At 37.9% G+C, this 144179-nt stretch overlaps 1 protein-coding gene across 1 annotated transcript; it reads right to left on the bottom strand.

Moving 5' to 3' along the window:
- Positions 1–59557: 59557 nt before the first annotated feature.
- Positions 59558–111472, bottom strand: ANGPTL5 (angiopoietin like 5). Its single transcript, XM_053705587.1, has 8 exons — positions 111326–111472; positions 111096–111174; positions 104365–104468; positions 90808–90901; positions 70655–70755; positions 69121–69241; positions 66227–66412; positions 59558–60033 (listed from the first exon to the last, which is right to left on the bottom strand). Exons 1-8 carry the CDS (start codon positions 111470–111472, stop codon positions 59714–59716), a joined length of 1152 nt encoding a protein of 383 aa, XP_053561562.1. The 3' UTR covers positions 59558–59713.
- Between the last annotated feature and the right edge of the window lie 32707 nt (positions 111473–144179).

The raw sequence follows: 144179 nt of genomic DNA, 5'->3' as shown, positions 1-144179 counted from the left end.
GTGACTCCAAACACCGGCGGTAGCCTAAAACCAGCGATAGGAGCCTCTAACGCTGGTTTTCAGGGCTACCGCCAAACTCCAAATCTAGGCCTATGCTACAAAAAATAAAAAAATATTTACAAACATAAGGAAAATCTTACAACAATTTTAAACTAATTACACCTACTCTAAGCCCCCTAATAAAATAACAAAGCCCCCCAAAATAAAAAATGCCCTACCCTATTCTAAATTACTAAAGTTCAAAGCTCTTTTACCCTTACCAGCCCTGAACAGGGCCCTTTGCGGGGCATGCCCCAAGAAGTTCAGCTCTTTTGCCTGTAAAAAAAAACATACAATACCCCCCCCCCAACATTACAACCCACCACCCACATACCCCTAATCTAACCCAAACCCCCCTTAAATAAACCTAACACTAAGCCCCTGAAGATCATCCTACCTTGTCTTCACCATACCAGGTTCACCGATCCGTCCTGGCTCCAAAATCTTCATCCAAGCCAAGCGGGGGCTGGCGATCCATCTTCCGGCGGCTGAAGAGGTCTAGAAGAGGCTCCAAAGTCTTCATCCTATCCGGGAAGAAGAGTAGATCCGGACCGGCAACCATCATCTTTCAAGCGGCATCTTCTATCTTCATCCGATGAGGACCGGCTCCATCCTGAAGACCTCCACCGCGGACCCATCTTCATCTGGCGACGTCCAACTGAAGAATGACGGTTCCTTTAAGGGACGTCATCCAAGATGGCGTCCCTCGAATTCCGATTGGCTGATAGGATTCTATCAGCCAATCGGAATTAAGGTAGGAATATTCTGATTGGCTGATGGAATCAGCCAATCAGAATCAAGTTCAATTCGATTGGCTGATCCAATCAGCCAATCAGATTGAGCTCGCATTCTATTGGCTGTTCCGATCAGCCAATAGAATGCAAGTTCAATCTGATTGGCTGATTCTGATATTCCTACCTTAATTCCAATTGGCTGATAGAATCCTATCAGCCAATCGGAATTCGAGGGACGCCATCTTGGATGACGTCCCTTAAAGGAACCGTCATTCTTCAGTTGGACGTCGCCGGAAGAAGATGGGTCCGCGGTGGAGGTCTTCAGGATGGAGCCGGTCCTCATCGGATGAAGATAGAAGATGCCGCTTGGAAGATGATGGTTGCCGGTCTGGATCTACTCTTCTTCCCGGATAGGATGAAGACTTTGGAGCCTCTTCTGGACCTCTTCAGCCGCCGGAAGATGGATCGCCAGCCCCCGCTTGGGTTGGATGAAGATTTTGGAGCCAAGACGGATTGGTGAACCTGGTATGGTGAAGATAAGGTAGGATGATCTTCAGGGGCTTAGTGTTAGGTTTATTTAAGGGGGGTTTGGGTTATATTAGGGGTATGTGGGTGGTGGGTTGTAATGTTGGGGGGGGTATTGTATGTTTTTTTTTACAGGCAAAAGAGCTGAACTTCTTGGGGCATGCCCCGCAAAGGGCCCTGTTCAGGGCTGGTAAGGTAAAAGAGCTTTGAACTTTAGTAATTTAGAATAGGGTAGGGCATTTTTTTATTTTGGGGGGCTTTGTTATTTTATTAGGGGGCTTAGAGTAGGTGTAATTAGTTTAAAATTGTTGTAAGATTTTTCTTATGTTTGTAAATATTTTTTTATTTTTTGTAACTTAGTTCTTTTTTATTTTTTGTACTTTAGTTAGTTTATTTCATTGTAGTTATTTGTAGGTATTGTATTTAATTTATTTATTGATAGTGTAGTGTTAGGTTTAATTGTAGGTAATTGTAGGTATTTTATTTAATTAATTTATTGATAGTGTAGTGTTAGGTTTAATTGTAACTTAGGTTAGGATTTATTTTACAGGTAAATTTGTAATTATTTTAACTATTTTAGCTATTAAATAGTTCTTACCTATTTAATAGCTATTGTACCTGGTTAAAATAAATACAAAGTTACCTGTAAAATAAATATTAATCCTAAAATAGCTATAATATAATTATAATTTATGTTGTAGCTATATTAGGATTTATTTTACAGGTAAGTATTTAGCTTTAAATAGGAAAAATGTATTTAATAAGAGTGAATTAATTTCGTTAGATTAAAATTATATTTAATTTAGGGGGTGTTAGTGTTAGGGTTAGACTTAGCTTTAGGGGTTAATCCATTTATTAGAATAGCGGCGAGATTCGGTCGGCAGATTAGGGGTTAATAATTGAAGTTAGGTGTCGGCGATGTTAGGGAGGGCAGGTTAGGGGTTAATAAATATAATATAGGGGTCGGAGGTGTTAGGGGCAGCAGATTAGGGGTACATAGCTATAATGTAGCTGGCGGCTCTTTGCGGTCGGCAGATTAGGGGTTAATTATTGTAGGTAGGTGGCGGCAACGTTGTGGGGGGCAGGTTAGGGGTTAATAAATATAATATAGGGGTCGGCGATGTTAGGGCAGCAGATTAGGGGTACATAGGGATAACGTAGGTGGCGGTCGGCAGATTAGGGGTTAAAAAATTTTAATCGAGTTGCGGCGATGTGTGGGGACCTCGGTTTAGGGGTACATAGGTAGTTTATGGGTGTTAGTGTACTTTAGAGTACAGTAGTTAAGAGCTTTATAAACCGGCGTTAGCCCAGAAAGCTCTTAACTACTGACTTTTTTCTGCGGCTGGAGTTTTGTCGTTAGATTTCTAACGCTCACTTCAGACACGACTCTAAATACCGGAGTTAGAAAAAATCCCATTGAAAAAGATAGGATACGCAATTTACGTAAGGGGATCTGCGGTATGGAAAAGTCGCGGCTGAAAAGTGAGCGTTAGACCCTTTTTTGAGTGACTCCAAATACCGGAAGTAGCCTAAAACCAGCGTTAGGAGCCTCTAACGCTGGTTTTCACGGCTACCGTCAAACTCCAAATCTAGGCCTTAGTATTCTATGCTAAAAGTCATATTTAGGTAGGCTCAGGAGCAGCCTGTTGTCATTCGCTCATGAGATGAGTTCAGTTAACTGCCCATCCAATAGTGCTTTGTTGCTCTGGAGTTGACTTTAAATATGTATTTACCCCCTTTGCAGTTACAGTTATATGCAGTTAATAGTGAGAAAAAAAACATGCACTAACAAATTAGAGTATTTTCTTTTTGCAATTGTATGTCTGTAAAAAATATGCTCAGCATAGTATCAATTTTTCTGATTTATTTAACAATTTAATAAGCCTATGGTCCCTCAGTTTCACTAAACATACATTTTATTAAGCCAAAAATCAGAAACTGAAAAAAAACAACTGCTTTTTAGAGGGCAGAATCCAAGCAAATATTTTGAGTCTAGAAAAGGATGGAGATATTTTTGTTGCTTTTAAATGGACATTAATCTGCTGTGCACAACTTAAAAAATAATAATAACTACTCACTTTCACCTAGATTATGAGTTTTGAGCGCTATAGGGAAAGTAAAGAACGCCACAAAAGTTGCGTTATTTAACCCCCTATAGCGCTGCCATTACACATTTAAAAAAACCTCCCACATCACTACCACTAAATAAACCTATTAACCCCTAAGCTGCCAACCCCCCACATCGCAACAACCTAAATTAAACTATTGACCACTAACCCTAATGTAACCCTTACCCTAACACCCCCTAACTTTAACATAATTAAAATAGATCTAAATTAAATTTATAATTATTAACTAAATAATACCTAGTTAAAACTAAATACCTACCTGTGAAATAAAACCTAAGCTAGCTACAATATACAGTGGGGCAAAAAAGTATTTAGTCAGCCACCAATTGTGAAAGTTCTCCCACTTAAGAAGATGAGAGAGGGCTGTAATTTTCATCATAGGTATACCTCAACTATGAGAGACAAAATGTGGAAACAAATCCAGACAATCACATTGTCTGATTTGGAAATAATTTATTTGCATATTATGGTCGAAAATAAGTATTTGGTCACCTACAAACAAGCAAGATTTCTGGCTTCTCACAGACCTGTATCTTCTTCTTTAAGAGGCACCTCTGTCCTCCACTCATTACCTGTATTAATGGCACCTGTTTGAACTTGTTATCAGTATAAAAGACACCTGTCCACAACCTCAAACAGTCACACTCGAAACTCCACTATGGTGAAGACCAAAGAGCTGTCGAAGGACACCAGAAACAAAATTGTAGACCTGCACCAGGCTGGGAAGACTGAATCTGCAATAGGCAAGCAGCTTGGTGTGAAGAAATCAACTGTGGGAGCAATAATTAGAAAATGGAAGACATACAAGACCACTGATAATCTCCCTCGATCTGGGGTGCCACGCAAGATCTCACCCCGTGGGGTCAAAATGATCACAAGAACGGTGAGCAAACATCCCAGAACCACACGGGGGGACCTAGTGAATGACCTGCAGAGAGCTGGGATCAACGTAACAAAGGCTACCATCAGTAACACACTACGCTGCCAGGGACTCAGATCCTGCAGTGCCAGACGTGTCCCCTGCTTAAGCCAGTACATGTCCGGGCCTGTCTGAAGTATGCTAGAGAGCATTTGGATGATCCAGAAGCGGATTGGGAGAAAGTCATATGGTCAGATGAAACCAAAGTAGAACTGTTTGGTAGAAACACAACTCGTCGTGTTTGGAGGAGAGAGAATGCTGAGTTGCAACCAAAGAACACCATACCTACTGTGAAGCATGGGGGTGGCAACATCATGCTTTGGGGCTATTTCTCTGCAAAGGGAACAGGACGACTGATCCGTGTACATGAAAGAATGAATGGGGCCATGTATCATGAGATTTTGAGTGCAAACCTCCTTCCATCAGCAAGGGCATTGAAGATGAAACGTGGCTGGGTCTTTCAACATGACAATGATTTCAAACACACCGCCCGGGCAACGAAGGAGTGGCTACGTAAGAAGCATTTCAAGGTCCTGGAGTGGCCTAGCCAGTCTCCAGATCTCAACCCCATAGAAAACCTTTGGAGGGAGTTGAAAGTCCGTGTTGCCCAGCGACAGCCCCAAAACATCATTGCTCTCGAGGAGATCTGCATGCAGGAATGGGCCAACATACCAGCAACAGTGTGTGACAACCTTGTGAAGACTTAAAGAAAATGTTTGACCTCTGTCATTGCAAACAAAGGATATATAACAAATATATACAAAAAATAAAAAAACCTACCTTTACAAAAAATAAAAAAACTACCATTGCAAGAAAACAACTACATTTTCCAAAAAAATAAATATTATTCCTATTCTAATACCCTTAAAAAAACACCCCAAAATAAAAAAAGCCTAATCTAGAATAAACTAGCAAGGGCCCTTAAAAGGGCCTTTTGTAGGGCATTGCCCTAAGTTAAACAGCTCTTTTGTTACAAAAAATAAAACACCCCCCTAAAAATATACATTACACAAAATAAAAAAGAAAATCATCCAAAATAAAAAAAAGAATTTTAATCTAACAGCCCTGTCAAAATAAAAAAGCCAACCCAAAAAAAAAAAAACATAGCCTACAATAAACTACCATTGGCCCTTAAAAGGGCCTTTTGTGGGGCATTGCCCCAAAGATATCAGCTCTTTACCTGTAAAAAAAAAACACAAAGACCCCCCCAACAGTAAAATCCACCACCCAACCAACCCCCCAAAATAAAAAAAAACTATCTAAAATAACCTATGCTAACCATTGCCCTGAAAAGGGCATTTTTATGGGCATTGCCCAAACCCTAATCTAAAAAAAAAACACCCAAAAAACCCTTAAAAAAACCTAACACTAGTCCCACTTGAAGGATCCATCCAGTTGGCGAAGTCATCATCCATGCAGCAAGACGTTTTCATCCAGGCGGCCTCTTCTATCTTCATCCAGCCGGCGAAGTCCTCATCCATGCGGCAAGAAGTTTTCATCCAGGTGTATTTCTTTTTTATTTTTGATAATTTGTTTGTTATTTTTCGTAATTTAGTGTTTGTTTGTTTTTGTAATTTAGGTTTTTTTTGTAATTAGATACTATTTGTAATTTTTAGAGTAGTGTTAGTATTTTATTGGTAGTTTAGTTTTATTTATTTGGTAGTTTAATTTTAGTTTAATAATTATACAAGTTTAATTGTTAGCTTAAAATATTTTTTTTAAAATTTGACAGGTAAGTTTTAATTTAATTTAAGATAGGACAATTGTAATTTTAATATAAAGTTAGGGGGTCATTAGGTTTAGGGGTTAATAGTTTATTTTAGTATATTCCATTGTGGGGGGCTTTGGGTTTAGGGGTTAATAGTTTATTTTAGTTTATTTCATTGTGGGGGGCTTTTGATTTAGGGGTTAATAGTTTATTTTAGTTTATTTCATTGTGGGGGGCTTTCGGTTTAGGGGTTAATAGGTTTATTATAGCAGCGGTGTGAGCGGACGGCAGATTAGGGGTCAATAATATTTAAATAGTGTTTGCGATGTGGGAGGGCGTCGGTTTAGGGGTTAATAGGTTTATTATATTATTATTATAGTGGTGACTATGTCAAGGAGCATCGGAATAGGGGTTAATACATTTTATTAGTGGTGGCGATGTCGGGATTGGCAGATTAGGGGTTAATAAATTTATTATAGTGTTTGCGATGCGGAAGGGCCTCGGTTTAGGGGTTAATAGGTAGTTTATGGGTGTTTAGTGTACTTTTTAACACTTTAGTTATGAGTTTTATGCAACAGCTTTGTAGCGTAAAACTCATAACTGCTGACTTTAGATGGCGGTACAGATATTGTCGTTATAGAGTGTAACGCTCACTTTCTAGCCTCACCGCAAAACTTGTAATACCAGCGCTTTGGGAGTCCCATGAAAAAACTAAATTTTTACAAGTCCGGTACTGACGTTGTGTTACAGGCTAAACGGTGTGCGTTACACCTATACTGACAAGACTTGTAATGGCTGCGGTGCTGTTTTAACTCTGAAAATGCCATAGTTTCAGCGTTACGAGCCGCAACGCAAAACTCGTAATCTAGGTGTATGTTATTACATTTCATCCTGTTCCTGCAGCTTTTTTCAAATCATCAAATCAGTCCTCCTGCTTTAATAGCTTAAAGGGATACTAAACCCAATCTTTTTTTTTTCTTTTATGATTCAGATAGAGCATGCAATTTTAAGCAACGTTCTAATTTACTCCTATTAGCATTTTTTTTGTTCTCTTTTTAACTTTATTTGAAAAAGCAGGAATGAAAGCTTAGGAGTCGGACCATTTTTGGTTCAGCCCCCTGGATAGCACTTGATGATTGGTAGCAAGCAAATGATACAGCTGTAAAAAAATGGACAATATTATTGATCTGTGATTGTGCACTGCTTCTGTTACAGGCTCTGAAGATACTTGAGCACAGAGATGGCAGCGCCCAGTATGAAGAGGCGGAGCTTCAGTATCTGACACCTTTAGGCCATTTAAACAGGAAAACTGATTTGAAAAGAGCTGCATTAACAGGATGAAAGGGTGACAGTGAGTAGTTACTATTCTTTTGTAGTTGTGCACAGCACTTTAATGTCCCTTTAAAGTAGGACTTTCATTCTTCAAAACACCATACTTTCAACTAAAAATGGTAGGTAGGAATGACATCTCAAGCAGCCTTATGCATATATGGGGCACTCAAATAACTTTATAATAAAACAGCATAATATTTTGCAATATCCATTTTAATTTCCTCTCTATTCTCTGATCTGTGTCCTTTATATAATATATGCAGTCATACAAGCTTTCAATTTCCTAGCTCTTATCTGCTCATTAAAAAGAAAACAGTAAAATTATATGAAGTGGTTTTATGTTATTTTGCATTTCATGTTGCTTATTTTCTTTAGAACATTGATTCATAGAAAACTTGCACAGCTTTATTTAGAAATTAATTGGTTTATAATTAACATCTGTCTTCAGTTACAAATATACAACCAGTTGAAGTCTTCACTGACATCAAAAACCTTGTGTATTCTAAGCTAAACTTTTTCCATATATTTCCATTTTGCTTGTTTCCCATATTATTCCTTATGTATTCACAAGTACTTAAACAATGTATGCATAAGACACTTTTATTTGCTTTTTATAACTTGTTTCAGTAAACACATTCAGGTAGATTACGAGTTATGTGCACTATAGCGCAGCCATTACAAGTTTTCAAACAGCCAGTTGTGCGTGCGATATGGTTGCGTTAAGCTCCGGACCGCACAAAATACAAGCGTTGTTTTTAATTGCTTGTGCGCGCTTTCCCCATAGACATCAATGGGAAGAAGGTGTCTGAAAAAAACACCTGCGATCGCGGATTGAAAAGCTCCATAACGCAGCCCCATTGATGTCTATGGGGGAAAAAAAGTAAAGTTTAAACCTAACACCCTAACATAAATCCTACGTCTAAACACCCCTAATTTGCTGCCCTCGACATCGCCGACACCTACATAATGTTATTAACCCCTAATCTGCCACTCCCGATATCTCCGCCACCAAAATAAATCTATTAACCCCTAATCTGCCACTCTCGATATCGCCACCACTATACTAAAGTTATTAAACCCTATTCCCCTGCACCCCAACATTGCCCACACTATTCCGCCGCTCCTAGACATCGCTGCAACTAAATTAAGCTATTAACCCCTAAACCTCTGGCCTCCCACATCACTACCACTAAATAAATCTATTAACTCCTAAACCACCAGCCCCCCACATCGCAACAACCTAAATTAAACTATTAACACCTAACCCTAACCTTAACCCTAACGTAACCTAACTCTAACACCCCCTAACGTTAACATAATTTAAATAGAGCTAAATTAAAGTTACAATTATTAACTAACTACCTATTTAAAACTAAATACATACTTACCTGTGAAATAAAACCTAAGCTAGCTACAATATAACTAATAGTTATATTGTAGCTAACTTAGGTTTTATTTTATTTCACAGGTAAGTTTGTATTTATTTTAACTAGGTAGACTAGTTAGTAAATAGTTATTAACTATTTACTAACTACCTAGTTAAAATAAATACAAACTTACCTGTGAAATAAAACCTAAGCTGCCTTACTCTAAAACCTAACATTACAAAAATTAAAACTACCATTACAAAAAATAAAAAACACTAAAATTACAAAAAATAAAAAACCTACCATTACAAAAAATAACAAACGAAATTATCCAAAATAATAAAAATTATTCCTATTCTAATACCCTTTTAAAAAAAATTAAAAACCCACCCCCAAAATAAAAAAAGCCTAATCTATAATAAACTACCAAGGGCCCTTAAAAGGGCTTTTTTGTGGGCCTTTAAAGGGCCTTTTGTAGGGCATTGCCCTAAAGATATCAGCTCTTTTGCTACAAAACAAAAACAAACACCCCCTAACAGTATGTAAACCCCCACCCCCCCAAACCCACAAATAAAAATAAAGTAAAACCTAATCTACCCATTGCCCTGAAAAGGGCATTTGTATGGGCATTGCCCTTAAAAGGGAATTCAGCTATTTTTCCTGTCCTTAAAAGGGCATTCAGCTATTATGAAATGCCCAACCCCTATTCTAAAAATAAAAACCCACCCCAAAACTAAAAAAAAACATTACACAAAATAACAAACGAATTATCAAAAATAATAAAAAATATTCCTATTCTAAAACCCATTTAAAAAAAAAAAATACCCCAAAATAAAAAACCTAATCTATAATAAACTACGAATAGCCCTTAAAAGGGCCTTTTGTAGGGCATTGCCCTAAGTTAAACAGCTCTTTTACCTGAAAAACAATACAAAGTCCCATTAACATTACAAACCCCCACCTCCCCAAACCCACAAAATAAAAAAACTATCTGAAAAATCCTAAGCTAACCATTGATCTGAAAAGGGCATTTGTATGGGCATTGCCCTTAAAAGGGTATTAGTTTTTTTGCATTGCCCTGAAAAGGGCATTTAGCTCTTTACAAAAAGCCCAAACCCTAAACTAAATAAAACCCCCACCCAAAACAGTTTAAAAAATCCTAACACTAACCCCCGAAGATCCACTTACAGTTGTTGAAGTCCTGCTTGAAGGATCTTCATCCCGGCGGCTCCATTTTCATCCAGACGGCTTCATCTTCATCCAGGCGGCATCTTCTATCTTCATCCCGGCGGCGTCTTCTATCTTCATCCTGGCGGCACGGAGCGGGTCCATCCTGAAGACATCTGGCGCAGAGCATCCTCTTCATATGGTCGCCGGCGTACACTGATTCTTCAATGCAAGGTATGCAATTCAAAATGGCGTCCCTTGCATTCCTATTGGCTGATTTGATTTTGGAAATTCAAATCAGCCAATAGGATGAGAGCTACTGAAATACTATTGGCTGTTCAAATCAGCCAATAGGATGAGAGCTACTGAAATTCTATTGGCTATTTTGTAATTTAGTGTTTGTTATTTTTTGTAATTTAGTATTTTTGTTTGTAATTTTTATAGTAGTGTTAGGATTTTTTTCATGTGTATTTTAGTTTTCTTTATTTGTTAGTTAGTTTAATATTAGTTAAATAGTTATATTAGTTTAATTGTTAGTTTAAACTTTGTTTGACAGGTAAGTTTTAATTTAATTTAAGATAGGGAAATTGTAATTTTAATATAAAAATAGGGGGGCATTAGGTTTAGGGATTAATAGTTTATTTTAGTATATTCCGTTGTGGAGGGCTTTCGGTTTAGGGGTTAATAGTTTTATTTTAGTTTATTTAGTTGTGGGGAGATTTTGGTTTAGTGGTTAATAGTTTATTTTAGTTTATTGCAATGTGGGGGGCTTGCGGTTTAGGGATTAATAGTTTAATTTAGTATATTTAGTTGTGGGGGGCTTGCAGTTTAGGGGTTAATATTATAGTGGCGGCGGTGTAGGGATTAAAAACTTTAGTATATTGGGGGCGATGTGGGCGGACGGCAGATTAGGGGTTAATAATATTTAAATAGTGTTTGCGATGCGGGAGGGTGGCGGTTTAGGGGTTAATAACTTTATTATAGTGGTGACGATGTCGGGGAGCGGAGAAATAGGGGTTAATACATTTTATTAGTGGCGGCGATGCTGGGAGCCGCAGATTAGGGGTTAATAACTTAAAAATAGTGTTTGCGATGCGGGAGGGCCTCGGTTTAGGGGTTAATAGGTAGTTTATGGGTGTTAGTGTACTTTTTAACACTTTAGTTATGAGTTTTATGTAACAGTTTTGTTAAGTAAAACTCATAACTACTGCTCTCAGATGGCGGTACAGATCTTGTCATTATAGGGTGTAACGCAAGCTTTTTAGCCAGAACGCAAAACTTGTAATGACTGCGCTATGGAAGTCCCATGAAAAAACATAATTTTTACGGTGTGCGGGACTGATGTTGCGTTACAGGCTAAACGGCTTGCAATACAGCTATACCAACAAGACTTGTAATGGTTGCGGTGCTGTTTTAACACTGAAATTACCATTTTTTCAGCGTTAAAAGACAAACGCACAACTCATAATCTAGGGGATTATTATTAAAATGTAAATTAAACCCAAAATGGTTCTTTAGTGTTTCAGACAGAGCATACAATTTAAAGCAAGCTTTCAATTTGTTCAATTATCAAATTTGCTTAATTCTGTTGAAATCCTTTGTTAAAGGAGCTGCAATGCACTGCTGGGAGTTAGCAGAACAAATCAGATGAGCCAATGACAATAGGCATATATGTGCAGACACCACTAAGCAGCTATCTTCCAGTAGTACATTGCCACTCTTCAGCCTACCTAGGTATGTTTTTTAACAAAAGATACCAAAAGAATGACGCACATTAGATCATTGAAATAAATTAGAAAGCCGTTTAAAATTGTATGTTCTATCTGAATCATGAAAGAAAAATTATTATTTTTTTAAGTCCATTAAAGCTTTTCCTTGTAAACATACATTTTAATCAAACAAAACATGATTATTTAATAAATGTCTACATCTTTAAAGGGACTTTTTTTAAAGTTCAGATTTACTTCTGTTATTAAAGGGACACTGAACCCAATTTTTTTCTTTTGTAATTCAGAAAGAGCATGCAATTTTAAGCAACTTTCTAATTTACTCCTATTATCAATTTTTCTTCGTTCTCTTGCTATCATTATTTGAAAAAGAAAGCATCTAAGCTTTTTTTTGGTTTCAGTACTCTGGACAGCACTTTTTTATTGGTGCATGAATTTATCCACCAATCAGCAAGGACAACCCAGGTTGTTCACCAAAAATGGGCCGGCATCTAAACTTACATTCTTGCATTTCAAATAAAGATACCAAGAGAATGAAGAAAATTTGATAATAGGAGTAAATTAGAAAGTTGCTTAAAATGTCATGCTCAATCTGAATCACAAAAGAAATTTTTTTGGGTACAGTGTCCCTTTAAATTTACCTTTGCCCAACTAAAAAGAATAATATATTGCAGAAAGAATTTGCAGATCTCTGCGACCACTGCTCTTGGACTGTTTATAACAGAAAAAAACTGCAAACCAAACTGGACATGATTAAAGTGTGTGTCAGATATGCTTTAATAGAGGACAATATCAGATACCACTTAGAGCTATCTTTTTAAAGTAAAAGTTTTTTTTCCAATAATAAACTTTATATTAATAACTCTTATGTTAACGTTAAAATAGCGTCACAAAAAAAATCCTAAGCTAACCATTGATCTGAAAAGGGCATTTGTATGGGCATTGCCCTTAAAAGGGTATTAGTTTTTTTGCATTGCCCTGAAAAGGGCATTTAGCTCTTTACAAAAAGCCCAAACCCTAAACTAAATAAAACCCCCACCCAAAACAGTTTAAAAAATCCTAACACTAACCCCCGAAGATCCACTTACAGTTGTTGAAGTCCTGCTTGAAGGATCTTCATCCCGGCGGCTCCATTTTCATCCAGACGGCTTCATCTTCATCCAGGCGGCATCTTCTATCTTCATCCCGGCGGCGTCTTCTATCTTCATCCTGGCGGCACGGAGCGGGTCCATCCTGAAGACATCTGGCGCAGAGCATCCTCTTCATATGGTCGCCGGCGTACACTGATTCTTCAATGCAAGGTATGCAATTCAAAATGGCGTCCCTTGCATTCCTATTGGCTGATTTGATTTTGGAAATTCAAATCAGCCAATAGGATGAGAGCTACTGAAATACTATTGGCTGTTCAAATCAGCCAATAGGATGAGAGCTACTGAAATTCTATTGGCTATTTTGTAATTTAGTGTTTGTTATTTTTTGTAATTTAGTATTTTTGTTTGTAATTTTTATAGTAGTGTTAGGATTTTTTTCATGTGTATTTTAGTTTTCTTTATTTGTTAGTTAGTTTAATATTAGTTAAATAGTTATATTAGTTTAATTGTTAGTTTAAACTTAGTTTGACAGGTAAGTTTTAATTTAATTTAAGATAGGGAAATTGTAATTTTAATATAAAAATAGGGGGGCATTAGGTTTAGGGATTAATAGTTTATTTTAGTATATTCCGTTGTGGAGGGCTTTCGGTTTAGGGGTTAATAGTTTTATTTTAGTTTATTTAGTTGTGGGGAGATTTTGGTTTAGTGGTTAATAGTTTATTTTAGTTTATTGCAATGTGGGGGGCTTGCGGTTTAGGGATTAATAGTTTAATTTAGTATATTTAGTTGTGGGGGGCTTGCAGTTTAGGGGTTAATATTATAGTGGGGGCGGTTGTAGGGATTAAAAACTTTAGTATATTGGGGGCGATGTGGGCGGACGGCAGATTAGGGGTTAATAATATTTAAATAGTGTTTGCGATGCGGGAGGGTGGCGGTTTAGGGGTTAATAACTTTATTATAGTGGTGACGATGTCGGGGAGCGGAGAAATAGGGGTTAATACATTTTATTAGTGGCGGCGATGCTGGGAGCCGCAGATTAGGGGTTAATAACTTAAAAATAGTGTTTGCGATGCGGGGAGGGCCTCGGTTTAGGGGTTAATAGGTAGTTTATGGGTGTTAGTGTACTTTTTAACACTTTAGTTATGAGTTTTATGTAACAGTTTTGTTAAGTAAAAACTCATAACTACTGCTCTCAGATGGCGGTACAGATCTTGTCATTATAGGGGTGTAACGCAAGCTTTTTAGCCAGAACGCAAAACTTGTAATGACTGCGCTATGGAAGTCCCATGAAAAAACATAATTTTTACGTGTGCGGGACTGATGTTGCGTTACAGGCTAAACGGCTTGCAATACAGCTATACCAACAAGACTTGTAATGGTTGCGGTGCTGTTTTAACACTGAAATTACCATTTTTTCAGCGTTAAAAGACAAACGCACAACTCGTAATCTAGGGGATTATTATTAAAATGTAAATTAAACCCAAAATGGTTCTTTAGTGTTTCAGACAGAGCATACAATTTAAAGCAAGCTTTCAATTTGTTCAATTATCAAATTTGCTTAATTCTGTTGAAATCCTTTGTTAAAGGAGCTGCAATGCACTGCTGGGAGTTAGCAGAACAAATCAGATGAGCCAATGACAATAGGCATATATGTGCAGACACCACTAAGCAGCTATCTTCCAGTAGTACATTGCCACTCTTCAGCCTACCTAGGTATGTTTTTTAACAAAAGATACCAAAAGAATGACGCAAATTAGATCATTGAAATAAATTAGAAAGCCGTTTAAAATTGTATGTTCTATCTGAATCATGAAAGAAAAATTATTATTTTTTTAAGTCCATTAAAGCTTTTCCTTGTAAACATACATTTTAATCAAACAAAACATGATTATTTAATAAATGTCTACATCTTTAAAGGGACTTTTTTTAAAGTTCAGATTTACTTCTGTTATTAAAGGGACACTGAACCCAATTTTTTTCTTTTGTAATTCAGAAAGAGCATGCAATTTTAAGCAACTTTCTAATTTACTCCTATTATCAATTTTTCTTCGTTCTCTTGCTATCATTATTTGAAAAAGAAAGCATCTAAGCTTTTTTTTGGTTTCAGTACTCTGGACAGCACTTTTTTATTGGTGCATGAATTTATCCACCAATCAGCAAGGACAACCCAGGTTGTTCACCAAAAATGGGCCGGCATCTAAACTTACATTCTTGCATTTCAAATAAAGATACCAAGAGAATGAAGAAAATTTGATAATAGGAGTAAATTAGAAAGTTGCTTAAAATGTCATGCTCAATCTGAATCACAAAAGAAATTTTTTTGGGTACAGTGTCCCTTTAAATTTACCTTTGCCCAACTAAAAAGAATAATATATTGCAGAAAGAATTTGCAGATCTCTGCGACCACTGCTCTTGGACTGTTTATAACAGAAAAAAACTGCAAACCAAACTGGACATGATTAAAGTGTGTGTCAGATATGCTTTAATAGAGGACAATATCAGATACCACTTAGAGCTATCTTTTTAAAGTAAAAGTTTTTTTTCCAATAATAAACTTTATATTAATAACTCTTATGTTAACGTTAAAATAGCGTCACAAAAAAAATTACTTCGATATTGTAAAAAAAAAAATACACAACCAGAATATACAGAAAATAATCAGTGAATATTTGAACTCCTTAATACAAGATACACACACATTTTCCAATGTCATTTTTGAAACCTACTTCTATCTTATACAGTCCTGCACCCAATTTTTGCTTTCATGATTCAGATAGAGCATGCAAGTTTAAGCAACTTTCTAATTTACTCCTATTATCAATTTTTCTTCTTTCTCTTGCTATCTTTATTTGAAAAGCGAGTGGTGCACTGCAGAAATAGATTTGTAGAGTTACAGATGCAGAGAGGATGGATGGGAGGGTAAGGAGGGAGGCGGATGGGCGGCCCTTTGCTGAAGCGGGGCGGGAGTTGCACATGGCACTTTAAAGAAAAGAAAAAACACTGAGAGCGGCAGGGAGGGGGAAGGAGGGAGTGGGGAGAGGGAGAGGGGGAATCCTGGTTATAATGCTGAGGGATGGGATAGGAGGGTGGGAAGTCGATCTGGGAAGGGGAGGGAGGTAAGGTATTGAGGGGGCAGCTACACTACAGAAAAATGGGTATTTTTTTTTAATTGCCTAATTTGCAGCAAACTGGGTACTGGCAGACAGCTGAAAGTACCTAAAATTGCAGCAAATAGGTAGAGGGGGAGGGTTAGAGAGCTATTTGGGCGGGATCAGGGAGGATGTGGGGTAAGGGAGGATCCTACACTGCAGAAAATATATTAAAACAATTATGAGCCTTTTATTTTAGAGGAGGTGACAATTGTGAGGTGTGGAAAGGAAAATAGCTGTTTGAGAGGGGTCAGGGAGGTATCAGGGGGTGGGATGTGTCAGGTGGGAGGCTGATCTCTACACTGAAGCTAAAATTAACCCTACAAGCTACCTAATTAAACCATGGGCAAAATACAAATGTGGTGCGCAGCAGCATTTAGCGGCCTTCTAATTAGCAAAATGCAATGCCAAAGCCATATATGTCTGCTATTTCTGAACAAAGGGGATCACAGAGAAGTTAACAATATTTTTTTTATTTGATCACATTTGGCAGTGAAATGGTGGCATGAAATATACCAAAATGGGCCTAGATCAATACTTTGGATTGTCTACTAAAAAAATATATATATAGTTTGATAGGTAAAAAAGGCTCTATTTCTGTTTAAATGTAGTGATGACAAAAATGCTAAAAATGCTCTGGTCTTTTGGGGAAGTTTTTGTCTGAAATGCCCGATCTTTAATGTTATTAAAATAAACATGTTTTTTATTTTTGTGTATACCATGTGTTTTTATTTTTAGGAATAAGATTTAGTATATAGGAAATTAATATCCCACAAAAAAAAGTGGCCATATGTTTCTCTGTTTACCATTAGTGTTTTTTTTTTTAAACACTCAACTAAGTAAACTGCGTTTTTAAAATAAGATGGGTTTTTAAACATATTTTTTTAACCACAACAATCACACAAAATTGTAAGTTGTTCTCACTGTAAAGAACTGGCTTAGTTCTAATATTGCAATCTTACTGTACCAAACGTGTTATTAATAGCAAGTAGGCCTGGTGCAGTGCGACTTTCATATTAGAACTAAATTTGTTCTGCACGATTGTAGCAGCTGAATAAATATGTTGAAAAAAATATCTTCTTTTAAAAAAATGGTTTACATAGCGAATGTGAAAAAAATACACTATTGTAAACCCCAAAACTTTGACCCCTTTCTGCAGGATATTAAAGGGAGAAGAAGGTCAAAATTAAACTTGCATCACTCAGATAGAGCATGTGATTTTAAGACATTTTTAAATTCACTTCTATTTTCAAATGTGCTTTGTTCTTTTGGTATCCTTTTTTTGAAAAAATATGCACATATCCTAAACTAGTGGGAGCAAGCTGCTGATTGGTGCCTGCACACATCTGTCTCTTGTGATTGGCTAACTAGATGTGTTCAGCTAGCTGCCAGTATTGCAATGCTGTTCCTTCAGCAAAGGATAACAAGAGAATGAAGCAAATTTGATAATAGAAGTAAATTGGAAAGTTGTTTAAAAGTGTTTGTTCCATCTAAATCATGAAAGAAAATGTTGGGGTTTTCTGTCCCTTTAATATCAGATACATGAACACGTCAAAATTAAAAACCTGATTATTTTATTGATGAACTTAGTTAAAATACATAATATATTATTTTACTAGATAATACATACATATAACACACCAAATACAAATGCCCAGTATACCCACAACCCCCCAGGTCATATAGGCTTATTATTAATGTTTTTCTTTTTTTAATTAACAATGCTAGCTTAGGTAAACATTTTGGCATATACTTGTTTCTCTACCCTTTTAATGGTGAGATAAACAACTGTAAGAAATATTCTGCATTTACTGTGAAACTTAGGCCTAGATTACGAGTTGTGCGTTAGCCTTAAAAAGCAGCGTTAAGAGGTCCTAACGCTGCTTTTTAACGCCCGCTGGTATTACGAGTCTTGCAGGTACAGGTGTGCCGCTCACTTTTTTGGCCAGACTTGGAAATACCGCAAATCCACTTACGTCAGTTGCGTATCCTATATTTTCAATGTGACTTGCATAGCGCCAGTATTACGAGTCTACCAAAAAGTGAGCAGTAGACCCTCTCCTGTCAAGCCTGTAGTTAAGAATTTTACACTACAACGCTGTAGCATAAAACTCTTAACTAAAGTGCTAAAAAGTACACTAACACCCATAAACTACCTATTAACCCCTAAACTGAGGCCCCCCAAAAAATTTTTTAACCCCTAATCTGCCGAACTGGACAAGGCCGCCACTATAATAAACATATTAACTCCTAAACCTCCGCACTCCCGCATCGCAAACACTAGTTAAATATTATTAACCTATAATCTGCCAGCCCTAACATCGCCGCCACCTACCTACATTTATTAACCCCTAATCTGCTGCCCCCAACGTCGCTGCCACTATAATAAAGTTGTTAACCCCTAAACCTAAGTCTAACCCTAACCCTAACACCCCCTAACTTAAATATAATTTAAATAAATCTAAATAAAATTTCTATCATTAACTAAATAATTCCTATTTAAAACTAAATACTTACCTATAAAATAAACCATAAGCTAGCTACAATATAACTAATAGTTACATTGTAGCTAGCTTAGGGTTTATTTTTATTTTACAGGCAACTTTGTATTTATTTTAACCAGGTACAATAGTTATTAAATAGTTATTAACTATTTAATAACTACCTAGTTAAAATAAAGACACATTTACCTGTAAAATAAAACCTAACCTAAGTTACAATTACACCTAACACTACACTATAATTAAATGAAATACCGAAATTAAATACAATTAATTACAATTAAATAAAATTAAGTACGGAAAAAAAAAAACTAAATTACAGAAAATTATAAAGAAATTACAAGATTTTTAAACTAATTACATCTACATCTAATTACATGCAATCAGCCAATAGGATTGAAGTTCAATCCTATTGGCTGATTGCATCAGCCAATAGGATTTTTTCTACCTTAATTCCGATTAGCTGATAGAATTCTATCAGCCAATCGGAATTGAAGGGACGCCATCTTGGATGATGTCATTTAAAGGAACCTTCATTCAGTCGTTGGCCGTGGACAGAAGAGGATGCTCCGCGTCGGATGTCTTGAAGATGGACCCGCTCCGTGCCGGATGGATGAAGATAGAAGTTGCCATCTGGATGAAGACTTCTGCCCGTCTGGAGGACCATTTCTGCCCGGTTGGATGAAGACTTCTGCCGGATTCGTTGAGGACTTCTGCCCAGTTGGGTGAAGACTTCTCATGATAGGGTGATCTTCAAGGGGTTAGTGTTTTTTTAAGGGGGGATTGGGTGGGTTTTAGAGTAGGGTTGGTTGTGTGGGTGGTGGGTTTTAATGTTCGGGGTTTTTTTTGTTGTTTTTTTACAGGTAAAAGAGCTGATTACTTTGGGGCAATGCCCCGCAAAAGGCCCTTTTAAGGGCTATTTGTAATTTAGTGTAGGGTAGGGCTTTTTTTTTTTTTTTTTTTTTTTTTTATTTTGTTAGGGGGATTAGAGTAGGTATAATTAGTTTAAAAAATCTTGTAATTTCTTTATTATTTTCTGTAATTTAGTGTGGTTTTTTTCGTACTTTAGATAATTTTATTTAATTGTAATTAATTGTATTTAATTTAGGTAATTAATTTAATTATAGTGTAGTGTTAGGTGTAATTGTAACTTAGGTTAGGTTTTATTTTACAGGTAAATTTGTCTTTCTTTTAACTAGGTAGTTATTAAATAGTTAATAACTATTTAATAACTATTCTACCTTGTTAAAATAAATACAAAGTTGCCTGTAAAATAAAAATAAAACCTAAGCTAGCTACAATGTAACTATTAGTTATATTGTAGCTAGCTTAGGGTTTATTTTATAGGTAAGTATTTAGTTTTAAATAGGAATTATTTAGTTAATTGTAGTAATTTTATTTAGATTTATTTAAATTATATTTAAGTTAGGGGTGTTATGGTTAGACTTAGGTTTAGGGGTTAATAACTTTATTATAGTGGCGGCGACATTGGGGGCGGTAGATTAGGGGTTAATAAATGCAGGTAGGTTGCGGCGACATAGGGGGAGGCAGATTAGAGGTTAATAAATAAAATGTAGGTGTCGGCGATGTTGGGGGCGGCAGATTAGGGGTTCATAAGTATAATGTAGGTGGTGGCGGTGTCCGGAGCGGCAGATTAGGGGTTAATAATAAAATGCAGGTGTCGGCGATGTCGGAGGTGGCAGATTAGGGGATAATAAGTGTAAGATTAGGGGTGTTTAGACTCGGGGTTCATGTTAGGAATCAGTGGGGCTGCGTTAAGAGCTTTACGCTGCTTTTTTGCAGGTTGTTTTTCAGCCGACTCTCCCCCATTGATTCCTATTGGGAAATCGTGCATGAGCCGTTTTACCAGCTCACCGCTAACGTAAGCAGCGCTGGTATTGAGGTGAGATGTGGAGCTATATTTTGCTCTGTGCTCACTTTTTTTGCGGCTAACGCCGGGTTTGTAAAAACCCGTAATACCAGCGTTGTCTGTAAGTGAGTGGTGAGCATAAACTGCTCGTTAGCACCGCACAGCCTCTAATGCAAGACTCGTAATCTAGGTGTTAGTTTGCATGTATATTATTTAAACTATTACAAAACATAATCCATTTTTATATTTATAAAATGCACATTACACCCTGTTCCAAATTATTATGCAAATTCTATTTCAGTGTCACAAAGATTATTATTATTTTTTTTTTCAGTTTAACTCCTGGATGGCATTGTGTCTCAGGGCTCTTTTGATCACTGAAAACAATCTCGGACTCCTGTGATAATTAGATTGCCAGGTGAGCCCAATTAAAGGAAAAACTACTAAAGGAGGGTGTTCCCCATTATTAAGCAGAGCACCATTTTCAAGCAATATGGGGAAGATAAAGGATCTCTATGCTGCCGAAAAGACTGAAATAGTTTAATGCCTTGGACGAGGTATGAAAACATTATATATTTCACGAAAACCTAAGCATGATCATCGCACTATTAAGAGATTTGTGGCTAATTCAGAGCACAGACGGTTTAGTGCAGATAAAGGCACATTGAGGAAGATTTCTGCCAGATCCATGCATTGGATCAAGAGAGCAGCTGCTAAAATATCATTACATATTAGCAAACAGATATTTGAACCTGGTGGTGCCTCTGGAGTCCCACGGACATCAGGGTCTAGAGTCCTCCAGAGTCTTGCAACTGTGCATAAACCTTCCATTCGGCCACCACTAACCAATGCTCACAAGCAGAAACGGCTGCATTGGGCAGAAAAATACATGAAGACTAATTTTCAAACAGTCCTGTTCACTGATGAGTGCTGTGCAACCCTGGATGGTCTAGATGGATGGAGTAGTGGATGGTTGGTAGACGGCCACCCTGTTCCAACAAGGCTGCGACGTAAGCAAGGTGGTGGTGGAGTCATGTTTTGGCGCCGGAATCATGGGAAGAGAGCTGGTCGGCCCCTTTAGGGTCCCCGAAGGTGTAAAGATTACCTCTGCAAAGTATGTGGAGTTCCTGACTGTCCACTTCCTTCCCTGGTACAGAAGGAAGAACTATGCTTTCCATAATAAAATCATCTTCATGCATGACAATGCACCATCTCATGCTGCAAAGAATACCTCTGCATCAATGGGTGCTACAGGGATAAAAGGAGAGAAAGTCATGGTGTGGCCTCCATCCTCCCCTGACCTCAATCCTATTGAGAACCTTTGGCGCATCCTCAAGCAAAAGATCTATGAGGGTGGGAGGCAATTTACATCCAAACAGCAGCTTTGGGAGGCTATTCTGACATCTTGCAAACAAATTCAAGCAGAAACTGTCCAAAAACTCACAAGTTCAATGGATGCAAGACTTGTGTAACTGCTATCAAATAAGGGGTCCTATGTTAAAATTTAACATAACCTGTTAAAATGTTTAAAAAGTTAAAATGTTCAAAGTTTGATTGAAATAGCTTTTGATTTCAGTAAATACACAACAAATGTCAATTTTCAGTTCTTTACAACCTATAAAGTGTTTTAAAACTTACTGTGCGTAATAATTTGGAATAGTGCATTGTAAGTTTTTTATTTTAAAAAAAAATACTGTTATAATTAGGAGGTTTGTTCAATAAAATTTGAATTGTACTCTTGATAGTTGATAACATGAGAATTATGCTGACTGTTGTTTACATCAATTATTTAGGTAAATGAGAAAGATATCATTGGCATAATAATTTGGAACAGGGTGTATATTGTGTGTTAACATGTGTTTTATTTAAAAAATATTCCCCCTCCACCCTGCTGAGATTCACATTCATTGGCAATTTTCTTGGAATAGTGAAAGGCAGTGAACCGTATATAATATCTATGCAATGCACAATACTAGTTATTGCCATTCTGTTATTATTAGGGTAGGATAACCGGATATATAAATTATTTTATATAAAGATGGAGGAAAAAATCACACAGGCACTTCTTGCTTCTATGCTTCTATGTCTTTATTATACTACACTGCTTCTGCTTCCTGTGTCAGGAGGAAGAAGGAAGTAACAACATAAAATAAACTTTATTTACCACTTCTGTTAACATACAATGTATATAGGCTACAACACTGTAAGAGCACTTTCAGTTAATGAGGGATATTTATCAAGCCGTCAACGGCAAATACGCTGGAATTCCGCTGCGTAATTGTGGCGAGCTTGATTTGACCCATTTATCAAAGCCTACAGACCGGCAAAAGTTGAAATTTGTGACGCAACATACGATCTGCTGGTCTTCGACACAGATTGATGGTTACGTCATTACAGATGTTCTAAATACAAATTCGGCACTATCTGACACCTTTTGCCATTTATCAAACTTCTAACAGGTACGCTCGCCACTATTCCGGCCCAGCGTACCTGGTTTTCAATCCGCCACCCTGGAGGCCGCGGATAACATATGAATCAATGGGAGTCTAAAAGCAGCAAAAGCTTATGTTCGATGCTGCCAGATAGCCCATTGATTTCTATGGTAGAAAACAAATTACGTTTACACCTAACACCCTAACATAAGGCCCGAGCCGAAACACCCCTAATCTGCCGCCCGACATCGCCGCCACCTACATAAAATATATTAACCCCTTGAGTGCTAATGACGGCTCTGAGCCATCACAGAGTCTCCCACTTTGGTGCTAATGACGGCTCAGAGCCGTCACTAGCACTCTCCCACCTTGAGGGAGATCTGGGGGCTCCCACTCGCTACTACCCCGGCAATCGTGCCTGTATAGTGACAGGCATCGCCGGGGCTTCACGTTATGTGCGGTGACGTCACGCGCAATATCGTGATGATGTCACCGCGCAACTTTATTTATACTTAACAATGTTAAGTATAGGAGCATGGGGCATGCTGCTTAAAAGCCTGTATCTCAGGCATCTAAGCAGCTACAGACCCCCAACCTTTCCAACAGTGTTAGTCTTGGGGATCTGAAAAAAAGTTCAAAAAATGTTAAAAAAAAAAAATATATCTTAGCACCCAGGTGGGAAAGTGTTTAGCACTCAAAGGGTTAACCCCTATCCCGCTGCTCCCAGAGACCACCGCAACTAAATAAATATATTAACCTCTATCCCGCCGCTCTCGGAGCCCACCGCAACTAACTAAAAGTATTAACCCCTATCCCGCTGCTTCCGGACCCCACCGCAACTAAATAAATGTATTAACCCCTATCCCGCTGCTCCTGGACCCCGCTGCAACTAAATAAATGTATTAAACCCTATCCTGCCGCTCCCGGACCCCGTCGCAACTCTAATAAAATTATTAACCCCTGGCCTCCCACATCACTACCACTAACTAAACCAATTAACCCCTAAACCACCAGCCCCCCACATCGCCATAAACTAAATTAAGCTATTAACCCCTAAACCTAACAAGCCGCTAACTGTACATTATAATTACCTCATCCCTATCTTATAATAAAATTAAACTTACCTTTAGAATTAAAATAAACTATATTAAACTATTAATTAACCTACCCTAACTATTATACTAAATTACATTAAACTATATTAAACTATTAATTTACCTACCCTAACTATTATACTAAAATTACATTAAACTATATTAAACTAATAATTAACCTACCCTAACTATTATACTAAAATTACATTAAACTATATTAAACTATTAATTAACCTACCCTAACTATTATACTAAAATTACATTAAACTATATTAAACTGATAATTAACCTACCCTAACTATTATACTAAAATTACATTAAACTAACAATTAAATTAACTATATTACATATTTAAAAACCTAACCCTACTCAAGTTATTAAAATCTACTATTCAAAATTACTAAATTACAAAAAATAAAAAACATTCAGTTACAAAAAAGAAAACACCACAGTATCAAAATAAAAAAGAATTACACCTAATCTAAGAGCCCTATCAAAATAAAAAAGACCCTCCAAAAAAAAAAAAAACCTAGCCTACACTAAACTACCAATGGCCCTTAAAAGGGCCTTTTGCGGGGAATTGCCCCAAAGAAATCAGCTCTTTTACCTGTAAAAAAAATACAAACACCCCCCCCCCAACATTTAAACCCACCACCCACACAACCACCCCCCCCCCAAATAAAATCTAAAATAACTAAGCTCCCCATTGCCCTGAAAAGGGCATTTGTATGGGCATTGTCCTTAAAATGGCATTTAGCTCTTTTACTGCCCAAAGTCCCTAACCTAAAATTATAACCCACCCAATAAACCCTTAAAAAACCTAACACTAACCACTGACGATCCACTTACAGTTTTCGAAGACCGGACATCCATCCTCATCCAAGCGGCAGAAGTCCTCAGCGAAACCGGCAGAAGTCTTCATCCAAGCGGGCCGAAGTCTTCATCCAAGCGGGCAGAAGTCTTCATCCAGATGGCATCTTCTATCTTCATCAATCCGGCATGGAGCGGCTCCATCTTCAAGACATCCGGTGCGGAGCATCCTCTTCTTCCGATGGTCAACGATGAATGAAGTTTCCCTTTAAGGTACGCCATCCAAGATGGCGTCCCTTACATTCCGATTGGCTGATAGAATTCTATCAGCCAATAGGAATAAAATGGGAAAAAATCCTATTGGCTGTTGCAATCAGCCAATAGGATTGAGCTTTCATTCTATTGGCTGATAGAATTCTATCAGCCAATCGGAATGTAAGGGACGACATCTTGGATGATGTACCTTAAAGGGAAACTTCATTTGTCGTTGACCATCGGTAGTTTAGTGTAGGCTAGGGTTTTTTATTTTGGGGGGTCTTTTTTATTTTGATAACTTAGTTGTTATTTTTTTTGTAATTTAGTAATTTTTAATTGTAGATTTAAATAATTTGAGTAGGGTTAGGTTTTTAAATATGTAATATAGTTAATTTAATTGTTAGTTTAATGTAATTTTAGTATAATAGTTAGGGTAGGTTAATTAATAGTTAAATATAGTTTATTTTAATTCTAAAGGTAAGTTTAATTTTATTATAAGATAGGGATGAGGTAATTATAATGTACAGTTAGCGGCTTGTTAGGTTTAGGGGTTAATAGCTTAATTTAGTTTATGGCGATGTGGGGGGCTAGCGGTTTAGGGGTTAATAGGTTAGTAAGTTGTAGTGATGTTGAAGGCCAGGGGTTTAGGGGTTAATACATTTATTTAGTGGCATTCGGGTCTGGGAGCGGCGGGATAGGGGTTAATACATTTATTTAGTTGCGGAGGGGTCCGGGAGCGGCGGGATAGGGGTTAAAAATTTTAGTATAGTGGAGGCGTTTAGTGACAGGGTATAAATAAAGTTGGGAAAAAGCCGAATAGCAGCGAGATCGATGACTGTTAATTAACAACAGTCCGCTGCTCATCGCCCCGTACTTGGTGCACGGCTTTTTGATGGCTTTTTTAATAAATATGTACAAAGAGAAGAGAGGTGTGTGTGCGCTAAACAGCTGTGGGGATGAAGAAAATCTAAAAATATATATTAATGTTATAAAAATATGTAATACAAAGCCACTTTTAAAATGTAAATACTCCTATATTGGTTTAACTTAAAATAAGGCTTATCATTTGAAATAAATCTAGTATCAAAAAATAGGTATAACAAAATAAAATGTATTTATCTCAATTGAAAATATACATGAAAATATCTAAGTGTTAATATGACCGGTCATATATAAATACTAAAAAAACTATGCTAAAAACTATGCTAAAAATCGTACTAGTAATAGCTGTATAATGTTTAGAGGCAACTAGATCTAGAAAATCCTAGAATGGTTGCCCTATATATAAATCAATCCACCTTTATAATATTGGCCCGAAAGGGAGTTGTTTAGAGTAAAAGTTCCGTTTGGGGATAAGTTGGTATAAAAGTTCCGTTTTGGAATCAATGAATGTCAAAGTTCTGTTATAGGAATAAATTGGTGTTAAAGTACCATATGGGGATAATGAGGTTTGCAGTTCCGTTTAGATGTTCCAAATATTCCAAATATTCAAATAAGGGTTATTAGTAGTTTATGTGATAATAGAAGATGGTATCTTCTTTAAAAGTTTTTTAAAAGTAACCTCTGACACCCACGCTGTAGGGCCACTACACCTCTTTGGTGCCTACCTGCTCCTTTCTCGAGCTGAATCCTCTGTCAAGGTATGGCACAGGTGTCCAGAGCGGCTCCCAGCAGCTGGTTACGTCAGGGACGCTGGATGCGTGTCAAATGTAGATCCGGTTAAGATGAGAAACTCTGCACAGAGTGCGTTTAGAAGTTGACAAACTTGACAAAGTAGTTCCCACGAATCCTCTGCAATCCTTGTTAGTAGTAATTTATTATCACCTGTGATTAATAGTCTAGGTCCATCAACGCGTTTCGCCATGTAACATGGCTTTGTCATCTTGATAAAGCCATGTTACATGGCGAAACGCGTTGATGGAACTTTTATACCAACTTATCCCCAAACGGAACTTTTACTCTAAACAACTCCCTTTCGGGCCAATATTATAAAGGTGGATTGATTTATATATAGGGCAACCATTCTAGGATTTTCTAGATCTAGTTGCCTCTAAACATTATACAGCTATTACTAGTACAATTTTTAGCATAGTTTTTAGCATAGTTTTTTTTAGTATTTATATACAGGGAGTGCAGAATTATTAGGCAAGTTGTATTTTTGAGGATTAATTTTATTATTGAACAACAACCATGTTCTCAATGAACCCAAAAAACTCATTAATATCAAAGCTGAATAGTTTTGGAAGTAGTTTTTAGTTTGTTTTTAGTTATAGCTATTTTAGGGGGATATCTGTGTGTGCAGGTGACTATTACTGTGCATAATTATTAGGCAACTTAACAAAAAACAAATATATACCCATTTCAATTATTTATTTTTACCAGTGAAACCAATATAACATCTCAACATTCACAAATATACATTTCTGACATTCAAAAACAAAACAAAAACAAATCAGTGACCAATATAGCCACCTTTCTTTGCAAGGACACTCAAAAGCCTGCCATCCATGGATTCTGTCAGTGTTTTGATCTGTTCACCATCAACATTGCGTGCAGCAGCAACCACAGCCTCCCAGACACTGTTCAGAGAGGTGTACTGTTTTCCCTCCTTGTAAATCTCACATTTGATGATGGACCACAGGTTCTCAATGGGGTTCAGATCAGGTGAACAAGGAGGCCATGTCATTAGATTTTCTTCTTTTATACCCTTTCTTGCCAGCCACGCTGTGGAGTACTTGGACGCGTGTGATGGAGCATTGTCCTGCATGAAAATCATGTTTTTCTTGAAGGATGCAGACTTCTTCCTGTACCACTGCTTGAAGAAGGTGTCTTCCAGAAACTGGCAGTAGGACTGGGAGTTGAGCTTGACTCCATCCTCAACCCGAAAAGGCCCCACAAGCTCATCTTTGATGATACCAGCCCAAACCAGTACTCCACCTCCACCTTGCTGGCGTCTGAGTCGGACTGGAGCTCTCTGCCCTTTACCAATCCAGCCACGGGCCCATCCATCTGGCCCATCAAGACTCACTCTCATTTCATCAGTCCATAAAACCTTAGAAAAATCAGTCTTGAGATATTTCTTGGCCCAGTCTTGACGTTTCAGCTTGTGTGTCTTGTTCAGTGGTGGTCGTCTTTCAGCCTTTCTTACCTTGGCCATGTCTCTGAGTATTGCACACCTTGTGCTTTTGGGCACTCCAGTGATGTTGCAGCTCTGAAATATGGCCAAACTGGTGGCAAGTGGCATCTTGGCAGCTGCACGCTTGACTTTTCTCAGTTCATGGGCAGTTATTTTGCGCCTTGGTTTTTCCACACGCTTCTTGCGACCCTGTTGACTATTTTGAATGAAACGCTTGATTGTTCGATGATCACGCTTCAGAAGCTTTGCAATTTTAAGAGTGCTGCATCCCTCTGCAAGATATCTCACTATTTTTGACTTTTCTGAGCCTGTCAAGTCCTTCTTTTGACCCATTTTGCCAAAGGAAAGGAAGTTGCCTAATAATTATGCACACCTGATATAGGGTGTTGATGTCATTAGACCACACCCCTTCTCATTACAGAGATGCACATCACCTATTATGCTTAATTGGTAGTAGGCTTTCGAGCCTATACAGCTTGGAGTAAGACAACATGCATAAAGAGGATGATGTGGTCAAAATACTCATTTGCCTAATAATTCTGCACTCCCTGTATGACCGGTCATATTAACACTTAGATATTTTCATGTGTATTTTCAATTGAGATAAATAAATTTTATTTTGCTATACCTATTTTTTGATACTAGATTTATTTCAAATGATAAGCCTTATTTTAAGTTAAACCAATATAGGCGTATTTACATTTTAAAAGTGGCTTTGTATTACATATTTTTATAACATTAATATATATTTTTAGATTTTCTTCATCCCCACAGCTGTTTAGCGCATACACACACCTCTCTTTTCTTTGTACCAATTTCTTTATTATCTGCTTTATGGGAGCAGATTAGTGTGTATTGCAGGGGGTAGATTTGCGCACCTTATACCCACCCCTTTTTTAATAAATATGTTGATCTTATTCAGGACCTCGGCCGCGATGTTAGACTATGTTAGGCGAGCGTATTGGTCCCGGCGAATGCAGCACAATTGACAGCTTGATAGATAGGCCTCAATATCTCAACAACCCCACTTGCTCTCTAGTGTTTAATTTTGCATGTTTCCCTCTTTTAAACATATTCATACATGACTTACATTCCAAACATATAACTCAAAAACTTTTCTAACTTGAATTTTTTTGCAGGCTTTGTCATCTGCTACCATCTTGTCAGTTGGACAATACTCAAGAACTATGTTACCTTCAATGATCACTGATCGAATGAAGTGGTACTTGATATTAATTGGCTAGAATACGAGTTTTGCGTTATGAGTAAAAAAGCAGCGTTAAGGCTCATAACGCTGCTTTTCACTACCGCAGCTATTAAGAGTTTTGTTGGTACAGCTGTACCGAACACTTTTTTGGCCGTACCGCAAATTAACTTACGCAATTTTTGTAAAGTCTTTTTTTAATGGGACTTCCATAGCGCCGGTATTACAAGCTTTTTTTGGAGGCCAAAAAGTGAGCGGTACAGCCTATACCGCAAGATTCGTAACTCATTCTAAAGTCAGAAGTTATGAGTTTTACACTACAAAGCTGTGGCATAAAACTCCTAACTAAAGCGCTAAAAAGTACACTAACACCCATAAACTACCTATTAACCCCTAAACTGAGGCCCTCCCGCATCTCAAACACTAAAATAAAATTATTAACCCCTAATCTGCCGCTCCGGACATCGCCACCACTAGAATAAAATATTAACCCCTAAACCATCGCACTCCCGCATCGCAAACACTAGTTACATATTATTAACCCCTAATCTGCCGTCCCTAACATCACTGCCACCTACCTTCATTTATTAACCCCTAATCTGCCGCCCCCAATGTCGCCGCCACTATACTAAAGTTATTAACCCCTAAACCTAAGTCTAACCCTAATACCCCCTAACTTAAATATAATTAAAATAAATCTAAACAAAACCTACTATTAATAACTAAATAATTCCTATTTAAAACTAAATACTTACCTGTAAAATAATTTTTACAGATAAGTTTGTATTTATTTTAACTAGGTAGAATAGTTACTAAATAGTTATTAACTATTTACTAACTACCTAGCTAAAATAAATACAAATTTACATGTAAAATAAAAATAAAACATAAGCTAGCTACAATGTAACTATTAGTTATATTGTAGCTAGCTTAGGGTTTATTTTACAGGTAAGTATTTAGTTTTAAATAGGAATTATTTAGTTATTAATAGTAGGTTTTATTTAGATTTATTTTAATCATATTTAAAATAGTGGGTGTTAGGGTTAGGGTTAGACTTAGGTTTAGGGGTTAATAACTTTAGTATAGTGGCGGCGACGTTGGGGGTGGCAGATTAGGGGTTAATAAATGTATGTAGGTAACACGTACATAAGCAGTGCTGGTATTGGAGTGCGTTATGGAGCAGAATTTTGCACTACGTTCACTTCTTGCCTAATAACGATGGGTTTAGAAAAACCTATAATACCAGCGCTGTAGGTAAGTGAGCGGTGACAATAACGTGCAAGTTAACACCGCACCCCTCTTACTGCAAAACTCGTAATCTAGCCAAATGTGTTTACATCTCTGACGGCAAACAGGATTCCTTGAAAGAGCAATTAAACCCTGATTGTTTCCAAAGATTTGTATTGGTTCATAATGACACCCTTTACTTGACTATAACCTTTAGCAACATATCTGGCTTTGCATGTTTCTGATCCATCAACATTATTTTTTAATGCATATATCCCTCGATCCCCCACTGAACTTTTACCTTCTGGTAAAATGGTCAAAGTGAATGTGTCATTCTCTCTTAGTCAATCAATTTCCTCTATAATAGCATTAAACCAATTCTGTGACTGAGGTGAGCTTATAGCATCGTTAAAGGTTTGTGGTACATCAAACACTCTGTAACAATAATCAATCGCCTAGATTGCGAGTTTTGCGTTATGAGCTGTGCTAACGAGCAGTTTTTCTCCAACATTGGTGTGTCCGGTCCACGGCGTCATCCATAACTTGTGGGAATATTCTCTTCCCCAACAGGAAATGGCAAAGAGCACAGCAAAAGCTGTCCATATAGCCCCTCCCAGGCTCCGCCCCCCCAGTCATTCTCTTTGCCGCTCTGAACAAGTAGCATTTCCACGGAGATGGTGAAGAGTATGTGGTGTTTAGTTGTAGTTTTTTATTCTTCTATCAAGAGTTTGTTATTTTAAAATAGTGCTGGTATGTACTATTTACTCTGAAACAGAAAGAGATGAAGAGTTCTGTTTAAAAGAGGAGTATGATTTTAGCAGCAGTAACTAAAATCAATTGCTGTTCCCACGCAGGACTGTTGAGCTGAGAGAACTTCAGTTGGGGGGAACAGTCTGCAGACTTTTCTGCTCAAGGTATGACTAGCCATTTTTCTAACAAGACTGTGTAATGCTGGAAGGCTGTCATTTTTCCCTCATGGGGATCGGTAAGCCATTTTCTTAGACTTAGAAAGAATAAAGGGCTTATTATGGGCTATTAACTGGTGGACACTCTTAAGGGCTAAATCGATTGTTTATTTAAGTTATTGTTGAAAGTTTGAAATAATTTTCACACTTTTATTGTTTGGGGAACGTTTTTATCCCCAGGCACTAATTTAGACACCTTCCCAGTCAGGAAGGGCCTTTCACTATAGTAGGCAGAGCCTCATTTTCGCGCCATTATTGCGCAGTTACTTTTGAGCAGCTGCATGTGTGAGGGCCTGGTATCCACTGAAAACGTTCCTAGAAGGCTTGAATTGGTATCGTATACCCCCCTGGGATTGGTGAAGTCACAACAAAGGCTGTGGCTGGGACTGTAGTGGGGTCAAAATTACAAACGGCTCCGGTTTCCACATTTTAAGGGTTAACAGCTTGAAAATTGGGGTGCAATACTTTGAATACATTAAGACACTGTGGTGAAAATTTGGTAAAGATTGGATAATTTCTTCATAGTTTTTCACATCTTCAGTAATAAAGTGTGCCCTGTTTAACATTTAAAGAGACAGTAACGGTTTTGTTTTAAAACGGTTTTTGTGCTTTATTAACCAGTTTAAGCCTGTTTAACATGTCTGTACCTTCAGATAGATCATGTTCTGTATGTATGGAGGCCAAGGTGGTCCCCTCTTCAAATGTATGTGATAATTGTGCCATAGCGTCCAAACAAAGTCAGGACAGTACTGTCACATTTAATAAGGTTGCCCAGGATGATTCCTCAGATGAAGGAAGTAAACATAGTTCTGCATCCTCTCCTTCTGTGTCTATACCAGTTAAGCCCACGCAGGCGTCCCCTAGTACTTCTAGCGCGCCAATGCTTATTACTATGCAACAATTGACGGCAGTAATGGATAACTCCATAGCTAATATGTTATCCAAAATGCCAGGATTTCAGAGAAAGCGCGATTGCTCAGTTTTAAATACTGTAGAGCAGGAGGACGCTGATGATAATTTATCTGATATACCCTCACACCAGTCTGAAGTGGCAGTGAGGGAGGGTTTGTCAGATGGAGAAATTTCTGATACAGGAAGAATTTCTCAGCAGGCAGAACCTGATGTTGTGACATTTAAATTTAAATTAGAGCATCTCCGCGCATTACTTAAGGAGGTGCTATCTACTCTGGATGATTGTGACAATCTGGTCATCCCAGAAAAATTGTGCAAGATGGACAAGTTCCTAGAGGTCCCGGTGCACCCTGATGCCTTTCCAATACCTAAAAGGGTGGCGGACATAGTGAATAGGGAGTGGGAGAAACCAGGCATACCCTTTGTCCCTCCTCCTATATTTAAGAAATTGTTCCCCATGGTCGATCCCAGGAAGGACACATGGCAAACAGTCCCTAAGGTCGAGGGGGCGGTTTCTACTCTAGCCAAACGCACGACCATTCCCATTGAGGACAATTGTGCTTTTAAAGATCCTATGGATAAAAAAATGGAGGGTTTGCTTAAAAAGATTTTTGTACAGGAAGGATACCTCCTTCAACCTATTTTGTGCATTATTCCTGTCACTACAGCGGCGTGGTTCTGGTTCGAGGAACTGGAAAGGTCGCTCAGTAGAGAGACTCCATATGAGGAGGTTATGGACAGAATTCACGCACTTAAGTTAGCTAATTCCTTTATTTTAGACGCCGCTTTGCAGTTAGCGAGATTAGCGGCGAAAAATTCAGGGTTTGCAATTGTGGCGCGTAGAGCGCTCTGGCTAAAGTCTTGGTCGGCGGATGTATCTTCCAAGACAAAATTGCTTAATATCCCTTTCAAAGGTAAGACCCTTTTTGGGCCAGAATTGAAAGAAATTATTTCAGACATCACTGGGGGAAAGGGCCATGCCCTCCCACAAGATAGGCCTTTCAAGGCTAAGAATAAGTCCAATTTTCGTTCCTTTCGCAATTTCAGGAACGGACCGGCTTCCAGCTCTACAGCCTCTAGACAAGAGGGTAATGCTTCCCAGACTAAACCAGCCTGGAAACCTATGCAAGGCTGGAACAAGGGTAATTTTGTATTACCCAAAAGGCAGGTACTCACAAGTGGAGTGGCACTTTTCGTTAAAAAAGTGCATACGAGCAGGCTGACATTCTCAGCAGTCAGCACGCTGACCAAAGCAATAAGGTGCCGGTCTCTCAGTGTCTCGCGGTCAAAGGACAAACTTCCAAAATCCCCTCTGTTGGATGCCGTACTTAGCAAGGTGTTTACTTATTCCAATTGGGATCGGAACCTCTTGAACAACAAACAGTGTAAACTGTTATAGGGCTATAATTCACGTCTCTTTGCACAAGGAAACAAAACTCAGTCCAGGCTGAGTAACTGGGAAAAAAAGTTTTTTATTTTTGGAGCTGATAACGCGTTTCTCGGCCGTTAGCTCCTGGCCGTTTCATCAGATCAATTACATACATTGTTAACAGGTACATTTAAAAAGGTGTACATATCACCTGATTGGATAAAACAGAACCAATAGGCATATTGGTAACATTGTTGCAAAGAGACGATTTTGTTAGACATTCTTCTAAATGGCTGAAGGGAAGATACAATTTTTTAAAAGAATAAAAAACGATACAAACTAACTAACTAGTTAAGAACATGTATCTGTATAAAATATCGAGTGAAAAGTATTGCTAAAAAACACATTAAAATTGTTTGGATAAGTCTGTATCAAAAAACATTTTTCCGTAATATAAAACAGATTAATCCATTTGTAAGAGGATTTTTCTCTTTATTTCTTGGTAAAAAACGAAAAAAAGACGAAAAAATCTGCAAGTAACCCAGATTATTTTTGTTTGTTGAAAAAGATGTTTACGCTGTCAAAATATATACATATGCTAAACGTATTTATCAATATCTGTAAATATTTGAAAAATGTTTAAAGTGAGAATATTACTCTTATAGGTTGGTTCTTTTCTTTTATTCTGGTTTTGTAAGTGCTGGTTTTTGTATTATCGTTTATTGAAAAGTAGGATCGTATATGACATCTGTAGATGCCACTTGGCCATTAGAAGGACCTATCAATAAGATAGGTTTATTCTGGTTTTGTAAGTGCTGGTTTTTGTATTTACGTTTCCTTGAACCTAGGAGTAGATTGGGACGTGGTGTTTTATCTTTTGGGAAGGTTTTGTGTGAATACTGGATATAAGCAAGGTTTGATGACGCCTGGAAAAAATCATTTCTCTGTGTATTTACATCCTAGTAAAAAATGTGGTCAGTAGGGAACGGATGTTTGTAATAATGTAATAGAGAATGAAAGTAACTAAGACTTTCAATGTATTTATGTATATGGTATTTATATTTTTTATGTTAAAAATATATAATGGACGTCAAAATGCAAATGGGACAGGTATACTATTAATTAAAGGCAGCTAGATCTAAATTGGAGTTGAGGCCTGCTGGATACAAAGTTTTAAGTTTATGTATCCAGAAAGTCTCACATTGTCTGAGTGAAATCATTCTGTTATAGTCTGTGGAGGGGGGAATGAAGTCTATCGGATAAAATTTAAAAATAGATGGATTGCCACCATGTTTTCGGAGGCAATGTTCAGGTATACTATGTTTAATAGTGGTCTTTTTACAGTTCTTACAATTACGCCAATGCTCCCCCCAGCGTGTTCTGGCCTTCCTGGAGGTGCGACCCACGTATTGGACCCCACAAATGCACTCTAGAACATATATGACATAGCTGGAGTTACAATTGAAAAATCTAGTTATTTCAAAACTTTCTCCTGTTGAGAATGATTTAAAAGTTTTCTTGCCTGAAGTAATATATTTACATGTTTGACATCTCTTCATGCCACATTTGTATATTCCCACCTGTTTTAGGAAAGAATTTGCTTTTTTGAGTTTCGGATTAGAAACTTTATGTTTTACTTTTTTGCTGGGGGCCAATTTGCTTCTTAATGTGGGGGCTCTAGTGTACACAATTCGGGGATGTTCTGATAATAATGGTTTTAGAATTGGATCTCTACAGACTATGTGCCAGTGTTTGTTCAAAATATGATGAATTTGTCGATAATTGTTATTGTATTGGGTTATGAAAAGAGGGTCTAACTGTAAGGTGTTATTGGTATTGCTTTTCCCGGATTTCTTCTCTAAGAGGGTGTTTCTGTCTAATGATCTAGCTTTGTTTAAACAGTCATCTAAAAGTTTTTTAGGATATCCTTTGTCAATGAATCTCTCATATATGATGTTACTCTGTTGATCAAAGGTTTCTGGGTGTGAACAATTTCGTTTAATCCTTTCAAATTGGCTGTAAGGAATGTTTGCTAGCCATTTTTTGTGGTGATTGCTAGTAAAATTTAGATAGCTGTTACTGTCCACATTTTTAAAAAATGTTTTTGAGCAAAAGAAACCCTCATTGTCCCAACTCAAAGATAGATCTAAGAAATCTATTGATCTTTCGTGTATGACTGATGTAAAATTAAGACCCATTTGATTCTCGTTGAGCGATGCGACAAAAGCTGTAGCTGATGTTTGATCTCCTCTCCATAGAAAAATAAGATCATCTATATAGCGGCCATAGAACACCAGACTCGCCCCCATTGAGGAATTATAGATGTAGTTTTCCTCAAACATGCCCATAAACAAATTGGCAAAACTGGGGGCAAATCTGGTGCCCATGGCCATTCCCTTGATCTGTAAGAAAAAGGAGTCTTGATACATAAAATAGTTGTGATGAAGAATGTATTCAATACATTCCAAAGTATATTCTTTTTGTGCATTAGGCATGTACTGATCTCTATTGAGAAAGAGTGAGATGGCTTTTAGACCTAAATGGTGTGTGATGTTGGAATATAATGCTCCAACATCACAGGAGATCCAAAGAAGGTCTCCTGTGTTGGTATGATGTTTCAATTTGTTCAAAAGATCTGTGCTGTCTTTAATATAGGACGGTAGACCAAGAACATATTTCTGTAACAAAAGATCAATATAGTAGGATAAATTATAAGTGAGATTATCAATGCCTGCGATGATGGGGCGTCCTGGGGGATTTTCTAAATTTTTGTGTATTTTTGGGAGGTGATAGTAGTGTGCTATACTTGGGTTCGTTACTTTGAGAAAGAGTTTTTCGTCTTTATTGAGGATTTTTTGGTCTATTCCTTTTTGTATTAATCTCTGGTAGCTTTTGAGAAATTGCTCAGTGGGATCTTGTTTAAGAATTCTATAATAATTGGCATCCTTTAGAATTCTATCCGCTTCTTTTAGATAGTCAGTGATATTTTGAATAATGATGCCTCCTCCCTTATCTGCATCACGTATAATGATGTTAGAATTGTTAGATAGGGAGTGGATAGCTTATTTCTCTTGTAAATTGATAGAGAATTTGTTTTTGGCGTTTTTTCGTGTCAACTTCTCAAAATCCTCCAAAACCATACTTTGATAAATCTTTATATATTGATTAGATCCTAACACAGGTGAAAAAGATGATTTTGTTTTGACACGTGTGTATAAAGCCTTCATATAAATGTGTGGCTAGATTGTCTATTGAAATGGTGATGATAGGTGTATTGTTCTTACATTCCATGTTGTCTGTAAGTATACATAATGTATCTGTGTTTTGCAGGTTTTGTTTTTTTAAAGTTTTTGATGTGAAATATTTTTGTAATGAAAGTTTTCTTGTAAATCGATTAAGATCAACGAAAAGGTTAAACAGTTTATGTGGATTTGGTGGGCAGAAAGAAAGTCCTTTTTGTAATACTCTTTTTTCATTGGTTGTAAGTGTGTGGGAAGATAAATTGAAGATCCCTTTCTCTAATTTTTGTAATTTCTTTTTCTTGGAGGTAAGGCCTCTGCCTCTTGAGCCTCGTGATCTATATATAGGGGTCTTTTTTTGGAGTTTTGGTCTTCTAAGGGAATTCTGCAATGTTGTGGGGCATTCTCTAAAAAAGAGGTTGAAGATGTAGAATTTGGCCTAGTGTTTCTTTCATGAAAAACATCTTCTTCAGTAACTGAGGTCAAAGGTGCAAAACGGTTTGGATGTTGGAAAGAAGATGTTTTTGGATGAAAATCGGTTTCCTTTTGGTGTTGTTGATTCCTATGTGTTTCTTTGGGGGTTTGTGGTCTGTAGTCGTAACTGGTAAAAGAGTTATGATCTCTATGTCTATAATTGGAATAGTTTTCATGTTCATAATGAGGATTGTGTTGGAAAGAATTATGGTGTCTATTATTATAATGATTATAGGAAGAATGTGGGAATCTGTTATATGATGTGTCGTCATTTGTTCGGTTTCTCCTAGGATATGTATTGTAATTGTCATATGGTTGGTTTCTCCTGGGGTATGTATTGTAATCTGGGTTATGATGTCTATTATAAAATCTATTACTAGGAGGAGGAGGGTTGTTTTTTGTGTGATATTCAGAATGATAGTGTCGAGGTGGTTGTTGTTCTTTATTGTAATAGTGGTGTATAGGTTTATGACGGACAGTAGTCCATGTTTCTTTTCGTTCATCATTTTTGTTTTGTGATGTGAAGTTTTTACTGTTTGTATAATTTTTAGGGGTATCGGGATTTGTGATCTGGTTATTAGAATCGTGGTCCGAAATAACAGTTTGTGTGGTATTCTTCTCTTGGCGATTATAATTATATACTTGGTCTTTGATATAGTCATTATTATCCCTCTCTAGTTTTTTCTTTTTGGACCAAACCAATTCTTCTTGATATTTGTCTGTACGTTCATACATCTTTTTCAACAAACGGTCATAATCAGGGTTTTCAAGATGTTTAGAGAGTTCTCTTTGTATTTCTTCTATTTTGTCCCCACATTGGTTGGATAGAACACGTCTATGTTCTATTAGTAGTTTAATAATCTCGAACGAGCAATTGTTAAGAATATTATACCATTTTATCATAAGTTCTGTATTCTCCTTAAAGGAGCAATGTTTCAGGATACGTAAACCTCTAGGGATCTGTTTGAGATCAAAATATTTCTCAAGTGTGGTTAGATCCCACCAATGTCGGTGTTCTTTTAGTATTTCCTCTTCTAGAATGTGAAAGAGATCTTTCATAGGTTTATTTAGATCTGAGTCACATTCTGCAGAGATGGGGGCGGATTTGTCAGATAGACTGAATGTCGATCTTTTTTTCTCTCTTTCCTCTCTAGACAACATGTTGAGAGATCAAGGGAGAAAAAAAGAGAAAAGGATAATAATAATATCTAATAGTTAAAAAATATATTAAAACAGTGTTTTTTATTTTTATCCTATTGAATATAAAAAGCAAAAAAGTAGGCGTAGATGAGAAAAGGGTTTTGGTATCTGAATTAGATAGTACTGTAATATCTAAGGCTGCACTCCTATGTGTCTACCGAGACAAAAAGTAAAAAGGGAATATATATTATTGAATATAAATAGGGGGCGCCATGTAGAAGATTTTTAAAGAAGGGGTGCGTTGCTGAGTACTGGGAAAAAACCTTTGAAAAAAAGTGTGTGTCTATGTTACAAAATGTTTGTTATAAAGCACAAAAAATGTTTCAATGCTAAAGTGATATTTGTGCTATATCTGGAACTAATAGGCGATTCCAAGATAGAATCAGGTGAGATTAATAATAGTAGTAGTGCTTGTATAACCTAGTGATATAAAACAATTTTAAAACGTAAATGTAAGTAATCAAGTGATAAAAAACAACAATGGTTGATAGTTGAAAAATAATGCAAACCCAAAATGTCCATCAGTGATACCAAAATAAAAGTCTTGTGAAAGTTCAATCAACAAGCGAAATCCGTGCGGCGAGGCTGCTTCTCTTGGTGCTGTCGGTGAGTCAGAAATCTAAATGGTGAAAAGAAAAAGAGAGCGCCTCATAGTGCAGATATCTCTAAACAAGTGGAAAATTTTGTATTAACCAAAAGGCAGGTACTCACAAGTGGAGTGGCACTTTTCGTTAAAAAAGTGCATACGAGCAGGCTGACATTCTCAGCAGTCAGCACGCTGACCAAAGCAATAAGGTGCCGGTCTCTCGGTGTCTCGCGGTCAAAGGACAAACTTCCAAAATCCCCTCTGTTGGATGCCGTACTTAGCAAGGTGTTTACTTATTCCAATTGGGATCGGAACCTCTTGAACAACAAACAGTGTAAACTGTTATAGGGCTATAATTCACGTCTCTTTGCACAAGGAAACAAAACTCAGTCCAGGCTGAGTAACTGGGAAAAAAAGTTTTTTATTTTTGGAGCTGATAACGCGTTTCTCGGCCGTTAGCTCCTGGCCGTTTCATCAGATCAATTACATACATTGTTAACAGGTACATTTAAAAAGGTGTACATATCACCTGATTGGATAAAAGAGAACCAATAGGCATATTGGTAACATTGTTGCAAAGAGACGATTTTGTTAGACATTCTTCTAAATGGCTGAAGGGAAGATACAATTTTTTTAAAGAATAAAAAACGATACAAACTAACTAACTAGTTAAGAACATGTATCTGTATAAAATATCGAGTGAAAAGTATTGCTAAAAAACACATTAAAATTGTTTGGATAAGTCTGTATCAAAAAACATTTTTCCGTAATATAAAACAGATTAATCCATTTGTAAGAGGATTTTTCTCTTTATTTCTTGGTAAAAAACGAAAAAAGACGAAAAAATCTGCAAGTAACCCAGATTATTTTTGTTTGTTGAAAAAGATGTTTACGCTGTCAAAATATATACATATGCTAAACGTATTTATCAATATCTGTAAATATTTGAAAAATGTTTAAAGTGAGAATATTACTCTTATAGGTTGGTTCTTTTCTTTTATTCTGGTTTTGTAAGTGCTGGTTTTTGTATTATCGTTTATTGAAAAGTAGGATCGTATATGACATCTGTAGATGCCACTTGGCCATTAGAAGGACCTATCAATAAGATAGGTTTATTCTGGTTTTGTAAGTGCTGGTTTTTGTATTTACGTTTCCTTGAACCTAGGAGTAGATTGGGACGTGGTGTTTTATCTTTTGGGAAGGTTTTGTGTGAATACTGGATATAAGCAAGGTTTGATGACGCCTGGAAAAAATCATTTCTCTGTGTATTTACATCCTAGTAAAAAATGTGGTCAGTAGGGAACGGATGTTTGTAATAATGTAATAGAGAATGAAAGTAACTAAGACTTTCAATGTATTTATGTATATGGTATTTATATTTTTTATGTTAAAAATATATAATGGACGTCAAAATGCAAATGGGACAGGTATACTATTAATTAAAGGCAGCTAGATCTAAATTGGAGTTGAGGCCTGCTGGATACAAAGTTTTAAGTTTATGTATCCAGAAAGTCTCACGTTGTCTGAGTGAAATCATTCTGTTATAGTCTGTGGAGGGGGGAATGAAGTCTATCGGATAAAATTTAAAAATAGATGGATTGCCACCATGTTTTCGGAGGCAATGTTCAGGTATACTATGTTTAATAGTGGTCTTTTTACAGTTCTTACAATTACGCCAATGCTCCCCCCAGCGTGTTCTGGCCTTCCTGGAGGTGCGACCCACGTATTGGACCCCACAAATGCACTCTAGAACATATATGACATAGCTGGAGTTACAATTGAAAAATCTAGTTATTTCAAAACTTTCTCCTGTTGAGAATGATTTAAAAGTTTTCTTGCCTGAAGTAATATATTTACATGTTTGACATCTCTTCATGCCACATTTGTATATTCCCACCTGTTTTAGGAAAGAATTTGCTTTTTTGAGTTTCGGATTAGAAACTTTATGTTTTACTTTTTTGCTGGGGGCCAATTTGCTTCTTAATGTGGGGGCTCTAGTGTACACAATTCGGGGATGTTCTGATAATAATGGTTTTAGAATTGGATCTCTACAGACTATGTGCCAGTGTTTGTTCAAAATATGATGAATTTGTCGATAATTGTTATTGTATTGGGTTATGAAAAGAGGGTCTAACTGTAAGGTGTTATTGGTATTGCTTTTCCCGGATTTCTTCTCTAAGAGGGTGTTTCTGTCTAATGATCTAGCTTTGTTTAAACAGTCATCTAAAAGTTTTTTAGGATATCCTTTGTCAATGAATCTCTCATATATGATGTTACTCTGTTGATCAAAGGTTTCTGGGTGTGAACAATTTCGTTTAATCCTTTCAAATTGGCTGTAAGGAATGTTTGCTAGCCATTTTTTGTGGTGATTGCTAGTAAAATTTAGATAGCTGTTACTGTCCACATTTTTAAAAAATGTTTTTGAGCAAAAGAAACCCTCATTGTCCCAACTCAAAGATAGATCTAAGAAATCTATTGATCTTTCGTGTATGACTGATGTAAAATTAAGACCCATTTGATTCTCGTTGAGCGATGCGACAAAAGCTGTAGCTGATGTTTGATCTCCTCTCCATAGAAAAATAAGATCATCTATATAGCGGCCATAGAACACCAGACTCGCCCCCATTGAGGAATTATAGATGTAGTTTTCCTCAAACATGCCCATAAACAAATTGGCAAAACTGGGGGCAAATCTGGTGCCCATGGCTATTCCCTTGATCTGTAAGAAAAAGGAGTCTTGATACATAAAATAGTTGTGATGAAGAATGTATTCAATACATTCCAAAGTATATTCTTTTTGTGCATTAGGCATGTACTGATCTCTATTGAGAAAGAGTGAGATGGCTTTTAGACCTAAATGGTGTGTGATGTTGGAATATAATGCTCCAACATCACAGGAGATCCAAAGAAGGTCTCCTGTGTTGGTATGATGTTTCAATTTGTTCAAAAGATCTGTGCTGTCTTTAATATAGGACGGTAGACCAAGAACATATTTCTGTAACAAAAGATCAATATAGTAGGATAAATTATAAGTGAGATTATCAATGCCTGCGATGATGGGGCGTCCTGGGGGATTTTCTAAATTTTTGTGTATTTTTGGGAGGTGATAGTAGTGTGCTATACTTGGGTTCGTTACTTTGAGAAAGAGTTTTTCGTCTTTATTGAGGATTTTTTGGTCTATTCCTTTTTGTATTAATCTCTGGTAGCTTTTGAGAAATTGCTCAGTGGGATCTTGTTTAAGAATTCTATAATAATTGGCATCCTTTAGAATTCTATCCGCTTCTTTTAGATAGTCAGTGATATTTTGAATAATGATGCCTCCTCCCTTATCTGCATCACGTATAATGATGTTAGAATTGTTAGATAGGGAGTGGATAGCTTATTTCTCTTGTAAATTGATAGAGAATTTGTTTTTGGCGTTTTTTCGTGTCAACTTCTCAAAATCCTCCAAAACCATACTTTGATAAATCTTTATATATTGATTAGATCCTAACACAGGTGAAAAAGATGATTTTGTTTTGACACGTGTGTATAAAGCCTTCATATAAATGTGTGGCTAGATTGTCTATTGAACTGGTGATGATAGGTGTATTGTTCTTACATTCCATGTTGTCTGTAAGTATACATAATGTATCTGTGTTTTGCAGGTTTTGTTTTTTTAAAGTTTTTGATGTGAAATATTTTTGTAATGAAAGTTTTCTTGTAAATCGGTTAAGATCAACGAAAAGGTTAAACAGTTTATGTGGATTTGGTGGGCAGAAAGAAAGTCCTTTTTGTAATACTCTTTTTTCATTGGTTGTAAGTGTGTGGGAAGATAAATTGAAGATCCCTTTCTCTAATTTTTGTAATTTCTTTTTCTTGGAGGTAAGGCCTCTGCCTCTTGAGCCTCGTGATCTATATATAGGGGTCTTTTTTTGGAGTTTTGGTCTTCTAAGGGAATTCTGCAATGTTGTGGGGCATTCTCTAAAAAAGAGGTTGAAGATGTAGAATTTGGCCTATTGTTTCTTTCATGAAAAACATCTTCTTCAGTAACTGAGGTCAAAGGTGCAAAACGGTTTGGATGTTGGAAAGAAGATGTTTTTGGATGAAAATCGGTTTCCTTTTGGTGTTGTTGATTCCTATGTGTTTCTTTGGGGGTTTGTGGTCTGTAGTCGTAACTGGTAAAAGAGTTATGATCTCTATGTCTATAATTGGAATAGTCTTCATGTTCATAATGAGGATTGTGTTGGAAAGAATTATGGTGTCTATTATTATAATGATTATAGGAAGAATGTGGGAATCTGTTATATGATGTGTCGTCATTTGTTCGGTTTCTCCTAGGATATGTATTGTAATTGTCATATGGTTGGTTTCTCCTGGGGTATGTATTGTAATCTGGGTTATGATGTCTATTATAAAATCTATTACTAGGAGGAGGAGGGTTGTTTTTTGTGTGATATTCAGAATGATAGTGTCGAGGTGGTTGTTGTTCTTTATTGTAATAGTGGTGTATAGGTTTATGACGGACAGTAGTCCATGTTTCTTTTCGTTCATCATTTTTGTTTTGTGATGTGAAGTTTTTACTGTTTGTATAATTTTTAGGGGTATCGGGATTTGTGATCTGGTTATTAGAATCGTGGTCCGAAATAACAGTTTGTGTGGTATTCTTCTCTTGGCGATTATAATTATATACTTGGTCTTTGATATAGTCATTATTATCCCTCTCTAGTTTTTTCTTTTTGGACCAAACCAATTCTTCTTGATATTTGTCTGTACGTTCATACATCTTTTTCAACAAATGGTCATAATCAGGGTTTTCAAGATGTTTAGAGAGTTCTCTTTGTATTTCTTCTATTTTGTCCCCACATTGGTTGGATAGAACACGTCTATGTTCTATTAGTAGTTTAATAATCTCGAACGAGCAATTGTTAAGAATATTATACCATTTTATCATAAGTTCTGTATTCTCCTTAAAGGAGCAATGTTTCAGGATACGTAAACCTCTAGGGATCTGTTTGAGATCAAAATATTTCTCAAGTGTGGTTAGATCCCACCAATGTCGGTGTTCTTTTAGTATTTCCTCTTCTAGAATGTGAAAGAGATCTTTCATAGGTTTATTTAGATCTGAGTCACATTCTGCAGAGATGGGGGCGGATTTGTCAGATAGACTGAATGTCGATCTTTTTTTCTCTCTTTCCTCTCTAGACAACATGTTGAGAGATCAAGGGAGAAAAAAAGAGAAAAGGATAATAATAATATCTAATAGTTAAAAAATATATTAAAACAGTGTTTTTTATTTTTATCCTATTGAATATAAAAAGCAAAAAAGTAGGCGTAGATGAGAAAAGGGTTTTGGTATCTGAATTAGATAGTACTGTAATATCTAAGGCTGCACTCCTATGTGTCTACCGAGACAAAAAGTAAAAAGGGAATATATATTATTGAATATAAATAGGGGGCGCCATGTAGAAGATTTTTAAAGAAGGGGTGCGTTGCTGAGTACTGGGAAAAAACCTTTGAAAAAAAGTGTGTGTCTATGTGACAAAATGTTTGTTATAAAGCACAAAAAATGTTTCAATGCTAAAGTGATATTTGTGCTATATCTGGAACTAATAGGCGATTCCAAGATAGAATCAGGTGAGATTAATAATAGTAGTAGTGCTTGTATAACCTAGTGATATAAAACAATTTTAAAACATAAATGTAAGTAATCAAGTGATAAAAAACAACAATGGTTGATAGTTGAAAAATAATGCAAACCCAAAATGTCCATCAGTGATACCAAAATAAAAGTCTTGTGAAAGTTCAATCAACAAGCGAAATCCGTGCGGCGAGGCTGCTTCTCTTGGTGCTGTCGTTGAGTCAGAAATCTAAATGGTGAAAAGAAAAAGAGAGCGCCTCATAGTGCAGATATCTCTAAACAAGTGGAAAATTTTGTATTAACCAAAAGGCAGGTACTCACAAGTGGAGTGGCACTTTTCGTTAAAAAAGTTATTACAAACATCCGTTCCCTACTGACCACATTTTTTACTAGGATATAAATACACAGAGAAATTATTTTTTCCAGGCGTCATCAAACCTTGCTTACATCCAGTATTCACACAAAACCTTCCCAAAAGATAAAACACCACGTCCCAATCTACTCCTAGGTTCAAGGAAACGTAAATACAAAAACCAGCACTTACAAAACCAGAATAAACCTATCTTATTGATAGGTCCTTCTAATGGCCAAGTGGCATCTACAGATGTCATATACGATCCTACTTTTCAATAAACGATAATACAAAAACCAGCACTTACAAAACCAGAATAAAAGAAAAGAACCAACCTATAAGAGTAATATTCTCACTTTAAACATTTTTCAAATATTTACAGATATTGATAAATACGTTTAGCATATGTATATATTTTGACAGCGTAAACATCTTTTTCAACAAACAAAAATAATCTGGGTTACTTGCAGATTTTTTCGTCTTTTTTCGTTTTTTACCAAGAAATAAAGAGAAAAATCCTCTTACAAATGGATTAATCTGTTTTATATTACGGAAAAATGTTTTTTGATACAGACTTATCCAAACAATTTTAATGTGTTTTTTAGCAATACTTTTCACTCGATATTTTATACAGATACATGTTCTTAACTAGTTAGTTAGTTTGTATCGTTTTTTATTCTTTAAAAAAATTGTATCTTCCCTTCAGCCATTTAGAAGAATGTCTAACAAAATCGTCTCTTTGCAACAATGTTACCAATATGCCTATTGGTTCTCTTTTATCCAATCAGGTGATATGTACACCTTTTTAAATGTACCTGTTAACAATGTATGTAATTGATCTGATGAAACGGCCAGGAGCTAACGGCCGAGAAACGCGTTATCAGCTCCAAAAATAAAAAACTTTTTTTCCCAGTTACTCAGCCTGGACTGAGTTTTGTTTCCTTGTGCAAAGAGACGTGAATTATAGCCCTATAACAGTTTACACTGTTTGTTGTTCAAGAGGTTCCGATCCCAATTGGAATAAGTAAACACCTTGCTAAGTACGGCATCCAACAGAGGGGATTTTGGAAGTTTGTCCTTTGACCGCGAGACACCGAGAGACCGGCACCTTATTGCTTTGGTCAGCGTGCTGACTGCTGAGAATGTCAGCCTGCTCGTATGCACTTTTTTAACGAAAAGTGCCACTCCACTTGTGAGTACCTGCCTTTTGGTTAATACAAAATTTTCCACTTGTTTAGAGATATCTGCACTATGAGGCGCTCTCTTTTTCTTTTCACCATTTAGATTTCTGACTCACCGACAGCACCAAGAGAAGCAGCCTCGCCGCACGGATTTCGCTTGTTGATTGAACTTTCACAAGACTTTTATTTTGGTATCACTGATGGACATTTTGGGTTTGCATTATTTTTCAACTATCAACCATTGTTGTTTTTTATCACTTGATTACTTACATTTATGTTTTAAAATTGTTTTATATCACTAGGTTATACAAGCACTACTACTATTATTAATCTCACCTGATTCTATCTTGGAATCGCCTATTAGTTCCAGATATAGCACAAATATCACTTTAGCATTGAAACATTTTTTGTGATTTATAACAAACATTTTGTCACATAGACACACACTTTTTTTCAAAGGTTTTTTCCCAGTACTCAGCAACGCACCCCTTCTTTAAAAATCTTCTACATGGCGCCCCCTATCTATATTCAATAATATATATTCCCTTGGAACAAGGGTAAACAGGCCAAGAAGCCTGCTGCTGCTAACAAAACAGCATGAAGGGGTAGCCCCCGATCCGGGACCGGATCTAGTAGGGGGCAGACTCTCTCTCTTTGCTCAGGCTTGGGCAAGAGATGTTCAGGATCCCTGGGCACTAGAAATAGTCTCTCAGGGTTATCTTCTAGAATTCAAGGAACTACCCCCAAGGGGAAGGTTCCACATGTCTCACTTATCTTCAAACCAAATAAAGAGACAGGCATCCTTACATTGTGTAGAAGACCTGTTAAAGATGGGAGTGATACACCCAGTCCCAACTGTGGAACAAGGTCAGGGGTTTCACTCAAATCTGTTTGTAGTTCCCAAAAAAGAGGGAACTTTCAGACCAATTCTGGATTTAAAAATTCTAAACAAATTTCTCAGAGTTCCATCGTTCAAAATGGAAACCATTCGAACAATTTTACCTACAATCCAGGAGGGTCAATATATGACTACCGTGGATTTAAAGGACGCGTATCTACATATTCCTATCCACAAAGATCATCATCAGTTCCTAAGGTTCGCCTTTCTGGACAATCATTATCAGTTCATGGCTCTCCCATTCGGACTAGCCACTGCTCCCAGAATTTTCACAAAGGTGCTCGGGTCCCTTCTAGCGGTTCTAAGACCAAGGGGCATTGCAGTGGCACCTTATCTGGACGACATTCTTATTCAAGCGTTGTCTCTTTCCAAGGCAAAGGCTCATACAGACATTGTTCTAGCCTTTCTCAGATCTCACGGGTGGAAGGTGAACGTAGAAAAGAGTTCACTATCTCCGTCGACAAGAGTTCCCTTTTTGGGAACAATAATAGATTCTTTAGAAATGAAGATCTTCTTGACAGAAGTCAGAAAATCAAAGCTTCTAAACGCTTGTCAAGTTCTTCTCTCTATTCTGCAGCCTTCCATAGCTCAGTGCATGGAAGTAGTAGGATTGATGGTGGCAGCAATGGACATAGTTCCTTTTGCTCGAATTCATCTAAGACCATTACAACTGTGCATGCTCAATCAGTGGAATGGGGACTATGCAGACTTGTCTCCTCAGATTCAAGTAGACCAGTTAACCAGGGACTCACTCCATTGGTGGTTGACTCAGGATCACCTGTCTCAGGGAATGAGTTTCCGCAGACCAGAGTGGGTCATTGTCACGACCGACGCCAGTCTATTAGGCTGGGGCGCGGTCTGGGACTCCCTGAAAGCTCAGGGTCTATGGTCTCGGGAAGAGTCTCTTCTCCCGATAAACATCCTGGAACTGAGAGCGATATTCAATGCTCTCCAGGCTTGGCCTCAACTAGCGAAGGCTGGATTCATAAGATTCCAGTCGGACAACATGACGACTGTAGCTTACATCAATCATCAAGGGGGAACAAAGAGTTCCTTGGCGATGACAGCGGTATCCAAGATCATCAAATGGGCAGAGGATCACTCCTGCCACCTATCTGCAATCCACATCCCAGGAGTAGACAACTGGGAAGCGGATTATCTGAGTCGTCAGACTTTTCATCCGGGGGAGTGGGAACTCCACCCGGAGGTCTTTGCCCAGTTGACTCAATTATGGGGCATTCCAGACATGGATCTGATGGCGTCCCGTCAGAACTTCAAGGTTCCTTGTTACGGGTCCAGATCCAGGGATCCCAAGGCGACTCTAGTGGATGCATTAGTGGCGCCTTGGTCGTTCAACCTAGCTTATGCGTTTCCACCGTTCCCTCTCCTTCCCAGGCTTGTAGCCAGGATCAAACAGGAGAAGGCCTCGGTGATTCTGATAGCTCCTGCGTGGCTGCGCAGGACTTGGTATGCAGACCTGGTGAATATGTCATCGGCTCCACCATGGAAGCTACCTTTGAGACAGGATCTTCTAGTACAAGGTCCATTCGAACATCCAAATCTAGTTTCTCTGCAGCTGACTGCTTGGAAATTGAACGTTTGATTTTATCCAAGCGTGGGTTTTCAGATTCAGTGATAGATACTCTGGTCCAAGCCAGAAAACCTGTGACTAGAAAGATTTACCATAAAATATGGAAAAGATATATCTGTTGGTGTGAATCCAAGGGATTCTCCAGGAGTAAGATTAAAATTCCTAAGATCCTCTCCTTTCTCCAAGAAGGTTTGGATAAGGGATTGTCAGCGAGTTCTCTAAAAGGACAGATTTCTGCTTTATCTGTCTTGTTACACAAACGACTGGCAGCTGTGCCAGATGTACAAGCTTTTGTACAGGCTTTGATCAGAATCAAGCCTGTTTACAGACCCTTGACTCCTCCCTGGAGTCTAAATTTAGTTCTTTCAGTTCTTCAAGGGATTCCGTTTGAACCCTTACATTCCATAGATATCAAGTTATTATCTTGGAAAGTTCTGTTTTTGGTTGCTATTTCTTCTGCTAGAATAGTTTCTGAATTATCTGCTTTGCAGTGTGATCCACCCTATCTGGTATTCCATTCAGATAAGGTTGTTTTGCGTACCAAGCCTTGTTTTCTTCCAAAGGTTGTTTCCAACAAGAATATTAACCAGGAAATAGTTGTTCCTTCTTTGTGTCCGAATCCAGTTTCAAAGAAGGAACGTTTGTTACACAATTTAGATGTAGTCCATGCTTTAAAGTTCTATTTAGAAGCAACAAAGGATTTCAGACAAACTTCTTCTTTGTTTGTCGTTTATTCTGGTAAGAGGAGAGGACAAAAAGCTACTGCTACCTCTCTTTCTTTCTGGCTGAAAAGCATCATCCGATTGACTTATGAGACTGCCGGACGGCAGCCTCCTGAACGAATCACAGCTCACTCTACTAGGGCTGTGGCTTCCACATGGGCCTTCAAGAACGAGGCTTCTGTTGATCAGATATGTAAGGCAGCGACTTGGTCTTCTCTGCACACTTTTGCCAAATTCTACAAATTTGATACTTATGCTTCTTCGGAGGCTATTTTTGGGAGAAAGGTTTTGCAAGCCGTGGTGCCTTCTGTTTAGGTAACCTGATTTGCTCCCTCCCTTCATCCGTGTCCTAAAGCTTTGGTATTGGTTCCCACAAGTTATGGATGACGCCGTGGACCGGACACACCAATGTTGGAGAAAATAGAATTTATGCTTACCTGATAAATTACTTTCTCCAACGGTGTGTCCGGTCCACGGCCCGCCCTGGTTTTTTAATCAGGTTTGAAAAATTTCTTTCTCTATACACTACAGTCACCACGGCACCCTATAGTTTCTCCTTTTTTTCTCCTAACCGTCGGTCGAATGACTGGGGGGGTGGAGCCTGGGAGGGGCTATATGGACAGCTTTTGCTGTGCTCTTTGCCATTTCCTGTTGGGGAAGAGAATATTCCCACAAGTTATGGATGACGCCGTGGACCGGACACACCGTTGGAGAAAGTAATTTATCAGGTAAGCATAAATTCTGTTTTTTCTCACCGCTCACTTTCCTACAGCGCTGGTATTACAGGTTTTAACAAACCCGGCGTTAAAAAGCAAGAAGTGAGCGTAGAGCAAAATTCATCTGGTCCATACCACACTCCAATACCAGCGCTGCTTAAGTCAGAGGTGAGCTGGTTGTACGTGCTCGTGCACGATTTCCCCATAGACATCAATGGGGAGAGCTGGCTGAGAAAAAGTCTAACACCTGCAAAAAAGCAGCGTAAATCTCAGTAACGCAGCCCCATTGATTCCTATGGGGAAACTAAAGTTATGTTTACACCTAACACCCTAACATGAACCCCGAGTCTAAACACCCCTAATCTTACACTTAATAACCACTAATCTGCAGCTCCGGACATCGCCGCCACCTACATTATATTTATTAACCCTAATCTGCCACCCCCAATGTCGCCGCAACCTACCTACACTTATTAACCCCTAATCTGCCACCCCCAACATCGCAGCCACTATTCTAAATTTATTAACCCCTAAACCTAAGTCTAACCCTAACCCTAACACCCCCTAACTTAAATATAATTTAAATGAATCTAAATAAAATTACTATCATTAACTAAATTATTCAGATTTAAAACTAAATACTTACCTATAAAATAAACCCTAAGCTAGCTACAATATAACTAATAGTTACATTGTAGCTAGCTTAGGGTTTATTTTTATTTTACAGGTAAGTTTGTATTTATTTTAACTAGGTAGAATAGTTATCAAATAGTTATTAACTATTTAATAACTACCTAGCTAAAATAAATACAAATTTACCTGTAAAATAAAACCTAACCTAAATTACACTAACACCTAACACTACACTACAACTAAATCAATTCCCTAAATTAAATACAATTAAATACATTTAATTAAATTAGCTATATCACACAATAAAAAACAAAATACAAGATATTTAAACTAATTATACCTAATCTAATAGCCCTATCAAAATAAAAAAAAGCCCCTCCAAAATAAAAAAAACCCTAGCCTAAACTAAACTATCAATAGCCCTTAAAAGGGCCTTTTGCGGGGCATTGGCCCAAAGAAATCAGCTCTTTTACGTTTAAAATTAAATACAAACAACCCCCCCAACAGTAAAACCCACCACCCACAAAACCAACCCCCCAAATAAAAGCCTAATTAAAAAAACCTAAGCTCCCCATTGCCTTGAAAAGGGCATTTGGATGGGCATTGCCCTTAAAAGGGCATTTAGCTCTATTGCAGGCCCAAAGCTCTAACCTAAAAAATAAACCCACCCAATACACCTTTAAAAAAATCCTAACACTAACCACCGAAGATTCACTTACCAGGAGAAGTCTTCATCCAAGTGGCAAGATGTCTTCAAGGAAGCCGGCAGAAGTGATCCTCCAGACGGGCAGAAATTGTCCTCTAGACAGGCAGAAGTCTTCATCCAGACGGCATCTTCTATCTTCATCCTTCTGGGGTGGAGCGGGTCCATCTTCAAGACATCCGACACGGAGCATCCTCTTCTTCCGATGGACTTACGAGGAATGAAGGTACCTTTAAATGACGTCATCCAAGATGGCGTCCCTTAGATTCCGATTGGCTGATAGAATTTTATCAGCCAATCGGAATTAAGGTAGAAAAGAATTCTATTGGATCAGCCAATAGGATTGAACTTCAATCCTATTGGCTGATCCAATCAGCCAATAGGATTGAGCTTGCATTCTATTGGCTGTTCCAATCAGCCAATGGAATGCAAGCTCAATCCGTTTGGCTGATCCAACCAGCCAATAGGATTTTTTCTATCTTAATTCCGATTGGCTGATAGAATTCTATCAGCCAATCGGAATCTAAGAGACGCCATCTTGGATGACGTTATTTAAAGGTACCTTCATTCGGCGGAAGGATGAAGATAGAAGATGCTGTCTGGATGAAGACTTCTGCCCATCTGGAGGACCACTTCTGCCCATCTGGAGGACCACTTCTGCCGGCTTCCTTGAGGACATCTTGACGCTTGGATGAAGACTTCTCCCAGTAAGTGAATCTTCGGGGGTTAGTGTTAGGATTTTTTTAAGGGTGTATTGGGTGGGTTTATTTTTTATGTTAGGGCTTTGGGCCTGCAATAGAGCTAAATGCCCTTTTAAGGGCAATGCCCATCCAAATGCCCCTTTCAAGGCAATGGGGAGCTTAGGTTTTTTTAATTAGGCTTTTATTTGGGGTGTTGGTTGTGTGGGTGGTGGGTTTTACTGTTGGGGAGGTTGTTTGTATTTATTTTTAAAGCTAAAAGAGCTGATTTCTTTGGGGCAATGCCCCGCAAAAGGCCCTTTTAAGGGCTATTGATAGTTAAGTTTAGGCTAGGGTTTTTTTTATTTTGGGGGGGCTTCTTTTTTTATTTTGATAGGCCTATTAGATTAGGTGTAATTAGTTTAAATATCTTGTAATAGTTTTTTTTGTGATTTAGCTAATTTAATTTATTTAATTGTATTTAATTTAGGGAATTGATTTAATTGTAGTGTAGTGTTAGGTGTTAGTGTAACTTAGGTTAGGTTTTATTTTACAGGTAAATTTGTATTTATTTTAGCTAGGTAGCTATTAAATAGTTAATAACTATTTAATATCTATTCTACCTAGTTAAAATAAATACAAATGGCTTGTAAAATAAAAATAAACCCTAAGCTAGCTACAATGTAACTATTAGTTATATTGTAGCTAGCTTAGGGTTTATTTTATAGGTAAGTATTTAGTTTTAAATAGGAATAATTTAGTTAATGATAGTAATTTTATTTAGATTTATTTAAATAATATTTAAGTTAGGGGGTGTTGGGGTTAGGGTTAGAATATTGGCTGCAACGTTGGGGGCGGCAGATTAGGGTTTAATAAGTGTAGGTAGGTTGCGGTGACATTGGGGGCGGCAGATTAGGGGTTAATAAATATAATATAGGTTGCGGCAATGTTAGGGGTGGCAGATTAGGGGTTAATATTATTTAACTAGTGTTTGCAAGGCGGGAGTGCGGCGGTTTAGGGGTTAATATGTTTATTATAGTGGCAGCGCTGTCCGGAGCGACAGATTAGGGGTTAATAATTTTATTTTAGTGTTTGCGATGCGAGAGGGCCTCGGCTTAGGGGTTAATAGGTAGTTTATGGGTGTTAGTGTACTTTTTAGCACTTTAGTTATGAGTTTTATGCTACACAGCGTTGTAGTGTAAAACTCATAACTACTGACTTTAAAATGCATTAGGAATCTTGACGGGGTAGGGTGTAACGCTCCCTTTTTGGCCTCCCAAGACAGATTCGTAATACCAGCGGTATGGAAGTCCCATAGAAAAAAGGGATTATGAACTTTACGTAAGTCGATTTGCGGTAAGGCCAAACAAGTGTGCCGTACACCTATACCTGCAAGACTCGTAATACCAGCGGGCGTCAAAAAGCAGCGTTAGGACCTGTTAACGCTGCTTTTTTACTTTACCGCACAACTCGTAATCTAGCCGAATGTTTGTTAGTATCTGACCATCACATTCAAAATCTAAAACATAGTATTCCAAGTATTGAGGAGTTTTTCTGTCTCTTTTAGGGTAACGTGTATTATGGTCACTCCCTGCCTGTCCATTGTTCTCACTCTTCAAAGTTTCTATTTCAGAAATTTGGACTATCTCTGGACACTCAATTTCAGTCTGATTAGTCTTTAGTATAGTGGGTGCATAGCCCTCCCTATGGCACTCCTCATCATCATGTAACAGATCAGTTTGAGTCTGTCTTTCAACAACTTTCTTTGTGATAAACCTCACAAGCCTGTGTTTAAGGACCTTTCCAGTGTCTGGATAAAACACTAGATAAGAGGGGCTGTTCTTGTCATATCCAATAAAAATCCCTCTCTCACATTTTGAATCTAGTTTCTTTCTGTCATATTTGTATGCAAAACATTTTGACCCCAAAACTCTCATTTTAGAAAGGTTAGGTTTTTTGCCTGGCAAACGGTAATAAAGGGTTTGTGCTAACCGGTTATTAAAGCACCTGTTTCGAATATGAGCTGCAGTCATTGCTGCATATGTCCATAACTCTTTTGGTAATTTACTCTCAACTAACAGACATTTTGCCATTTCAAATAGCGTTCTCCAATTTCTCTCAGCAGTCCAATTTCTCTCAGTAAGGTGCTGAGGTCTCGTGTCTTATGCCTCGCTTACTTAGCAGTGACTTAAAACTATTTGCTACAAACTCAGTACCATTGTCAGATCTTATACATTTTAAGACTCCATATGGGGCTGTGTCAGCAATAAACCTTTCAGTGGCTAACACTGCATCACTCTTGTTTTTCAGAAAATATACAAATACTGCACCAGAATAATCATCAGTGAATGATATTGTGTATCTGAAACTTTTCTAGCTTGTGGTTCTATAAACCTGCTAAATCAGTATGTACTAGTTCTAATGTAGCTGTGGTTCGGGTATGAGGTTCTCTGTTCCTACTCTGAACAAACTTTCCCTGAGTGCAAACTTCACAGTTTAGACTAGACTTATCAATCTTACCTTTAATTGTCATTCCTTCTACCACATTTTGTAGTTTTGCAATATCATCATAATTACAGTGACCTAAAATTTCATGCCACATTTGAATATCATAACATCCATGACAACTGTCATCATTTTCAACAAAAGTATTCAGATAGTAAAGTCTACTGTATTTCTGGATCGCAAATTTGGTACCGTTCTTATGAATGAGTTCATTCCTGCCTTGCTAGAAGTTAACTGATGCTCCACTGTTTGTTGTTGTCTCTACAGAAAAGATGTCTTGAGGGTATGTAGGTATGTACAATACATTCTTCAGTGTCATCATCATTCGGTTCCCCTCGCTGTCAAGTACACAAACCTCCGTATTGCCTCTTCTCAGTGCCACGCCTGTTGTCTTTTTCCCATCTGCGAGCTCCATTGTATGTTTCTCCGGTTTAAACGTTTTGTCAAAGTTCTTAAACTTTCCAATATCAGTAATTATATTTGATGTTGCTCCTGTATGAACCATTAGTCCTTTTGGTATTATCCCATCTAGCTGGTTATCTTTAATTTTGAAAGCAAATGAGTGTCTGTCGTCTGCGTCATCTGTTGCTTGTCTGACATTGTCTCTCTTTTTGCTCCTGCAATTTGCATCTTTGTGTGTTGAACTCTTGCAATAGCTACACCACAGTGATTGACCTTTATTTGTATTGTTTGAATACTCTCTGGCCCTGTGTCCCCTTTTGCCACAATTGTAACAAACAATGTTAGAGTCATTTTTCACTTTAAATCTTGAAGTTTTAACACTTTTAACACATTGAGGCCGAAATATCAAATGTCTGTCGCCCCTGTAGACTCGGGGGTGTCAATCAACCCGATCGTACTTGATCGGGTTGAATTGTGGCGATTCCTGTCCACCTGCTCAGTGCAGGCGGACAGGGTTATGGAGCAGCGGTCTTTAGACTGTTGCTTCATAACTGCTGTTTCTGGCGAGTCTGAAGACTCGCCAAAAACACGGGCCCTCAAGCTCCATTCGGAGCTTGATAAATGGGCCTCTAAATCTTCATTTGTACTAGTGCGGTATTTTTCAGTATCCTCAAAACTTCTCGACTGTGTTTTAAACTCTGCAAAAGTTACTTTTCCATCACCCTGTGTAATGTGTATGGCAAAAGGTTCACTTAAAGGGACATAATAATCATATGCTAAATCACTTGAAACTGATGCAGTATAACTGTAAAAACAGAAAAATATCACCTGAGCATCTCTATGTAAAAAAGGAAGATATTTTACCTCACAATTTCCTCAGCTCAGCAGAGTAAGTTCTGTATAAAAAGTTATACTCAGCTGCTGCTCAGCTGCTGGTAAAAAAAAAAAAACATGAAGAAATGAACAGCAGCATCAACAGTGCTGAGGTCATGAACTCTTTTACTGTGATCTCATGAGATTTGACTTAACTCTTGTGAGATTTCATTGTAAACTTCCTTAAGTTGAATAGGGAACTAAGATGAGAGTGCACGTAAGTTCGCTCCTTCCCCTGTCCCGGGACAGACATACTGATTTGTTGCTTAGAAGTCCTTTACAATGGGATGTGGCTACTGAGAAACTTTTGAGGTAAAATATCTTTCTTTTTTACATAGAGATGTTCAGGTGATATTTTCGAGTCAGCTTTTTACAGCTATACTGCATCACTTTCAAGTGTTTAAACATTTGGGTATTATGGCCCTTTAATGTTTCTCCAGCATTTCTCAGTGCTGTAATGGCTGTCTCTGCATGTATAATATAGTCTGTCACACTCTCATTTACAGTTTTCTGAAGAGATGTTAGTTCAGTGTATAAACTAATTATGCACGGCTTTCCTTTACCTGCATAATAGTCTCTCAATATTTGAAGAGCCTTTCTTCCATTATCAGCTGCTTCTCTCATAATCAGAGACAAACTTTTATCATCTAAACACTGAATTAATTCAGCATTAGCTTCCTCATTCTTACTGTGATCTTCATCCTCCTCTTCACTGTCTGCAGGCACACTCAGGATGGTTTCTTTCAGCTTCAGCCATCTCAGATGTCCCAAGAATTTAGTCTCCCAAAGTTCATAATTCTGTTCATCTCCATCAAAGCAAAGTCTGCTCCATCGGTTTCCTGCATCCCTCCTGGGCCCATAACCTGTTGCCATTCTGTTATTATTAGGGTAGGATAACCGGATATATAAATTATTTTATATAAATATGGAGGAAAAATAACACAGGCACTTCTTGCTTCTAGGTCTTTATTATACTACACTGCTTCCTGTGTCAGGAGGAAGGAGGAGGTAACAACATAAAACTTTATTTACCACTTCTGTTAACATACAATGTATATAGGCTACAACACTGTAAGAGCACTTTCAGTTTATATCTTAACACTAGTCATCTGTACAGTTATGGCCAGTCCACTTTTGTAGAACATTTCATTCTTTAAGAGCTTTGTAAAATTGGCAAGATTGTTTTATTATCTAAACTGTACTTAAGTGGAAGTATCTTCAAATCCTTAAACTCTGGGGGTGTCCCAGAGTCTTAAAAAACATTAAAGGGGCAGTAAACCTAGCAAATAATGTTATATAATTCTGCACATAGTGCAGAATTATATAACATTAGCTTAGCACCAGCTTTGTAAAGCAAAGGGTTAGATTGATATTTTACAATATCTATTTAACCCTTTGCTTTACAAAGCTGGCGCTAAGCTAATGTTATATAATTCTGCACTATGTGCAGAATTATATAACATTATTTTCTAGGTGTACTGCCCCTTTAAACATGTGACTCCCTCTAACCATGGGGGCAGCCATTTTAGAACTTAGGTTACACTGCAGGTATCTTAAAGGGACTTTGTACACTAGATTTTTCTTTGCATAAATGTTTTGTAGATTTTCCTTTTATATAGCCCATCTGGGAGTGTAACAATGTATAGATTTGTTGATTTTTTAATACCATTGTGCTGATTTTCAGACTCCTAACCAAGACCTAAAGTATCAGATGTAGACCCAAGTCTAAAAACTCCTGCTTGCTCCTGATTGTGTAATGGGTAGGGATGGGCGAATGTGTTTATATTCAAATTCGAATGTTAGAATGAATGTTATTGTAGAAATTCGATTTACATAATAGAATGTTGATAAGAATGAATATTCTTAAAAATTCGATTTTCGAATGTTATTTACAGTTTTCAAATGTCACATTCGAATTCAAATGTCACATTCGAATTCGAATGTTGCATTCGAATATCACATTCAAATTCGAATATAACATTTATAAAACACAATTGTAGACTAGAAACACTATTTTGAATGTCACATTCGAATCGAATAACACATTCGAATCGAATAACACATTCGAATCGAATGTCACATTCGAATTCAAATATTACATTTATAAAACACAGTATTAGACTAGAAATACTATTTTGAATTCGAATGTCACATTCGAATCGAATATCACATTCAAATCGAATATCACATTTGAATCGAATATCACATTTAAAACACAGTATTAGACTAGAAATACTATTTCAAATTCGAATGTCACATTCGAATTCGAATATTACATTTGGAAATTGAATGAATACATAGCTAAACATTCTATTATTCGAAAGAATATTTTTTTTCAATAAAATTCGAAAACGAAAATTCGAAAATAGAACGTTAGAATGCTATATAAACATTCGAAATTCGATTCGAACGAACAAATGTATCAAAATTTGTTTTAAATTTCGAATTTTTACACACATTCGCCCATCCCTAGTAATGGGTCTCTTCATATGCAGGGGGGGTATGTTCTTCCTGCTTTATCAGTCCCTTTCAGTGGGTGTCCCAGCCTAACCTAATCAACAGTGCTAAACTGGGGGCTTTTAAGTAAATTTTAGAATGGTTTTATACTGGGTTTTTAGATTTTTTTTATCAGTGCATATTCTTCTTCTTAGTAGTTTCTATTACATGCAGTAATATGAAAATTGGTATATACTGTCCTTTTAAGGAGAGTTGCTACACATGTGCAAACAGGTTAGCACTGGAATGCAATGAAAGGCACATTTCAACATGGCGGCATACATGGCTAGAGCAAGGCAAGGAATATTCTCAATATTATGCTTCTAAATTTAATTAGGGCTAGATTACAAGTGGAATGCAATATTGCGCTTACGTGAGCACAATATTTACGCTCCACTCAGTAATACCAGTGCACTCAGTAATACCAGCCTGGAAGCCAAGCACGCACAAGAGTGCCCTACCATAGGCTTCAATGGGTGCCTCATTTTCATGCCGACAGACACGGCAAACCACTTAACGCAGCGCAGGGGGCAAATCGCGCAGCGTTGGGCAGCAATAGATAAATATATATGTATATGATTATACATATATTAACACATAAATATATATGTACCTGTATATATGCATATATATTTATAGTGAAAACACAGTCCCCCATTGACATCCATTTAAAGGCACTTTCAGTGCCACCCCACATCCCCTCACACATACCCTCACTTTAACCCCCTTATAACTGCTTTGCAACGTTTTTTATTTAAAAAAAAAAAAAGATGCTAATATTTTTATTTAATGGTAATCAAAATTGCCCCATTACGGGCGCACATTAAATAACCAGCCATTACAAGTAGCTGGTTAATGTGACCGCGTGCTTGCGCTTTCACTTTGTGCTAGAAATCATTAACCAGAGATCAGATCCCAATTGCCCCCAAAATAAAGGGGACAGTAGAGCAACATTAAATAAAAATATGAGAATCTTTTTTATTTTAATAAAAAACTGCACAAAGCAGAATTTATAATAAGGGGTTAGAGTGAGGGAATGTGGGGTGTTTGAAAAAAAAAAACGGCACTGAAAGTGCCTTTATATGGATGTCAATAGGGGACTGTGTGTTTCACTATAAATAAATATGTATATTAAACTATTTACCTTAGTTGAACTTCAAACGTTATTCATTGCTACAAACAATCATTTAAAGTAAGGATAATACATTCTTCTAATTTTCATTGACACAGATTTAATTTTAACAGGTAAACCATTTTCTTCCCATGTTTTCCAGTGAATGCCTGATATATCCACATTTCTTGTAACTTGATGAACATCATTAAGGTTTGCTAAGCCACATTTGTTAAACCACCAGCCACTCCGGTTATTCACCATACTGCAACTTTTAACTAAAGAGCCATTCTTGGAGCAGAAGGGGTTGCATCCATCATTGTCCATATCAAATGTGCTGAAAGGCATTGCATTTTGATTGTCTTCTTTTTTGTAACCTCGAATAGCATCACCTGCATGAAAAAAATGGTTTTACGCATAAATATAGGTATCAACTCTTGGTGAACTGTATATTACAGTGGCTAAGAACATAATTTAATCTGATTAATATAATTTCAATTAATGTATCCTTAAAGGGACAGTCAACACCAGATTTTTGTTGTCTAAAAAAATAGAACATTATTATTATTATTATTATTATTGGTTATTTGTAGAGCGCCAACAGATTCCGCAGCACTATAAACAAAGGGGGAGTACAACAAAACAATTATAGGGTAGAGGGCCCTGCCAAGAGTTGCACTGTTGTAGTCAGCTCTTAAGAAGGGGAACTACAAACAGCTGGACTTTTAGGCTTACATGCTAAGAGGGTTCAGGGGATTGCAGTGGAGGAGAGGAACTGGTAATAGGAAAGGTTAGCGTAGGTTGTATGCATCCCTGAACAGTAGAGTCTTTAGGGAGCACTTGAAGCTTTTAAAACTAGAAGAGAGTCTTGTGGAGCGAGGCAGAGAGTTCCATAAGATGGGAGCCAGTCTGGAGAAGTCCTGTAAACGGGAGTGTGATGAGGTGACAAGAGAGGAGGAGAGTAGGAGGTCATGAGCAGAGCGAAGGGGACGGGAGGGAGAGTATCTGGAGACAAGGTCTGAGATGTAGGGGGGAGCAGTGCAGTTGAGGGCTTTGTATGTAAGAGTGAGAGTTTTGTGTTTGATCCTAGAGGCAAGAGGAAGCCAGTGAAGGGATTGGCAGAGAGGCGCAGCAGATGAAGAGCGACGTGTAAGGAAGATGAGTCTGGCAGAGGCATTTATTATGGATTGTAAAGGAGCTAGGCGGCAGGTGGGGAGACCAGAGAGGACAGAGTTGCAGTAATCAAGGCGGGAAAGAATAAGAGAGTGGATTAAAATCTTAGTTGTGTCTTGTGTAAGGAAATGTCTAATTTTAGAGATGTTTTTAAGGTGGAAGCGGCAGGCTGTAGCCAAGGACTGAATGTGAGGAGTGAAGGAAAGATCTGAGTCAAATGTGACCCCGAGACATCGGGCATGCGGGGTAGGGGTAATGATGGAGTTGTCGACAGTTATAGAGATATTGGGGGTGGAGATTTTGGAAGAAGGGGGGAAAATGAGGAGCTCAGTTTTGGAGAGATTTAGCTTGAGGTAGTGAGAGGACATCCAGGAAGAGATGTGAGAAAGACAGTTAGTGACACGGGTTAGCAAGGAAGGAGATAGTTCTGGTGCAGAGAAGTAGATTTGGGTGTCATCAGCATACAAGTGATATTGGAAACCGTGGGACTTAATAAGGGAACCTAGTGATGACGTATAGATTGAGAAGAGAAGGGGACCGAGGACAGAGCCTTGCGGTACTCCGACAGAAAGGGGTGACGGGGCAGAGGAGGCCCCAGAGAAGGCTACACTGAAGGTACGGTTTGACAGGTAGGAAGAGAGCCACGAAAGGGCTGTGTCACAGATGCCGAAGGATTGGAGGGTTTGGAGCAAAAGAGGGTGGTCGACAGTGTCAAAGGCTGCGGACAGATCAAGGAGGATAAGCAGAGAGAAGTGGCCTTTTGATTTAGCTGTAAGTAGGTCGTTGGTGACCTTAACAATAGCTGTCTCTGTGAAGTGATAGGGACGAAATCCAGATTGCAGCGGGTCAAGAAGGGAGTTTAACGTAAGGAAATGGGATAGGCGTGCATATACTAGTTTTTCGAGAAGCTTTGAAGCAAGAGGGAGGAGGGAAATTGGGCGGTAGTTGGATGGGGAGGTAGGATCAAGGGAAGGTTTTTTGAGGATAGGTGTGACCAGTGCATGTTTCAATGAAGAGGGAAATGTACCAGTGCTGAGGGAGAGGTTGAAAATGTGTGTTACTATAGGGGTAAGGGTAGCAGAGAGAGAGGGGAGCAGCTGTGAGGGGATAGGGTCAAGGGGACAGGTAGTGAGGTGAGAGCGCAGTATAAGTGCTGAAACTTCTTCCTCAGTAACAGGGGAGAATGAACTAAGTTTCAGGTTATGAGGGTTGTGGTTGAGTGAGAGTATTTGAGGGGGGAGAGAATGGAATTGTGTTGAGAGCTGATTTCATGTCTGATGGAATCAATTTTGTTAATGAAGTGACTGGCAAAGTCTTGAGCTGACAGAGAAGTTGTATTAGGAAGTGGGGGAGGGCGGAGGAGAGTATTGAAAGTGGAGAACAGACGTTTTGGGTTTGAAGAAAGATTAGAGATAAGAGTAGAGAAGTAGTGTTGCTTGTGGAGATTAAGGGCAGAGTAGTAGGAGTTCAAGATGAATTTGTAATGAAGAAAATCAGCTGAACTCCGTGATTTTCTCCAATGCCGTTCAGCAGTACGGGAACATCTGCGTAGGTACCGTGTCAGAGGAGTATGCCAGGGCTGGGGATGAGTGTTTGATTTCCTAGCAGTGGTAAGAGGGGCGAGATTGTCAAGGACGGATATAAGGGTGGAATTATAGTGGCAGATAGATTGTTCAGGGCAGGAAAATGAGGAGAAGGATGAGAGGAGCGGTTGAAGGGAATTAGCAAGTTTTTGCTGATCTAAAGACCTAATGCTTCTGTGAAGTTTGGTGTGAGGAGTAGAAGGTGGGAGAGTTGTAGGAAGGGATGATATGTTGCAGGTAAGGAGATGGTGGTCAGAAAGAGGAAAAGGGGAGTTTGAGAAGTTTGAGAGAGTGCATCGATAGCTAAAGATCAGGTCAAGGGAGTGACCGTCTTTGTGAGTGGGAGAATCAGTCCATTGTGACAGACCGAAAGAGGAAGTGAGTTGCAGAAGTTGTTTAGCAGATGAGGCAGTGGGATTGTTAAGGGGGATGTTGAAGTCACCAAGAATGAGGGCAGGGGTGTCTGAGGAAAGGAAATAAGGAAGCCAGGCAGCAAAGTGATCTAAAAATTGAGTTGGGGAGCCAGGGGGGCGGTATATGACTGCAACACGTATAGAGAGGGGAGAGAATAACCAAATCATGTGTGCTTCAAATGAAGAAAATTTATTTATTACCCATTCCCCAGTTTTGTATAAGCAACACAGTTATAATATTACATGAACATGTAAAAGGTGTGGGTAGCACACTTTTAAGTTTAATATGCAAATGTGTATATAATTTTGAACAGGTGCTACCTAGAAAAAGTCAATATAAACAATATCAAAAAGAAAGTAGATACTCCAAAATAAGGAGTTTCTAAAAGTCTCGGAATAGCCAGCACAACTGTACAGAAATGAAAACAAGGAGAAATACAATATACCAAAAATACAAAACACACTTTATTGTACTAAAATCACACTCATACAAGGGATCCCTGTATTCACACACATATCAGGCCGGCTAAAGGAAGTCTGGTGCACCGAGGTAAAGAGTACGATGACATAAACAGATCCACTGTGAAATGTTATTCATTTATAATCCACATTGGAATGAGTCAAGCAGTAATATGATGATCAAGTTATGACTCACAAAGTGCCACAAAGCCAGGTAAACCAGGCATCATCCCCAACAGGAAAATACAACAAAAACGTTAGCATGGAAAGGAGGAACCGTGTACCTACACGTATTAATAGGTGTGACCACCGTAGAAGCGTTCCTTCAGCGAGAGAAAGTCAACAAGGTTTTACCTGTATCTTTTACGCGAACGCTCCACCTGCCTTCACTGCTACCAGAACGTGTTGTCTTCCGGGGTGATCCTTGGCATGGGGGGATCCCATGTAGAAAACAAGCTGCAAAGCACCGACAAGTCAAGTCGCTCGTTTCACTCCTTCATTTGATGCAGCACGGAGCATCTTCCGGGTGCTGACATCATCTAGGATACGATACCTTTTTATTAGAAACAGGCGTCATACAGTCATGCCCTCATTGGTTAATTCATTTATCATTTGTCAATCGTTGCAGGTCCTTATACCAATTCTGATTGTTATCAAATGGTAACATTTTTGCAACAATAATAAATGTATATAATGAGGCATTTCATGTAACCTAAATGGCAATTCTATCCATACAGCTGACATTTATGGTAAGAATTGCCATGATGAATTAACCAGTGAGGGCATGACTGTATGAGTTTGATTTTAGTATAATAAAAAAAAAAAAGTGTGTTTTGTATTTTTGGTATATTGTATTTCTCCTTGTTTTCATTTCTGTACAGTTGTGCTGGCTATTCCTAGACATTTAGAAACTCCTTATTTTGGAGTATCTACTTTCTTTTTGATATTGTTTATATAATATTACATGACTTGACAACAAAACCTACTTTTTTCTCCATACTTTTTTTGCTGCATTAAACACATAAATTAAGGCATGATAATAAGAATGACTGTCCAGCATTTCTGCAAGATAATTTAACAATGGATTATTTTCCAGTAAATCAGAATTTCATTGTGAAGGGCATAGTGTGGGTTTTCATGGGGTTTTATAATTCAAATCCATTACAAACAGTTTGAAAACCCTGACCATTAACTAATGCTTTTTAAATGTATTTGTATAACAGATCATTTTTCCTAGTATTCCAATAAGTAAGAAAACACTTTTATGGTATTTTTTTCAAATTATTTTTTGGCTCTTTTATTTTATCATATTGATACTGCTGAAAACACATTTTTCTTGTATTAAGGTATTTCTAGGGTTTTACAAATTAACACCAACTAGAAATAGGCTTTAGGTTTGTGCCAAAAATATCTGCAAAACAAGAGTAAAATAATGACGTAAAAACACACGACTGTGACATGATTTTTTTTTTTTTACAAAGGTAAAAATAAAGCAACCTGGAAAAGGCAAAAATTGATGTGACCAGCATGATTCCAGATAATTAAATTAAAGTAATCTAAGCAATTAACTGTCAATAATCTACTACTCTGATCCATCAATGAAATCAAAAACACTGGAGCGGAGACGTGCAGTCTCTTATACAATAAATAAGAAATACCTTTACAAAAGGTCATTCCTTAAAGGGACATGAAACCCAATTTTTTCTTTCTTTCATGATTTAGAAAGAACATGCAATCTTAAATAACTTTCCAATTTACTTCTATTATCTAATTTGCTTCCTTCTCTTGATATCCTTAGTTGAAAAGCATATATAAAAGAATAGTTGCTGCTGATTGGTGATTGCTCATAAATGCCTAATGTGATTGGCTCACCCATGTGCATTGCTATTTCTTCATCTAAGGATATCTGAAGAATGAAGCAAATTAAATAATAGAAGTAAATTGTAATGTTTTTTAAAAAAATTGTATTTTCTATCTGAATCATGAAAGGAAAACTTTGGGTTTCATGTCCCTTTAAATTAGCACCCTGGCAGGCTCTCCTACATGATAGGTTACCAGCTTTCAACAAATATATTAATGCCTTCATTAGAATACTTTGCACCATTACCAGAACTAGCATAGCAAGACACTGGAAAACGGGTGTGCCTACATGGGCGGAAATTTTGTCCAAAATCAAACAAACATACTGTATGTATGAATCAGCCGCTCAGGTACAAAATACCCCAGATTCCTTTCAGAAAGTATGGTACTATTGGATGTTAGGACAGGAAGATGAGGGAGCAGTATTGACAGATCCCAACCCATAGAAATAAGCTCCTAGGGGTAATGGGAGGGAGCAGTGGAAGTACATAACTTTGGGTGAATAGACAAGACCGTGATGTGGTGGCAATTATATTATATTAACTTATATGGAACGACTTGTTCATGTTGTAGGTTTTTATTAGTTGTTTTAAGTTTAAGTTTGTTTTTATTGATGTGATTGGCCAATAATATTGAATTGGGGAGTTATTTATTTTCCTCCCCAAGTTTTATAAGTCAACCACCTGTCCCTTATTAAACTGTTGGTTGGCCTTAGAGGTGAATACAGTGCTACAGGGGCATTATAATCATCCTTACACCTATAAGGACACAGAAGATGGAGCTTGGTGCAAAATAAGGACTTATGCCCTATAACTAGTAGTGACTACTTGTTAGCACTACAGAGAGATTCTGAACTCTTACTACAACCATGTTCCACTTTAGTTACATGCTTGTAAGGGCCAGATGACCTGTTGTCGGCCTATTATGATCAATTTGTTTTGTATCTTAATTTCAAATGCTTAATAAAAAGATTTAATCTAAATTAGCATCCTGGCAATGCCACTGAATATTGAGTATATTATTTGGGTATATTGACTTTTGAAAGCTTTTAATAAAACACAGAAATAGCCACTCAAAATAAATGAAAAGACATTTACCTGCTGTTCCGGAGTAACGCCCTACATGCATAATAAAAGAATTGGTTTCGTCTTCCAGCCAGAAATTGTCATAAGATGAATAAGCAGAGTTACCATCTTCATCTTCAAATGCAATATTCAGCATGAAGCTTGTGTTTTTCTGATTTAAAATGCAAAATGTCTTCCTCAGTCCAAGCCAGAACTCCCCTGTGGGTACAGAACAAGTTACAGGCAAACATATCAGGGACTGAATATCATTATTACATGGGACCCCTCAGTATTAAGTATTACTGGGTTATTTCTAGACATGTGCGTTTCGTTTCATACCAAATCAAAATTTGGACGAATTCGCCAAATTCATAGATTCAAATCGATTTGAATTTCCGAATTACCCTAGCAACGAAACTAAATGAATCCGAATGCATTTGTAACAAATAAATCCGAATTAGTTTGGATTTATTCATTACATTCGAATGGCCATAGTCTAATCACAATTCAGTATAAAATTTTAATTTAGTGAGATTTAGTGAGATAGAACAGTGAAATAATACCGTTTGTGTAACTTGGAACCATCTGAATCAACATAACACATACCGAACTTCTGATTTTACGAATCGAATCCAAAATGAATACATCTGAATACATCTGAATTTATTCGAATCCAAATGAATCCGAAACGAATACATTCAAATGTATTCGAATTTGAATTGGTCTGAAACTAAATTCAAAAAAATCCAAATTGGTCCGAAACGAACCGAAACATATTTTTCCGCTGTGCACATGTCTAGTTATTTGTGATTAACAAACCTTTCTGGGCTATAGTAAATCATGCTGAAATTTAAATTTATTTGCTTACAAATTATGTTAAATTATGCAAACATTAGAATGAGGGGGAAAATTCTATGGGTTCCATGTATCAAACTGTGGGCCGACGTGGTCCTCACTTAGGAACCTGTCCACCAATGTTCAGGGAAATTGAGAAACATCTACTACCCGCAATAAAATTGGGATAAGCAAATGTCCACCTTTCAACAGTCAGAACTTGACGACTTCAGAGTTATGAAACCTTCCTCACTATAAACATAGTGTATTCCTTTCTGCATATGTTGGTGTGAACATCATTGGTGGATGAACAGTGTAAGGGGCCTATTTATTAATGTGCGAGCGGACACCATGTAGCGTATCATGTCCACTGCACATCGATAAATGCAGACAGCATACGCTGTCAGCATTTGTCATTGCACCAGCAGTTTTTGTGAACTGCTGGTGCAAAGCCACCCCCTGATTTGCGGCCAATCGGCCGGCTAGCAGGGGGTGTCTGTCCACGGCCTCAGAGCAGGCGGACAAGTTATGGAGCAGCGGTCTTTAGAAAACAAGGGGTCATTCGGAGCTTGATAATTCGGCCCCTAGGTCTGATTTCAGCAAAGTTATTTGTAAAACCAACAGAATCAATTTTAGCATTGTTTCAGCTACAGTTAGCAGATGGTACTCGAGCCAGCTTCTCAATTAGCACTTTTATTTTAACACCCTAAGGGAACCACTGTACAATATCAAGTGACTATAAAGACCAGGAAACAGTATAAGCTGATTAGTGGCAAAGTTGTTTTATATGGATGCATTGGTTTCCTTTTTAATGTTATTGAGGCAACATAGGAGACAAGAATGTAAAAACCAAGAACGTCCATTACATCAGTGTTTCTCAACCACGGTCCTTAGTACCCCCAACAGCCTAGGTTTTTATTATAGCTGAACCAGTGCACAGATATAGTAATCAGCTGATCAGTAACCATGGTTACTAACCCACCAGCTGTTTATTTCACCTGTGCACTGGTTCAGCTATAATGAAAACCTGGCCTGTTGGGGGTGCTTGAGGACTGCAAAGGTTTTTCCTACTAAAAAATCAGAAGTGCCAAAGGTGCCAAAGGTGTGTCTTGATGATTAACAAAATAATTGATAATATGATATGAAATTGGCATGTTTGATGTTTTCTATGATAAATGCATTGAACATTGATGGCCTTATGTTACTAGCAGTATGCAATGGTTATATTCACATCCTGGGCCCCATTAATTCTAAATTTTTGCAACAAAAAGTGAAATGACACTCTTTTGTGAGTCTCACTACTACATTATGTTGAACCCTAGAAAGATTATTGCTGCTCTTTCGTATAAAATTTGTTGCAACAGTTTGATTCAGATATCAACAGATAAAAGCCCTGATTAAAGGCTTTGAAGACGAATTATGAATGCTTGTAAGTCTTAGATTCAATAGCGGTTACAGAAATTATCGGAAAACATGATACTAAGGGGACGATTTATCAATGTCTGGCGAACATGATCCGCTGTAGCAGATCATGTTCGTCAGACACCGCTGAATGCCGACAGCATACGCTGTTGGCATTTAACATTGCGCAAGCAGTTCTGAAATGCAATGCCGCCCCCTGCAGATTTGCAGCCAATCGGCCGCTAGCAGGGGGTGTCAATCAACCTAGTTGTACACGATTGGGTAAATTGCTGTCCGCCACCTCAGAGGAGGCGTATGAGTTAAGGAGCACCTGCTTCTTAACTCCTGTTTCTGGCGAGCCTAAAGACTCGCGCGGAAACAGATGCATTGGGGCTAATTGACTGTTTTATAAATCGGCCACTGAATATTTCCAATTAAAAAATACAGTTCCTCATACCCCTCATCAGAAGGGGTAACACAAGGGATATTTATATATTAGCTTTAACTTAATTTTAAACAATTTAAACATCTTTTTCACATTTTTTAATAGATACCCTTTAGTGTGGATTATAAACAAAAAATTAGTACAATGTCATTTTAAATAGGAACTTTTTTAATATATATATACTGTATATATATTAGCTAATTGAGCATTAATATTGTTTCTAGAGAGCATATTATGGGATCATTACCTGATAGATCACCAAATCCATTTAAATATTCAAGCCAAGTTCTTCGGAAATCAATTGTACCATCCATTCTTTTTTGAATAACTGTCCAACCTCCTCCTTTGTAATCCATATCACAAAATGCCTAGTTGGAAGAGAAATGTAAGAAATAATACAATAGCAGATTATACAATATCAGAAATGACAAAGAGGGGTTTATTTATTAAAAGTTTATTCAAAAATAAATAACAAGGCCCTTCCTATGTTTCTTTTCCTATGTTTTCCTATAACACATTGTTAATATTTTATTCCTTGCTAACAAATGTTATTGTGTTATGAATATTATGAATGTGCTTTTGTTGTTAACTGAATGGGTGGGCTGTATATAAAGTAGAAGCTTTTAACTAAAATGTAACTCTTCACATTGTTATAGCATGGAGAGGGGAGTAGATTAAAAAGTAATTCAATAAAATGTAATTTTATAGTAATAGTAGACCTTTTAAGAAAGCTTCCAACAAATTTAAGAAATTCTGGCTACAAGTACAGTCATTTTAATCAATCAGTTTTACTAGAAACAACAATAGATTTCTTATGTTTATTTTGCTAATAATCAAATGTAAAATTATCTCCACGTGTTGGTTGAGCCACCCCCTACTATTTGCTACGTTTTACTTCATTTTGTCTAAAGACCAATACAATTCATCTCATACTATGGGGTAGATTTACCATTGTGCGGACGGACATGATCCGCTATACGAGCGGTGGTATACGAGTTAAGGAGCAGCGGTCTCAAAACAGAGGCATTGGGGCCGATACGTAGCTTCTTAAATCAGCCCTATATTAGATAAGCTAGACAGTGCTGACATAAGACTATTTCCTAGGTTGCTAATCGCCCTATAGTGAGACAGAACCTGAGTATGCACAGCAACTTCACTGTAGGCTCCCAAGGAAGCACACCATTGCCCAGCTTGTGCACAGTCTTTGTCTATATTAAACTTTATTGACTAGAGCTGGAACCAGTCTAGCAATAGAGATATTAAAGGAAATTAAAGACTTTTAGATTGTAAAATATTTTTTATTAATTATGAGATGTGAAAAAAACTGTGCATATACTTTCATCATTTATTTTCCTTTTCCTTTACTGTAATTTGAAAATCGTGGGTTTTCCAGTTCCTGAGTTTCTATTCTCTTCTGCAGAGGGCAATTAAGGAGGGATAAAGAGTGCAAACTATGTGAAATATAGCAATGTTCAAGGGACTTTAAACCCTGTTACGTAAATAGTTACTTTAATAATGCTATATTCCATACAGCTACTGTTTGTATACTTTGGGCTAGATTACTATTACTATTTATCATTCCCACTCGCGTGTTAAGAAGTAAGCTTTTTGTGCGCGGGGGGTATCGTACGTATTGCAAGTTGAAAGTAAAAAGTTTTCAAACAAACGCTACCCTAGTTGTATTCAATATCAAAATATATTTTTTATGTTTCTTTAAAGTACTGATAGTAACTTGAAGTCTATGAAGAAATTGTTTTGTTTTTCCTTTTTTTTTTTATTACCTCAAATGGGAAATTAGTTCCTTCAGGTTGTATTATGTACATTCCACTTGGAGCTTTTGAAATGGTGCCAACAGTGTCTTTAATATCAGTGCAATCAAAACCTAAATGCATGGTAAAATGAATAGGCTTTCATTTCAGTTATAGCAATCACTTTCTGTTGACAAAAAGCAAAAAGAATCAGTGTGATTAAAAAAAACAAGAACAAAAAACTAAAACAAGAACAGTTGTATTTATCTGAGGACTATTTTCTTAAAGGGACACTGTACCCAAAATTTTTCTTTCGTGATTCAGATTGAGCATGAAATTTTAAGCAACTTTCTAATTTACTCCTATTATCAAATTTTCTTCATTCTCTTGGTATCTTTATTTGAAATGCAAGAATGTAAGTTTAGATGCCGGCCCATTTTTGGTGAACAACCTGGGTTGTCCTTGCTGATTGGTGGATAAATTCATCCACCAATAAAAAAGTGCTGTCCAGAGTCCTGAAACCAAAAAAAAGCTTAGATGCCTTCTTTTTCAAATAATGATAGCAAGAGAACGAAAAAAAAATGATAATAGGAGTAAATTAGAAAGTTGCTTAAAATTGCATGCTCTTTCTGAATTACAAAAGAAAAAATTTAGGTTCAGTGTCCCTTTAAGATTGGGACTTGGCTAGGAAAGTTATTTGGAGCATTTTTTTTTTTTTTTTTAAACAATTTTTTATTGAGGATTGCAGAATGTACAAGAAATAAACTAAAGGCTTGACATACTTACAAAAACAAGACATATTACTGTCGTATAGCAGGAAGAGAGAAGAAAAATAATACATCTGTCTTTAACTAGCATAGACCTTCATAGACATTATAGTAACCTGAAATGTTATATGTAATAGTCTGGACTATTGGTGCGCCTTTGTCATAGTATCCTCATTTTTTTTTTATAGTGAAGGGGGTATAGGAGGAGTACAGCGGGCAAAAGCCGCTCTGATTTGAAATATCTGATATCTGGGGCAAAGAGATATATGACCGGAGCTGGATATATTACTGTACAATTATGAGTATTATATGTAGTATAAATCTACTTTTTGTCTAATAGCCTGAAATATGGGATGGTCTATGACTGCTGAAGGGTAAGGTGAGTCTATGGGAAAAGTTAGCACTCATTCATGACCCAGTTTTAACCAAAATAACATTATAAACATGTACATAAAGTTTGTATAATACATAATACAATTTTGGGACTTACTGATCATAGATGAAGGAAGCTCTACAGGAGTCTCTAAGGTGTGATCAAATGCCTATTTACTAATATATCTCCCTACACTCTTCAAAGATTTATTGCTACCTCGGCCGCCGGCAGCATCTGTATATGTACAGGCTATATAGGTGTGAGAGTGAGGCTTGGTGTTATGCCCTGTCACATATAAGCTAAATGGCTCTTTAAATTTAATAGTGACTAAACAAAGGTTAGGCTTCAATCTATAAGAGAAATTAAGGGTCCCAAAAACTTCAGTATCTCATATGAGATTAAGATAGATGTGTGAGTTTACTAAAACTTAAAGAGCTCTGTGTGTCATACTTGTAACATATATGCATCAACCTCCAATACAGACAAGAGATAAATACAATAAACTGTGGAACCTTATCTCATCCCAAATCTCATCCCAAATTCAAACTGCATACTATAATGAGCAGAGAAATAAAGAATTTCACACTATTCTTAACTAAATGTCTGCTCAAGGAGCAAGAATAACAGAGAGAGTAACAAGCAATACAATCAAACTTGGGGGAGAGGGGAACATATATGAAAAAAAAAAAGGAAGAGAAAGGAAGAGAAAAAAGAGAAAAAAGTTAGGGGGGGCTACTGGAGTGCAGAGTAGGATTACAGGCATATGCAAGTATATAGGGTGTTCAACCAACTCCAGACTGTTCACCTTTAGAGCAAAATGGGGTGAGAATGAACAGATGTCCAGAGAGTTTGCGTAAGCCCCACATTTGTGTTGGTATAAGAACCGCTGGAGTCCAGGTGTTGTGACTATGCAGGGTCAAGTCCCGCAATGGCAGTTCCTCTCCCTTGTGGCTAGGTACTGTCCAGATGAGAAGGCAGGGAGAATAGGGGGCTGGAGTGGTTACATATTTATGGGGAGTGTGAAACCAGCGATGAGGGAGAGTCACAGCTAGAGAAATGTCATGTGTCGCCATTGTGTCATTTTGATTCATATGTGTTTCACCATCTCTCATACCGCAAGCTCCATCTGTCACAGAAGGGGTCTCCACGCAGCTGCAATATGCCGTTACTTGATCTTCCTGTGGTAGCTGCATGGCGAGCTCCCATACTGCCAACAAGCTCCGTTTCAGGTCGATGAAATGCTCCTCCGTGTGTTTAAATAGTAAGTCCTCCTCTCCATCGACGAACTCCATATTCTTGGGAGCTTAAGATAAGAAAAACTTATACACTGCTAGGAAAGTGTATAACGGGTCCCAGTCTCTGGTATTATCTGGCGGGAGGTCTTTGGCCCAGATATCAGAGGGGGGGAGAAGGGGGGGGGGATCGGCCGCCCTGAATATGAAATAAGCAATATAATTTTTGTTTGTTGAGCCAGATCTTTCAAGTAGGGAATACAGCAGAAAGGTATTGGATCTGATTCTTTTCTTCTCTTCCCGGCTTGCCTGCGGCTAGTGATGAGGAGTTGTGCATAAGTATCTCAAATCAGTCTGCAGGACAAGTGCACAGATAATGGCGGCTCAGATTGTCAGGCATTCAGGGCAGCTTCATACAGGAGCTTTATGTCAGAGCTTCCATCGATCAGTATCAATCAAAGGTGCTGGCACTAATACCATAAAGTAAGGTAGAAAACAGTGATTATCTTTCCAGAAAATATAGATAATTGAGTAAAGAAGGTATGTTTAAGCAGGAGCTTCCACTAAACATTGAGCAAAAAGAGGCTGCTTCTAGGGTGGTAACAAGCTATTATGCTATTGTTCGTTCCCAGGTTGAGCGCTTCTCTCTTTTTATTTATGCAAATTATGACACTAAGGGAAGTCTCCCTAAGTGTGATGCGGGAATCCAGACGTGGACCCGTTGCTCAGTGTGCCTAGAGGGATATGGCTGCACCTCACTGACGAGGCCCACAATAGGCCGAAACGTACGTCTGGGGTTTTGCTGTTTCTCTTGTTCAGAAAGGGATTGCCTGGTATTTCGGGGCTGTACTGTACTGTGAAGTCAGGATCAGACTGATATGCTACAGGAAAGTTCTTTTCTGTGAAAGGCACATATTGAGCAAAAAGAGGCTGCTTCTAGGGTGGTAACTAGCCATAGAACAAGCTATTATGCTATTGTTCGTTCCCAGGTTGAGCGCTTCTCTCTTTTTATTTATGCAAATTATGACACTTAGGGAAGTCTCCCTAAGTGTGATGCGGGAATCCAGACGTGGACCCGTTGCTCATTGTGCCTAGAGGGATATGGCTGCACCTCACTGACGAGGCCCACAATAGGCCGAAACGTACGTCTGGGGTTTTGCTGTTTCTCTTGTTCAGAAAGGGATTGCCTGGTATTTCGGGGCTGGACTGTACTGTGAAGTCAGGATCAGACTGATATGCTACAGGAAAGTTCTTTTCTGTGAAAGGCACATATTGAGCAAAAAGAGGCTGCTTCTAGGGTGGTAACTAGCCATAGAACAAGCTATTATGCTATTGTTCGTTCCCAGGTTGAGCGCTTCTCTCTTTTTATTTATGCAAATTATGAGACTTAGGGAAGTCTCCCTAAGTGTGATGTGGGAATCCAGACGTGGACCCGTTGCTCAGTGTGCCTAGAGGGATATGGCTGCACCTCACTGACGAGGCCCACAATAGGCCGAAACGTACGTCTGGGGTTTTGCTGTTTCTCTTGTTCAGAAAGGGATTGCCTGGTATTTCGGGGCTGGACTGCACTGTGAAGTCAGGATCAGACTGATATGCTACAGGAAAGTTCTTTTCTGTGAAAGGCACATATTGAGCAAAAAGAGGCTGCTTCTAGGGTGGTAACTAGCCATAGAACAAGCTATTATGCTATTGTTCGTTCCCAGGTTGAGCGATTCTCTCTTTTTATTTATGCAAATTATGACACTTAGGGAAGTCTCCCTAAGTGTGATGCGGGAATCCAGACGTGGACCCGTTGCTCAGTGTGCCTAGAGGGATATGGCTGCACCTCACTGACGAGGCCCACAATAGGCCAAAACGTACGTCTGGGGTTTTGCTGTTTCTCTTGTTCAGAAAGGGATTGCCTGGTATTTCGGGGCTGGACTGTACTGTGAAGTCAGGATCAGACTGATATGCTACAGGAAAGTTCTTTTCTGTGAAAGGCACATATTGAGCAAAAAGAGGCTGCTTCTAGGGTGGTAACTAGCCATAGAACAAGCTATTATGCTATTGTTCGTTCCCAGGTTGAGCGCTTCTCTCTTTTTATTTATGCAAATTATGACACTTAGGGAAGTCTCCCTAAGTGTGATGCGGGAATCCAGACGTGGACCCGTTGCTCAGTGTGCCTAGAGGGATATGGCTGCACCTCACTGACGAGGCCCACAATAGGCCGAAACGTACGTCTGGGGTTTTGCTGTTTCTCTTGTTCAGAAAGGGATTGCCTGGTATTTCGGGGCTGGACTGTACTGTGAAGTCAGGATCAGACTGATATGCTACAGGAAAGTTCTTTTCTGTGAAAGGCACATATTGAGCAAAAAGAGGCTGCTTCTAGGGTGGTAACTAGCCATAGAACAAGCTATTATGCTATTGTTCGTTCCCAGGTTGAGCGCTTCTCTCTTTTTATTTATGCAAATTATGACACTTAGGGAAGTCTCCCTAAGTGTGATGCGGGAATCCAGACATGGACCCGTTGCTCAGTGTGCCTAGAGGGATATGGCTGCACCTCACTGACGAGGCCCACAATAGGCCGAAACGTACGTCTGGGGTTTTGCTGTTTCTCTTGTTCAGAAAGGGATTGCCTGGTATTTCGGGGCTGGACTGTACTGTGAAGTCAGGATCAGACTGATATGCTACAGGAAAGTTCTTTTCTGTGAAAGGCACATATTGAGCAAAAAGAGGCTGCTTCTAGGGTGGTAACTAGCCATAGAACAAGCTATTATGCTATTGTTCGTTCCCAGGTTGAGCGCTTCTCTCTTTTTATTTATGCTTCCACTAAACATGTCTGCTCTCTCTAACAGCTGGCTCCGCCCCCCTATTTGGAGCATTTTTAACATTTATCATCAAATATTTCCACTAGAAAAATAAGTAAATCCAATCTAAGGTTTTTGGAAAACATTTTTTTTATTAAAGGGATGACATATTGAAAGACCAACCGTAAAATATAGTACAAAATGGGAAGAAATGGGCTAAAGTAATGGTCGACATAACAGTTGATGAAAGAAACAAGAACTTAATAATTGAGGAAAACAAATAAAGATATATAAAATGGAAAGAGATACAAAACTTAGGAAAAGAAAAGCTGAAAAGGGATGGTGGGAAAAATACAGTAATGGACAGAGTGATAGTGAGCATTGTCGAGGTAGGTAAGTTGAAAAGGCAATGATAAAGGGCTGGACAGAAACTAGCACCATGTTCATAAGGGTGGAGAAGACTTTGAGGTGAAGAAGTTGTGAATCGGGAGAAGAGAAAATTAGAAAGGATTAGAAAGAGAGAGATTTAGAGATAAAGAAAGAGGGTAATAGAATAGTTAAAATATAGAGGTGGTGGAAATTGTGGGGCAATATATTATATATATAATGAATTGGGGTAGGGAGAGATACTAGGGAATGAAGTTGGGACAGAAGCAGGTAAGGTAAGTTATGTAAGAAAGCTGATAGAGAGTGCTGGATGGAGTGGAGAACAAATTAGTTAGAATTAATGTGGGTGCACTGGCAAGAGACAGAAATAATCATGGGAAGAATTTAAAAAACTGTTTCCAAACAAAGCAGAGAGAGAGGGATACATGATGAAAGCAGAAAGGAAACAAGAATGAGACAGAGGGCAGTGGGAGAGAGAAGAAGAGAGACTGAAAGAGAAACTGTAAAAGAAAGATAAGAAATATTTAACATGAAGGGAAAGAAGGAGATGAAAGTAAAATCTGAAGTGAGAGAGAAATCAGTCAAGAATTTCAAAGGCAACACCTGCAACTCAAATCCCCTGAAAGCAGGAGGCCTGGAACAAATAAATAAATGTGCTTCTTAATCATGATATCAGGAAGGCTTCTTACATTTCCCAAAAAGTCCCCTACACATTGTACAACTCTAATCTGTCTGCTCCTCCCACAGATCATCAAAAACTATCTAACATCTATGCTTTATTCACAGATCACCACATTCCCATATAATGTATCTACACCCTGCACAGGCCACTATGCGCCTCCTCACCCCACAGTTTATCATGCACATACCTAGCCTCTATGATCTACCTAACCCTCAAATAACTATCTCTCCTCGCAGACCATCACACACCTGTCTAACCTATCTATTCTCTTCTTTATCTATCATACCATATGTATTCTATACTCCATGACACTGTAACCTCTTTAACCTTTCTCCCCTCGCAGAGCATTGCAGGCGTGTATATATAGAAAGTGACAAAATAAAGAGATCTTATGTAACTGCAAGATCTGACCATTTTAATCTGTTGCGGTATTAAAAAACAAAACCAGATATTTCATATACAAAAAATAAAATGAGCAAATTTACCATACATTTTATACTTATAATTGGAAGCAAATTAATAGGGAGCCAATTTTACAGTACATTCTCCCTTTAATTACAAGTGTTACTTTTTCCCACGGTGAAACTGAGTGAATACATTTTTCTAATTAATATTTACTAAACTAAATGTATCTAAGATAATACAGTTTAAAAATAATACACCGACCATATATGACATTGTTTAACATACCATGTCATGAGTTATGAGATCCGTCAATTAAATGCTTAAATTAAATAAAACCCATTTGTAAAACTTATATCTTAAAATTCATCACAAATATGTCACAATTCATAAAGATATGTACCGCCTCTCCTCACATACATTAATTCATTGTGAGCCACTCTCCAGTATAATCAAAGGAGCAATATCTATCTTGAAAGCATTCTCCTCTCAGCTCATAGACCTTGAAAACAGTTAAACACATAAAAAAAAAAGAAAACAAGACAGCATTGTTTAGAGATAGTGAGACAGGAGCATGAGACAAGATACCTCACAAACACCTAGATTACGAGTTTTGCGTGAAACAGAGTGTAAAACTAACGCCCAAAAAGTTGCGTTATTACAATCTCCATATCGCTGCCATTACGAGTTACTGAAAAGCCTCCTTGTGCGTGGGATATGAAGGCATTAAGCTCCATACAAAATCCATGGGCTGATTTGACGTGCTCGTGCATGCTTTCCCCCATAGACATCAATTGGGTGAGAGTGTTAAAAAAAAACTAACACCTGAAGTGTGGAATGAAAAATCTCCCTAACGCAACCCCATTGATGTCTATAGGGAAAAAAAACTAACATAAACCCCTAACATAAACCCCTAGTCCCTAATCCACCACCCCCGACATCGCAGACACTAATAAAAGTTATTAACCCCTAATCTGCCGCTCCCGACATCGCCAACACTAAATTAAATGAACAACCCCTAAACCTCCGGCCTCCCATATTGCCGCTACTAAATAAACCTATTAACCCCTAAACCACCGGCCCCCCACATCGCTGCTACTAAATAAACCTATTAACCCCTAAACCTCTGGACCCCACATCACCGCCACTAAATAAACCTATTAACCCCTAAACCTAACACCCCCCTAGCTTTAAATTAAAAGGGCATTCAGCTCTTTTTCACTGCCCTTAAAAGGGCATTCAGCTCTGTTACAAGTGCCCACCCTAATCTAAACAAAAACCCACCCAAAAATTTTTTTTAAAAAAAAACTAACACTAACCCAAGAATATCTACTCACGGTCCCTGAAGTTCGGACATCCATCTCCATCCAGTCTTCATCCAGGCAGCGACACCTTCATCCATCACGGGGGCATCTTCTATATTCATCCTGGCTGTGCAGAGCTATCCTGGAAACCAATCCCATCCTGCGTGAAGCGTCATCTTCATACGGTCACCACAGTACACTGAAGTTGAATGCAAGGTAGCCGTTTCAAAATAGCGTATCTTGCATTCCTATTGGCTGATTTGATTCTTAAAATTCAAATCAGCCAATAGGATGAGAGTTTCTGAAATCCTATTGGCTGTTCAAAACAGCCAATAGGATGAGAGCTACTGAAATCCTATTGGCTGAATGCTCTTTTAAGGGCAATGCCCATACAAATGCCCCTTTAGGGGCAATGGGTAGTTAAGGATTTTTTTTAGAGTTATGTTTTTTTATTTTGGGGGGTTGGTTGGGTGGTGGGTTTTACTGTTGGGGGGAATATATTTTTTTACAGGTAAAAGAGCTGTTTAACTTTGGGCAATGCCCTACAAAAGGCCCTTTTAATGGTTAGTTTTTTGTGTTAGGTTTTTTTAAATTGCTGAGAGATTTCAAAAGAGATCCTTCCACCCATCGGATAATTTTGGTTACCTCCATCATCACTAGAGAACTCTGTGTTCCTCCTTGATGATTGATATAGGCTACAGTCGTGATGTTGTCTAACTGAAATCTGATGAATTTGGCCACAGCTAGCTGAGGTCATGCCTGAAGTGCATTGAATATCGCTCTCAGTACTAGTTTATCGGGAGGAGAGATTCCTCCCAAGACCATAAGCCCTGTGCTTTCAGGGATTTCCAGACTGCACCCCAGCCTAGCAGGCTGGCATCTGTCATTACTATGAGCCACTCTGGCCTGCGGAAACATATTCCCTGAGACAGGTGGTCCTGAGACAACCACCAGAGAAGAGAATCTCTGGTCTCTTGGTCCAGATGCAGTTGAGGAGATAAATCTGCATAATCCCCATTCCACTGTTTGAGCATGCATAGTTGCAGTGGTCTGAGGTGTAGGCGGGCATAAGGAACTATGTCTATTGCCGCTACCATAAGTCTGATTACCTCCATACACTGAGCCAATGATGGCCGAGGAATGGAATATAGAGCTCGGCAAGTGATTAAAAGTTTTGATTTTCTGACCTCCGTCAGAAATATTTTCATTTCTACCGAGTATATCAGAGTCCCTAGGAAGGAAACTCTTGTGAGAGGGACGAGAGAACTCTTTTTTATGTTCACCTTCCACCCGTGAGATCTCAGAAAAGCCAACACGATGTCCGTGTGAGACTTGGCTAGCTGGAAAGTCGACGCCTGAATTAAGATGTCGTCTAGATAAGGCGCCACTGCTATACCCCGCGGTCTTAGAACCGCCAAAAGGGACCCTAGCACCTTTGTGAAAATTCTGGGAGCTGTGGCCAACCCGAAGGGAAGGGCCACAAACTGGTAATGCCTGTCCAGAAAGGCGAATCTGAGGAATTGATGATGATCTCTGTGAATAGGAATGTGTAGATACGCATCCTTTAAGTCCACGGTAGTCATATATTGACCCTCCTGGATCAGAGGAAGAATAGTCCGAATAGTCTCCATCTTGAAAGATGGTACTCTGAGGAATTTGTTTAGAATTTTGAGATCCAAGATTGGTCTGAAAGTTCCCTCTTTTTTGGGAACCACAAACAGGTTGGAGTAAAAACCTAGCCCTTGTTCCGCTCTTGAAACTGGGCGAATCACTCCCATGGTATGTAGGTCTTCTACACAGCGTAAGAACGCCTCTCTCTTTGTCTGGTTTGCAGACAATTGAGAAATGTGAAATCTCCTCCTTAGGGGGGAGTCTTTGAAGTCCAGAAGATATCCTTGGGACACAATTTCTAAAGCCCAAGAATCGTGAACATCTCTTACCTAAGCCTGAGCAAAGAGAGAGAGTCTGCCCCTTACTAGATCCGGTCCCGGATCGGGGGCTACCCTTTCATGCTGTCTTAGAGGCAGCAGCAGGCTTCTTGGCCTGTTTACCTTTGTTCCAAGCCTGGTTAGGTCCCCAGACTGACTTGGATTGGACAGAGTTCCCCTCTTGCTTTGCTGCAGGGGAAGCTGAAGCGGGACCACCCTTGAGGTTCCGAAAGGAACAAAAATTGTTTTGTTTGGTCCTCATCTTATTTGTTTTATCCTGAGGGAGGGCATGGCCTTTCCCTCCAGTGATGTGTGAAATAATTTCTTATAGTGCAGGCCCGAATAGGGTCTTTCCTTTGAAAGGGATGTTCAGCAATTTAGATTTTGATGACACATCAGCAGACCAGGACTTAAGCCATAACGCCCTGCATGCTAAAATGGCAAAACCTGAATTCTTTGCCGCTAATTTAGCCATTTGGAAAGCGGCATCTGTAATGAAAGAATTAGCCAACTTAAGGGCCTTAATTCTATCCATAATATCCTCTAATGGAGTCTCCACCTGGAGAGCCTCTTCTAGAGCCTCAAACCAGAAAGCAGCTGCAGTAGTTACAGGAACAATGCATGCAATAGGTTGGAGAAGAAAACCTTGATGAACAAAAAAAAATTTTAGGAGACCCTCTAATTTTTTATTCATAGGATCTATGAAAGCACAACTGTCTTTGATAGGTATAGTTGTACGCTTAGCAATAGTAGAAATAGCTCCCTCCACCTTAGGAACAGTCTGCCATGAGTCCTGTATGGTGTCAGATATGGGAAACATTTTCTTAAAAACAGGAGGGGGAGCGAACGGAATACCTAGTCTATCCCACTCCTTAGTAACAATAGTCACAATCCTCTTAGGACTGGAAAAACATCAGTGTAAACAGGAACCTCTAAGTATCTGTCCATTTTACACAATTTCTCTGGGACCACTATAGGGTCACTATCGTCTAGAGTATCTAATACCTCCTTGAGCAATAAGCAGAGGTGTTCAAGCTTAAATTTAAAGGCCGTCATATCAGAATCTGTCTGAGGGAGCGTCTTTCCTGAATCAGAAATCTCTCCCTCAGATAACAAATCCCTTACCCTTACTTCAGAACATTGTGAGGGTATATCGGATACGGCTACTAAAGCGTCAGACGGCTCAGCATTTGTTCTTAACCCAGAGCTGTGACGCTTTCCTTGTAAACCAGGCAGTTTAGAGAAAACCTCTGTGAGGGTTTTATTCATAACTGTGGCCATGTCTTGTAAAGTAAATGAATTAGACGCACTAGAGGTACTTGGCGTCACTTGTGGGGGCGTTACTGGTTGTGACACTTGGGGAGAGCTAGATGCTAAATCCTCATTTCCTTCTAACTGAGAATCATCTATTGCAATATTTTTAAGTGCTAAAATATGCTCTTTATCATTTATAGACATATCAGTGCAAGTGGGACACTTCTAAACACATAGAACACGGATTATCCTTGGTGTCAGACATGTTAAACAGGCTAGTAATGTAATAAGCAAGCTTGGAAAACACTTTAATCAAAGTAAATAATACTTTAAACAAAAACAGTATTGTGCCTTTAAGAGAAAAAAAGCTGCACAAACTCTGCAAAACAGTGTAAAAAAGCAGTAAACACAATGAAATGTTTACAGTAGCATCATAAAGCCTTAGTAACTTTGCACCACTATGCAAATAAACAATTAACCCCTTAATGTAAAAACCGGATTGAAAAAACTTCAAAACCGGTAAAATAACGTTCAGCACCTTGCCACAGCTCTGCTGAGGCACCTACCTGCCCTTTAGGAATGATTTGTGGGGGAAAAAAACCTTTTTACAGCCCTTAAATACAGCAGGAATCTCTAGAGAAGTAGCTGGATGCTTCTGAGGTAAATAAACCGTGCAACTGAAAATAGGCCCCTCCCACCTCACTCGAAGTTATGGGGCCTAAAAAAGACCACAGAGCCATGTGGGTTAATAACCCTTAAACAAGCCACAATGACCCCTTAAAGTCCCTCAAAAAACGTTTTATTTTTAATTAAACCAAAACGTTTTTTCCTATCAGTGTCACCAGTAACTATGAGCCCTTTATGCAAGCTTGGATTCCTCTTTTACTGAATACAGCTTACCTTTCCCTCATGGGGATATTGCCAGCCTTTTCTAGAAATAGCACAGTCTGTCTAGAAAAAAATAGACTGAAGTTTTCCTGTACTCTTCAGCCCTCGTGAGAACAGCAGTGGATCTTAGTTACAAAATGCTAAGATCATCATCCTCCTTGCAGAAATCTTCATCCCTTTTCTGCCAGAGAGTAAATAGTACACACCGGTACCATTTAAAATAACAAACTTTTGCTTGAGAAAAATAAAAACTTAACATTTTTGTCACCACACTCACTTTGCCCTTCCTAGCAGTTAAAGGGACAGTCAAGTCCAAAAAAACTTTCATTTTTCAAATAGGGCATGTCATTTTAAACAACTTTCCAATTTACTTTTATCAATAATTTTGCTTTGTTCTCTTGGTATTCTTAGTTGAAAGCAAACTTAGGAAGGCTCATATGATAATTTCTAAGCCCTTGAAGTCCTCCTCTTTTTTATTTGCTTTTCACAGCAGGAGAGAGCTAGCTCATGTAAGCCATATAGATGACATTGTGCTCACGCCTGTGGCTAGTGGCAGACACTGCACTAATTGGCTAAAATGCAAGTCAATAGATAATAACTAAAAGTCATGTGATTAGGGGTGGTCAGAAGATGCTTAGATTCAAGTTAGTCACAGAAGTAAAAAGTGTATTAATATAACAGTGTTAGTTTTGCAAAACTGGGGAATGTGTAATAAAGGGATTATCTATCTTTTTAAACAACAACAATTCTGGTGTTGACTGTCCCTTTAAGCAGGCAGAGAGAATGACTGGGGGTGGAGCTAAGGGAGGAGCTATATAGACAGCTCTGCTGTGGGTGCTCTCTCTGCCACTTCCTGTAGGGAAGGAGAATATCCCACAAGTATGGATGAATCCGTGGACTCGATACATGTTACAAGAGAAATATAGGTTATAAGGGATATAAAACAATCTGTTTCATTTTCGGAACATAGAAAAACACTAAGCAGTGGGTTACAATTAATAGAAATTATTTCAATATGTATTAAACATTCTTTTTAGAGGATTTCACCTTTTATTTCTTTTTTTTTACTTCAGTAGAGGACTTTCGCTGCAACAATCTTGTGACAGTAGAACTTAAATTTTAAAATGCTATCTATCTTTTTCTAAAGTCAGAGGCTACACTGAGACCTTCTAAGTGCTCATTTAGCAAGAAAACAAGTATGGTGTTTGCTGTTTTAACACAATCTGTTTCTTTTTAAGTTTACTTTGATTTAACATTTCATTTTACTATACAATATTATTTCATATCCCTTTAAGTTACGCTCAATTAATTTCAAACATATTTGCCTGTACTCAGAAATGGTCTGTCATCCATATGAGCAGGGTCAGATTGGGAATTAAAAGCAGCCCTGGAAAATTTGGGGACCAGACCTATTTTCCATTGACTCAGTATAATGTGCCCTCCTCATTTTTCTCAAAGGAGATTACTGGGATACTCCTTCCCCAAATATTTATTTTAAAATTATATTACATTATTTGGTATTAAAAAAAAAAAAGTGCCAGATTATTGTTTTATAGGCAACCTGCAACCCAATTACATCCATTAATTCCCCCTTTAAATTATTGCTTTCCAGCTCCAGCTGCTGCAGCCTACAGGGAAATCTCTTGGTATCCTGGTAGGCCAATCCGGCCTTGCATATGAAAGAGAAGCATTTCAACAAGTTTACAATTTTTGGCCACAAAAAAATATTGATTTTAAAAACTTTATTTAAAACCCTTGTGCGCCTACTAATGCACAATGGCATGTAGATACCTCCTAGTAATGTATACTGAGAATTAGCAGGTACCTAGCTGACAATAGATATTAAATAGCTTTAATTTCCCAGTTTTAATTGCACAAAAAATCAACTTATTTAAATACTGCTATTTTATATAGAAGACAGAATATTTTTTAAATGAGACTCCTTTTAATGAATAAACTCAAAAGTCTATTTTGTGCATCTTTTTTTTTAAATTTTATTTAAAAATTCCATCTGCTACAGTTACAAATACGGCTATGAACACTGATATATTTAACAGCTGGATAGTGCAGAAGATGGTGACATAGAGGTTTTCTTTGGATAACAAGCCGTATGTTGGCTTTGAAATATTCCATAAGTATGCACGCCCGGTGCTTTTTATGATCTCACCTCAGACATTAGACTTCTTACAATAAAACACAGCTGTAAATGTGGAAAAATGCAATTAAAGGCACTAAAAGGGGAAATAAAAGATGCACTGCACATTTCATAATGGAATTTTTTTCTAAAAAGTAAACATAATTTAAAACATCCATTTTAATTAAAAGCATAGGGTTAAGAATCCTACTCTGAAGGAATTACAGTCTAGAGGAAAAATATATTTATGGAGAAATGTGCTTTTGAACAGTATACTTAGATATCTCAGATTTATTTCTACAGCATTTTTATTATAGGGTATTAAAAGTTGCAGATATAAGCACAAAGCAGAAGCAGCAATATGAACAATAGAGTTTTAACCATAAGGGAATACAAAGGCTTTTGGCTTGTAAAGCACTAGTGGGAAATTGTGTACACTTAAAATGAAACTGAAATGTGTTCAGAAGGTATTTTATAGATGTATCTATTACTTTTTTTTAAAGGACCTGATGGGTAAAAACTCCAGTAACTTGGAACTGAAGAACAATAAAATGGCAAATCCATAAGCATTTATCAGGAAATCTTTATTAAACTTGTCACAGAGCCTCTCTAGGCCTTTCTGATATCTGCTGTTCAGCTGCCTATTTTTCTTTTGATGTTTCTAAAAAAAAAATCTCTATGGAGAAGATCTGCTGGGTCCTCTAAAAAGGACATAATATTTTTATTTTGTTGAAATGCTTGACTGTAATAATGCTGAACCTGTGCATAGGGTTTAAATCTAACAGGACCAGGCCGATGGGCTAATCAGGAATATGCACGTGCAAACTTTTCACATCCATTTTTTTTTCAGGACTGGCTTGGTAGCTTGGGCTGCTGTGTGTTATAAATTATACATTTATTCCCTCCGCACCTTGATCAGACTAACAGTGTTTTAGTAACACGTATGGGTCAGATCACTAGTGAAGCAATGTTTAGTGCTCACACTAAATAATCTCAACATAAACTTGTAACGCACGGGGAATAGTACGAGTATTACAAGTTAAAAGTTAGCACAATTGCAAAACCCAAGGCGCGCTAACTGTAGGACTTCAGCTATTCCAACCGCATTAACTTTTCCCAATAGACTTCAATGTTAGACCCACAGCGCTAACCCGAAGTGAGTAATACATATTTTAGATTCCTATGTTCTTAACATAGGATAAAATGTTCATTTAATTTATAAATATTTTTATTAATACTTTTTACCATCCGGAGGACATCACTGCAAATATTGTCTATTGATGCATAGGCCTCTAGTTATCAAGCCGTCAACCGCAAATACGCTGGAATTCCGCAGCGTATTTGTGGCGAGGCTGATTCACCATAGTTATCAAGCCCTACAGCCGCTCCCGGACCCCACCACAACTAAATAAAATGTTTAACCCCTAAACCGCTGCACCCAGACCCCGCTGCAACTATAATAAATATATTAACCCCTAATCTGCCTCCCCTATACCGCCGCCACCTATCTTAAATTTATTAACTCCTATCCTGCCCCCCCTATACCGCCGCCACTATATTAAACTTATTAACCCCTAAACCTAAGTCTAACCCTAACACCCACCTAACTTAAATATTATTTAAATAAATCTAAATAAAAATTACTATTATTAAATAAATTATTCCTATTTAAAACTAAATACTTACCTGTAAAATAAACCCTAAGCTAGCTACAATATAACTAATAGTTATATTGTAGCTATTTTAGGGTTTATATTTATTTTACAGGCAACTTTGTATTTATTTTAACCAGGTACAATAGTTATTAAATAGTTATTAACTATTTTATTACTACCTAGCTAAAATACTTACAAAATTACCTGTAAAATAAATCCTAACCTAAGTTACAATTAAACCTAACACTACACTATCATTAAATTAATTAAATAAATTAACTCCAATTACCTAAAATTAAATTCAATTAAATAAACTAAACTATAGTACAAAAAACAAACAAACACTAAATTACAAAAAATAAAAAAATATTACAAGAATTTTAAACTAATTACACCTAATCTAAGCCCCCTAATAAAATAATAAAGCCCCCCAAAATAAAAAAAATGCCCTACCCTATTCTAAATTACAAAGTAATCAGCTCTTTTACCAGCCATTAAAAGGGCTTTTTGCGGGGCATTGCACCAAAGTAATCAGCTCTTTTACCTGTAAAAAAAAATACAACCCCCCCAACATTAAAACCCACCACCCACATACCCCTACACTAACCCACCCAAACCCCCCTTAAATAAACCTAACACTAACCCCCTGAAGATCTCCCTACCTTGAGTCGTCTTCACTCAGCCGAGCCGAATTCTTCATCCAAGCGGGGCAAGAAGAGATCCTCCATCCGGTAGAAGTCTTCATCTAAGCGGGGCAAGAAGAGGTCCTCCATTCGGTAGAAGTCTTCATCCAAGCGGGGCAGAAGAAGTCCTCCATCTGGTAGAAGTCTTCATCCAAGCGGTGTCTTCTATCTTCATCCAACCGCGGCTCAATCTTCCAGACATCCGACGCGGAACATCCTGCTAGCCCGACGGACTAACGACGAATGAAGGTTCCTTTAAGGGACGTCATCCAAGATGGCATCGCTTGAATTCCGATTGGCTGATAGGATTCTATCAGCCAATCGGAATTAAGGTAGGAAAAATCTGATTGGCTGATTCAATCAGCCAATGGGATTGACCTCGCATTCTATTGGCTGATCGGAACATGGTTTATTTTACAGGTAAGTATTTCTTTTTAAATAGGAATAATTTAGTTAATAATAGTAAGTTTTATTTAGATTTATTAAAATAATATTAAAGTTAGGGGGGTGTTAGTGTTAGACTTAGGTTTAGGGGTTAATAAGTTTAATATAGGTGGCGGCAGTATAGGGGGGCAGGATAGGGGTTAATAAGTTTAATATAGGTGGCGGCGGGGTCTGGGAGCGGCAGTTTAGGGGTTAATACATTTATTAGAGTTGCGGCGGGGTCCGGGAGCGGCAGTTTAGGGGTTAATACATTTATTAGAGTTGCAGCGGGGTCCAGGAGTGGCGGTTTAGGGGGAAAAACTTTATTTAGGTGCGGGGGCTCTGGGAGCGGCGGTTTAGGGGGTAAAACAGTATAGTTTAGTGTGGGTGCTTAGTGATAGTATAGCAAGAAAGCTGCGAAGAAGCCGATGAGCAGCGAGATCGATGACTGTCAGTTAACAACAGTCCGCTGCTCATCGTTCCGTACTTGGTGCGCGGCTTCTTGACAGCTTTCTTGATAACTTTGGCGAATGTATTCAGGTCCGCGGCAGCGATGGTAGGCGAGCTTAGGCGAGCGTATTGGGCCGGCGAATGCAGGAAAGTAGACGGCTTCATAACTAGAGGCCATAGTATCAGCATATTAATACATAATGGCTACCTCAGAGGACCAATATATATATTTTAGTTATAGTCGATCTATGGTACTATTCCAACTGTTTAGTTTAATCCACATCTGGTCCTTATTTTTAACTTTAATATTAAACACTTATTCTGCACACTTGATATGCACATAAGATCGCAAATAAATTTGACTACACATAAGATATTTTGGCAACACTTTATAGCTCAATGAGCTTACACTTTGACAAGCCAATACACCAATTGTACACAGGTTTTATTTATTTACTTGTACAGATAGTTTATGTTTGCTTTTTCTGTCTTTTACGATCGTACATGATCACCTTGGTTACCAATTTTGTTTACATATTTTTTGTCCAATAGGCATTGGAATGTAAAATGTTTACAGTGAAAACCATAATTCATATTAATATTCAATAAAAATGTTTTATCTCTTTCTCAGGTATTTGAGTGGAAAAGGCTCCAAAGTATATATACATATGTATTTATGTGTATACATGTCTATATATGCGTTTATATAGGTATATGTATATACACATATATATACATATAAACACATAAATACACATGTATACGCATATTGGAATATATATACAGTATCTATATATATATATATATATATATATATATATATATATATATATATATATACATACACATATTTAGACATGTATATGTATGCATACATACATTATAGCCCTTTCCATTCAAACATTGTCATATACCTTTTAACCCTTATAACTTTTTTTAATAAATATTTTGTTATAGTGTATACATGAGTGTAACATTTTATTTTAATGTATTTATGTTGTGTTTGGTGCAACTTTTTATTCAGCACTAATCCTTTACGTTAGGTCTTCAGTCGAGCTAACCTGAAGAGTGCAAATTTAGTTTGTGCTCACATGGCCGCGTTTACTTTCAGCTTGTAGTATAAGCGCACTTTAACGCAGGCGCAATATTGCAGTAAATTCTCTTTCATTCTTGATTTTCTAGTTGGGAGTTTAATTCACGATGCATTGGGTTGTGGCAATATTGTAATATAGTGCCAGCGCTAACGGTTGTGCGGCACTTTTAATCTAGTGCTATGTAGAGAAAGTTGTGCTGACACTACAAGGTGGAAGGTCTCAAGCGGCAATAGTAGTTACATTGCAACATTGAAGGAGTTATACAGTAAACTATTCAACTCCATCCATCAGTTACACATCTGTTATACAAATATAGGGCTAGATCACAAGCGGAGCGCAATTCAGCTCTCCTGCTTGTTCTGGTCATATGACTAGAGATGCTAATTGGGTCACCACTAGCTGAATGAGAGCATGTCATTTTGGGAGAAAGAGATGAAAAGTGCCAAACTAACAACCCTATGAGCTGTTTAAAAAGAATACTCTCACAATTATTCTGGGCTTATGTACAAAAAAGGAAAATCTAAACAGCGCTTAGCCTGTATAAATACTGGATAGCTGGGGGTGTGCACCAACAAATATGATGTATAAATATAAGGGTCAAGATAAAATTAAAAGCAAACACAATTTATTACTCAAGGCCATATAGCAATTACTAACATATAAATATAAGCATATTAAAAAAATAGCATATTAGTAAAAAACATTAAATTGATTAAAGGAGGACGTCTCCTCCGACTTCTATACACAGTCTCTGTGTTTCTACCACCTCTGCATGAATTTAAACCACCTTTAGACGATTCATATATGTGTATCAGATATTGTTCATCTATGAAAAAGAAAAGATGAGGAAATCTTAATATGATAGAGATTGTACTTGTAGCAATACACAAAAGAGAAAGTCTGTTTGTATCATTCACTCTGGAATAGTTGCAAATAGGTTACACGTTTGATACACGTTTGATATACTTTTGCGAATCTCCTTTATACTTGCAGATAGCTTCGCATATATTAGCAGATAGCTTTATATATATTATTTCATTGAGACTTGTGCCAATAGTCTAAACGATAACTTGTAAAATCAACATCCAAATTGCCACAATCGTAAGATGTATAACGGGTTTGACTCTGACAGCCAATATGCAATAACAGTTCAATGCGGTACTGATATAAACAGTGGGTATACTTTACCGGTCCCCAGGAGCTGATCAGGTATTGTATCAGCGGTCTAACCTTAGACCAGACAGCCTCCAATTTCCCCTCTGACTTCTCGTTTCCTGGTTCACTCTTATCGTAAACCTTTGCCGCTTGTGTCTCTCGAGGTGACGGATGGTTCTCTGGGGCTACCGGAAAAGAACCAATATCTGATACATGTATATGAATCGTCTAAACGTGGTTTAAATTCATGCAGAGGTGGTAGAAACACAGAGACTGTGTATAGAAGTCGGAGGAGACGTCCTCCTTTAATCAATTTTATGTTTTTTACTAATATGCTATTTTTTTAATATGCTTATTTTTATATGTTAGTAATTGCTATATGGCCTTGAGTAATAAATTGTGTTTGCTTTTAATTTTATCTTGACCCTTATATTTATACATCATATTTATTGGTGCACACCCCCAGCTATCCAGTATTTATACAGGCTAAGCGCTGTTTAGCATGTCATTTTGGCTAATTTCTGGTGCCTGTATGTTTTAACTTTGCAAACTAATTTGTTAGTGAATAAGAGACATCAAATATTCTTACCGTGAGTTTGTGCTGGTCTCTGAGGAAACATATCCAATTGTCTTTTTGTGACTTCTACATTCAAAAGAAGAACCTTACTGGTTAGTTCACTCACCTACAGAGTCAACAATAAAGAGATTGTTAATTATCTAGTCATGTGAATGAGATACATTGACAGAATGACAATTTTTCTGTTTACTATTTTAAACTGAATTTGACCTTTATAACCCCCTATGCTGAAAAATGACCTTGGTTGTCAAACATTGGCCCTAGGAATACATTGATATAGTTAAATTAAAGATGTTTTTTTTTCTCTTTATACTAGAAACAACCACCAATTAAAACACCTACTATCATTGATTGCAAAAATACATTGAAAACAAAACTGAAAATGTGAGTCCATTGTAGAACACTCAACTTAAAGTTATATGTTTCTTTTAAGTTTATAAATTTGCATTACAGACCCCTCAGGCATCATTTTACCACTTACAAAGATGATACACAAAGTATTTCATGAATGCAAGAGATATTAGATGATTCTATTGATAAAAATTTGATTTTTATGATTCAGGAAGAACATGCAATTTTAAGAGATTTGTTTGCTTTGTTGAAAAGCATACCAGCAATTCACTACTGAGAGCTAGTAACTGGTGGCTACACACATATGCCTCTTGTCATTGGCTTACCAGATGTGTTCAGTAAGGAATTTATTGGCGGAGATGTGTCATATGTTCTTACACTAGATTGAATAGAGATATCATGTATCATTGCATGAATGGCACATGACACAGACCAATAGTCATGGATGAGGGTGAGATATCATTGGCCACATTCATGACGTCACTTTAGGGGAGGTTTCCCAATAATTGCTTACTGCACGAGTCACACTGAAAAAGGCGCGTTTACAGGCCAAAATGTGTTTGTGTGTATTGTGTGTATCATTGCCGATGCCTAGGTTCCTGTATATCGTCCGGGAATACTTGCGGGATATGCCTCTGTGACGGACCGGCATTCTTTTGTCTTATGAGTGAATGTATCTTGTGCTATGGCTAAGAGAACTTTTTATGGGGAACTATTGGTTTTTAATTAGCCATAGTTTTTGTATGAATTTGTCATATTATTAATTTTTATTAATTCTTTCACCATCTCTGGCCTCTCAGCCGGTGATTGCATTACCAGAACAGGATTGTATATGCAAATATATTTTTAAAATTAACTAATAAAATTAATTAATTATGCCCAATCTCATTTTCTACCTCTTTTTTGTTATTTTTGGCTTTCTATATTTCTGGAATTTAGTGTTTAGCAAGCTCCCAGTACTGCATTGCTTCTCTGGAACTGATTTAAAGGGACATGAAACCTCATACTTTTTGTTCATAGGTCAGACTGAACATATCATTTTAAGCACTTTTCCAATGAATTTCTATTATCAATTGTGCTTCATTCTTTTGGTATCATTTGTAGAAGGACCCGAAATGCACTACTGGGAGCCAGCTGAAGGTATATATGTGCAGCCATCAATCAGCAGTTAGCTCCAGTAATGTATTGCTGCCCCAAAGCCTACCTAGGTATATTATTTAACAAAGGATATTAAGAGAGCAAAGCAAATTAGAAATTGTTTAACATTGTATGCTCTATCTAAATGACAAAACAAAAAAATTTGGGCTTCATGCTCGAGAGCAAACTAATTTATGGCGTTCCAGATTTGTGCAAGTGAATACCTAGCGTAAAATGTAAATCTGCACCAAACACAACATAAGTACATCAAAATAAAGTGATACACTCATATATACATTATCTGATCAAAATTATTCATATAAATATTTAAGAGTTAAAAGGTATATGATATACAGTATATGGTATATGACAAGGTATTTGACTGAAAAGGGCTATAATGTATATATGTGGAATAAGATTGCTGTCAAAATAGCAAGTCTTTGTGATTCTTTATCATTGTATATAAATTGTGACCTATGACTACAAATCTAAATTTACCAATACAATTATTTTTTAAGAATTCTGGGCTTCATGCTAGACCACAAAATAAATTATGGTGTTCCAGATTTGTGCAAGTGAAGACCTAGCGTAAAATGTAAGGTTTAAAAAAAAATCTACAGCAAACACAACATAAGTACATTAAAATAAAGTGATAGACTCATACATCATATACATTATCTGATCAAAATTATTCATAAAAATATTTAAGAGTTAAAAGGTATATAGTATATACAGTATGGTATATGACAAGGTATTTGACTGAAAAGGACTATAATGTATATATATGGAATAAGATTACTTTCAAAATAGCAAGTCTTTGTGATTCTTTATCTTTGTATATAAATTGTGATCTATGACTACAAATCCAAATTTACAAATACAATTTTTTTTAAGAATATAAATCTTTATTAACAAATACAAGCCGTTTACACTTTTCTTTTTTGGAAATACAATACAATTTTTTCTTTTGGAAGTAGCTTTTTTTTAAATGCATTTTACTTATTTTTTTTTAATTATACTTCCAGCATGCCTCAAAACACTGTCAAAAATAAATGCTAGTTCCTATCTTGCTAAAGGACTTGTGATGTCACAGCAGCCTGTTTTGCATTCAATTAAAGGGCCAGTAAACCTAAAAAATAATGATATATAATTCTGCACATAGTGCAGAATTATATAACATTATATTAGCATTAGCTTTATACAACCTAATATTCCTTGTGAATTTTTATAAAAAAAGACTGTTTTTCAGACCCGCTCTCTGTGCTATTCTGAGCGGGTCTGTTTTTATCACAGAGCGCATCTGGCCAGCTGTCTAGTCACAGCCTGGCCCGACTGCGCCATTACACTCAGTGCAGCTCGCTCTCGCTGTCAGACAGAGCAGGAGTGAGCTGCACCGAGTGTAATGGCGTGGTCGGGCCGGTCTGTGACTAGACAGCTGGCCAGATGCGCTCTGTGATAAAAACAGACCCGCTCAGAAGAGCACAGAGAGCGGGTCTGAAAAACAGTCTTTTTTATAAAAATTCACAGGGAATATTAGGTTGTATAAAGCTAATGCTAATATAATGTCATATAATTCTGCACTATGTGCAGAATTATATAACATTATTTTTTAGGTTTACTGGCCCTTTAAATGTGGAGAAATGCTTACAAAATCAATACTCTTTAGTACATTATTAAAAAACAAGGCAGAATAAGTACTTAAGGCATGTTAAAGTAAACTTACTTTCTGAAATAAGGCCACATGCTATAGACAGTTTTCCTGCTACCATAAAAACTATTATTAAAGCATCAAAATCAATATTTCTCTGTATAGTGTTGTAGGATGAAAATTAGAATAATCACTTTTGACATGTGTTAAAATTTACCTGAGATGGTGTTGATCAGCCATTTCTCCACATTTAAATAAAAGCAAAGCAGTAGCTGATTTCCAGGCAAACTGCTGAACTGACTTGCTGTGACATCACAAGTCCTATAGCAAAATGGGAACTAGCATTTATTTTTTTTAAAGTGTTTTGACACATGCTGGAAGTAGGGTTGCCACCTTTTACCCAGCTAATTCCAGGACACTTTTGAGGGGGGGCATGATTTGTGGTTAGTGGGTGCGTCTTATACTGATGTATGTTTATTACAGGATACATAATTTGAAATAATTGTAATTGTCTTTATTTTGTACTAGGCGATAAGCCTGCCCAGAGAGCAGTCTATGTTTAAAAAATACAAACCCCCAAGCTAAAGTTACAAAAAATAAAAAAATAAAAATTACAAAAAAAATTAAACAAAGCTTTCCAAAATAAAAAAATTAAACCTACACTAATACCCCTAGAAAAAAAGCCTAAGACTAAGCCCAAATAAGAACTCACCATTCCTGAAGTGTGGCAGGGAAGGTCTTCTTCCAGATGGCTCCATCATCTTCTATCTTCATCCAGAATGAAGGCAGAGCGGAGGTGCAGAGCTGTCTTCCTCAGGGATAGGCAAGGTGTCCGTACACGGACACTGGTGTCCGTGACTAGCCCTTGCAATGTCCACCACAACCTTAATATATCTTTTCTTTGATTAAATAATAGGAATAACAAAAAATATGTAGTGTGAATAAAATGAAACTGCTAGCGATATTGGGTGATAAGTTATGGAATAAATAAAGCCTGAGTGAAATGCTGGATTTGTATCTGCATCTGTATAATAACACCCAGCTCTATACAAAGACAAAGTTGTCAGAAGATCTGTGAATGTTATTAAATAATATATATATATATACATATTATTATTTAATATATATAGATGGTTGTATACGCCAAATAATTCATTTTATTTGTAAAACTCCAAAAGGTCACTGTGTAGACAAAAACCCCTTCTCTCACTCATCAAAGAAACTACTTGCATAGTTATTTCAGAAAAGAACAAAGGCTTAGACTGTTGTATAGGAAAACAGATTGTTTAAAAAAGATAGTCATCTACATGGCTGTTTATTCCAGGTCTTAGACCACCAACCTCTGTTGTAGACAAAGTTCTGCACTATTTCCTGATAAGCTAACATATTATGAGCTAATAGACAGTTACTTCAAAAGCAAAATTAGCATTTTGAAACCCCTCAGATGTGTATACCAAGACGAGTGATAAACTTATCAGACATGGCTTAAGTACGTGCAAAGATATGGGGCCCCTATTGTGTTTGAATCCACAAATTCTAGACAATGGAAGTTTGGCCAGGCAAAAACACGTTTACAGGTAGCAATTTGAATTCAATTTTTTTTTATATAAAGCTGGTATAATTTTGTTTCTTGTAGAACAATGTTTAAAATGCTGGGTTTCATATGAATATGGGAGATTGTGGACCTAAGAAGCAGAGACAAATAACATTCATATTAGATAAATATTTGCTGAGATTGATAAATATTGCAAATAGATATATGAATGTTTAACATTTCTAACAATTATTTCTATCATTTCAGGCACCTAGTAAGTACACAGATAATTGGTATTTTAAATAATATCCTATCGGCTAGATTACAAGTTTTTGTTGGTAATGGTGTGCGGTGCTAATGCACAGTTTTTCCTTATCGCTCACCTACAGTAATGCTGGTATTACGGGTTTTTAAAAAACAAAAAAGTGAGCGTAGAGCAGAATTTAGCTCCACATCTCACCTCAATACCAGCGCTGCTTACGGTAGCGGTAAGCTGGCAAAACGTGCTTGTGCATGATTTCCCCATAAGAATCAATGGGGCAGATTTGGCTGAAAAAAAAGTCTAACACCTGCAAAAAAGCAGCGTTCAGCTCCTAACGTCTTGGTCTCATTGTGATATTTTAATACAATTCAATTATGAATAAATAACGTAAACTTTTATGATCTTCGCATAGCATATTTTAATAATTTAAACGTGTATAGTATTGATTCATATCTGGTTTTCTACAAATATATTTCAATGTGTCTATAAATTTTAACTAATAAAAAGAATTTAGGAATTTACATTAATTTTATTGTCTTGGTATATGCATTTTTTTATTGGGGGTTTATTTTAAAGAATAATTATTAAATATATTGTGTTATAACCCGGTCATATACTGACATATTATTTGGAGGCACTTTGCTTTAGATATTATTATTATTTAGAATATTGATATGATATTTTTGTAGTAAATAGAAATTATTATTGAAAAAAAAATATTAAACATTTTTTTTTGAAAAATTTAAATATTGATTTTCATATTTCAAGATTAATATTAATATTTTTGAAAATATAAAAATATATTTTTTGCTATTGATGATGAAAGGTGGAATGAAAAAGGTGAATTATTCCAAGAATTATTAAAAATGAATCAATGCAAAAATATCCAAAAGCGAGACGAACTAATACTAAAATCTTGGCCCCTTGTAATATGTATATTCCCATCTTACAATGTTATATGTGTCATATTGTAGGGAAAGGGAACACTCACATCTGGTAGGTAGCATAGATTGTGTACACTTTGCTAATTATGTTCATTTTGTTATTTGAGTGTGTAAGCTCTGTATTGCTAGTTGACCCGCTACATCCTGTCTCACTTATAGCATTTAATTGAGATCAGTGCTCAAGTTTTGAGTTATTTCATAATAGAGGTGGGGGGTACATTTTGCATTATACAAAATTGCAGTTATACGGGTTTATAATGCACAGTTTGGGGCAATCCATCATAAGGCTTACCCTTTCAGTTACATAACTAACCAATTTTGCTCTTTATTTACATTTCATATCTTTTGGGGAGCTCTCCTGAATAGATGCTAGGATTTTTGTTAGTAAGTTTTATGTTACTCATTATCCCTTCACAGACTCGTAGGTATGCGCACCTTATAGCATGGCGTATTCCTTAATCATTCTAGTTATCTATATAAACCTAGATTGTTGATATAATTTCTATATAAGAATTTGTTAAACTTATAAAAAATATGTTCTCATTTAGAGATCCAAAAGTGGTCTCTCCACTAGAAATAGCCCCCTATCTATGGTTATGAGTTTATAACTGAGGTCCAAGAGTGGCCTCTTCTGTCATTTAGGGGGCACACAGAATATTAGGCATTATACTTGCATACTATGCTTTTGAATTTTCTTTTTAGAAATGTACTATGTTGTTGTACAGAATTGCACTATATGTGCCCTGCATTTCATTATCATTGTGTTTCGTTTTTCATATTTCATGTATGCCTTATTCAGAACCTCAATAAAAAATATTTGAAAAAAAGAAACTACTTGCATAGTTATTTCAGAAAAGAACAAAGGCTTAGACTGTTGTATAAAAAAACAGATTGTTTCAAAAAGATAGTCATCTACATGGCTGTTTATTCCAGGTCTTATACCACCAACCTCTGTTGTAGACAAAGTTCTGCACTATTTCCTGATAAGCTAACATATTATGAGCTAATAGACAGTTACTTCAAAAGCAAAATTAGCATTTTGAAACCCCTCAGATGTGTATACCAAGATGAGTGATAAACTTATCAGACATGGCTTAAGTACATGCAAAGATATGGGGCCCCTATTGTGTTTGAATCCACAAATTCTACACAATGGAAGTTTGGCCAGGCAAAAACACATGTTTACAGGTAGCTATTTGAATTCAATTTTTTTATATACAGCTGGTATAATTTTGTTTCTTGTAGAACAATGTGTAAAATGCTGGGTTTCATATGAATATGGGAGATTGTGGACCTAAGAAGCAGAGACAAATAACATTCATATTAGATAAATATTTGCAAATAGATATATGAATGTTTAACATTTCTAACAATTATTTCTTTCATTTCAGGCACCTAGTAAGTACACAGATAATTGGTATTTTAAATAATATCCTATGTGTTTTATACACTTAAAAAGAAACATACAGATATGAAATATTAATCTGTATGGGATAATAATCCAATGTAGATATAATTGTGTGAAAACCACATATATTTGCTGATCTCAAAGCATGTATGTGATGTTGAGCGGATGGCTGAAGAAGGAAATTGAATCCAGGATGAAGATATTATAATCCTTAAATTGTTTCATAGAAAATATGGTTTAAATGCATTTTGTACATTATAAGTTAAATACATTCACATGTGGTTTTAAAATGATCAGGAAAAATTATAGTGTGACCCATGTGTATTTGAACATGTAACTTATTAATATAAAGAAATTATGGCATTTTAAATGAACATTTTTAAAGAAATGTTTTTACTGTATAGAAACAATTAAAATGAAACTGTTTGTCTCTGTCTGCTGCCCCCGATGGCCAAAATCCAGTATTACAGCCAAAAGGCCTTTGGCTGTTAAAAATGAAATGTCCCAGGGCCAATCCATGCTATGCATCTGAAGGGTGAATCACAGATCAGTTTCCAAAGGGCCTCCCACATTCTCACCAATGATTAAGACAATATAAGGTGTATGCAAGAGGAGAAAAGAGGCTGACTTTTCCTAGTGGACTGACAACTGTTGCGTGGGACACAGTCAAACTATAAGAAAATTGGGCTACCTTTTCTTATCCATTGCAAAGACACTTATTTTCATATGAGGTGGAACAAATAAGTTTTTGGAAACTGAATTATTGATTTGGTCATTTTATAAATAAATAAGATAAACTTTTATGATCTTCGCATAGCATATTTTAATAATTTAAACGTGTATAGTATTGATTCATATCTGGTTTTCTACAAATATATTTCAATGTGTCTATAAATTTTAACCAATAAAAAGAATTTAGGAATTTACATTAATTTTGTTGTCTTGGTATATGCATTTTTTTTATTGGGGGTTTATTTTAAAGAATAATTATTAAATATATTGTGTTATAACCCTTCCATATACTGACAAAGTAGTGACACTGGTTTATGCGTATAGCCAGACAAGGGCTGGTTATAGGGTCAGTGTTATCTGAATCAGTATAATAACACTCAGCACTATATAATGACACAGTAGTGACACTGGCACATGGGTATAGCCTGAGGAGGGCTGGTTATAGAATCAGTGGTATCTGCATGAGTATAATAACACCCAGCACTATATATTGACACAGTAGTGACACTGGCCCATGGGTATAGCCAGAGGAGGGCTGGTTATAGGATTAGTGGTATCTGCATCAATATAATAATACCAAGCACTATACAAAGACACAGTAGTGACACTGGCTCATGGGTATAGCCAGAAGAGGCCTGGTTATAGGATCAGTATAATAACACCAAGCACTATAAAAAAATAATATTTTCAAATTTATCTTGGTGTCCTTCACTTTACTTTGGAAAATGTCTGCCACAGCCTTTGTCTGTGCCTATCCCTGGTCTTCCCTGGTGCATGGATTCTCAGTGGCAGTCCTCAACGGTGGCAGTCCTCAGCAGCAGCATTCCTAGGTGGCGTGGAGGCTCCTCTCCATCCGATGTCCGTCGTACACTGAAGATTGAATGCAAGGTACCGCTTTCAATTTGGGGTACCTTGCATTCCTATTGGCTGAAATTTTAAAAATCAGCCAATAGGATTAGAGCTACTGTTCAGCCAATAAGATTTAAGTAGCTCTCATCCTATTGGCTGATTTCAAAATTTCAGCCAATAGGAATGCAAGGTACCCTAATAAATATGGGGTGCCTTGCATTCAATCTTCAGTGTGTGACAGACGATCGCATTAAAAAAGGAGCCTCTACACCGCCGAGGACCACCGCCGTTGAGGACCACCGCTTGGATCCGTGCATCAGGGAAGCCAGCTCCACACCTCCGCTCTGCGCCGCCTTCGCTCCGGATGAAGATAGAATATGATGGAGCCGCCTGGAAGAAGGCCTTCTCTGCCAGACTTCAGGAATGGTGAGTACCTATTTGGGGTTTAGTTTTAGGATTTATTTTGGGGGGGTTTCTTTTTAAGATTAGATTTTTTGGGGCTTGAAAAAGAGTTGATTGCCCTTTTAAGGGCAGTAAAAGAGCTGAATGCCCTTTTAAGGGCAATGCCCATACAAATGCCCCTTTAGGGGCAATTGGTAGTTTAGTTTTTTTAGTGTTAGGTTTTTTATTTTGGGGGTTTGGTGGTGGGGTTTTTGTACTGTTAGGGGGGAATTAGTATTTTTTAAACATAAAAGAGCTGTTTAACTTAGGGCAATACCCTACAAAAGGCCCTTTTTAGTTTAGTTTAGATTAGGAGGTGTTTTTATTTTGGAGGAGCTTTTTTATTTTTATAGGGATAAGGTGTAATTTTTTTTTTATTTTTGATAATTTTGTTTATTTTTTTCTGTAATGTTAGACTTTGTAATTTAATGTTAGGATTTTTTATTTTAATTTAGTAGTAATTGGGGTTAATTTAGGGGTTGTTAGGTTATAGGGCTTAGTAATTAAATTAGTTATTTGCATTGTGGGGGGGGTGGCGGTATAGGGGTTAATATATTAATTAGGTTTATTGCGATATGGGGTTTTGTCAGTTTAAGGGTTACTAGGTTAATTAGGTTTCTTGTGATGTTGGGAGTTGGTGGTTTAAGATTTAATACATTTATTGCGATGTGGGGATTTTACGTTTTAGGGGTTAATAGATTAATTAGGTTTATTGCAATGGGGGGTTGGCGGTTTAGGGGTTAATATTTTAATTATGTTATTTGCGGATTAGGGGTTAATTACTTTATTGTTTTGCGATGGGGGGGTTGACGGTTTAGGTGTTTGTTAATACTTTGTGCGGGAGGTTAGTTTTTTTGTTATACTTCGTGCAGGCAGTTACGTGGTGTTTTTTTTTAAGGCTTTGGGTTTGCCTATGCTGCATACAGGTGGACTCTTTTGGCTGCGGGTGCAGCCAACATTCTTTTGGCTGTTTCATGCAGCCAACATTCCTTTGAGGATGCGTGCACAACTGGCGACGGCGAGGGATGCATTACAAACGTGATTATAGTATAGATAAGCTAAACTTTAAACAATACAAAAGGTTGCTAACTTGCAAGTGCAGACAGTAATAGAAAATCAGTTGTTAAAGGAACAGCAAACTAAGCATTGCAGTAAATGCTTAGAAACAAGAGTAAGAGGGCGCTACAAGTAGCAATAGGATCTTGCAACAATTGTTACTTAATGATTAGTAGCAAACTTATCTTAACCAGATACTTTCTCATTGGATGTAAAAAACATTTTAAGTGTTACAATCACATTAAATTGGTGTAAAAGCTTATGCAATTGAAACTTATGTGTCCGTAAAAAACTTTCCCAAAATGTCTTCTATACTTAGATAATCTAAAATCAGATTATATATTTTATGTGTGTAAGAGAATCTAAGACTTTAAGAAGTTCCCAGGGATGATATTAATAGATCATTATAGATCGTTTAACCTTAAAGTATATATTAAAACCTCATATATGGTATTACCACACTTCTATAATAAAAGTTATTTATTGTAACTTCACAAAATTCTTTAAAAAACGTATTCTATAAGTACATTAGATTTGTCTGATATCAGAGAACAATTAATAAAAGCTGAGACATAAAATTTTTCCTTATACTGCAGTAAGATCTAAAATTGACATGGTTCGCCACAACTCTGAGGGTAAGAAATAACTGTGAATAAAAAGTCCTGGAGTGCGCTCCAAAAAAGCTTGTTAATCAAATTGATATATAAAGTCTCGCATACAGAAAAAAGGGGGGCCACTTTCAAGATCACTGTAAAATTAAGTAATGTCCCGGTCTTACCGTTGCTTCTTGTTTAGATAAGACAAACTTTCTGGAGCTGTTCTTTAGCCCACTCGATTATACCTCACTTAGTAATGGAAGGAGCCATTCTCAACAAAAAAGAGGCTGGAAGTCTCCTCGAGAATCCAGTCTCTGTTTGTAAACCTGCCAAACCGGGTAGTGGTTAGTGATTTCAAACCTTGTGATGTCAGCATATGTCACACTCTTACGTTATTCCGTTATTCCAAAGCTTTGCTCAAGAATTTCATTTTCGGACCTTGTGGTTTATACTTGTGCAAGTTATTTTAGATAAATAATCACACCCTCACCGCATGTCTGCTCTCTTTGCAAGGTTAGAAATTCTGCACTTAGTACAAATGTACGCAGATCTCTTTTCACCTATGGTAAATACAGACACGGATCCTCTGGATTTACACAAATAAGTATGATTTGGCTCACAGCTTCTACGCGTTTCACCCACTAGGTTGGGCTTTATCAATATTAATCAATTTGTTAATCAATTTGATTAACAAGCTTTTGTGGAGCGCGCTCCGGGACTTTTTATTCACAGTTATTTCTTACCCTCAGAGTTGTGGCGAACCATGTCAATTTTAGATATTACTGCAGTATAAGACATTTTTTTGTTTCTGAGCTTTTATTAATTGTTCTCTGATATCAGACAAATCTAATGTACTTATAGAATACATTTTTTAAAGAATTTTGTGAAGTTACAAAAAATAACTTTTATTATAGACGTGTGGTAATACCATATATGAGGTTTTAATATATACTTTAAGGTTAAACGATCTATAACGATCTATTAATATCATCCCTGGGAACTCCTTAGAGTCTTAGATTCTCTTATACACATAAAATATAGAATCTGATTTTAGATTATCTAAGGATAGAACACATTTTGAGAAAGTTTTTTAAGGACGCATAAGTTTCAGTTGCATAAGCTTTTATACCAATTTAATGTGATTGTAACACTTTAAATGTTTTTAGATCCAATGAGAAAGTATCTGGTTAAGATAAGTTTGCTACTAATCATTAATTGACAATTGTTGCGAGATCCTATTGCTACTTATAGCGCCCTCTTACTCTTGTTTCTAATCTAGTTTCTACAAATACTTATCGTGGAAGGAGATAAGTACTTGAGAGCGGCTCATATAGGACTTTTTAGTGATTGCTCTATTGTATATTCTTTCTCAAAACAGTAAATGCTTACCTTATAGTGATTATAGCTAAATGTCAGGTAATTTTAACTTGTAATTATTATGCAATCAGAGATTTGTGTGTATTGTAATGTGCAGATTTTATTTTAGTTTATTATCAGGTTCGCCTGCAGCATCCAAAGCGAATGTAATTTTGTATGTAATATTGGGTTTGCGAATATCATAACTGCACCCAAAACGTTTTCTCTATATACTTGCAGCTACAGACTTTGCGGACGTCACAAAATCATAGTTACTTACCTCTAGGGATCTTTTTTACTTGAAAGCTGAGCTGCAATGGGCTTTACAGTTATAAAGTATATACCCTGTGTTAAAGGGACAGTCAACAACAGAATCTTTGTTGTTTAAAAAGAAAGAAAATCCCTTTATTAACCATTCCCCATGCATGAGCTCAATGTTATCTATATGAAACACATGAACTAATGCCCTCTAGTGGTCAAAATGCATTCAGATTAGAGGCAGTCTTCAAGGTCTAAGAAATTAGCATATGAACCTCCTAGGTTTAGCTTTTAACGAAGAACACCAAGAGAATAAAGCAAAATTGCTGATAAACGTAAATTGGAAAGTTGTTTAAAATTTAATTACCTATTTAAATCATGAAAGTGTTTTTTGGACTTGACTGTCCCTTTAATAGTACTGCTTGATATGTGGTACGGATAGGTTAATTGAATTTGACATTTGTCTGTATTTGCCTAGGGTTGATGTTTGCGGTGCTCTTCAAGTTTTTAAATGATTTTAAGTTGAAGCACTTTGTGGCTATATTTTAATGAGAATATATAAAAGGTTCATTTTTATTTCTGCCCCACACCTTGGGTACTTTAATTAAATGAAGGGTTAGTAGTGTGTGCGCTGTACAGTGTTTATTTTTCTTTTTTTTCTTGGAGATTATAATCCTCCATTACATATTATGCAATGGAGGATTTTAATCTCATGGTTTTATCCACCATAACTTGAATGAGTACTGCTTTTTCTCTGAAGTTTAAAAATGTAAATTATGCAAACAATGGTTCAATAATAAATTGTATACAATCATTTTCTTTTTACCCTTTTATGGTATAGCACCTTCTAAATTATATGTATATATTTTTTAAGAATAAACAGAATATGGGTAAACCAGAGTCTTTTCTTTCATTACTTATTCTCCTCATTATTCATAGAGAAAAAGCAAAAAGTTAAAATAATCCTAATTTTTTTTTCTCAACTTAATAACTGTACCTGGTTAGAGAGGAAGTCAATAGATTTCTGTTGTTCTTCTAACATACTCTTCAACAGGTTCTTGGTGTTTCTAGCATAAGCAATTAGTGAGTACTGCAAGTTTCCTACAAAAAAAACCCAGAATCCCATCAATGTATCTAGATGGCTATTACTTTAATTTTAAATTGAATAAATTAATAAACAGAATGTCTAGATAAAATGTTAAAATTTATCACAGAATGTCATAAGCATATGTTGTAAAAATGTCATCTTTATAACTCAATAAATTAAAAAAAAAATACAAATAAATATTTAATTTACAAATGAAGAAAACATATTTAATATTTATTCTAAAAACGAATTATACCAGGAACCAGACATCTTCCAATTAACGGCTAGATTACGAGTTGTGCGTTAAGGTAAAAAAGCAGCATTAAGAGGTCCTAACGCTGCTTTTTTACACCCACTGGTATCACAAGTCTTGCAGGTATCGGTGTACCGCAAACTTCTTTGGCCTTACTGCAAAACAACTTATGTAAACTTCGTAAAGTCTTTTTTCTATGGGACTTCCATAGCGCCGGTATTACGAGTCTGTCCTGGGAGGCCAAAAAGTGAGCGGTACAGTCTACCCTGTCAAGAGTCCTAACGCATTTAAAAGTCAGTAGTTAAGAGTTTTATGGTACAACGCTGTAACATAAAACTCATAACTAAAGTGCTAAAAAGTACACTAACACCCATAAACCTATTAACCCCTAAACCGAGGCCTTCCCACATTGCAAACACTAAAATAAAAATTTTAACCACTAATCTGCCGCTCTGGACACCGCCGCCACCTACATTATATTTATGAACCCCTAATCTGCTGCCCCCAACATCGCCAACACCTACCTTATATTTATTAACCCCTAATCTGCCACCCCCAATGTTGCTGCAACCTACCTACACTTATTAACCCCTAATCTGCTGCCCCAACATCGCCGCCACTATAATAAACATATTGACCCCTAAAACACCACACTCACGCCTCGCAAACATTAGTTAAATATTATTAACCCCTAATCTGCCATCCCTAACATCGCCGCCACCTACCTACATTAATTAACCACTAGTCTGCCGTCCCCAACGCCCCCGCCACTATACTAAATGTATTAACCCCTAAACCTAAGTCTAACCCTAACACCCCCTAACTTAAATATAATTTAAATAAATCTAACTAAAAATTCCTATCATTACCAAAAAAATTCCTATTTAAAACTAAATACCTGTAAAATAAACCCTAAGCTAGCTACAATATAACTAATAGTTACATTGTAGCTAGCTTAGAGTTTATTTTTATTTTACAGGTAAGTTTGTATTTATTTTAACTAGGTAGAATAGTTACTAAATAGTTATTAACTATTTAATAACTACCTAGCTAAAATAAATACAAAAGTACCTGTAAAATAAAACCTAACCTAAGTTACAATAACACCTAACACTACACTATAATTAAATAAATTAACTAAATTAAATACAATTACCTAAATTACATTAAATTAGCTAAAGTACAAAAAAACAAACACTAAATTACAGAAAATAATAAACAAATTACAAGATATTTAAACTAATTACACCTAATCTAATAGCCCTATCAAAATAAAAAAGCCTCCCCAAAAGAAAAAAAACCTAGCCTAAACTAAACTACCAATAGCCCTTAAAAGAGCCTTTTGCGGGGCATTGCCCCAAAGTAATCAGCTCTTTTACCTGTAAAAAAAAATACAAACAACCCCCCCAACAGTAAAACCCACCACCCACACAACCAACCCCCCAAATAAAATACTATCTAAAAAAAACTAAGCTCCCCATTGCCCTGAAAAGGGCATTTGGATGGGCATTGCCCTTAAAAGGGCAGTTAGCTCTTTTGTGGCCCAAAGTCCCTAACCTAAAAATAAAACCCACCCAATACACCCTTAAAAAACCTAACACTAACCCCCTGAAGATCGACTTACTGTTCTGAAGATCCGACATCCATCCTCAAGGAAGCGGCAGAAGTCTTCATCCAACCGGGCCGAAGTCCTCAACGAAGCCGAAAGAAGTCTTCATCCAAGCCAGGCGAAGTGGTCCTCCAGACGGGCAGAAGTCTTCATCTAGACGGCATCTTCTATCTTCATCCATCCGACGCGGAGCAGCTCCATCTTCAAGACATCCGACGCGGAGCATCCTCTTCATCCGACGACTAAAGACGAATGAAAGTACCTTTAAGTGACATCATCCAAGATGGCGTCCCTTAGATTCCGATTGGCTGATAGAATTCTATCTATCAGCCAATCGGAATTAAGGTAGAAAAAATCCTATTGGCTGATGCAATCAGCCAATAGGATTGAAGTTCAATCCTATTGACTGATCCAATCAGCCAATAGGATTGAGCTCGCATTCTATTGGCTGATTGGATCAGCCAATAGGATTGAACTTCAATCCTATTGGCTGATTGCATCAGCCAATAGGATTTTTTTCTACCTTAATTCCGATTGACTGATAGAATTCTATCAGCCAATCGGAATCTAAGGGACGCCATCTTGGATGATGTCATTTAAAGGAACCTTCATCCAGTAAGAAGACTCTGAGTCGGATGTCTTGAAGATGGACCCACTCCGCGTCGGATGGATGAAGATAGAAGATGCCGTCTGGATGAAGACTTCTGCCTGTCTGGAGGACCACTTCGCCCGGCTTGGATGAAGACTTCTCCCGGCTTCGTTGAGGACTTCGACCCGGTTGGATGAAGACTTCTGCCGCTTCCTTGAGGATGGATGTCGGATCTTCAGAACAGTAAGTCGATCTTCAGGGGGTTAGTGTTAGTTTTTTTTAAGGGTGTATTGGGTGGGTTTTATTTTTAGGTTAGGGACTTTGGGCCGCAAAAGAGCTAACTGCCCTTTTAAGGGCAATGCCCATCCAAATGCCCTTTTCAGGGTAATGGGGAGCTTAGGTTTTTTTTAGTTAGGCTCTTATTTGGGGGGTTGGTTGTGTGGGTGGTGGGTTTTACTGTTGGGGGGGTTGTTTGTATTTTTTTTACAGGTAAAAGAGCTGATTACTTTGGGGGAATGCCCCACAAAAGGCCCTTTTAAGGGCTATTGGTAGTTTAATTTAGGCTAGGGTTTTTTTTATTTTGGGGGTGGGCTTTTTTTATTTTGATAGGGCTATTAGATTAGGTGTAATTAGTTTAAATATCTTGTAATTTGTTTATTATTTTCTGTAATTTAGTGTTTGTTTTTTGTACTTTAGCTAATTTAATTTAATTTAGGTAATTTATTTAATTATAGTTTAGTGTTAGGTGTTATTGTAACTTAGGTTAGATTTTATTTTACAGGTACTTTTGTATTTATTTTAGCTAGGTAGTTATTTAATAGTTAACAACTATTTAATAACTATTCTACCTTGTTAAAATAAATACAAGCTTGCCTGTAAATAAAAATAAACCCTAAGCTAGATACAATGTAACTATTAGTTATATTGTAGCTATCTTAGGGTTTATTTTATAGGTAAGTATTTAGTTTTAAATAGGAATTATTTAGCTAATTATAGTAATTTTCTTTAGATTTATTTAAATTATATTTAAGTTAGGGGGTGTTAGGGTTAGACTTAGGTTTAGGGGTTAATACATTTAGTATAGTGGCGGCGACGTTGGGGGCGGCAGATTAGGGGTTAATAAATGTAGGTAGGTGGCAGCGATGTTAGGAACAGCAGATTAGGAGTTAATATTTAACTAATGTTTGCGAGGCGGTTTAGGGGTTAATATGTTTATTATAGTGGCGGCGACGTTGGGGCGGCAGATTAGGGGTTAATAAGTGTAGGTAGGTGGCAGCGAAATTGGGGGCAGCAGATTAGGGGTTGATAAATATAATGTAGGTTGCAGCGATGTTAGGGGCGGCAGATTAGGGGCTAATATTATTTAACTAGTGTTTGTGAGGCGGGAGTGCGGCGATGTTGGGGGCAGCAGATTAGGGGTTAATACATATAATGTAGGTGGCGGCGGTGTCTGGAGCAGCAGATTAGGGGTTAATAAGTATAATTAGGTGGCGGCGATGTCAAGGGCGGCAGATTAGGGGTTAATAAGTGTAAGATTAGGGGTGTTTAAACTCGGGGGGTTCATGTTAGGGTGTTAGGTGTAAACATAAATTTTATTTCCCCCATAGAAATGAATGGGGCTGCGTTACTGAGTTTTACGCTGCTTTTTTTGCAGGTGTTAGACTTTTTCTCAGCCGGCTCTCCCCGTTGATTCCTATGGGGAAATCGTGCACGAGCACGAACGACCAGCTCACCGCTGACTTAAGCAGCGCTGGTATTGAAGTGAAGTGTGGAGCAAAATTTTGTGCAACACTCACTTCTTGTCTTTTTACGACGGGTTTGTAAAAACCTGTAATACCAGCGCTGTAGGAAAGTGAGCGGTGAGAAAAAACTGCTCGTTAGCACCGCATAGCTCCTAACGCAAAACTCGTAAACTAGCCGTAAGTTTTTTGAGACCCAGATCCATTTTCACACTTCACAACAATACAGTAAAATTTATCACAAAAAAACCCCAAAGAATTAACAAAATTTTGGGGAAATAAATTCTAGCTATGCCATTACAGCCAATTAATCTTTTTAAATAGTATAAGTGGAAAGTTTTCCTGTGATCATTAGTTTCCTTCAGTACATCTTATGATCACTGCTTCTTAAAGGGACATGAAACCAAAAAATCTCTTTCATGATTTAGATAGATCATACAATTTAAAATAACTTTCCAATGTTTTTTTCTGTAGCTCCATCTAATACACCGCTGCTCCTGAGCCTACATAGGTATGTATTTCAACAAAGGATACCAAAAGAGCAAAGCAAATTACATAATATAAGTAAATTTGAAAGTTGTTTAAAATCGTATGCTATATATGAATTTTAGGTTTGATATCCTCATATTTTTAGTTTCATGTCCTAAATAATGCTGACCAGCCTTAATGAGGTGGAACTGTGTAAAGATGCTTTGCCTGTGGAAGTAAAATAAAAACATATGCAAAAACAGATACACAAAGTGAGTCTAATCAGAAATTGACTCACCAAGGAAGAATAAAAGCCTCCTTATGTACAATTCTACGCGTTTCAGCCAGTAAAAGGGCCTTTCTCAAGACATTTTTTGCGCATCTCTAGTTTTAGAGTGGCGCACTCCTTTTGTATTCGTTACACTTTTGATTGTATTATGCATCTGTGACACTCGTATCGCTTGTCACCTGTTTACAGCATATTGTATATTGCCACTGCTCACTTCACATCATCAGTAGGTGTTCACGCTGTATATCATTGTGTCACAGCATATTGTATATTGCTATTGTTCACTTCATTTCATTAGTAGGTGTTTATACAGCACATTGTTGTACTATCATTTGATCAGCTTATATGATTTGCTGTAGCTTATATGATCTACCGTAGCCTGGTATGATTGTAAACATTTTCTATTCCCAATCTTATATAATTTCCATGTATTGTTGTTATTAAATATCTTGTTTTTAACATTTAATTCAGCATCTATTAGTCTGATTTGTTTTTTAACATTTGTTTTGTAACATTGTTTACATTTTCATTGACCTATATTAGAATAGCCTTGATTGTCACCTTCAGCCTTTTTGGCGCTCCTACATTTGTCTCCTATTCTGGTTCAAATGACATATTCAGAGCTTTAGCCAGAGAGTCCAGATCGTTAAAGGTCTTGTAAACAAATTGAGATCCATTATGGGTGATGATGAGGCTTAAAGGGAAACCCCAACGATACCGAATATTATTCTCTTGCAACGTTTTAGTGATTAATTATATAATTTCCATGTATTGTTGTTATTAAATATTTTGTTTTTAACATTTAATTCAGCATCTATTAGTCTGATATGTTTTTTAACATTTGTTTTGTAAAATTGTTTACATTTTCATTGACCTATATTAGAATATTTAGCCTTGATTGTCACTTTCAGCCTTTTTGGCGCTCCTACATTTGTCTCCTATTCTGGTTCAAATTACATATTCAGAGTTTTAGCCAGAGAGTCCAGATCGTTAACGGTCTTGTAAACAAATTGAGATCCATTATGGGTGATGATGAGGCTGAAAGGGAAACCCCAACGATACCGAATATTATTCTCTTGCAACGTTTTAGTGATGAATCGCACTTCTTTTCTTCTTTAAATCATTTGTGGGCTGAGGTCCTGATATATTTGCAGATTATGACTTTGGAATGAGATGGTTTGCCTATTTCTGGCGGCCTACCAGATTTCTTCTTTTATAGTGTATTTCAGGAACCTGAACATGACATCTCTGGGTGGGGCCGGGGGTTTAGTAGGGGGTCATAAGGCCCTCTGAACTCTTTCTATATCTTCATTTTGAAGAGGCAGGGACCGGGGTGCTAAAGAGTGGAATAGCTCTTTTACATAGGGCTTGAGTTGTTCTTGTGTGATATCTTCCAGGATTACCCTAATCCTTAGATTATTCCTCCTCCCTCTGTTGTCAAGGTCTTCAATTTTTTTGTGTAGATTTGGTATCATTGAATGCTATATGGACAATTGCTTAGTGTTGGAACTAACTAAACTGTTTAGGTTGTCTTGGCCATCTTCCAGATAGTCGATTCTAGATCTAAGTTCATTCAAGTCCTTTTTTCAAATCTCTTAATTCTTCCTTTATAAAAGTCTTCAATGATTCCAAATCTGTTTTGGATGGCAATCCTGCTATTTGTGTTTGAATATCTAGTAATGGATCCTGCTAACTTGCAGGTATATCTGGGGAGATGTCTGATAAAAAGGTCTCTTGAGACTGTAATTTGTCTAGAGCAGCTTGTTCTGATGCCTGGAAAAAGGTGGACACAGAGGGTTTCAAGAGATGCGAGTTTATTAAGTTTGTCTTGCTTTGCTCCCTTCTTAACTGCCATTGTATTAGTGAATCTGGATAGGCATAGTGTAGCTGTTCCCAGCCCACACTTAGGCATCCGGATTCTCACGCTGAAGAAGCGGATGGTCTTGTCTGGCCCAGATCGGTGTGAGCACTCTGTATGAGCGTGATCTTCTCGGTGCGAGTGAACGAGGCCTTTGGCTAAGATGGTGCCTGCATCTTCTTTGTTTCTCTCGTTAGCGGTAGGTTTTTCCATGGGTCTTGGGGCTCCTCATTTTTGTGGGTATCGGTTACGGGTCAATAGTAGTCCCTCCAAGTGCAGATTTGGCCAGTTTGATAGCCGTTATTATGGTTTTGTGCCCTGACAACTACGGAGCTCGTCTACCTTGCTGCCATACTCCAGCACGGCGTAGCTCCACCCCAGAACTGTTAATTTTTTATCAAAGCATCAAACCTCTTGAAAGCTGTTTTTATTATGGTAAATAAAGCAAAACTGTAATCTATAACATATATATTATTTATATTTATTATCTTATCTTCTAATTTATATGATATGAAATCTTGCCTACTAAAATATGGTATTAGTTTGCTTTTTTAGCTTTTAACAAAATATTCCTGATGTATTTAATAACAATATTGATAATGGTTGGGTTAAACATTACAGCTTGTTACACAAAACTATAAGTTCACCAACACATTTAAAAAGCAGGCAGTTAAATCTGTTTTAAATAGCACTAAAATGTGTATCAAATTGTGATGAGGGTCTCTTGAAACTTGCTTTGATCAACCTTGCCAATAAAAATTACACAAAATTCTGATCTTCTTACTGAAGCTCGTGGAGAAGACAAGTATGTTATGTCAGCAAAACAACTTGTTATGTTGGCAAAACAAATATTATATCGGCAAAACAACAGTTTAACTTAAAGAGATATGAAACCAAATTTTTTTTCTTTCATGATTCAGAAAGAGCAATACATTTTAAGCAAATTTCTAATTTACTCCTATTATCAATTTTTCTTCATGGTCTGTGGTATCTTTATTTGAAAAGCAGGAATGTAAGCTTAGAAGCCAGCCCATTTTTGGTTCAGCACCTGGGTAGCACTAATTAGTGGCTAAATGTAAGCTTACATTGCTTATTTTTCAAATAAAGATACCAAAAGAACAAAGAAAAATTGAAAATAGAAGTAAATTATAACGTTGCTTAAAATTGCATGTTCTATCTGATTAACAAAAGAAAAGATTTGGGCTTGATATCCCTTTAAGCTGATTTAAAAAACAATTATTAACATCTATGGAGTGTGATAGATGGCATTTCCTGGAAGATAATTTTTGTGTTCCTGTGTATTTGCACTTTACCATTCATCACAGATTATATACAAGCCCCATGATGGATAATAAAAACAACCGTTTCCTTGTGAATTACATCTGAACATGATATTGAAACATCACGATAACCCAGGTATTCCGAGACAGAAAAGCGACTATGTTTACCTGAATATTTATTGAAAGGAATGAGAGACTATTTGCCTTTATCTTAGAGATTTTTCTAAACTCTACAGCAATAAGCATCTGTTGCCTAGTCCTGCCTATGGAATACTTGCTTCTCCACCAATCATCAGCTGAGGGACATCCTCACATAATGAATGCAATCTGGGAAATCCTTGAAAAAACAAGTGGTTCTACTAAACAAAACACAAAAGAAAGAGAGAGAGAGAGAGAGAGAGAGAGAGAGAGAGAGAGCTACAAAAGCCTATTTTTAAACAAACAAGGTGAATCCATTTTAGACCTAGTTCCATCAGACTGGTGACAACCTTGAAAAGTTTTTGAAAGGATTAAAAGGAATATGGTATGGTGTTTAAGTTTCTTTTTCACACGGGTACTTCAGAAACTACGTGAGAATGGCCTGTTTTGCAAGCTTGAGAAATGTGAGTTCCATCAAACTCAAGTCACTTCAGTGAAAGTTTTTTGGGGTTTTGCCAATTACTATAGAAAGTTTTCTTCCTTGGTCAAACCTATCACAGACATGACCCGTCACCTACTGCAATTAAGGTCTTTAAGAGTCTTAAAACTGCCTTTGCTGCTGTCCCGGTTCTGGCTCATCCTAACCCGGCTCTGCCTTTCATTCTAGAGGTTGATGCGTCTAAAACAGGAGTAGGCGCCTAGCTTACCAGTGCTCATCCTCACTAACCACACGAATTTGACTTAGCTATCCGTAGCTAAACGTTTGTTGCCCCGACAGGCCAGATTGGTGCTATTTTTGTCTCAGTTCAATCTTGTGGTCTCCTACCTGACTGCTAGTAAGAATGTTAGGGAAGATGCCCTCTCTCAACAATTTTTGCCTCTGTCCAAGGAGGAGTCTGTACCCACTCCTGTTATACCTCCCAACCTTATTTTGGCTACCATACGTACCAATTAGTGTTCACCCATGGGAAAGGAGATCCTGACTGCACAAACCAATGCCCCTCCAGAGAAACCTAGTGGCAAGTGCTTTGTACCTAAGAATCTTCACACCAAACTATTGCAGACTTACAACTATCTTAAAGCTGTAGGTCACCCGGGCAAGAACCAAATGATTTGGTCTGTCACTCGACAATTCTGGTGGCCAGGTCTTCTTTTTGATTTTGCTGTGTATGTTGCCTCCTGCTCAGTCTGTGAGCAGAATAAGACTCCTCGACGACTTCCTGTGGGTCTTCTCCAACCTATTGCTAATTGTGAGCATCCTTGGACACATTTATCCATGGACATTGTCAACCTTCCTGTTTCCAGTGCCAATAGTGTTATCCTGATGGTTGTAGACCTTTTTTCCAATATGTCACATTGCATTCCCTCTAAGAAGCTGGCTACCGCTCAGGAACTTGCTTAATGTTTTGCTTGGGAGGTCTTACATTTACATGGGTTTCCCAAGAAGATAATCTCAGACTGGTGTAGTCAGTTTGTCTACAGATTTTGATGCTCCTTTTTGTGCCCAAATGGGGATCCAGCTTTCATTCTACTTGGCCTATCACCCTCATTCTAATGGGTCTGCGGAACAGTCTAACCAAGCTCTGGAACAGTTCCTCCATTGCTATGTTTCAGATCACCACAATAACTGGTCTGACCTGTTACCTTGGGCGGAGTTCACTCATAATAGTGCTATCAATGCTTCCTCCCAGTTGTCCCAGTTCATAACGAACTATGGGTTTCGACCATCCTTGTTGCCCGATTTGTTCATGTCTCAGGGTATTCCATCTTGTGAGAAGCATCTCCAGGCAACTCTGTTACATTTGAGTGGACATTCAGGATTGCCTTCATCGGTCAATGCAGCACCAAACGTTCCAGACTGCCAGTAGTTACCTACACCTACCTACCAGGATGGGGAGAGGGTTTGGCTGTCCTCCCACAACTTGAACCTTTGTGTGCCTTCCAATAAACTGGCTCCCCATTATGTGAAGGCATTTTTCAATACTTTGACTGGTCAATCTAGTTGCCTACGCTCTTGACCTTCCTTCTGCAATGCACATTTCCAATGTTTTTTACATCTCCCTTTTGAAACCATTAGTTTGCAATTGGTTTACCATTGTGTTACCTCGTCCCCATCCTATTTCTGTTGACAACCATGAAGAATATGAGGTCAGCAGCATTATTGACTCTCGTATGAGTTGCGTACAGTATTTGGTTCACTGGAGGGGTTATGGGTTCCCTCCTCTGATGTTCATGCTCCCGCCCCCCTCCATGCCTTCCATGCCCGTTTCTCCAATAAGCCGTTTGTCCTCCCATGGGGGAAGGGTCGTTGAGGGGAGGGTACTGTCAGGGTTTTTTACCCTGATTTCAATTGTTATTTACTGCTTTTATCTTGGCTGCCATTTTGACTCACCTGTTCTCCTTGCCTGTAGCAGAGTGTGTAATGCTGCTCACTCCTTCCAGGCTCCCTTTTATGGCCAAACTGGAGAACATCATCATAGAGAGACAAGTTGCAGTACCAGGATGATGATGTCATTACTCCCTATTTAACTGCCTCAGTTCTGTTTTCCATTGCCCTTGCATTGTCTCTGATCCTTCTGTGAGTTCCTGTATCTGTGTATACCTGGCTTGTTTGACATCCCTTCTGTTTCCTGATCCCTGGCTAGTTCCTGACATCTCTGATCTTCGTATTCCTGACCCCGGCTCATCTGACTACTTGCTTTGGTTCCTAACCCGTCTTGTATGACTATCCACTCTGAATTCTAGTGCTTGAGTCTTAATAAATTCTCAAGCACTAGAATTCCCTAATGATAAATATCTCTTGTTCACCATGGATGTAAGAAGTCTTTATACTTTTATAAAACATGAAACTGGCATAGCCATAGTTAAGAAAAATCTATTGGTGAACAAGAGCTATTCATATGAACAAACAAACATTGAGGATTTATTAAGACTCATTCTTTATTGGAACTATTTCCTCTTCCAGGCCCAATGGTTTGTTCAGACCAAGGGGACGGCAATGGGTTCCAACGTTGCCCCAGCATACGCCAACCTCTTTATGAACGAGGTTGAGGAAAGCATTGTCTACGAAAACAATCTATTCAAACAATATGGTGCCATTTGGTGGAGTTACATAGACAATGTGTTTGGCATATGGTGGGGCAACGTGGAATCCCTCTTACAATTTGTGGGGGATCTGAACTCTAAGGTGAGAGACTTGGAGTTCACTTTTAGTTACAGTGAGGAAACAGTACCATTTTTGGACACAAAAATATACAAGTCTGGTCATCACCCTAGAGTTTGATCTATATGTTAAAGAAACTGATAAAGACATTTTGCTTAAGTACAATAGCTTCCACCCTAGACCACTAGTTGATTCCTTACCCAAAAGTCAGCTTCTCAGGGTCAATAGAATTGTAAGTGACAAAGACAGACAGAAGACTAGGCTTAAAGAAATGGCTAAGAATAGAGGTTACCCATCCAAGCTTCTGGATACAACCATAGGGACATTATATAATACCATTGAAATAACACATAGGAACAAAGATAACAGAATGGTATTTGTTAGTCAATATAATCCACTTAGTGATAAAATTGCTAGTCTCATCAGGCAAAATTGGCATATACTTAAGGAATGTAATAAGGGAATAGTCCAATTTGAAGAACCCCCACTAAAGGCCCATAAAAGAGTCAAGAGCCTTAGGGATCACCTTACTAAGATGGACATAGGACCTGGTAAGGAACTGAAACAAACTACCTTAGGTAGTAAAAGAACAGGAACTTTTCCATGTCTTAACTGTATGAGTTGCAATTCTATAATAAAGGGTATGCATTTTCATCACCCCCTTAGTGGTAAAAAATACAGCATAAACGGCTACTTTACCTGTAAGACTACCTATGTAGTCTATTTAATTAAATGCCGTGTTCCATGGTGTACATTGGAGAAACGACCTGTAAAATCAGAGATAGAATGAGCCAACATCGCTCTAACATCAGATGTAAGAACCTTGAGGTTCCCCTTTCTAGACACTTCTTGGAAAAAGGGCACAGTATAAGCCAACTCAGATGGCAGGTCATAGACCATATCAAGCCCAATAGAAGTGGTCTGGATAGGGAGCGTTTACTCAAACAAAAGGAAATATGGTGGATCCATAAATTGGAGACACTAGCCCCTATGGGACTAAATAGAGAATTTGATCTATATTGTTATTTCTAAAAGCCTGTCTTTATTGTTCTTATATGTCCTGTAATGGTCCACAATATTAAATTAATGCATCTATATATAGGTTTGAGTATTAATTATTAGATAAAGTTTTTTTATATACCTGTGAATATGTATTGAATAAAGTTGTTTTATTGAATGTAATACTGATAGACTGCCAGTAGAGGGAGCTAGAGCTCCAGTCTAGGTACATTGGCGCCAAAGTTAAGAGGTTAAAAAGACAACAATGTTACCATTGAAGTATCAAGCATGAATACCCAATGTGACCATGAAACGTCGCTATTTGGTATCAATAAATTGCCATAAAAGATATTTGGAGTGCTGAGGATTCTTTTAATTGGTGTTACATATTTCTTGGAGATCTGGCAGTGTCCCCAGATCCTACATGCTACCCTCCATTAACTGTGCTGTTTCTCTTTCTATTATATTTTCATGAAACCAATGAGGGCACCTTTTTGCAGGACTTTGAAAAAAAAGTGCCAAGTCTATCGAATCAGAGAGTCTGACTGGATACCTCTGCTACAGGGCATGTTGGGGCTGCCTTCTGGGCACTACAGGGTGAGGAAGCTCTTCAGTACCTTTCAGTATAAAGAGCACTCTTGGACAGATACACTCTAAATGCAAACACATACCAAAGGCTGTTTCCGAAATGACCAATTGAAGGACCCAGAGATGCACAGTGAGTGGGCCAGTCACATAAGCCAATCCTATGAGCAGTGGCTCCTAATGGCAGATATCCAGGACTGAAACAGATGATGTTAATGGAGCTGTTCTTTGGCAAGCCATTCAAAATTGGGTAAGAGATAGGAAACCTCTTACCCTCAGTAAAGAAGCACATCTAGCAGATGAATATATGGCCAACCAATGCACCCACACCAGGGTCTTCCCACGTACCCCAGCAGCATCACCACTGACCAAGAAGCTTTGGGCCATAGCGCCAGCTGCACCGCATCCAACAGGGCCTAACTTCCAGCCTTGGGCCAGATGTTCAGCTGGCAACTCAAGACATACATCAGGGAGCCCACCATCTTTTCCCAGCTGCCACCAATCCTTTTCATCACATAATTTCTGTCCTGGGAGGTGCTACACCTACTACAGGTGTAAGGGGTTCAGACATATCCAAACCCAATGTCAGGGGTCTGCTGTTGTGGGATTTGTGAAGGAAGAGCCCTACTATGATTTTCCTTCTGTCACTGAAACCATATATGATATGCCTACACAGCTCACCTACCCAGCAAACTCAGACTCAGTTGACACATGCAGGATGTAACTGTGGCTGGCCTCCCCTTCACGGGACTGAGAGTTTCTAGGGCTACCATCACCCTTATTCAGGCCAAGTGCCTTCCCCCACATAAACTCTTACCTCAGAGAGTCACCATTTGCACAGCAAGAGGTGCATACCACAGACTCCAGACTGCCATTTTCACCTCAACTGGGCAGTCAGACATGAGACAGTTACTGTGGAAGTGATGAATGGATTGCCAGCTGATGTGTTTTTGGGGAATGACTTAGGGATGTTGGTCAGTGAATACTGCCCTCAAGAGGACATAACTGTGGTCACTTGCAGTCAGACCAAAGGGGCAGAATCTCAGACCGCCAGGGACTGGTTCCCAGTAGCCGAGCCAACTGGATACCATCAACCGGTGAGCACAATAACTTCTGACTATTCCCCTTTAATTTGGCCTCTCTCTTCTAACTTTAAAGTACATGTAGCTAGTGATCCCTCCTTATCCTCCCTCCAGGCCTGAGCGGATTCTGGGGACTAGGGAAGAACAAGGATTGTGTTCAATGGGAAAAAGGGTTATTGATTTGAATTATCAAAAGCCCTAACCTAGCCAAACTCTGATTAGAGAAAAAAAATCTATTAGTAACCCAACCGTACTGCGAGGCTCTCCTTAACATTAGTCATGATATACCACTGACAGGCCATTTGGGAGTGAGCTGCTCTATAAGCCTTCTGCTTAAGGCTTTCTTTTGGCCAGGTGTCATGGGAGACTTTGCAAATTATGTAATTCCTGTGACACTTGTCAGCTAGTGGACAAGAGTGAGGATCATTCCTGAATGCCTTTACACCCCCTACCTATCATCTATAAACTCTTCTGGCATGTTGCTGTAGACATCATAGGGCATCTTGCCAAACGTAGTCAATCAGGTAAACAATATATTCTGACTGTGGTTGACTATGCTACTCTGTACCCTGAAGCAGTGGCATTGTTATGCATTACTGCTAAGAAGGTAGCAGAGGCCCTCATAGTGATTTTTACTTAAGTAGGTTTCACAAGGAAGATACTCTCAGACTGTGGCACTTAGTTTGTCTTGGACCTCCTTCAACACATTTCAGTGTTGTTTGGGGTCCGAGCCATCTGGACTGCTCTGTATGATCCCCAGACGAATTGGCGCTTTAATGGCACATTGAAAAGCATGATTGGAGCATTCATAGATACTGAACCAGATAGGAAAAAATACCACACTTACTCTCCGCCAATCGATACCACAGAAGTCTATGGGATTCTCCTGTACGGGCATACAGTGCAAAAGCCTTAGATTTTCTCCATGAGTATTGGGAAGAGAGAGCACCCATGGCAGAAACTGCTATTCTTCCATATGTGCTAGAACTAAGGGAAAAACTAACCACACTAGCCCATTTTGCCCAGGATAACTTAAAAGCTACTCGACACGTCAGTAGTCTGGTATGATTGCACAGCCATGTACAATGAGTTCTAGGTAGGGCAAAAAAGTGGGCAAAAAAGTGGCTAAAAAAGTGGGTAGCCGTCATACCCAACCCCCAAAATAAGCTATAGGTCAAGTGGTCAGGGCCCTATACCATTAGTAACTTAATAACACCACGTATGTAGTAGTTCAGGATCCCCCAGAATGAGGTCAATGCACGTTTCATATTAACATGATTAATTTGTATGTGGAACATACCTGCCATATGTACCAATCCTCAGCGAGACCAGGAAAGCCGATCCCTTCACGATTTGCTTGAGAAAACCCATGGGCTGGTTTTTTTCCGACCAGGTTAAACTGAACCGCTGGGAAAATTCTGAGGCAAATGCTTGAGATCAGGAAGGAGATGTTTACCCCCTCTCCTGGTCTCATGCATATAACCCAACATCGGCTCCTGCATCAACCCCCTATTGGGTCCCTGAAGCTGTGACCCCCTTACCTGAAGGCTGAGTAAGCTTAGATGCTCTCCCTATAACCTACCATCAGATAGTCCCTGGGCCTCATCAGTTGTCTTATTTCCAAAGAAAGATGGAACCACAGGGTTCTATTTGGACTACTGCTGGTTAAATGATATCTCAAAGACCAACATATACCCCATGCCCTCCCTGAGTGGATGACCTCCTTGACAAACTATCAGGGGACCATTTCCTAACTACTCTAAAAAAACACACAAGCAACCTTCCAGCAGCTCATAGATTGTTTGCATAAGGGAGCACAGGGCTATGCCTGTGCTTATGTGGATGACATTGCCATCTACAGTTGCACCTGGGAGTAACATTTTTGTGCTGGATAGAATCCAAGTCACCAAGCTGACTATAAGGCTAGACAAATGCCAAATTGGGATGTCTAAAGTGCCATAAAGTAGAGAGTGGGCAACCTAGACCTGATACTAACATAGTCACAGTCATACTGGACTAACCCATCCCGACCACTAAAAAACAAGTCTTTGCTTTCTTAGGAACATCCGGAGGTTTGTGCCTTCTTACAGTACTATAACTAATCCTTTGACTGACCTGACCAAGAAGGCTCTACCCTGTGTTGTTAATTGGTCTTCAGCTTGTGCTCACACCTTTCAGTTATTAAAAGAAGCTCTGTCTAGGTCACCAGTCCTTGCAGACCCAGACTACTCCAGAGGGTTTATAGTGCAGAATGATGCTTCCATGTTCAGAGTCACATTAACACTGAAAGGGACAAACACCTTATAGCCTTTCTTAGAAAAAAAATAATTGGATAGAGAGGTGGGGTATGCAGCAATTGAAAAAGAGTGTCTGGCTCATGTCTAGCCCCTTAAAAACATTCAGCCTTAATTGTATAGAAGAGAGTTCACTGTGGTGACCAACCATAATTCTCTGAAATGGTTAGACAGAGTGTCTGGGGATAATGGTTGGTTATTGCTCTGGAGTCTGTCACTACAACCAAACTCCTTTGATATTCAGTATACAGGTGACAGGGTTGTGCACACGGTAATGCTGATGGACTCTCCCGACAGGAGGATGTTTTATAACGTGGTATTTTTTCTCATGCTTTGCAGGTCAGACATTGTTGGTCTCAGGGAAGACCCCCTCAGTAAACCCTGACAACCCTGGCTATATTAAACATGAATGTATGTTCATTTCAATGTAATGTTCATTTGTTCATTATGTTTTGCACGTTCCAGTCGACTGTGAGAAAATAACTGTTACTGATGCTGTTGGTCTTTATTTACAAAGAGTCTGTTCTGCAAATAAAAAAAAACAGTTCTTCATCACACTGACAACTTAGCTCTGTCTCTTTTGTTTGGGGCATTCTGGGGTCTATTCTATGAAAGATCCCCAACTTGCTGAAATCGCATAGCTGTCCTTGTAAGGACAATTCAACAAGTTCCAGCTGAAGGAGTTACTGCTGCTGTTTAATCACTGCAGTGAAAGTATACTTCCTGTCCCTTACCACTTCAGCCTAGAGAGAGAGTGTAACATTTAGATTAAGTGCTTTTCGTTTTGTTTTTCAGCACAACTGCTGACCAGATAATAAGGAGTTAATGATATTATTTTACACTATATCAAGTTAAATAACAAAGGACCAGATTACACGTGGAGAGCTTAATTTGGCTTTAATAAAAGCGATATTTGCGCTCCATTGTGTAATACCAGTGTAAGATAATGTGCGCTGGTATTACAAGTTCACAGCAATGCGAACGCGACCTCAAATATGCATCTAGACCTATAGTAGTTGAAGTAGAATGAAAAGTCCAAACATCAAAACCTATGGAATAAAATTTCTTTTCTTTTTTTTTTTCTTTTTTTTTTTTTTCTTTTATTTAAATTTTTTATTGAGGTTGTGGAAAAAATCAATACAACTTATGCTTGGTAATAAGCCAGAAATAATACAGATATAATACATCACAAAAAACAGTTTCCATGTAGACGGGCAAGATTCACATTGAAAAAAATAGTGAACTGAAATTTGGAACCTCATTTTCATAGTTACACATACAGTGAGTACTTTAAGGTCATGGAAAAGACAGTACAACTAATGCAAGGTATTAAGCCAAGGATAGCACAGATATAATACTTCACAATAAAATGGTTGACATGCAGAAAAACAAAATTCATACTGGAGGAAGTACTGGGCTAAGGTCTGGAGCCTCATTTACTCTATTACTCATACGCTAAATACTTTAGATGGTCCTAGTGATATATTAAATTATCCAGCTATACTTCAAAACATGTCATTTCCAACTATATAATGCGATATGAAATGTAAAATCGGTAAAATCTCTAAGGTGCGGTATGTACAAGATAAACCGCGTGGTGAAATCTCCCATGTAGGGAGGTATATTTCAAGAGAGTACTAGTGAAGAGGGGGGGGGGGGGAGGTGGGAAGTTAAATATGGTAAATGGACTTATGCTAAATAGGATATACACATTAATGGCCATACCTACAATAATTATGACAAAGAGACTGAGTGAAGAAAGAGATATAATAAAGCACTGCGTCCTAGTGAGGAATATAGTAATGTTTGTGAGAAAATAAGGCTTTATGTTCATGGGGAGGGCTAGCCGGGCATAAATAAAAGCTATATTCTAGATACTAAAGCCTAGAAATGTAAAATGCAACCATTAGGGAGAGCCATAACGTACACACAGTAAATATAGAGGTGTGACCTTGTGCATCTAGATGTGATTGCAGGACCAGCCTGCACTAGGGGGTATGACAACCTAGGGGAGCTGGGAACAGAGCATAGGAAAGGCTTTACTTAGCCATGTGGTTAAAGCACTCCTAAAGATATATTCTGACATAAAGAGTCCCAAGATCATCTGAGTTTGTCCAGATCATATATTATCTGTAAAAAATATTGTTAGGGACAAGACTGCAGCATTAGTACACAGAGCAGGGCTGAAAAATTGCTTATGTGCTGCAGGTAGCATTATATGATAAGGCTATGTTCAGGGCTATTTTGTGAGGCTATTTGAAGAAAACAACTTCCCACCGCCCCGGCCGCTGGCGGCAAGAAGTCACACACCCCATCCACTCCTAGGCAAATTGAGCAAACATACATAATGATAGCCTGTAAATGTAGAAAACTATGCAGCAAAACATGAAAAATTTGTAGTGAGTGTAGACAATAAGGGACCTGTACATGTTTGAATACAGTATAGAAACATTGCCATCATCCCACAAATATATGAACAGTATAACTGAACTAGTTAGAGAAAAGCTTTGATAAGGATGCCTAGTCAAGTTTGGATCAAAAGGTATAGCCATATTACACTAATATGAGTAGTCCCAAGTCTGTAATGCAGAAGTCCAACTTGTGAGATAAACAGAGGGACGAAGGCCTCCATTAACTTATGTCCATCTTGAAAGCTGCAACAACCAAGTACAGAAAGCTTCTGATAGGGAGCAGATAAAGTATAATATATGCAGGGCCAAACACCAATAAGGGGTTAAATAGAGTGATTAACAGACACCTTATGGTAGGCTAGAAGCCTCATGTCCAGGTTGTTAAGTCTCTCATGTCAAAAAAATGTTAAATAAACAGTGACTTTAGCATAACATGTACAGCACACCAAACTGTAACAAAAGTGGTAAACAAGCAATGATTTTAACATAGCATGGAATAAAATTTCAATAAGCGCTAAGATTATGAATACAAACTAATAGGAATAGCCTTATATCTGTTTCATTAGCTTGTTCCACTTGTCTTTTACAAAGGCCTATTTTAAAGTAATGAAGTCTGATGTCATCCCAGAAATACTAAGTGCTATCTCACAAAATTGAGTACACACCTCACATTTTTTAAATATTGTATTATATCTTTTCATGTGACAACACTGAAGAAATTACACTTTGCTACAATGTAAAATAGAGAGTGTACAGCCTGTATAACAGTGTAAATTTGCTGTCCCCTTAAAATAACTCAACACACAGCCATTAATGTCTAAACAGTTGGCAACAAAAGTGAATACACCCCTAAGTGGAAATGTCCAAATTGGACCCAAAGTATGAATATTTTGTGTGGCCACCATTATTTTCAAGCACTGCCTTAACCCTCTTGGGCATGGAGTTCACCAGAGCTTCACAGTTTGCCACTGGAGTTCTCTTCCACTCCTCCATGACAACTTCACGGAGCTGGTGGATGTTAGAGACCTTGCGATCCCCCACCTTCTGTTTGAGGATGCCCCACAGATGCTCAATAGGGTTTAGGTCTGAAAACATGCTTGGCCAGTCCATCACCTTTACCCTCAGCTTCTTTAGCAAGGCAGTGGTCATCTTAAAGGTGTGTTTGGGGTCGTTATTATGTTGGAATACTGCCCTGCGGCCCTGTCTCTAAAGGGAGGGGATCATGCTCTGCTTCAGTATGTCACAGTATATGTTGGCATTCATGGTTCCGTCAATGAACTGTAGCTTCCCAGCGCCGGCAGCACTCATGCATGCCCAGATCATGACACTCCCACCACCATGCTTGACTGTAGGCAAGATACACTTGTCTTTGTACTCCTCACCTGGTTGCAGCCACACATGCTTGACACCATCTGAACCAAATAAGTTTATCTTGGTCTCATCGGACCACAGCACATGGTTCCAGTAATCCATGTCCTTAGTCTGCTTGTCTTCAGCAAACTGTGGGCTTTCTTGTGCGTCATCTTTAGAAGAGGCTTTCTTCTAGGACGACAGCCATGCAGACCAATTCGATGCACTGTACAGCGTATGGTCTGAGCACTGACAAGCTGACCCCCACCCATTCAACCTCTGCAGCAATGCTGGCAGCACTCATACATCTATTTCCCAAAGACAACCTCTGGATATGACTAAGCACGTGCACTCAACTTCTTTGGTTGACCATGCGAGACCATCTTTATGTAGAGCAAGAATTCTTTTTTTTCAGATCCTCAGAGAGTTCTTTGCAATGAGGTGCCCTGTTGAACTTCCAGTGACCAGTATGAGAGAGTGTGAGAGAGATAACACCAAATTTAACACACCTGCTCCCCATTCACACCTGAGACCTTGTAACACTAAAGAGTCACATGACACCGGGAGGGAAAATGGCTAATTGGGCCCAATTTGGACATTTCCACTTAGGGGTGTTTTGTTGCCAACGGTTTAGACTTTAATGGCTGCGTGTTGAGTTATTTTGAGGGGACAGGAAATTTACACTGTTATACAGGCTGTACACTCACTACTTTACATTGTAGCTGTCAGGGTTTTTTCCCTGATCTGTTTGCCATGTGCTGCTGGCAGCCATTTTACTCACCTCTCTTGCATACTGTGTGATGCTGCTAATTTCCTGCACGCCCTCTTATGGCCAGACTGGTGAACATCATCCGTGTGAGACAGGATGCAGTCTCAGAATTGTGATGTAATCGCTTATTATTTAAAGGGCCTCTGTTCAGTATGTTTTGCCCTTGTGTTGTCTCAGACCTGTTTGTGAGAGCTCCTGTGTATTACCTGGCTGTCTGATGTCCCTTCTGGTTCCTGATCCCTGGCTTGTTCCTGACTCTTCTGTTCTCCTTGTTCCTGATTCCGGCTCGTCTGACTATTCGCTTTGGCTCCTGACTCGGCTCATCTGACTACCAGTTCTAGTTTTGATTCCTGGCTTGTTATTTGACTTGTGGACTTTTTATTATTTTTTGCAATTAATAAAGGTGTGATTATGTTTGCACTTCTTGTCTCAGTCTGATTCCTGGCACCCTGACATTACGCAAGGGCCATGAATCTTGATGGTGCTTATAATCCACCTTTACCTGCCATAATTTCCAGGATGGATGAACAGGATCACCGCTTGGATCAATTTGCACTAGCCCTGCAAACCCTGCTGAATCGCACTGCACATTTGGACCAAAGTGTCCCGCAAGTTATGGCTGCTCCTGTTTCCGCTGCTGCACCTAGTCCTACCAGGAGCATGTCCGGTTCTGCACCTCTACCTCAGTGATAAGGAGGTGATCCTAATCAGTGCAGAGGGTTTTTGAACCAGGTGGGCATTTACTTTGAGATGTTACCTCAGGCGTTTCCCTCTGACAGAGCTAAGGTGGGATTTCTCATATCGTTACTCTCTGACACAGCTCTTGCCTGGGCTAATCCCTTGTGGGAAACTAATAAACCTGTGATTTCAAATTACCCTGAATTTGTGGCCTCCTTTCGAAGGGTATTTGATGTTCTGGCTCGCTCCTCCTCTGCTGCTAAGCGACTCATGTCCATTCAGCAAGGTACAAGATCTGTTGCTCAGTATGCCATTGAGTTCCGTACGCTTGCCGCAGAGGTAGGTTGGAACAATGAAGCCCTTGTTGCCGCCTTCTTTCATGGGCTCTCTGATGCGATTAAAGACGAAGTTGCTGCCAGAGATTTACCAGAAGATCTCGAGGCATTGGTGTCTTTTTTATCCTAATTGACATCAGACTAAGTGAGAGGCCCTCTTTCAAGGAGCGCTTGCGGAAGCCTCCTTTTCCGTTGTCTCCTACATGTTCATTCCCACCCATGTGTCCCTCTCCTCCCATGCCTCCTGGTCCCGAGTCACCAGGTACTGCTGAGCCGATGCAGTTGGGATTCACGCGTCTCTCCGCGGCGGAGAGGGCCTTTAGGAGGAGGGAGGGGCTCTGCCTCTATTGTGGGTTACAGGGCCACCTTTTTTAGTCTTGTCCTACACGGCCGGGAAACACTCACACCTAAGGTCCTGTTGGAGGCAGACCTTGGGTGGTTTATCCTCATCCCCGGAACCGCTAAAGGAGAAACCTTTGGTCACGGTTGTCCTTTCCTGGGTGGACTCCTTCATAGTCATCCAGGCTCTTGTTGACTCTGGTGCTGCGGGCTATTTCATTGACAGTGCTTTTGTATCAAAGCACTCCATTCCTGTTTTGCCTCGGTCCATTCTGCTTGCTACTGAAGCCATTGATGGCAGGCCCCTTCAGCCCGCACTCGTTACTCACGAAACTGCTCCGTTATCCATGGCTGTTGGGGCTCTCCATTTTGAAACCCTCCAGTTCCAGGTGATAAACTCTCCGCATTTTCTGGTTATTCTTGGTTATCCCTGGCTCCAAAAGCACAATCCCAGTCTCGACTGGCGCAGGTCCGAAATTTTATCGTGGTCTCCACAATGTATTTCCACTTGTCTTCGGAAACCAGTTAAAGTCTTGTGCATGTCTTCGGTATCTCAATTGCCAGACGAGTACCGAGAGTTCCTAGACGTTTTGACAAGGTGCGTGCCAGTACGTTGCCTCCTCACCGGTCTTACGATTGTGCCATAGACCTGCAACCCAGAGCCATTTCTCCTCAGGTCCGGGTTTACCCTCTGTCTGTTGTGGAGAATTGTGCTATGGAGGAGTATGTTGCCGATGCTCTGTTGCGGGCGATCATCCGCAAATCCTGCTCTCCTGCAGGGGCTGGCTTCTTCTTTGTGAAGAAAAAGGGTGGCGAGTTAAGACTATGCATCGATTATAGGGGTCTTAATTGTCTTACCATTAAGAATGCCTACCCTATTCCGCTCATTACGGAACTCTTTGACCACCTCAAGGGAGCTACGGTTATTACTATACTTGATTTGAGAGGAGCGTACAATCTCGTTAGGATCAAGGAGGGCCACGAATGGAAAACAGCATTTAACACCAGGAGCGGGCATTATGAGTATCTTGTAATGCCCTTTGGCCTATGTAATGCTCCTGCTGTTTTCCAGGAATTTATTAATGATGTCCTACGAGATATGTTGCGACAGTGTGTTGTGGTGTACATAGACGACATCCTCATACACTCACCCACACTTGAGGCTCATCACTCTGATGTTACACGGGTTCTTCAGAGACTACGTGAGAACGGCCTGTTTTGCAAACTCAAGAAATGTGAGTTCCATCAGACTCAAGTAACCTTCCTAGGTTATGTTATCTCCGTTGCAGGGTTCTCCATGGATCCTGGCAAGTTATCTGCAGTTTTGCAGTGGCCTCGCCCAGTTGGTCTTTGGTCTATTCAACGTTTTTTGGGGTTCGCTAATTACTATAGAAAGTTTATTAAAAACTTTTCTTCCTTGATCAAACCTATCACAGACATGACCCGTAAAGAGAATGATCCACTCCATTGGTCACCTACTGCCATTAAGGCCATTGATAGTCTTAAGACTGCCTTTGCTGCTGCTCTAGTTCTGGCTCATCCTAACCCTGTCCTGCCTTTCGTTCTTGAGGTCGATGCTTCTGAGACTGGAGTAGGTGCCCTCTTGTCTCAACGTCCTACGCCTGACGGTTCCTTGCATCCGTGTGGTTTCTTCTCTAAGAAATTGTCTCCAGCGGAGTGCAATTATGAAATTGGCAACAAGGAATTACTGGCCATAATTTTGGCACTTAAGGAATGGAGGCATCTTCTCGAGGGTACTCATTCTTACTGACCACAAAAATGTAACTTATCTATCTGAAGCAAAACGTTTGTCGCCCCGACAGGCCAGATGGGCGCTATTTTTGTCTCAGTTTAATTATGTGGTCTCCTACCTGCCTGGTAGTAAGAATGTTAGGGCTGATGCCATCTCTCGACAATTTTCGCCTCTGTCCAAGGAGGAGTCTGTACCTCCTGACCATATTTTGGCTACCATACGTACTAATTTGACTTCTCCCTTGGGGGAGGAAATCCTGGCTGCACAAACCAATGCACATCCTGAGAAACCTAGTGGTAAGTGTTTTGTTCCTGAGAATCTTCGAACTAAAGTTTTGCACACTTACCACTATCCTAAAGCTGCAGGTCACCCAGGCAAGAACCAAATGATTTGGTCTGTCACTCGACAATTCTGGTGGCCAGCTCTTCGTTCTGATGTTGCTGAGTATGTTGCCTCCTGCTCAGTTTGTGCACAGAATAAGACTCCTCAACGTCATCCTGTGGGTCTTCTTCAACCTATTGCTAATGGTGAGCGTCCTTGGACACATCTTTCCATGGACTTCATTGTCGAGCTCACTGTTTCCAATGGCAATACTGTTATCCTTATGGTGGTTGACCGTTTTTCTAAAATGTCACATTGCATTCCCTTGAAGAAGTTGCCTACCGCTCAGGAGGTTGCTTCAATTTTTGCCCAGGAGATCTTCCGTTTACATGGATTACAAAAGGAGATAGTGTCGGACCGGGGTATCCAGTTTGTCTCCAGATTTTAGCGTTCCTTTTATTCTCAAATGGGCTTCCAGCTTTCTTTCTCCTCTGCATATCACCCTCAATCCAATGGGGCTGCGGAATGGTCTAATCAAGCTCTTGAACAGTTCCTCCGTTGCTATGTCTCAGATCACCACAATAATTGGTCTGAACTGTTACCTTGGGCAGAGTTTGCTCGTAATAGTGCTATTAATGCTTCCTCCAAGTTATCCCCGTTCATGGCGAATTATGGGTTTCAACCATCCTCGTCGCCCGATTCATTCATGTCTCAGGGTATTCCGGCTTTGGAGGTGCATCTCCGGTAACTCGGTTCCACGTGGGTGCAGATTCAGGATTGCCTTCATCGTTCTATGCAGAGCCAAAAGTTCCAGGCTGATCGTAGGCGTCTGCCTGCGCCTTCCTACCAGGTTGGTGAGAGAGTTTGGCTGTCCTCCCGCAACTTGAACCTTCGTGTGCCTTCCAATAAACTGGCTCCCTGTTATGTTGGTCCTTTTCAAATACTCTGACGGGTCAATCATGTGGCCTACGCTCTTGACCTTCCTTCTGCAATTCGCATCTCCAATGTTTTTCATATCTCCCTCTTGAAACCATTGAATTGTAATCGGTTTACCACTGTGTTGCCTCGTCCCCGTACTATCTTTGTTGACAACCATGAGAGGTATGAGGTCAGCAGCATTATTGACTCTCGTATGTCCAGGGGCCGCATATAGTATTTGGTTCACTGGAGGGGCTACGGTCTGGAGGAGCGTTCATGGGTTCCCTCCTCTGATGTTCATGCTCCCGCCCTCCTCCGTGCCTTCCATTCCCGTTTCCCCAATAAGCGTTTTGTCCTGAGGGGAGGGTACTGTCAGGGTTTTTTCCCTGATCTGTTTGCCATGTGCTGCTGGCAGCCATTTTACTCACCTCTCTTCTTGACTCTGGTGCATACTGTGTGATGCTGCTCATTTCCTGCACGCCCTCTTATGGCCAGACTTGTGAACATCATGTGTGTGAGACAGGATACAGTCTCAGAATTGTGATATCATCACTTATTATTTAAAGGGCCACTGTTCAGTATGTTTTGCCCTTGCGTTGTCTCAGACCTGTTTGTGAGAGCTCCTGTGTATTACCTGGCTGTCTGACGTCCCTCCTGGTTCCTGATCCCTGGCTTGTTCCTGACTCTGCTGTTCTCCTTGTTCCTGATTCCGTCTCATCTGACTATTCGCTTTGGCTCCTGACGCGGCTCGTCTGACTACCAGTTTTGGTTTTGATTCCTGGCTTGTTATTTGACTAGTGGACTTTTTATTATTTTTTGCAATTAATAAAGGTGTGATTATTTTTGCACTTCTTGTCTCAGTCTCATTCCTGGCACCCTGACAGTAGCAAAGTGTAATTTCTTCAGTGTTGTCACGTGAAAAGATATAATAAAATATTTACAAAAATTTGAGGGGTGTACTCAGTTTTGTAAGATACTGTATATATACAGCCAACCACAGAAAGTTCAGCTATATCCCTCTAACACAGAGTGCCCAAGCTGTACAAATAGGGAGCCACATTAAGTTGTTTGTTTGTTTCTTTACCTGGGGGACTGTATACTTATTTCATAAATCCTATCAAAATGTGTATGTATATAATTATATTAATTAAGCACATGTAAAATAAGCATATATTAATATATTCTTTATGCAATGCAAAAAGGTAGCGATAAAAAGCAATAGATGATTGAAGCAAGACACAATGAGCAAGGAGACCATGTTTAGTTTAACAAAAGTGTTAATAGGGAGAACATTTACATTTGAATAAAGACTTCTGGCACTAATTAAATTTTTTCATTATATTCAAAAACTGAATGCAATTGTTAAACTACATTGAAGCTCTGTATTCGCCATTAACACAGACCCTAGTAGGAGTATTCTTCCTAGTAAACACAAACTTGTCTTTAGAAATAGTACAGCTCATTTAAGAAACATACTGTAATTTACAAATGATGTTTTCTTTATAGTAAAAAATACTTACTGCACATGGAAAGCTTCTTTTCTTGTAAACTTGAAGAAGTTTCCTTGCATGACTGAGAACATTTCTCTTGATCGGTGACAAGATTGGTAGATTTGCTTTTCTTTTTTGTTGATGAGGAAACATTTTTGAATGATTCTAAAATGGTATTGACAGAAACAGCACGTAGAATAATATTATCCTATAAAAAAAATGATTAGCTGATTACTGTTAGAACTTAGTGATACAATTAGTAGTTTTATAGTAAAAATTATTAAAATATATAGTTTTGTTTGAGCTTGTATTACCCTATTTTGAAACATACTAAATATGAGTGAAAAATATGGGAATTTACACACACTACTTTGTATAATTAAATAAATTGGTATAATTCTGAACATGAACATAAGGCAAGTTAAAAATTAAACTTATAAGAAAGGTATAGGACAGAAGATGTGATTTAAGTTTCCAAATGTTTTTTGAGATTACAAAAATAAACAAATTGTTATTACAGAAATGTGTGCTAAATTAGCTTCATATTCCATCCCAACTCTCTCTATATTTTAAATGGAAAAAATGAACACCTCCCACAATAAATGAATGGTTCAATTTAGTGTATCACACTATCAACCTAGAATAATAAAAATATATTATTGTAATGTTGGTAAACTAGATAATTTCACTATGTCAGAATTATGGGCCAGGTTACGAGTGGCGCGCAAGTGATATTGGGTTTATCTCGGCTGTTTGAAGGTGTTGGATGTAGCGCTCGTTTAAGAAGTTGAAAGTAAATGCAAACACGTGATCACAATTGCGATTTATGCTAGAATGATTACAGCATCCTCAGAGCTCTGGTTAACTGTTTAGCGAAACAAAAAAATGTGTCACAAAACACATCAAAAATTATTTTAAAAAAATATTGCACAAAATAGTTAGGAGGCTCAAAGACATGAGGTTTCCGATGTTAGAAAAAAAGGCAGGAAAAGGGCTTTAAAGGGACAGTCAACACCAGAATGTTTGTTATTTAAAAAGATAGATAATCCCTTTATTACCCATTCCCCAGTTTTGCATAACCAACACAGTTATAATAATACACGTTTTACATCTGTAATTACCTTGTATCTAAGCCTCTGCAGATGGCCCCCCTTATTTCAGTTCATTTGACAGACTTGCATTTTAGCCAATTAGTGCTCACTCCTCAGTAAATTCACGTGCGTGAGCTTAATGTTATCTATCTCTGAAGAAGCGCATGTGACATGCGCGAAACATGTCAGATGGTTTAAACAGCTCCAGCTAAACTACCACCTCAAGGAATAAACTCGACTTGCACTGACTAACTGTCCGGATTTGTTCTCTTTTTTTCTTATCTATGTGAAACACATGAACTAATGCCCTCTAGTGGTGAAAAAACGTCAAAATGCTTTCAGATTAGAGGTGGCCTTCAAGGTCTAAGAAATTAGCATATGAGCCTAGGTTTAGCTTTCAACTAAGAATACCAAGAGAACAAAGCAAAATTGGTGATAAAAGTAAATTGGAAAGTTGTTTAAAACCACATGCCCTATTTGAATCCTGAAAGTTTTTTTTGGACTTCACTGTCCCTTTAACATAGAGATGCCTACATATACATTTATATATATATATATATATATATATATATATATATATATATATATATATATATATACAGGTGTTTATGTATTTATATGTGTATATTTGTATAGACATACTGTATATATAAGTGCATTAGAGCCCTTTGCAGTTAAGAAGATAAAAACATGTCAAATCATATTTATGCAATATTCAGATTTAATAAAGTGTTATACTGTGTATTTACTGTAAACATTTCTTTTTCCAATGTTCTTCGCGTAGGGGAAAATGTGCTATGTATTTTTAAATAGATATTCTTTTATATATCTGTATATATCTATACCTATATATATATATATATATATATATATAGTCATCTATATATGTAAGTACAGAAATATAATGTTCCAAAATACCATCAGATATATGTAGAAATATGTATTTAAGAATACATAAAACATATGATATGTGAAGAACATTGGAATGTGAAATATTCATAATTTCATGTCGGGTAAGCACACTTGAGAAAATGCAAACAGGCTTGCACACGAGCAGCAAGCAACTCTTTTTGCTTCATTAAATTCTATGGGGAAATATATTAAGTGGTCGTGATATTCGCAGTTCAGCTTTTTGCGCACATCGTGTAAGTGCGCAAGTGAAAATCTTTTACTTTCAACTTGTAATACGAGTGCTACCCGACTCGCACAAAAAGCTTGCATCTTGCGGAGCTAGCGCGCAAGCAGGAGAGTTAAATACCGCTCCACTTTAATCTGACCCTGTATTGGGATAGAAAGAAGAGGTAATAATTTTTTCCTACTTCTTCTAACATTTTTTGTTTGCTTCTAGATTTATACTTCTGTATTTTCCCTTTTTTATTTTTCCACATATACTCTATATTCTAGTTTCCATTGCTGTTTTAAATTGTGTAAAGTAGTGGTAAAAACAAATATTTTTATTAAAGTCTATGGAGATGTCTTATGTTACCACCAGTACAATGAAAGTTATACATTTTTTATTATAGCTCTGTTTTTTACTTTTTATAGTCAGTAGGGTTTTTTTTACATTCACATAGATTTTAATATATCAATAAACATTTTATTTTAGGAGTCAGATGTGCACCACATTCAACTGGAGCACCAGGTTTAATATTTTATTAAACTTCAGCTATTGTTATTAATGTATTAAAGAGACAGTGAAATCTAAAAAAATCTTTCATGATTTAAATAGTCCATGCCATTTTAAACAACTTCCCAATTTACTTTTATCACCAATTTTGCTATTTTCTCTTGGTATTCTTAGTTGAAAGCTAAAACTAGGAGGTTCATATGCTAATTTCTTAGACCTTTAAGACTGCCTCTATTCTGAATGCATTTTGACCACTAGAGGACATTAGTCCATGTGTTTCATATAGATAACATTGAGCTCATGCATGTGAAGTGACCTAGGAGTGAGCACTGATTGGCTTAAATGCAAGTCTGTCAAAAAACTGAAATAAGAGGGCAGTCAGCAGAAGCTTAGATACAAGGTAATTACAGATGTAAAATGTGCATTAATATAACAGTGTTGGTTATGCAAAAATGGGGAATGGGTAATAAAGGGATTATCTTTCTTTTTAAACAACAAAAATTCTGGTGTTGACTGTCCCTTTAACTATATGTATATAAGCCAGAACTGTTACTGGTGCCCACATTTATTTTCCTTTTCCTTACAGACAATTCTACAAGCTCACAAGAGTTACAGACAAAAATATAACCAGATCAAATGAGGATACAGTCTCTGTTCCCCAGAAAACATTACATATTTAAAAAAGAGGTGCAAATTGCATATACAAAGGTATTTAACAGTATTTTAGTGCATATTTCTTCAACTCTCTTTTTTTAAAGTGTCTGCTGGCGTATTCCCAAATAAGTCTCATTTTGTAAAAAGGGTACTTGTTATATGTCCAGCTTCCATAACTAATATGGTAACTTTATGTGTCAAAAAATATACACTATACAAAGTGAATTAAATGTAAGAATATTTTTTATAAAAAAAAATCTTTATATGAAGACATAAAGAATAGGATTATTTAACTGACAATTATAAATAACAAACATGTCATAATTAATTATAAAGCTGCAAACTTTACTTTAATTTCTAGCAATTTTTTAGCAGAGTTAAATTATCAAAAAAAAATCAAAATCCATATTAAGTAAATTATTTGCCTCTTCATTGAACACCACATTTATATTAATATGAGCACAAAAATAAGTTTACTGAATGAATTTATGCAGACTGTGTATTCTATAAAAATGAAGAGTTAATAAGGTTACCTTACCTTTGTAGACAGAAGGGTCTTGTTGGTTATAACACCGTCTCCTCTATGAAGAAGTATGTGGCAAGTGATTAATACAGCTGCATACAAATTAATCATCTTTATTTAAGAATTGTAAGCACGTCAACAACCTTCAGATTTCTCCCAAATGAACAAAGATCTCAGATCTAGAGCTAAGAAGTTTTGGATGCAATACAAGATGCTATAACCCAGCACATCAGCTCTGCATTGCTTAAGTCTAATAACTTTCTCATTTCTACAATGCAAAGTCTTTTCTCTGGGGTTTCAAATCCAAAAGGAATTCACTTGCTATTAATTAGCGCATATGTTTCAGCCATCACACATTTGTAAGTGTTTCAGTGACATCCTCTTGCATTGCATTCCAATGTAGGAACACAAACAGAAGAGGTCGCATTCAGAAAAAAAAAAAAAAACATAGATCAAACTTAATTTCCGAAGCACCATGGAAAACAGAAAAAAGTTTAAAGGGATATGATACCCAAATGTTGAAGCAATTGAAAGTGATGCAGCATAGCTGTACAAAAGCTGTAAAAAAGTAGCATATTTTACCTCAAAATTTCCTCAGTAGCCACATCCCATTGTAAAGGGATTTTCGGCAGCCAATTAAATGCTAGTCCCGGGACTTCCACGGCAAGGATAACTGTTCACTGGGCACTTACTATTGTGAGATGAAGAAATGTTGATGTAAAACATCTTCCTTTTACATAGAGATATTCAGATGATATTTTATTGTCAGCTTTTTACAGTTACACTGAATCACATTCAACTGATTTAACATATAAGTATTATGTCCCTTTACGTTTTAGGATATGTCAATTGGGTGCTAATATGATTACTCCATTTAATATTGCTTTGGTAATTTAACTTTTTTTTAATAGTTAAGAAAATTAAAACAAGAACCTTGATCTCATTGCAAATTAATGCTTTAAAAATCAGCACATATAATTATAACATTGAGGGGTCATTCACAATGCGATTATTCTAGCCTTGGTGACCGAATAATCTAGATTTTATTATAGACAGGAGACGAGTATTTTGCATTCAATTCTTTACTGAATCCCAATAGCAGCAGTGACATCCTAGCAGGAAAATGAACAACCAATAAGATCACAGCACTACGTATCAAATTCAAGGAACACTGTCTCTACTTCCTCTTTTCTTTGCAATGTCATCAGTCTGTAGCAGGAGACCTGAAACCAAGCAAAACACAAAATCCTCATGGGTTGAACTTGTACTTCCGAATCAAAGCAAATCTGGAGCATTAACATCATAATGAACACATGAGAAGAAATTCAGATTATCCTAATTTGTAAAAGTATAATCTAGATTTTATTAAAGACACAGAGATGAGTATTTTGCTTTCTTTCTTTTACTACTTTCAATGCAGTTTTAAAAGTACACAGAAAATAAAGACAAATAACTGACATTATTTGAAAATGACAGCATACATCAAAGCACAGACCAGTGACCAATAAAAAGGGGAGACTGGTTAAAATAAAACAAACTAACCAATCAGCTCAAACATATTGATAATAAACTGTCCAATATCATACAGCAAATCTTTTTTTCTTGGTAGCTGTTGAAGGAAATACATAGTCCATAACATAGAAATAACTGAGGCCATAAAGGCAACCAAATAAACAAAACAGAAGAATCCAGAAGAAGATGACCACCCAGAAGGAAGTATCCACTTGAAATAAGATCCTGATTATTGATTGGTAACAAAAACAGAAACTGAATATACAATAAAATATGATTAATAAAATGATAAAAACATTTTTTTGGGAGGGAAAATACAAATAAATGTAGAGGAGGGAAAATACTCGTCTCTGTGTCTTTAATAAAATCTAGATTATACCTTCACAAATTAGGATAATCCAAATTTTATTACAAGACCAGAGACTCATATTTTGCTACTTTAAAGCAAACTAACAAAACAAATGTAACCCCTCCGCAACTAAGGACGTGTCAGGCACGTCCTACAAAAAATACCCTTAAGGACCAAGGACGTGCCTGACACGTCCTCCGGGTTTTTAAGCGGTGGAATCGATCGTGATCGCTTCCAGCCACTTTCAAGGTATTGCAGTGATACCTTGATATTGAGGCATCACTGCAATACCTTTTTTACCCACCGATGCAAAGTGCAGGGATCGGGTGCCATGGGCGGGAGCATGCAAGAGGGCGGGGTAGGAGTGGCTGGGACCGCTACACTATGGAACATAAAGTGTAATGGATGGAGGGAGGGAGAGGGTAAGTTGTTAAATCTGAGCTGGAAGCTGCTCAAACAGTATGGCATCTATGCCTCGATGATGAGGCATCCTGCAATACTGTTCCTGACTGCTGGGCTCCATTTTGATCACTCCCATGGAGCGATCACTTCCGGTTTGAGCCCAGCAGTCGAGGCACTTAGTAAAATCACATATATATATATTAAATATATATATATATATTTTTTAAAAATAAAATAGCCCCATATAGCCCCCCTCCCCCCTGTGGCTTCCAAGATGGCGATGCCCAGTGCATCATGGGGCTTCTGGGGGTGTCCCTAGCCTGCCTCATCGTGGGGGCAGGCTGGGGTCATCCAATCTGAGCTTGCTCTATAATTTAATTTATAATAATAAAAAATCTAATTTGTCTGATCATGTCAATATTAGTAAATATTGACACTGATCAGTGTGGATCTCCCTCTCCTCACTTGCGTTTTTGTGGGAGAGAGAGATCTGTGTTGAGAGAGGGAGAGATTTAGTTAGTTATATTAGTTTAAAAATTGTAAAACCCAAAGGTTCTTTTCAGAGCCATTAACCCCTAGCTTGTCAGTGATCACTACAAATCACTGGCTCTTGGACAAAAGCACTTTTTTGCTCTGTGCATTTTTTTAGGGGTTAATTTTTTTATAGTAATTTTTTGCAAGTCCCAAATGCTCTTTTCAGAGCCATTTAGTTAATTTAAATTTTGTTTTTTGTTTTTTTTAGTAATTAACCCCTAGCTTGCCAGTGATCACTATAAATCACTAGCTCTTGCACAAAAGCACTTTTTGCTCTGTGCATTTCTTAGGGTTAATCTTTTTTTTTTTAGTAATTTTTTAAGACCAAAAGGCTCTTTTCAGAGCCCTTTAGTTCATTTAAAAAAAAATTTCTCTCTGTTACAGATAAAAATAGATCATGTAACGGAGAGAACATATAGTGCTGAGGAGGCATATGTGTTCCTTGCGTCAGAGTCAGACACCTCTATGTCAGATTCAGACCCCAATTTTGACCCTGCCATATGCTCAGATAAATCATTAGATATAGTTTCAACTGATAGTTATCTATCTATGGCTGCTACCCCCCTGCCAGAAGGAGATGTGTTGCTCCAGCTGCCATTGCTGCTGAAGCGTGGGTAATGCCTCATCACCAGATGCCAGATATCCCACACTTCACAGAAAATCCTGGCATCTATGTGGATGTGGCAGGATTTAGCCCCCAACAGTTTCTGTAGGTGTCTCTGGGCGATGATGTATTGGGGAACATTGTCGCCCAAACTAATTTATATGCCCATCAGTTCCATGCTGCAAAGCCTGACTCATATTTGGCAAAGCAGCAATGGGACCCCATCAATGTGCCAGAATTTAAAAAATTCTGGGCATTGACTATGCTGATGGGCATAATAAAGGAACCCTCCATCCGCTCCTACTGGAGCAGTTACCTCATCTGCTCTACCCCCATTTTCTCCCAGTGTATGTTAAGGAAGAGGTATGAAATGTTTCTACATTTCATGCACTTCAGCGACAACAGCCTGTGCCCCCCTAGGGAGCATCCCCAGTTTGAGAGGCTGTATAAAATCCGCCCTCTGATTATACACTTTGCTGCCAGGTTTGCAGAGGCTTTTACACCTGGAAGGAATATATGTGTGGATGAATCCCTGATGAAGTATAAGGGAAGGCTGGGATTCAAGCAGTATATTCCTTCCAAGCGATCCAGATATGGAGTAAAGTTGTATAAGCTCTTTGAGAGCGGGACTGGGTATATTAAGGCCTTCCGCGTGTATGAGTGAAAGGATAGTCACCTTGACCCTTCAGGTTGCCCAGAACATATGGGGACCACTGGCAAGATTGTCTGGGACCTGATATTACCCCTAATGAACAAAGGGTACCACTTGTATTAGATCATTTTTATTTGTTCTATTGTTCAAGCTACTGTATTGCTTTGATACAGTAGCTTGTGGTACAATTAAAAAGAACAGCACAGGTTTCCCAGGACAACTTGCACGCACCCGGCTACAAAGGGGGGATACCTCAGCTCTGAGCCAAGAGGAGCTGTTGGCACTTCTTTCATGATTCAGATAGAGAATAGAAATTTAAACAACATTACAATTTACTTCCATTATTTATTTTGTTTCATTTTTTAAATATCCTTATTTGAAGAAAAAGCAATGCACATGGTGAGCCAATCACATGATGCTTCTATGTGCAGCAACCAATCAGCAGCTAGTGAGCATATCTAGATATGCTTTCCATCAAAGAACATCAATAGAATAAAACAAATTAGATAATATAAGTAAATTAGAAAGATGTTTAAAATTGCATTCTCTTTCTAAATCGTAAAAGAAAAAATGTGGGTGGCATGTCCCTTTAAGTACAGAAACAAGAAGTTTGTGTACCTTCTTACCACCATCCACAATGAGAGGACTTTGGAGGTCCCTGTACGTGGCAGAGCTAAGAGCATAAGGAAGCCAGTGTGCATCAAGGCTTATAACCGGCAAATGGGTGGAGTTGATCTGGCAAATCAGCTGCTGCAGCCCTACCTAGTTATGCGGAGGACAATGGCCTGGTACAAAAAGGTTGCAATTTACTTAATGCAGATTGCAACCCACAATGCTTTTTTGTTGTTCAAAAAAGCAAACACCAGAATGAAACTGACTTTTTTTACAGTTTCAGCTCTAGATCATTTCAGGGATTTTGTACCAAGATGCACCTGCTCCCCAGGCGGTGATGGGAGAGAGCAGAGTTGGGGCTCCTCATTTTATTTTCATTTTATTGTCAAAAAACCCCTACTATGGCGAAGCAGAATCCTCAGAAGAAATGCAGAGTCTGTACCAAGAGGGGGCAGAGAAGGGACACCACCTTTTACTGTCCTGATTGCCCTGGAAAGCCTGGACTCTGTATTGGGGACTGCTTCAAGCGGTATTACGCACAGGCAAATTTTAATTTTTTTATACATTGGCCGTTGTGTGTTTTTTTTTGGGGGGGGGGTTGGTTACGTTTACTGTTACTGAGTTTGTTTGTTTTTGTTTTTTACTTTTACTGTGCCAGATTTTTACATTTCATATTCTTTTTTTTATAAGTTCTGAAATTGGTGCTGTATTTTACCAAAACCCCTGTCAAACCTATGCATGGTGGGCATGGGTGTACTCAGGGGTTCTTGCAGAAAACAACCTGGAGTGTTTTCTTGCAATAACTTACAACAAGCTCTCCTAAATCATAGTCAAAACAATGTGTGTGTAAAAATGAAGATTGAAAAATTACACTTTCTCCACTACACTTTTTTTTTGGCTAAAACGGTTGCAGCAAAGCACTCCATTTACAATACCTTTGGGTGTCAACGTTTCAAATATATACACTTTCATGGCAATAAATAAAACTGGGGGATGCAATAGGCCCCAAACTAAATATAGGCCTATCAGAAGAAATACTATAATTTTCAACTCAAATTACAAGTCATATAATTGTAACTGAAGCTTCCCAAAATCCTGGCAAACCTATGCATGGGGGGCATAGGTGTACTCAGGAGGTCTTGCAGAAAACAACCTGGAGTGTTTTCTTGCAATAACTTACAAGCTCTCCTAAATCATAGTAAAAAAGCAATGTGTGTGTAAAATTGAAAATTGGAAAATTACCACCGTTCACTTTCTCCAATTTTTTTGGCTAAAACGGTTGCATCAAGGGCATCAAAGCACTTCATATACAATACCTTGGGGTGTCAACTTTTTAATATATATGCATATTCATGGCAGCAAATAAATTGGGGTATGTAAAAAGCCCCCCAAAAAAACGATAGGCAAACAAAATATGTTAAATGTGAAAAAAAATCACAAACACATGTCAGACGTTTGGCATTGCAACCCCCAAACAAGCCAACAAACCTTTGCATAGGTGTTATCACTTACTCAGGAGATGTTTGTGAACACATATTGGGGTCTTCTTTGGCAGTAACACATAACAGGAGCTGAGCTGAGAATCCATGCATAAAGTACAATGTGTGTGAAAAATAACACAAAAAAATGACAGCCCAATAGTTTGACAAAGACTGGTGGTTGAATTAGGGTATGGAAAGTGTTAAAATACCAGCATTTCAATTACCCTAGGGTGTCTTCTTTTCAAAAATATATGGTTTGATGGGGGTAAATTACATTGGCCAGCTTCAGAAATGTCCTAAATCGGACATGGGTGCATGGGATGTGAAAAGTCCAAGTTGGAAAACTGGAATGCGTCCCCTAAAAATAAGGCCATTTCTCCCCTGAGAACCCAACAAACCTATGCATGGGTGGTATCACTGTACTCAGGAGATGTTGTTAAACACATATTGAGGTTTTTTTTACAGTAACACATAACAGGAACTGAGAATCCATGCCTAAAATACAATGTGTGTGAACAATAGCCCCAAAAAATGACTACCCAAAAGTTTGACAAAGACTGGTGGTTGAATTTGTGCATGGAAAGTGTTAAAATACCAGCATTTCAAATACCCTAGGGTGTCTATTTTTCAAAAATATATGGTTGGATGGGGGTAAATTACATTGGCTAGCTTCAAAAATGTCCCAAATAGGACATGGGTGCATGATGACAGATGTGAAAATTCCAAGTTGGAAAACTGGAACGTGCCCCCTAAAAATAAGGCCTTTTAGCCCCCAGATAACTCGACACACCTATACATGGGTGTTATCACTGTACTCAGAAGATGTTGTTGAACACATATTGAAGTGTTTTTTTTTTGTCAGTAACACATAACAGGAACTGAGAATCCATGCCTAAAGTACAATGTGTTTGAAAAATAACACAAAACAATTACTACCCAAAAGTTTGACAAAGACTGGTGGTTGAATTAGTGCATGGAAAGTGTTAAAATACCAGCATTTTTAAATACCCTAGGGTGTCTACTTTTCAAAAATACATGGTTTGATAGGGGTAAATTACATTGGCCGGCTTCAGAAATGTCCCAAATAGGACATGGGTGCATGATGACAGATGTGAAAATACCAAGTTGGAAAACTGGAATGCGCCCCCTAAAAATAAGGCCTTTTAGCTCCCAGAGAACCCACCACACCTATACATGGGTGGTATCACTGTACTCAGGAGATGTTGTTGAAGGCATATTGGGGTGTTATTTGGCAGTAACCCTTAACGTTCTCAGTAAATGCATTTTTAAATTGCTATTTTGTAAAAAAAAAAAAAAAAAAAATCAAACTTTGGCATAGATTGGTGGTAAAATGGTTGCATGAAATGAGTCAAAATACCCTAAGTTTAATACCTTAGGTTGCCTTCTTTTAAAAAATATATACATGTGAAGGGTTATTCAGGGATTCCTGACAGATATCAGTGTTACAATAACTATTGCTAATTTTGAAACAAATGGTTTGGAAATAGCAAAGTGCTACTTATATTTATTGCCCTATAACTTGCAAAAAAACTAAAAAAAACAGGTAAACATTGGATATTTCTAAACTCAGGACAAAATTTAGAAACTATTTGGCATGGTTGTTTATTGGTGGTTGTAGATGTGTAACAGATTTTGGGGGTCAAATTTAGAAAAAGAGTGTTTTTTTCCATTTTTTTTCATCATATTTAAAAAAAAAAAAATTATAGTAAATTATAAGATATGATGAAAATAATGATATATTTAGAAAGTCCATTTAGTGGTGAGAAAAGCGGTATATAATATGTGTGGGTACAGTAAATGAGTAAGAGGAAAATTTCAGCTAAACACAAACACCACAGAACTGTAAAAATAGCCCTGGTCCCAGACGGTCAACAAATGGAAAAGTGCTCTGGTCACGAAGGGGTTAAAGAGGCATGTTCAATGGGTTTAAAATAAAATTGTTTAAAAATAGAATCTAAAGACCAATCAGCTGCATCCAAGATTTGTTGAAGAGTAGCAGCTTCCAAAATGCTTTAGAAGTGGCTGATCCTCTAACAGAGTGAGCAGAAAAAGATAAATCAATACCAGCTTTACTCATAACCCATTTAACCCACCTGGCAATAGAGGTAGAGGACACAGGAGAATGAGGAGGAACAAACAATAACAAAAGTTGATTAGAAGAAGAAGTAGGAAAGGAAGAGGTTTTAAGTTCATATTCTTTGAGACATAAAACCACACAGAGAGAAGGTTCAGAAGGTAAAATAAGGATAGAATATAGAAGTGGAAAATGATTTAGAAATAAAGAAAATAACACCTTCCGGAGTAAAACGTTTTGAGTTAAAATATAATGCTCTAACATCAGATACTCTATGAAAAGAGATTAAACATAAAAGAGAAGCTAATTTGGCAGAAAGTTTTTTCAAGGATAAAGAATCATTAGAAGGCCAAGATTTAAAAAGAGAAAAAATAAGATCAACATCCCAAAAGGAAGAGTATTTAGGAGCAGGAGGTCTTTTAAGTTTAATGGCTTTCATTAATTTACAAACTAAAGGATGTTGAGCTACAGGGAAATTATTAATAAAAGAATCTTTAGCAGAAATTGCTGATCTAGAAAAATTGATAGCCCTATACACTAAACCTAAATCAAAAAGAGAAGTAAGGAAATAAATAATAGCGGTTAACTGTATCAACTGAAAGGGGATCCAAACATCTATCCAAGCACCAGCAAGACCATCTGGACCAGAGAGTCTTGCAAGAGTGACTTAGCCTGTTGTGATAAGCTTTGGAGAGATGAGAATTGCCCAAAATCGACCAAGCTATGAGATGAAGAGATCCGTTAACGATTAGGTCATGAGGAAAACCTTCTGGATCTGACAGAAGAAGAGGGAAAAGAGGAAGAAGAATTGGGTGACTGACAGATAACTCTAGGAAAAATGGGTACCATGGTTGAGATGGCCAAAGGGGAGTGATGAGA

Source organism: Bombina bombina, chromosome 3 (assembly GCF_027579735.1).
Source record: "Bombina bombina isolate aBomBom1 chromosome 3, aBomBom1.pri, whole genome shotgun sequence".
NCBI classification, from domain to species: Eukaryota; Metazoa; Chordata; class Amphibia; order Anura; family Bombinatoridae; genus Bombina; species Bombina bombina.
Note: the sequence above shows the minus strand (reverse complement) of the source record. Positions and strands in the feature narration are given on the sequence as shown.

What these genes read in the sequence shown, in the direction of transcription:
- ANGPTL5 (XM_053705587.1), bottom strand. Translation starts at nt 111,472, where the DNA reads ATGGAAAAACCTACCGCTAACGAGAGAAACAAAGAAGATGCAGGCACC. An exon ending in CTCCCCAGATATACCTGCAA is followed by an intron (nt 104,469 to 111,095) that starts GTTAGCAGGATC and finishes TTTTTTTTGTAG; the next exon opens with GAAACTTGCAGTACTCACTA. An exon ending in GAGACCAGCACAAACTCACG is followed by an intron (nt 70,756 to 90,807) that starts GTAAGAATATTT and finishes CCATGCATTTAG; the next exon opens with GTTTTGATTGCACTGATATT.